Source organism: Diceros bicornis, chromosome 4 (assembly GCF_020826845.1).
Source record: "Diceros bicornis minor isolate mBicDic1 chromosome 4, mDicBic1.mat.cur, whole genome shotgun sequence".
NCBI lineage: Eukaryota > Metazoa > Chordata > Mammalia > Perissodactyla > Rhinocerotidae > Diceros > Diceros bicornis.
The window spans coordinates 37,948,617-38,092,795 of NC_080743.1; the positions used below are offsets into that span (position 1 = coordinate 37,948,617).

At 35.0% G+C, this 144,179-nt stretch overlaps 2 protein-coding genes across 5 annotated transcripts; both read left to right on the plus strand.

Annotated features, from left to right (window-relative positions):
* Nucleotides 1–10,839: 10,839 nt before the first annotated feature.
* On the plus strand, nt 10,840–36,671 carry RNPC3 (RNA binding region (RNP1, RRM) containing 3). 2 transcript variants are annotated; one of them, XM_058538652.1, is made up of 15 exons: nt 10,840–11,378; nt 12,834–12,881; nt 15,613–15,731; nt 16,622–16,705; nt 17,099–17,210; nt 18,514–18,582; nt 20,001–20,143; nt 23,753–23,878; nt 26,678–26,829; nt 29,619–29,780; nt 30,839–30,933; nt 31,022–31,080; nt 33,138–33,270; nt 33,983–34,054; nt 36,598–36,671. In XM_058538652.1, the coding sequence occupies exons 1-14, from the start codon at nt 11,184–11,186 to the stop codon at nt 34,040–34,042; spliced, it is 1,557 nt and encodes a 518-aa protein (XP_058394635.1). In that variant the 5' UTR covers nt 10,840–11,183; the 3' UTR covers nt 34,043–34,054; nt 36,598–36,671. The 2 variants fall into 2 exon arrangements, with proteins under 2 accessions (XP_058394635.1, XP_058394634.1); XM_058538651.1 differs by lacking the exon at nt 36,598–36,671 and adding an exon at nt 35,128–35,210.
* Nucleotides 36,598–81,838, plus strand: LOC131404220 (pancreatic alpha-amylase). 3 transcript variants are annotated; one of them, XM_058538655.1, is made up of 11 exons: nt 36,598–36,674; nt 74,014–74,227; nt 74,587–74,733; nt 75,572–75,769; nt 76,162–76,392; nt 77,055–77,188; nt 77,966–78,088; nt 78,181–78,280; nt 79,940–80,058; nt 80,170–80,295; nt 81,619–81,838. In XM_058538655.1, the coding sequence occupies exons 2-11, from the start codon at nt 74,060–74,062 to the stop codon at nt 81,806–81,808; spliced, it is 1,536 nt and encodes a 511-aa protein (XP_058394638.1). In that variant the 5' UTR covers nt 36,598–36,674; nt 74,014–74,059; the 3' UTR covers nt 81,809–81,838. The 3 variants fall into 3 exon arrangements, with proteins under 3 accessions (XP_058394638.1, XP_058394637.1, XP_058394636.1); XM_058538654.1 differs by lacking the exon at nt 36,598–36,674 and adding an exon at nt 65,000–65,076; XM_058538653.1 differs by lacking the exon at nt 36,598–36,674 and adding an exon at nt 71,056–71,140.
* Nucleotides 81,839–144,179: the final 62,341 nt, after the last annotated feature.

Sequence of the window (144,179 nt, forward strand, 5' to 3'; positions counted from 1 at the left end):
AACATGATCAAATTTAAGTCAAGTTTTTTTAAGGCTAACGTTGCTGTGAGGCGAGTAGACCAGAGGGTGTGTAGAATGGAGCAAGGAAACCGATTAGGAGGCTATTGCAACATTCTAGTAAGAGATAATCGAGATAATCATTAAGTCTAGTAATCAATAAAACCAAATACAAATAACTATAATGCAAAGGAAACTGTAAGTGTCATAACAGAAGGTACAAAGTATATAGGAAATCAAAAGAAAGGTCACATTTGGATGAGGATCAAGAAAATGATTATTATGGGGGTGGCATATGCAGCCTATCTAAGTATATAGAAATAAGAGTATGTGAGCGTCTTCAAGAAAGAGTAAATAGTTCAACTTCACTGTAGCATAAGGGGAATGTAAGGGTGAAACATAAATCAGAGTCTACTAATGGATCCTCTGAGACTCAAAGGATTAGAGAGATAAAAATTAATCTCTCTTTTATGTATGTTTTTCTTCTCTCTGCTTTCTTACACAGCTTCCAGGAGGGCCCTATAACAATTCAGTTACATGCTGGTTTCCAGCTGTCAATGTGGTTGGTGTACGTCTTTTTAAATGTCCTTAAGAGTGTTGGGGACAGAAAATGTTGTTTGGAAATGATTAATAAATCTGCTCAAAGACCACCAAACTGTGACACATTCATAGTCTGATGAAGTTAGGTTTATTTTAATTTGCCGCAATGAGAGATCAGCAGAACTGTGAGGCATTTCACCAAAATAAAGTGAAGAAGAGCCATTGTTCTTATTGGTTTGGGGGCAAGGTGGAGGGTGGAGTTTAAGTAAAATTTAAATGTATAGTTCTCTGACAGGCTGAAAGCAAAGCAGGGCTGTGCTGGCATCAGGGCTGGACTGAGAATTGGGTTTAAGGTCCTGTTTCCTTGGAAGTTAAAATGTTAAAAGTAAAAGTTAAAACTTCCTACAAAGTTAAAATGAATGTGGAATCTTGTGTATGAAAACACATCATCTGAAGCTCTGCACCTGGCTAGGAAATCAAGGCTGCTTCTCTGTGTCAAAGTAGCCACATAACTCAGCTCCCCAGGCAATATGGGGGAAACTCAGTAACATGATTCCAAAAAGCACAGTTTCTCATAGTCTATGATTTTAGGGAACAAAGTTCTTTCAGTGCTATGCCATTGGAGTTAATTAACAAAAGAAATTTTTTAGAGTTTTGTATCACCATAGCTTTTAATATTAATATTTGATTTATTTAAGCCCTATAAGATTTATTAAAATGCTAGTTTTGCCTGAAATGTTGAAGTTCAATTTAAGAAGGATGTGAAGTAGAAGCATGCCTGTCTTGGGAATGAATGAGGAGGAAAGCAGAAGAGCTTAGAGAGGTGAGTGAGGACAAACTGCTATTTGCTCAGGCCACTTTTGTGAACTAGTTATAAGAGCTCTGAGACTTCCTGGAAAGTGACTGACATCCAGGCCAGCAAATCACTGTAGGAGATAGCCGGACTCCATGTGGATAAGGTCCTACCCAAGAGGGTTATTTGGTTAGGTGAATGGCTCCAAGTGATTAGAAGCAGTAACTGAAGGGGAATCATAAGTAGTCAGCCAGAAAGCACTTCACCATTATCATAAAACTGTATGGCAGAGATCTTGCAGGGCCATTTAAAAGACCACCAAAGTGCCTCATATATTTGGATGTCTGCCATGAGAGAGGAAATCAACAGCCAAGAGAGTACTACCTCTTTTCCCAGAAGAGCCTGAAGCAGAAAGAGAAGGAGGTGAAGGAACACAGAAAGAAAAGGTTATGCCAGCTTTCCCACTACAGGTTCCCTTAGAGAAGGGTATACACTTAGAAGTGAGATTAGTATTTTAATTGGACTGAAAGTGAATCTTTTTTTTTTTTTTTTTTTTTTTTGTGAGGAGGACCAGCCCTGAGCTAACATCCAATGCCAATCCTCCTCTTTTTTGCTGAGGAAGACTGGCCCTGGGCTAACATCCGTGCCCATCTTCCTCTACTTTATACGGGACACCGCCACAGCATGGCCTGACAAGCGGTGTGTTGGTGCGCGCCCGGGATCCGAACCGGCGAACCCTGGGCCGCTGCAGCGGAGCACGCGCACCCAACCGCTTGCACCACCGGGCCGGCCCCTGAAAGCGAATCTTAATGATAAAAAATGGCTTGTTTTCAAAATTGAAATGAATAGGAAAGCTAAGAGATATGTGAAGAAAGGAAAGGCCAATAAAATGTGTTTGAAGCTGTGTAAAATAAAGATTTTTTTGGCAGCTCCGTGAGATCTGACTAATACAACCATTGAGCTAATTGGTTACATACAGATGCTTTTATTTCTGTAAGATTGATTCTGCTATGGAGTGAATTATATTTCCCCAAATTTCATATGTTGAAGACCTAACCCCCAATGTGATGGTATTTGGAGATGGGCCTTTAGAGGTAATTAGGTTTAGATGAGACCATGAAGGTGGAGCCCTCATGGTAGAATTAGTGCCCTTATAAGAAGTGATACCAGAACACTCTCTTCCTCTTTTTCTCTCTTTCTCTCTCTCTTTTTCCACCATGTGAGGACACAGCTAAAAGGCCAGCCAGGAAGAGAGCTCTCACAAGAACCTGACAACGCTGACACTCTGATCTTGGACTTTCACCTTTCAGAAATGTGAGGAAATAAATTTCTATTGTGTAAGCCACCCAGTTTACGGTATTTTGTTATGGCAGCCCAAACTGACTAATACAGATTCTGAAAAACAGAATTTCTGGGTTACAAGGCATGTTTATATTTTATTTGAATGAATGTTAAGGTTTATTTTTCTGACAGCTTGTGACAAAAATTTACCCTCATATGCACACCAACGTAAGATTTTATGGCTATGTAAAATGGTTTCTTTTCACATAGAAAATACATCTACAAATGACTATGCGTGGGATCCACACATAATCATCTCTAAGTAACACAGAATAACATAGACATTTTTTCTTTGACCAGTGTGATAAATTTGCAATGAAATCTTTAGCCTGGTTTCTTAAAGTCATCATGCAAATCAGTGAATATGTAATCCTTAGTTGCCAGCAGGACGTATTTTAGTTTCTTGTGAGTAACATTAATTTACATATTTTAACATTCAGTGACCAATAATCTATTTGTAAGGCACTATGTTAATGCTTGGAGGATACAGAGATGAATATAGCAATTCCTGTCTTCAAGGAGCTTACAAGTAATAAGGAAATTATATACATACTCAATTAATTATAATAAAATCTATATATGATGACTTCTACTACAAAAATAAATGAATGAAGACATAAATTTGGCCTTGGGAAAAGGAAAAGTCTTTGATAGTCAATGCATTAAACTACTAAGTTTTAGGGTGGTTTGTTACACAGGAATAGATAACCAAAACACTGAAAAATCTAGTTTCCAGAATTTCAGCCCCTGCAACACAGAGGAAGGAACAGAAGAGGCAGAGATGGTGTTGACTGACAATTAATAATTTAACGAAAAGGTAACATTTGAGGACCTGAAGAAAGTTAGGGGCTAAACATGGAGATATCTGTGGGCAAAGCATTTTTGAAAGTTTTCGCAAGTGCAAAGATCTGAGTCAGGGGTCTGAAGAATTCAAGAACAGTTATAAGGAAGGTCAATATGTCTGTAGTAGAGTGTGATCTTTCTGGAAAAGAATAGATGAAGTAGGAAAAGTAATAAGCTGTGAGAACCAGATCATGTAAGCTCTTATAGATCAAAGCAAGAACTTTAGCTTTTAGTCTAAGTGAGAGGAAAAGCCACTAGAGTTGTGAGGATTTAACAGAATCACTCTGGCTTCTGTGATAAAAATATATTGAATAACATATTTTACATATATATATTTTCTTCATTATATATAAAATAAATTAAAAACAAAAATAAAATTTAAAAAATCATATATATATCCATATATATATGGACATTTATTATGAGGAATTGGCTCATGTGATTACGGAAGCTGAAAAGTCCCACTATCTGCCCTCGGCAAGCTGGAGACCCAGGGAATCTAGTGGTATAACTCAGTCCAAGTCTGAAAGCCTGAGAACCAAGGGAGTTGATGGCGTAAATCCCAGTCTGAGGACCTGAGAAAATGAGATGAGATGTCCCAGCTCAATCAGTGAGGCAGGAAAAAAAGGGGTGGATTCCTCCTTCCTTCACTTTTTGTTTTATTCAGGCCCTTAATGGATTGTATGATGCCCACCCACATTGGGGAGGGCAATCTACTTTACTGAGTCCACCAATTCAAATGTTAATCTCATCCAGAACCACCCTCAGAGATACACCTAGAAATACTGTTTAATCTGAGCACTGTGGCCAGTCAAGTTGGCACATAAAATGAACAATCAGATAGTATATTTTTAATCTTTGCTTTGGTAAATCTTTGCTTTGGCTTTGCTATGGTAAAGAAAAAAAATTAATCCTAAATTATCAGCGCCTTATTCAAAAGTTTGGTGGGAGTTAAGCAATTTTGTAGGACAGCTGTCATGGATGTGGTGACTAGGTATTCTATGCTGTGTTTAATTTACAGCTCTATGATCTCAATATGTAGCTTCCATGATCATTGCTTTCTCACCCACTCTCCTATGCTATAGTCTGGAATTGACACATGTTGCTTTTACTAACAGCCTATCGATTAGAATGAATTGCATAGTCCCACCTAACAAGAGTTTGGGAAATGTAGAGGAACACATAGAATAATTGCTGAGTCTTACTGCGTCTGTCCAGGGGGCAAGGACCAAAGTAGGAGACTGGTCACGAGGATACTGCAATATTTCAGAAAGTTCATGGTGGCTTGGACTAGGGTGATAACAGTGGAGATTGAGAAAAATGGCCAATTTTTTAATATAGTTTGAAGGTAAAACAAAGAGGATTTGCTAATGAAAAGGCATGGGATATAAAAGATAAAGAGGAATCAAAAGTAACTGAGATGGAAAAAACTAAAGGAAAAGTTTTGAAGAATATCAAGAGCTCAGTTCTAGACATGTTACGTTTGAGATGCTTATTATACAACACTGAGATGTCAAAGTAAGCAGTTAGACATATGGGCCTGAAGAGTTCAGAGAAGAGGTATAGGCTGGAGATATAATTTGGGAGTCATCAATATATGGATAATTTTTAAAGCCATGAAACTGGATGAGATTATCTGCAGAGTGAGTGTAGTGAGAAAACGGAAAAGATTGAGCCTTGGGAAATTCCAACCTTTAGAAGTTCAGGAGATAAGGAGGAACCAGCAAAAGAAACAGAGAGTGACCAGAATGAAAGGAAAAATCATGGCAAGTGTGATACCTAGCAAGCCAAATGAAGGGAGCTTGCTGTGCGAGTTGTTTGTGTTTTGTTTTGGTTGTTTTACAGCAAAGAGTAAACAATTGTGTTTAGTGATCCTGACAGATCCAGTAGGATAAGATCTGAGAAACGACCATTGGATTCAGCAATGTGGAGGTCATTGGTGATCTTGAAAAGGGCAATATTAGTAGAGTAGTGGGGTTGCAAATGATTAGACTAGACTAAAGAGAATATGGGAGAAGAAAATTGGAGACAACAAATATAAACCACTATTTCTGGGAGTTTTGCTATAAACAGAAAGAGATGGAGTGGTAGATGGAAAGGGAAGTGGGAACAATTTTATTTATTTGCTTTGCTTTTTTTAAACAAAAGGATAAATAATAGCATAGTTACATACTGCTGAGACTGATTCATCTGAGTACATAAGAAAGCAGATCTACTTCTCAAGTGAGAAGTTGGCTTAACCAAGAAGCACAGATGCAGGTAGGATTGATGCGTATGGGATTCCTCAATTTTTTTCAATGAGTTTAAGAAACAAGGTTATTATCTAAGAGGAAAGGTGGCAAGAAGGTTCAAGGTTAGAGGAGAGAGGAGAAAATATGGAATCAAAGATTTATTGGAGTCAGGCTGGAGAGAAAGTGAGCTAGAACAATAGGAGAGATGGTATGTTTTGAAAACCAAGGGAAGATGGTATTTCAAAGAGAAAGTGGACAAAAGTGTAAAGCACTACTGAGAAGTTAAAATGAGAACTGAAAACGTTCACTGGAGTTAGAACTTGGAGGTAACCGTTGATCATAGCAAAAACTATTCTTGACTGATGGGATCAAAAGCCAGAGAGAAGTGCATTTTGGTGTAGCAGAAGGTGAAGTAATGTGGATAATTTATTTCTCTCTCTCTCTAGAAGTTTGGCTGTGAAGGGAGAGGAGAATGCTTTTGGTAAGAAGTCAGGAAAAGAATTCATACAACTCAATAGCAAAAGAACAAACAATTCAATTAAAAATTGGGCAGAAGATCTGAATAGACAATTTTCCAAAGAAGATATACAGATGGTTAACAGGTACATGAAAAGATGCTCAACATCACTAAGCATTAGGGAAATGTGAATCAAAACCACAATGGGATATCACCTCACACCTGTTAGAATGGCTATTAAAAAGACAAGCAATAACAAGTGTTGGCAAAGATGTGGAGAGAAGGGAACCCTTGTGCACTGTTGGTGGGAATGTAACTTGGTGCAGCCACTATGGAAAACAGTATGGAGGTTCCACAAAAAATTAAAAATAGAACTACCATATGATCCAGTAATTCCACTTCCGGGTATTTATCCGAAGAAAACGAAAACACTAACTCAAAAACATATATGTACTCTCATGTTCATTGCAGCATTATGAAATCTTGGCATTTGTGACAACATAGATAGACCTTAAGCGCATTAAGCTAAGTGAAATAAGTCAGACAGAGAAACACAAATACAGTATGATCTTACTTACATGTGGAATCAAAAACAAACAAAACAAGCAAAAAACCAAGCTCATAGATACAGAGAACAGATTGGTGGTTGCCAGAGGCAGGCGGTGGGGAGTGGGAAAAATGGGTGACGAGGCTCAAAAGATACAAACTTCTAGTTATAAAATAAATAAGTCCCGAGGATATAATGTCCAGCATGGTGACTATAGTTAGTAATACTGTGTGGCATATTTGAAAGTTGCTAAGAGAGTAAATCTTAAAAGTTCTCATCACAAGAAAGAAAATTTTTTGTAACTATGTAAGGTGATGGATGTTAACTAGACTTATGGTGGTGATCATTTCACAATGTACACAAATATCGAATCATTATTTTGTACACTTGAAATTAATATAATGTTATATATCAATTATACCTTAATTGAAAAAAAAGTTAGGAAAAAATGCAATAAACATTTTTCTCCATTTTAGTTATCTGAGGCCCTCGAGAAATAGGGCCCAGCTGTTCTCCTGGCTTCATGTGAAAAAATAGGGAGTTTGGAGACAAAAAAGGAAGGTGTAATAGGGAGGGCCAAACAGACGTGGCCAAGTGAGGAAAACTGGGGCCACAAACCAAAGGAAAGGCCAAATAAAAAAAATAGCTACTCTTTTCTGAGAAGGTGATAGAAGGGGTCTGATGAAGATGAACCCCAGAAAACCACCTAGCAGAGGCCTCCATCAACAGATATAATCAGAGAGAATCAGAGTGAGATAAAGAACACCAACAATTGGTCAATGAAGTAAGATACTCCCAACCTCCACTAACTTTCCCTCCTCCCATCCCCCAACAAAGAAAATCAGAGCCAAAAAGGAGCTAGATCCACAGTTCTCAAACTGTGTGCTGAGATGTCACAGGTGCTTTGGCCACCTCAGAGGGGTGCTATGGAATATTTTAAATATTTAAAGGAAATAGGGCAATACTAGCTATCTGCCAGACACTACATGAACTACCAGCTTTCAGATATTTCTCAATTTCAAAATTAGATCCTGTTAAATTCCTCTTAAGAATGTCAAAGCTGGGTTTTGGGCTGTTGCTCTGATAAAGAACAAGTGCCTCTTGAAAATCGGAGTGGAACAGGAAATGAGGTGGCATCTAGGGATGCTGTGAAAAAATTATTGAGATAATAAGGGCAGCATGAGCTGAGAAAGTTCGGCAACCTCTGGGCTATACCAAGAAAAGAAAATGAGAGAGGTGCAACTTAGAGCAGCCCACACCCACCTCCACTCAAACACAAAAGAGATGAAAGCAAATTTTATGTTCCTCCTATCCATCAGATAAAGCCTAATATGAGGGCAGGGTAAGAAGTGAGATCTTAATGGAGTTTGAGGTTGACAGTTCAAACCAACTTGGACTGTTAACAACTGAAAGTGACCAAGAAATTATGAAATCCACCTAAGCTATTGTCAAGGAAAGGATAAGGCAGGTTTAATTGAGTATAAGCAAAAGCAATTAAGTGGAGAGAAAATAAAATTCTGTCAGGTTACTATCCCACTGAGTTGTGATATCTCAATTGTTGTAGATGATGACCATTAAACTTATCCTGTTGGCCCATGTAGCAATTCTTGACCATAGGAAGCAGTGGTAAATACTAAAGTTAACCCATTCATGCATTCATTCATTGAACAGATATTGATATAATATCTATGATGTGCTAATCATTTTGCTGATCATAAGAGACAGAGGAAAAAACCTGCAAAGGATAGTGTTTAAAGTGGCTGCCCTCTCCAATCAGTTTATCTTTCTACCTTTCCTCTATATTTTTCCCGAAGCACTTATTACTCTTCAGAAGGAACTTATTTATTCGCTTATCTACACGCTTTAGTCTGTCTTTGCTACTACAATGTAAGTGCCAAGAGAGAAACAATTAATTACCGTATTCTTCCTCCACTCCTCAACTTCTCAACATTGCATGCCCCATGGATCAATACCGGGCTCCCTTCTCTCTACCTACCCTTCAATATAATTCTTATATGTGTTGACGCCATATATGTATCCAGTGTTGACGTTTCTCCAGAATGCCATATTTACACAACCAACTGCCTACTTGAAACATGGATACTGAATAGGTACCTTAAATTCAATGTGTTCCTCCCTCCCCCACCCTCCATCACAGTCCCTAACCTAGCTACACTTTTGTCACTCTCCTCATGCTCATTAAATGGCATCATCATCCACCTAGATGGTGGATAATTTGAGGCTCAAGCCAAAACCCCAGAATTTATCCTTAATTACTCTTCTTCATCTGCAAGCCTATCAATTCTACTTCCAAAATATATCTCAATTCCAGTTCCTTCTCTTCATATCTACTATTACCGAACTATTTTGAGCAGTGTCTTTTGCCTAGGCTACTGCAGTAACCCAGCTGGGCTTCCTGCTTCTATTCTATTTTTCACACTGCAACTAGAGAAATTTTCATATCTAAAATTTAATCATTATACATACATATACATACACACACACATCCCTACTAAAAATATCTGTCCAGTTTCCAAATGTTCTTCAGAAAATCAAGACTCCCCCCAAAAACCTGTAGGTCTCTCATGGGTCTTTACATACCTAATATTTTGGGGGATTTTTCCCTAAGTCTTTTCTAGTTTTTATTAATATCTGTGCCTCACTTGCGACCCAACCAATGCTCCATAGGAGCAGAACTTGGATGTATTGTTTAATGCTATATCTTTAACATCTAATCAAGTAGCAAATAAAAGGAGCAGTAAGAAGCACCTTTGGCCTCCAGACTGCACCTAGTATAATACTTCTCTCTAGAATCCTCAAGGCCCTCAATCTATAGAGTGAAGGAGACATTTCTGCCTCACACAGTTCAGAAACCAGGCAGAACAGTGGATCAGAGTGTAAAGCCCAGTCACACTAATAGGGTCAAATCCCAGTTCTGCCATTTACTAGCTGTGTAACTTAAACTTCTTTGTATATCAGTGTCCTCAACAGTAAAATGAGTAAAAAAACCCTACCCCTTAGGGTTGCTGTGACGATTAAATATGTGAAGATACAGTAGTCCTCTCTTATTCACCGGGGTTACATTCCAAGACCCCCAGTGGACGCCTGAGACGTCAGCTAGTACCAAACCCTATTTATATTATGTTTTTTCCTTTACATACGTACCTATGATAAGGTTTAATTTATGTTAGGCACAGTAAGAGATTAACAATAACATAATAAAATAGAATAATTATAACAACATACTGAAATAAAAGTTATCATAGATCTTAACCTCAGCACATGATTTTTTTTCTTTCCTTATTAAGAACGTTCACCTTTTCACTCAAATGAAGTACTTGAGGACTTCTCTTCGGCATATCCAAATTGCCAACATCACAACTCTTGCACTTTGGGGGCCATTGTTAAGTAAAATAAGAGTTACTTGAACACAAGCACTGTGATCACATAGTCTGTGACAACCAAGTCGGATGGGTAGCATACACAGCGTGGATGCTCTGGACAAAAGGATGATTCATCTCCCAGGCATGATGGCGGGAGACTTCATCATGCTATTCAGAATGGCACCCAATTCAAAACTTACGAATTGTATATTTCCAGAATTTTCCATTTACTATTTGGACTGTGGGTGACAGAAATCGCAGAAAGCAAAACAATCGTAAAATACCAGGGCACTACTGTGTGCGCGTGTATACATACATATCCTCTCCCTAGAGTCTGCCAATTCTGTGAAATGAACCCTGGCCGGAGCCTATCACGCTGCTACATGCACGATGATTCAAGAAAACAAAACACTTTTCTGTCTCTCAACTTTTTGTTCCTTAAACTGAGTTTTCCTCCCTAGGTGGACGCTAATTGAGCTGAAGAAAGAACTCGCTATTTTTACGCGTTACCATTCTAAAACTGTAAACACACACCTCTCACTCCCACACCGAGTCCCTCACCCCTCCCGTCAGTCAAACGTACTTCCCCAAACGTCAGGATCCGGGGCCCAGCTAGTACAGCCCCACACCGCGCGGCCGGCAACCCCTCCCCGCACATGCGCGCAGTAACTCCTCCTGTCCTTGGGTTTACAGCCTCTTTCCCTCACGGGGCTGAGGTGCCTCTTCCCTCTTTAACAACTTCTTAAATCCTTACGCCTCTCTCGGACGAATTTTTGCTTTTAATGCCTTCAGCAGCTACCTGGAATTTAAATCACCTTGCTTTCCGATCACTGTAAAACCTCGCGCTTCAGTCTGAGGGACGGGTCTCTGTATAGTTATCACGCCTGCGTGGCTCAGGTATCGCGAGAAGGCGACCACTTTTCGCGGTATTTCCTTGTTACCAGAATCCTTAGCGCGGAAAAAATACTGATTTAGCTCAGCTTCGGTTGAGTAGCACAGCTTTTACTGCGGCTGTTTTTTTGGCTTCAGTGTTGCTGTTTCTCTGAGGGAAATGGCGGCTCCTGAGCAGCCGCTGCCGCCCATGTCGAGAGGATGCCAGAGCTCTGCTTCGCTTTCTCCGCCGCGGGGCGACCGAACCCTTCTAGTGAGGCACCTGCCAGCCGAGCTGACCGCGGAGGAGAAGGAGGACTTGCTGAAGTATTTCGGGGCACAGTCGGTGCGCGTCCTGTCCGATAAGGGGCGACTGGTAAGGCGCGCCCAGTCCTGAGCCTCCCGGGACGGCCCTTGGCTGGTGACCCGGGCAGGGGGAGCTCTGACGGAAGAAAGAAGACAGAAAAGAGTAGGGAAGACGCGCTTGTGTAGTGGGGGCTTCTCATCTTTCCTCTTTTACATCATCATATTTTGCGTGCCAAGTCAAGTTCTAACTGGCTCGAGCCTAGATTAGTCACAGCGCTGCGGAAAAGGGCAAGTGAGAAAGGCAAGGCGGAAGAATGGAAAATAGCGTAGTTATATTCCCTTTTGCTACCCATCCTGAGAATCTCAAAACTCCTCTGCATTTGGGAGTATTTCTCTTAGACTCAGAATACTGTCAGAAATATGGAACAAAGGGGCTTTTTAAAAATCTTTGTTCATTTATAAGCCAGTGTGAAGACATTTATCAAAACAGAGGAGAAATTACAATAGTTAGTAACTTAAATAAACTACTTACAGGATTTCTACTAGATTTTTGACGAAGTTCTTCGTAAAAATTTCCCTACAGAATCTTTTAGGGAACAATATTACAGGAATGTAATTAAAACATCTTCAGGTATAAAAGAGAATATGTATACCTGAAAATGTTTTAAATGGATTTCTCTCCATTAAAATGGAGAGATGGTCTGTGATAGGGCAAAACATCAATGGTTTTAAAGTCTCCCCGGGTGCTTCTCATATGCAGCCAGGGTTGAGAATTACTGAGTTAGAAGAAAGACCAATTTTGATAAAAGTGTCATGTATACCAGCAAATACAAATATTCTCTGTGGTTCAGTTTAAGTACACTTAATTAGGTCATCTTGGGTCAGATAAGACAAAATTAGAGTGTGTGATATAGTTACTCAAGCAACTTGTAAATGCTTTGATAAGAATTGACAAGAACTCTTCCTTAGCATAATGATTCGTGTACTTTTGACTTATGTTCCTTTTCTGAGCGTTTAAAAAATATTTAGAGTTTATTTTTAAAAATGGCTTCTGTTGAACCCTTATTAAAAAGATAAAACACAAAGGAAACGTACACTTAAGGAATGATTTTATGTTGTTGAACTTTTTTAAACTTTGCATTTGGCTGTACAGAGGAAAGTTTAGATCATTAGATGTGTTATAAATGGGAGATATTTTATATTTTTGGATAGTTTAAGGGTGATCTTCTGTTTAGTAGGGGTTTTTTAACTTCTGGTCTCTTAAACTATTTGAAAGTATATGTAAAATATTCTGTGTGTGTGTGCACACCTTTATATGAAAAAGGCTACATAGCTTTCATCTCAAAGAAGTCTGATTCAAAAAAGATTCAAAACTGCTGTACTGAAATTAGTAATCAGTTAAATGATCTGCATTTTCCATGATTTTATTAATGTGTCAAATCATTGTCAACTGGTAAAATATCAGACTTTTTTATGAGAAACTGAAATTATATTAGAAATAATTTGTGCCTTAATTCTTTTTCAGAAACATACAGCTTTTGCTACTTTCCCTAATGAAAAAGCAGCTGTAAAGGTAATGACTTTTTCTTTACTATTAAAATTATCAGCAATTTTCTATTATCAATCTTGATTTGAAAATGAAATTTAATGTTAAACTATAGTTTTTAAAAGTGAAAGCATTTGTTTTTCAGGAATTTGCCCCACAGGCTACATTTGTTTTTTCAGTTGGCAGATCTTGCCCAGTGTTTAGGTATTTAAACATAAAAATAGTAGATTAACTAGAAAGCGAATTAAAATTGAATTGTAATCTCATATGTAATTAAAAATAAGTTCTAAAGGATGCAAAGATTGATAACTACCTCTGTAACTGTTGCAAGGCATGATGTTTTAAATATTAAAGGGAGAATATATATATTTAAAAAATCTTAGGGCATCATTAGCAAAGGAGGTGACCTTTGATGTGGACCTTTAGTGATTAGTTGGATTTTGAGAAGAAAACAAAGGGAGATGGACTGTCTAGGTTTGAAAAACACTGAGTAAAGCTATGGGGCATGGAAAGTTGTAAGTGGAGCAAGAGCGGAGGGTTGAAATGGAAATAGGACTTGGAAAATAGGTTGAGTCTAAATTTGGGTGGGAAGGAGGGGTGGAATTTTGTTTAGTAGGTATTCTAAAGGCACTTGATACGTTTGAGCTGGCCAATGAGATGGTCAGATCTGTGAAAGATAGCTGGTAGAGATCATGTAATGGATTGGATGTGGGAAAAGATTAGAGGTAGGAAGACCAAATGAAAAGCCAAGACAAGAGAAATGTTATAATGACCAAGGCAAGAGAAAGGATCTGAATAAGGCAGTAAGAAGACAAAGGAAGAAGTAGATATATACTTGGTAGAGACTGAGTTTGTAGGTCTTGTGATCCCTATAGATGTAGAAGTTGAGAGAGGGAATACTTGGAGATTTTTGGACTGAGTTTTTATGGTAGCTTGCAGAGACAGGATTCAGAGGATGTTTGCAAGGTAGATAGTGAATTCACATGTCGTCTCTTAACTTGAGGAGTCAGTGGGCTACTTCTGTGGAAATATTTTAAAAACAGTTTAAAAATATGGGTTTAGAGGTGAGGCAAGGTCAAAAATGGAGTTTCTTCAATCAAGTGAATGGATATGGTTGCCCAAAGGAAGATAAGCCAGCAAAGAGGACCGAGGAAGAAATTAAAAAGGAAGTAGAACTAGAAAAGAAATGATCATGGATGCAAAGAAAAGAGTTTCAGGATGCGATCCTGTGATGACACAAAATGAGGAATGATCACAGTCTATTAGTAAAGGACTTTTTATTGTAAACAATAGAAATGATCTGAATTCTCATCAGTAAGGAGAAGGACACCTTAAATTGTAGTATATCCGTATCTTGGACTACAACTGTTGGAGAATTAAGGTCAAATGAATATGTATTAATAAAGAATGTAGCCCAGATAGAGTACATGAATAAAGTTGCAAAACATTATGTATGATGTAACCTTGGATTTTTGGAAAACTAATGGTGTATATGTTAGTTTATGCAGAGAAAAAAATGTAGCAGAGCTATACACCAAATTGTTAATAAATGTCTTTATCTGAGAGTGGGATTACAGAAGTCTTTCACATTATATGTATTTTTTTTAATGGAAAGGAAATATTCTTTTCGGAAAAGGTTTTTTTTTAATATAGCATAAGAAGTTATAAATAAAATATGTTAATGAAAACCACATTGTTTTAGGGTCGAGAATAACTTGGAAGAGAGGACATGGAGCTGGTCATTGTCTTTAAGAATTGTTTGTATTGAAGAGAAGGAATGAGAAGATAGTAGCAGTGATAGGACTTTTAGGCTAGAGTGCACTTGACTGATAGATTTAAAAAAAAAGGGGGAGAGAAATGTTTCAGACTAAGTAGTTGAGTGAGATAGATTAGTTAACATTAAAAATGAAAAGTCATAAATCTTTTAAAAGAAGAGAATGTGTGTGATACAATTTTGAGAGGAACAAAGTTGAAGTAATTCATCTTAGATGACCTGTATTTCAGATAATCAAAGGTTCAGTGATAGTGAAGAGGCCTAGAGTTGATTTAGGGACTTGAAAATTATTGAAACATTTTAAAACTTGCTTTGTATAATGGAGTCAAGGATGCATAAAGACATAGAATAAAATTGTAGTCCCAGTTAAGACCTACATTTGTTCAAAAAATATTAAGTGCCTACTGTGTGCTCGGTGCTTCTTTAGGTCTTGGGATACATCAGTGAATAAAACAAAGATTTATGCTCTCATTGGAGCTCACATTCTCAAAAGGGGAGACAGACCATAAATAATAAACTTACTATTTGTTTAATATTTTAGAAAATGATAAATGCTATGGAGAAAAAGAAAAAGGGCAATAGAATCAAGAGTGTTGGGTGGGGAGGGTTAAGTTGCAGTTAAGGTGGTTAGGGTCATACTGAGCAACAATTTGAAAGAGGTGAAGGAAGTTTAAATGTCTCTTTTAACTTCATTTAAATGAGACCAGCCCAATTCATTATGTTCGTTTTTCTAACCATTTTCAGATGCCTGGGTATAGGCAGAGTTGAATTTAACCAGATTTTAGTTTTGCTAAGTGAAAGTAGTCCCTTAATAAGTAATAAGGGCTTGGCAGCCTGAGATTTTCTTAGAAATGCGTAATAAATAGCCCAAGAAATGTTAGCAGCATTAACAAAGAATGTATATAAATCGTTCTGTATATGATCTCTAACATAATTTTTGGTACAATTATCAAGTTTTTTACTCTTTTGTTCTTCCAACTGAAGGCATTGACAAGACTCCATCAACTGAAACTTTTAGGTCATACGTTAGTCGTTGAATTTGCAAAAGAACAAGATCGAGTTCATTCCCCATGTCCCTCTTCAGGCACTGAAAAAAAGAAAAGGTATGTAGATAGTTAGGTTTTCCTAACATTTTAAAGTGTTTTTTTAATCAGTTGTGTTGCTATTGGATTGTTGTCAGACTAGCAAGTAAATAATTTATACATCTGTGTATTGAATCTAGTACCTTAAAACAGTATGTTTATTTTTGTTCCTAACTGCATAGAAACCTGAGTGTTGATTTAATATTAGGAATTAATGTGAAGTGGAAAGAGATAGGGTGGAAAGCATTCACCTTTAAGTGGGGGGAAGGTAATTAGTATCAAGTCTTTGTTGTATTAGAGATGGCAGGGTGTCATGAATAGGCATGGCCTTTGAAATCAAACACTGATATTTGGTTCCCAGCTGTAGTTCTCTGTTGTTATATAAGCTTTACAAATTTGCATTGCATTAGTGGTTCTCAAAGTGTAATCCCTGGACCAGCTGCATCATCTAGGATCTTGACTGCAATACAAATTCTTGGGTCTTAACCCAGTTCTACTGAATCAGAAATTTGGGGTTGGGAGGAAGATAAGGCCCCAGCAGTCTGAGTTTTAACAAACCCTCTAGGTGATTTTGATGCACATTAAAGAAATTTGAGTAGCACGATTTCATACCATGTAAACTTCAATTTTTTTGGGTCAATGAGATTTATCATACCATCTTCACAAGGCTGCTGTGAAGAGTAAATGAAAATGTGGCATGCCTTGTACAGTATCTGGAATAGAGAAGGTATTTAGTGAAGCTTGATTCTATTTCCCTTCCTTTTCATTGGTGTTTGAGAAATACTTGAATGTTTACATATTATAGAACTGTTTTCATAATACTCTGTTTGAAAAGATAATATGTCTTTTCTGTATGCAATTTTTCACTCTATTTCTAAAGATAAGATCAGCTTTGATTCTGTATTTCTTAGGTCTGATGATCCTGTGGAAGATGATAAAGAAAAGAAAGAACTTGGTTGTTTAACCATAGAAAATGGGATTGCACCAAACCATGGGTTAGCATTTTTTGTTTGTGTTTTGTTGTTCTTTTGGTTTTCTTGTTCTGAGTGTATATATATGTTGCAAATAAGATAATTTTTTAAAAAGGATATGTTATGAATGTTTTTAATGTGTTAATTAAACATTTTGAGCTCTAAGTTTGTCACTGAATTTGGTTCCATTAAAATGTTCAGGGTTATAGATAAGCTCTAAGAAGTATCTTATTTTTCTTTAGTGCAATCAGAAGGCAAGTTTCTTTTTAAATGTGCTTATTTGGATCTACTAGAAACAAGGTAAATCTAAGAGTACTGAATCATTTGAGCAATTTTGTATGTTAGCAAGTTACCTAAAACAAGTTATTGATATGAAGCTTATTAAAACATGATAAGAATTTTAAATATTTTTTTTAGGCTGACTTTTCCTCTAAATTCATGCCTCAAGTATATGTACCCACCACCTTCAAGCACAATCCTAGCAAACATAGTAAATGCTTTGGCAAGTGTGCCTAAGTTCTATGTACAGGTAAGTAGAATAAAACTTACTTTCCTCAAAGTAAATGCTTGTATAACTTGATAAGTTATTTTCCATGCTAATTCTCTTGCTTTTTCATTATAGTATTAATCAGATTAATTCTGACAGGCAATGATACTATAATATTTTAAAGATGTCTCAGTCAGTTCCGGCTGCTCTAACTAGGTACCATACACTGGGTGGCTTATAAATAACCGAAAATTATTTCTCACAGTTCTGGAGGCTGAAAGTTGGAGATTAGGGTGCCAGCATGGTTGGGTTCTTGTGAGGGCCCTATTTTGGGTTGTAGATGGTTATTTTCTCTTTGTATCATCACAAAGCTGAAAGAGGGTGAGAGAGCTCTCTGGGTTCTACTCTTATGACCTGATTACTTCCCAAAGGCCTCACCTCCTAATACCATGACATTGTGGGGTTAGGATTCAACATAGGAATTTTGGAGGGACACAAACATTCAGTCCATATCAAAAGGCAATGAAATATTCCCACATTCAAGTAAAGTCTTTTATAAACTATAGCAGAAACATATGTTTAGTAGTAATACTAGTAATAAACATAAGCTAATTTGGGAAATATAATTTCTGGTGATTGTTACTTTAGCATACACCTTTAATGTCGAGATTCTTAAAAGAAATGACATAGTGGACCCTCAACAAATGCCTGAAAATATTGACAGTAATAAGGTACTTCTTTAAAGTGCAAAATATAGATGATGTTTATTTCCTTTATTGTACTTCTCTGTGTTTTATAATTTTAACAGTAATCAGGGAAAAAGACATAATATTTCAGTAGATTTTACATGGCAAGAACGTGACGTTTTTAATAATGAGAATAATAGCATTTGTAGAATTGACAAACATTTTAGGAAGGCTAATCTTCTGAGATATACCAGTGCCTTGTTTTAGCCTTGTCCTGGGATTATAAAGGCAAAAGGTGGGCCTTTCTTTGCACTGCATTACTAAATAGTGTTATTGCAAAGTTTTGTGTTTTTTTTTTTTTTTTGAGGAAGATTAGCCCTGAGCTAACATCGTTGCCAATCCTCTTTTTCCTGAGGAAGATTGGCCCTGGGCTAACATCTGTGCTCATCTTCCTCTACTTTATATGGGATGCCGCCACAGCATGGCTTTAGTAAGTGAGGCGTAGGTCCGTGCCTGGGATCCGAACGTGCAAACCCCGGGCCGCCAAAGCTGAGCACGAGAACTTAACCACTATGCTACCAGGCTGGCCCCGCACAGTTTTTAATTACATAAAATATGAGTTGACTCATCATTTCACTATGTGATTTTAAATGTTTAAGGTGCTTCATCTTATGAATAAAATGAATTTGCCCACACCTTTTGGACCAGTTACTGCACGACCTCCCATGGTAAGAAAGCTCTTAGATTTTTTTTAAGATCCAAAATTTCTCTTCCTAAGGTGGGAATATTGAAGCTAACTTTTACAAATGTTGTGCCAATGACCTCTAATGTGCATTGAAGAGAAGGAACAAATGTAAAGTTAATGTGATAATAATAGTCAAGTGGAGAGCTGAAAGTGGAAGAAAGCCAAAACATGAAAGAGATGCTTTGGGTAGTAGAAGCCGTCATTTCTGCCAGCATTATTGTTCAATCTTTTGACCCAGAGCATTGTGCCGTCCCATAACGTAATTGTATTTAACAAACTTAATTTTCTAAAATTTTCATTGTTCTGGTCTTATTGCATATAGAACTTCATTTGCAGAAGACAAGAAAATTTGCTAATTTTTTTTCTGTGTGTGTGTGTGAGGAAGATCAGCCCTGAGCTAACATCCACCAGTACTCCTCTTTTTTTGCTAAGACTGGCCCCGGGCCAACATCCATGCCCATCTTCCTCTGCTTTACATGGGACCCCTCCACAGCATGGCTTGCTAAGCGGCGCACCGGTGCACACCCGGGATCTGAACCGGCGAACCCCGGGCCGCTGTAGCGGAGCGCGCGCACCCAACCGCTCGCGCCACCGGGCTGGCTCTGCTAATTTTTTTAATTAGAATTTACTATGTAAATCTATCAATTTAGAGAGTAAGCTATGTCTGCTCTTGAATAATTTTAGTTATTATTTTGCTATAGTACTTACAGTAGTTTTTAGATAATAGCAATGAGAAATTATTTTAAGTGATAAGATTTAAATAGAAAATTTGCTTTTTTATTGTGTATTGGCTGCTTTTCTAATGTGTATACTGTTGGCTTCATAATTTTTCTTTGTAACCCCAACACCTCAATGCCTGGCACATTGCAGGGATATGAGTTAAGACTATGCTAGCTGCTGTTAACAAATAAAACTGAAATCTTAGTCACTTAGAACAATGTAAATCATTTCTTGCTCATGTCAAGTCCATTCCGAAAGTAGGGCAGAATGATGTTCTGCTCTACGGAGTCATAGAAAAGACCTGAGTTATCTTCAGTATGTGCATTCTCAGGTTGGTGAGGGCATTACCATGCAGCCTGTAGATCAAGAAGGAAGAGAAGATTATGTGTCTGCAAGTTTTTTATGCTAACATTCCGTTGGCTAAAATTCAGTTACGTGGTGAGATCTAACTACAAGAGAGGTTTGGAAATTTAGTCGAGCTAGGTGCAAAGGACCAAGAAACAAGTTTTGTGATCAGCTAGCAGTCTGCCACAGCAGATGTTCCCTCAATATGTGATAAATGTGTAAAAGAATGTCATGAGGTAGAGAGAGATGAGAATGATGTGTCTGAGTGGAAATGGTTTTTCTATTCTATAAACATCTTAGATTGCTATAGTATTTTTGTTTTGTTCTTTTAATTAGTATGAAGACTATATGCCATTACATGCACCTCTTCCACCTGCATCTCCTCAGCCACCGGAGGAACCTCCTTTGCCAGATGAGGATGAGGAATTATCTAGTAAAGAATCAGAATATGAAAGCAGTGATGATGAAGACCGGCAAAGGTTTGTAATGTCAAATAATACTTGTTTAGATTCCAAGAAACATAGAATATTGGGAAAGCGATTCTCTTTCTCTTCTAAAATTTTGCATGTAATCCTTCATAATTTAGGGTCATTAGAATTTGTCTGTCCCCAGCACCCCAATCCCTTAAGCATATATAGTAGCTATAGATTGAGATCTGAGACAAGCTATCAAGACCTAAGGAAAAATTTTTGTATTATGAGTAATTTTTTAGGTTGATGATTATGGTATTCTATAGTACAATTGATCCTCATTATTTGTGGATTCTATGTTTGTGAGTTTGCCTATTTGGTAAAATTTGTTTGTAACCCCAAAATCAATACTTGCCATGCTTTTATGGTCTTTTGTGGACGTGGGCATGCGCAGATGGTGAAAAATGAGAGTTGCTCAATATGCACATTCTTAGATGAGGTAGAACAAGGTGACGTTCTGCCTTCTTGTTTCAGCAGCTCTGTGTCCTTTTTATGGTCCTTTTGGTACCATGTTTTTCACATTTTTGTGCTGTTGATGATTTTGCTGTTTAAAATGGACCCCAAGCATAGTGTTGAAGGGTTTCCAAGATCAGGAAGGCTGTGATGTGCTTTATGGAGAAAATACGTGTGTTAGATAAAATGCGTTCAGGCGTGAGTTATAGTGCTAGTGACTGTGAGTTTGATGTTAGTGAATCAACAGTATACAGTCTTGCATCACTTAACGACAGGGATCCATTCTGAGAAATGCGTTGTTAGGTGATGTCATCATTGTGTGAACATCGTAGAGTGTACTTACACAAACCTAGATGACATGGCTATACCATACTACACACCTAGGCTACATAGTACTGATCTTATGGGACCACCATTGTGTGTGCAGTCTGTCATTGACCGAAACATCGTTTTGGACCACATGACTGTGTATTAAATAAAGTGTCCTTAAAGAGAAACACACATAAAACAAGGTATGTATTGACCAGTTGATGAAATGTGAGTTTCCAGGAACCTAATCCTGAATTTCCCCTACAGGCAATGATTCATCATTCTCTAATTTAGTGTTTGTAGAGGCTTTATAGATCATAACTATCTCAAATAACGAGAACAGAAGTAGATTGTATTCGTATTTTGTCAGCTTCTTCCCCTGGACTTTGCTCACCTCAGAAAAATTTCTAGAGCAATTCTGTAGGCTGTAATACAAAATGATTCGTAGTAACTACTGCAGATAAAGTATTCTTTTTATTAGTTATTCTTGACAATCTACATATATTTTATTTAAAGATTCTGGTGAAAAGCAGTAGTTGTTAATAATGTTCAGGTATATAATCCACAGCATAGCCTAGAACAGGAATTACTAAACATTTTCTCTATAGGGCCAACGAGTTCTGTTGGAGTGGGAAAGGATCCATATATAGTACCTAAATGAATGGATGTGGCTGTGTTCCAACAAAACTTTCTATTTACCAACACAGGCAGTTGGCTGGATTTGATCGTTTGGCTATAATTTGCCAACCCCTCACCTAAGAGACCCACATGGGCAAATGATGGGAATTCGTAGGTACTATGCGCAGAAGAAGTGAGATGCAGAAGGAGTGGTTGACATGAGTCAACCAAAACCCAGACTGGACAACATATACAAATAATCAGCAGCAGTTTGACCATTATTGAGTCGATGTCCACTTAAGTAATTTGTTGTTGTTAGTGCTTGTTGAGTCCTAGCAACCCTGTGTACAGCAGAGCAGAACCCTGTCCAGTCTGTTGGTGCCATCCTCTAACCTTCTCATGCTGTATAAGCCAATGCTTCACTGCTGTTCATAGGTTTTTCCTGGCCAGATTTTTTGGCAGTGAATAGCTACGTCCTTCTTCTTAGTCTGTCGTAGTCTGGAAGCTATGCTGAAACCTGTCCCCCATGGGTGACCTTGCTGGTATTTGCAATAGCAGGAGCATAGCTTTCAGCATCACAGCAACATGCAGTGCCCCCAGTATGACTGTCGACAGACGGATGGTGTGGTTCCCTGCCTGGGAAATGAACCCGGGCCCCCGGGCCATGGCAATGAGAATGCTGAGTCTTAACCACTAGACCACCACTAGCCAGCCACCAGGGCTGGCTACTTAAGTTGTGGCTCAGTAAATATTTTCTCTTTCTAGGGAAAGAGTTAAAATCAAAATGTAGGCAGGGCTGAAACTGCAAAATGGGAGTGATAGAGTGTCTGTCTTGAACAGAAACGTTTAGAAAGGCTGGCAGTTCTTGATAGACTGTAACTTACTGCTAAATAAAGAACAGTGTAGAGTGTTGCATTGGTTAATTACTTAACCCTTGTAAATCTTACTTTCCTAATAAAGATAATGATAGCAATAAGAAATGCTTTATTTAGACTAGCCCATACCTTTTTTGTTTGTTTTGTTTATTTAGATTTCCGTTTAGGGTTGTAGTGAGAAATTCTGCAAATAATTCATCTTGAGTCATGAGAACAAAGCCTTTGCATGAACCAGTTTCTGGTTTCATGCTTCTCTGTTATCTTCTAGAAATGTTAAAAAAACAAACAAACATAGTACTATTTATTTATTCAGCGTATTTATTTTTCACCTACCTAATATATGCCTGGCGCTGTTGTAGAGGCTTAGTATACTTTGGGTGAGCAATTTATGAATATAGACATATGTTTTGTATAACTGAATTTATTCATAGTTTTTGGCAAGCCATGGTTAAGAGGCTTTAAAAATTTACAATATATGCTTTCATTTTTCCTCGCTTAGGGAAAAAAATGTTTAAAACTTGTTTTAAACACACCCTCCTCCTTCTTCCTTGCATTTTATTGTGTTTATTTGGTTTGCTTTCAAGTTTCACGAACCTAACTCGAGAGAGGTAGAGCTGTGACTAGTGGTTTTTGAGCTTGCTCTGTGGAAACACTGTATCTGATCCTGTGGAAGATACAAAAATGCTTAGACAAGATCTATTCTAAATATTACTCATACTGGAGAGGAGAATCTCTGTAATGGAGATAAGCTATGTACAAGGTATCAATTGTTACACCTTGGTTGTTACTTATAAGCTACTTCAGAGTATAGTACTTGAAAACTTTGTTGTCAAGTAAGTTATCTTGTTTACATAATAATTGATTTGCGACAGTTATGCACAAAATGTTTTTTAAATAAAAATACTTCAGTCCAGGCTTTCTAATAATTAGAATGTGAAACAAAGTAATTTTACTGTGTTTGTAAGGTCTTTCGAATATCAATCAAGAAAAGAGCAGTAAAGTTACATAGATTGTGTTAGTGTATCCTGCTCAACTTTTTGGCATTAAATCCAGCCATTTTATTTGGGCAAATAATAATTTTTATAATAAAACATATCTTTAAAAATTGATAACTCACAATTAAATAAATTTCTAATTCCTTCAAAGTAAGATGAAAGTTGAGCAAGGAGATTTAGAACTTGAGCTTTCGTCAAATTAATTGTATCTTAATTGATGGCTTAGAAATTACACTTATGCCATACAAATCATTTTATAATTTATAAGCCCAAATGCATGTTTAAGCTTAATAGAAAACAGTCGTAAATAGCTATGCTTCTACATAAAGAAATTTTTTTTTTTTTTACTTTGCCTTCCCTCAATGTAGAATGACCAAACTATTGGAACTAGCAAATCTTCAGCCCAAAAGACCAAAGACAATAAAGCAACGCCAAGTGAGAAAAAAGCAAAAAATAAGGGATATGTTGAATATACCTTCATCTACTTCACACAGGTAACTTTGCTTTGAATTATGAAATAAAGGTTCTGTGTGTACTTTCTCTACTTACTTAACGCACATCATTCCTCAGCTTGGCTTTTATATCAGTCTACTTGGTTCACTTGTGACTTCCTGTTTGCCAGATTCACAAGTATTCATGATTCTGTCACAGTCAGCATTTGATACTTTTGACTACCTCAGGTCTCAAAATTGTCCACTCTTAATTTTACTTTACCATTCTCTTTTTTTCAATCTCCCATCTTATTGCCCTTCTTCCTCTTTTCCTTCATGCTGTTCTCTTTCTTGATCACTTTTTTTTTTCTTTTAAATATTGGGTTCCATATGCTTCTGTCCATGATTGTCTTTTGTTCATATATTTATATTCCTTATAATCTCATTAATTTTCATGGTTTCACCTTTTGAAGCTAATAGATATCAAATCTCTATCTCTAGATTTAACCTCCTGAGACCTAAAGTCCTCATTTCCAGCTTCATACTTGCATACTCAATGTGTCTTGTAAGCGCTTAAGATATTATTCAAAACAATACTCGTTTACTTTCCTTTCACTGTGTCTTTCTCCTCCTGCATTCTGTTTTGATAATGGCATTACCAGTGTGTTTATATTAAACTATATTAGTTTCTCCTAACTCCACTACTGATATCAAATATTTTTTGACTTCAAAGTACCCAACCAGATGAAAATTCACGCATCTTAGCTTAGCACACAGGACCCACCGAAGTGCCTTTAAGTATTTATTGAATATGTGGTAAAGTTCTCTGCTGAGTATCATGTGTGATTTGGAGCATCTTTCCAAAGCTTAATGCCATCTATTCGAAGAGTGAGTTAACAGTCTAATGGGCAGTAAGCCATATGCATTTGCAGTTGCATTAGCAGTTATAATAAATGACATAAGAAAAAGATGTAAACTAAGAACTGAAGGGTCGTGAGAAAGGAGAGGTCACAGCCAGTTAAGAAATTTGGAGAGAATTTAAGAGGGAGGAGACATTTGAGCTGGGCTTTGAAGGATGATAGGCAAAAATTAGTCAAGGAAAGGATATCCAGTTTTAATGAAAAAGTAAAAGGAAAGGTGCCAGAGGTAGGAAAATTTGTTGGATAGGAATAGAAATGATGAAAGCTGGAAAGATGTGGAGAGAGATCTGCCTTAAATGTTAGGCTATGGTGTTTGGATTTATTGAGGGAGCCATTGTAATGCCATTGACGTTTGAAAAAAAAGTTATTTCTGGGACCGGCCCTGTGGTGCAAGCGGTTAAGTGCATGCACTCTGCTGTGGCAGCCCGGGGTTCACAGGTTCAGATCCTGGGCGCGTACCGTCGCACTGCTTGTCGAGCCATGCTGTGGTGGCGTCCCATATAAATTAGAGGAAGATGGGCACGGATGTTAGCTCAGGGCCAGTCTTCCTCGGAAAAAAATAAAAGAGGAGGATTGGCATCAGATGTTAGCTCATGGCTGATCTTCGTCACACACACACAAAAAAGTTATTTCTTTCAGACTGTTATCTTATAATAAACTGGAAAGAGAATACCCTTTTTTTCTCTTTGACTGATTATCTGACATTTTGCATTAATGTGATTTTGCTTGAGATTATGGTAGAAATTTTACTTGGCTATTTGCCATAGAATTCTGTGTATTTTAATACCTTTATCAAATGAAAACTACCATTAATTGCAATTTTAATTCTACGAGGTAAATTTTCCTTCAATTTGTAAGTAGCTTCATAAATTGAGAAAGGAATTTACTAAAATTATTTTTTTTCCATTTTTAAAGGACTGGGTCTTTAATTTTTGTTTTTGTTTTTATTATTATTTCACATTAAGTATAAATAATATGATGTATTTTCCCACCCATGTGTCGTGACTCCATGGTCCCATGCTTCTAATCTCTGTAGCAGCACTGAACAATTAAAAATAAATAATGTGGGGGCTGGCCGGTGGCATAGTGGTTAAGTTTGTGTGCTCTGCTTTGGTGGCCTGGGGTTCACGGGTTTGGATCCCGGGTGCAGACCTACACACTGATCATCAAGCCATGCTGTGGCAGCATCCCACATACAAAATAGAGGAAGACTGGCACAGATGTTAGCTCAGGGCCAATCTTCCTCATCAAAATAAATAAATAAATAAATAATGTGAACCAAATTAAATTTTCCAATAGCCACAATAAAAAAGTAAAGAGAAACAGATGAAATTAATTTTAATAATATATTTTATTTAACCCATTATATCCAAAATACAATTCAGCATACAATTGATATAAAAAGTTATTGAGATGGTTTACATTTGTTTTTTTATGCAGAGTTGTCAGAGTCTGGTGTGCATTTTATACTTAGAGCATATTTTAATTTGGGCAACAACATTTCAAGTGCTCATTAGCCACATTTGTCTAGTGGCTACTGTGTTGGACAGCATAGCTTTATTATATAGTATACAGTATATAGTGCATAAAAATGTTTATATTAAATGTAGAATGACCTTTTTTGATATTGGTAAATATCCTGAAGTTTAGATTTAATAGTTCTTAAGTCCTGTCTCTGTCATTTACTGAGTAACTTTATGCAATACTTAACATCCCTTCACCCCAATCTCCTTATCTATCCAAACTAGGAATTTAATAGTATTAGAACATTTACTAGGGTTTATGGAAGTATTAAATGTAAGTTACTTAGTGCAATGCCTATAGTGTTGTCAGTACTTCTTCATCAGTGTTAGCTTTTGAAATTTAAAGTAAATATGAAATAATGTTTTAATCAGGATTTTATTTGCATTTACAAAGTAATGCTGTGATTATTTATAAACAGCAGTTTACATCCAGTGCTGTTACCTTCGGATGTATTTGACCAACCACAGCCTGTAGGTAGTAAAAAAATTGAATTCCATATATCTACCGACATGGCAGCTGCATTTAAGAAAGATTTAGAAAAGGAACAAAATTGCGAAGAACAAAATTGTGGTAAGTATGTTCTAGTTCTTTAATATGCTATGTAAAAATTCTTCTCAATCAGCTTTTTATGTTAGAATTTTATATATAATGTTTCTGTATTTTAGTATTTGTGAAGTATATTTAAAATATGCAATTAGGTCTTCCTCGATATGGAATACTATCCATTTTGGACTTTTTTTATATCAGTAAAATTGGTGCTTGATTGTGAGATTGTCACTGTTGCCTTTTGCTAGTAATGAACTCTAGGGTGAAATTCAGTCTGGTTTCTGCTGATGTTTACACTAAAAATAGGAGTTTCTTGTGTTGACTTATTTTTTCATTGCTTGTTAAATGGATAGTCTATGGTTTTATTAGTATAATTGTATTATTGGTTACAAAATAAGCAATGTGACTATCTTGTGAGTTGTAGATGTGTTGTGAATTTATTTTTTATCCAAAAGACATGGAAGATTGTTTACCAAGATGCTATTCTTAAATTTAAAGATAATGTATTGAAATGGCAGGTTTTTCTCTGCTTATTTTAGGCATTAATTTGGTATTATGATATAATGGCATTCCTTTGTTCTTTGAATTTTTTTTTAATTTTGGAAATAATACAAGCTTATAGAAAATGTAATCAAAACAGAAGCATATAAAGTAAAATTTTAGAAAGTTAGCACTTCAAACCCTTCTGTCCCCATCCCACTACTTAGAAATAACCATTGTTAATGTATAGTATCCTGTCAGACCTTATTATATACATGTGTAAACACATTTTTTTCTCTCTCTTCTTCTTCTTTTTTTTTTTTTTTTGGTAAGGAAGATCGGCCCTAAGCTAACATCTGCCAGTCCTCCTTTCTTTTTGCTGAGGAAGGCTGGCCCTGGGCTAACATCCATGCCCATCTTCCTCCACTTTATATGGGACGCCACCACAGCATGGCTTGACAAGTGGTGCGTCGGTGCGCGCCCGGGATCCGAAATGGCGAACCCTGGGCCGCCGCAGTGGAGTGCGCACACTTAAGCGCTTGCACCACTGGGCCAGCCCCTCTCTCTTCTTTTTTAAGTGGGTATCATGTTTTATATAGTATTTGTCATTGACTCAGTAAGGACTTATGGAAAGCATAGAGCATAGCAGGCTTTATGCTAGGCCCTAGAGGACAAGTTAAGACATATATCTGATGTTTTGGAGTTGAAAGTCTAGTAGGAGTAGCTTACTATGTCAACATAAAAATATATACCTTACTTTTGTATGGCTGCATAATACTCATAGTATAGTAATATCAATATTTATTTAATCATGCTCTGTTGATAAAAGTGAGGTGGTTACCATTTTTTAACTGTTACAGAAAATACTAGAAAATACATTTTTATACATATATCTTTGAGCACTTGTGTGAATATAGAATTCTAGTAAATATTGCAAATGTAATGAGCCAAAAACCAGCTGGTTTTAATTCCTGTCTCTCTGATGGTTAGGGAGAATGCGTTGCCTTTCCAGACAGCTCCTTTTTTGTGTGATTCAATATTTATATTTTTCTTTTTGTATGTGTTTCTTTCTTATCTCATGGCAAGTCACCCTTTGGCACAAATTTTATTTTTTTAAGCTTAGTTTACCCAAGGGCTTAGACCTGTATGGGAGGGGAAGAGTCATCTCATTCTATATCAGTGTCAAGTAGTAATACTGGAAAGAGGAGAAGCAGTTTTAAGTTTTTCTCTTATTGATGCCTTCAGGCCACAGGAGGTCTGTTTATACAACGGTTTTTCTACACAATGAAGAAACTTCTAATCCTAAATGTAGCATGTTCTTTGCATCATTTTCACAGCTTTTTGGAGGGTTTTTTTTTTAGGGAGTATAATGAAATTTTTTCTAGTGAATGTTTAACCTTATCCTTCTGAGCCCTCTCCCCTATGGCAGTTTAATTTTTGCTGAAGCTAAAATTCATGTTTTCTGAATGAAATCTGTTGTGTTTCTATCTAAAATAAAAAGTTCACAATGTTTTTTAGTTTTCCTAATTGAGTAATTTCTTAAGCGTGCAAATACTTGTTTTTCTTTACTTCCTGTAGGGCCAAGATTAGGATTAGCCTTTCTTTTTTTTTTTGATGGGGGGATGTTTAATGGATTTTTTAGTAACCTCAAATGGAAGTGTCTTATTTTATGAAGTTTATTCCAGCATAATGTATTGATCTTAATCTTTTAATCGTCTTTGAGAAGGTTGAAGGTTGTTTCACAATATTCTGATGTAGCACTATGAGTCTTTATACCCATTGTATAAATAATCTTCAATGACCACATCTTATTAGCAGAATGCCTTTAATAATTATGTAATGTATTTAATGAATTGCAAATTTCTTTTCACATAATTGTTAATAGTTCAGTGTGTTGATTAAACAAAATATTGCTTTTTGTCCCCCAAAACACACATCTACCTGTCTACCCACTAAACATTTTCACTGGGTGCCCCTCTGGCACCTCAAACTAAGCATGTTGAAAATAAATTCATTTTCTTTCCACTTTGCAGCCCCTCTAAATGGCACCACAAAGCAACCATTTGGCTGTTTAGCTATTGTTTATGGCTGTTTTCCTGTTACAGTGACAGAGTTGAATAGTCATGACAGAAACCATATGGCTTGCAAAGCCTAAAATATTTACTATTTGAATCTTTTTACAGGAAAAGTTTGCCTACCCCTTTTCTAAAGTGTTGAGAAAAACACCAAAGAGTTTTAGTGCCAAAAGATATCTTAGAAATTAAAAATGGAAAACAAAAACTGTTTTGAAAGGAGGGAGTTTTAATGGCTGATGTTTAAATGTTAACTCTTAGATTTATCCGCTACTGAAGTTGATGCATCCAATATAGGATTTGGAAAAATCTTCCCAAAACCTAATTTGGACATTGCAGAGGAGATTAAAGACGACTCGGATGAAATGCCATCAGAATGTATTTCTAGAAGGGAGTTGGAAAAGGGCAGAATTTCTAGAGAAGGTAATTTCATGAAATAAATCAACACTTATTCCATTTTATGTTTCTTTAACCCTTCAGAAACAAAGCACCAATTTCTTCATGTTATTTACCTTAATTAAGGCACATACTTCAAAACATCTCTCCAGTTAGTTTCTAGTCACCATTTTTGATTTTTAATAACCATACTGAATAGAGAGGGAAGTATTTCTCACAATACGTTTCCAGTCTGTATGTGTTTGGAAAATTTTTTATTTTCATTTCTAAAACTTGTATATGACCTCTTAAATCAGTGGGGCCCACAGTCTGGAGTTCTGTATTCTAAAAACCGGTTGATAGACCTTCACAGTACTATGTCTGAGATGCATGCAAGTGAATTGTTTTAAAAAAAGAAAAAAACTGTTTGGTGACTAGAAGTCTGGTTTAAGGATTTTATATTCTAACATTATAGTTTTTTACTTCTAATGGATTTTTCCTGTTTAGTACATTTTAGGAAAATATTTAAGGGTATTAGATTGATGGGTAACACATTATAATTTTTCCCATAATACTGGGAAATAAACTTCCAACTAGCATTTTTGCAGAGAACATCCAGTTGTCAGGAACAGATTATTGACACTAAAAAGGAGTACCGTATAGGTATTCAGAAGCAACAGTTTGAAATACTTGATTATTATGTTTGAGTACTTCATTCTTATATTTGAATGTATTGGTGCTGGGTTGTTTGGGAAATTGACCTTAAGCAAAACAGTTACACAAATGATTGATAACATCTTAATTTGCTTCAGTCTTTTTCATAAAGTAAATCCTCTTAAAGGAACTTTAATAGTAAATATTTTATTGGATAAATTTTAGTTTTTCTAGATGTCTGAAAATTTTTAACATTTTTATATTATCACTTCAGATTTTTTATGGGTGTTTTCATACCATTAGTAACATTGCTAATAATTTCTACGATTTTAACATTTTCATCAAGCTTATTTTGTGTAACATTTACATTTGAATGTTGTTATAGTTTTTCTTTGAAAAATTGATGAAAATATCTTAATTTTATATCCTTGTTCATTTTTTTTTTAAATAAGAAATGGAAACACTTCCAGTTTTTAGAAGTTATGAGCCTGGTGAACCAAACTGTAGAATTTATGTAAAGAATTTAGCTAAACATGTTCAAGAAAAGGTAAGTTGAAATTTGTACATCGATTTTATTATTTTACTTTTTTTATTCCTGGACTTCCTTATTTGTCTTTTTCTTGTTGAAATTCTAGGACCTTAAATTTATTTTTGGAAGATATGTCGACTTTTCATCAGAAACACAACGGATAATGTAAGTGGCAGTTGTACTCTCAAATTATGTTTTGTTTTTATCTGTTACAAATTCACCCCTTTTTCCCCACATTTTCCCTTTAGAGATAAAAATTATGTGAAGAAATTGCTCTTATCTGTTGCATAATTAATCTTTTAGTCATCTAAAGCAGGAGCCTGCAAACTTCTTTGTAAATGGGCCGATAATAAAAATTTAATATTTTTATTTTCTGCAGGCCGTATGATGTCTGTTGCAACTACTCAATTTTGTCTTTGTAGCTTGAAAGCAGCCATAAACAATAAATAAACGAATATTCATGGCTGAGCTCCATTAAAACTTTGTTTATAGAAACAAGCCTCATCATACATTCCAGCCTCAATGCCCGGCTCTTTATAAAGCAATGGTTCTCAAACTTTAACCTGCATGAGAATCACCTGGAGAGCTTGGTAAAACAGTTTCTTGTGGCCATCCCCAGACAGTCTGGTTTTCTAGGTTGAGTTATGGCCCATGAATTTGTGTTTCTGAAAAGTTCATGGGTGATGCCCAAGTTGCTGGCCTAAAGGTTACACTTTGAAAACTACTGTTTTAGTAACTCATTCAGGAATGTAGAGCAGTCAGGTAAACTTTTTAGATTCTTAACCTGGCCACAACTTCTCTTCTTTTAATTGGGCTGCATTAAGCAAGGCTCCCCATTTTGTGACAGCAAAAGAGAAGGATATGATTTCTAACTTATATAAAAGCTAATGTTTGGAGTTAGAATTTCATTCTTTAAAATTCCATAATTAGTTAATTCCAAGTATGTAAGACCCTTGGCCATATCACTTAGAAGCAGGGAGAAATAGAAAAGGTAAGGAGAGAGACTCTTGAGCAGAGATAAGATAGAGAAGTAACTCTAATTAATTGTGTTTTAATCTTCATATGGTTTCATATGGAAACCAATACTTTTAAAGGCTTATGTGTCTTAAGTATCTTTGGATTGGTATGCACAAGAAGCACCATGTCTTAAAATTCTCCATTTATACTCATTAGTGGCAGATATCTCTCTATGAGGATACTAAAAGCTTCTTTTTCATGCCATGCAAAATACTGGTCCTTTTTCCTCTTACTGCCTTTGAATTATAATTATAAGAAAAATATATTTACTTCATTTATGTGAATACCTACATATGTATGTATATATACATCCTTTCGCTCTGTTTCCAGTATTGCCTGCAATTAGAATTTGAGGGGGAAAAATAATTCTATATTGAGCAAGCTGTACACATCAAAATAATAAGTTATAATTGTTTCCCATGAGACTAGTCATGTGTATTTAAAAAAAGAAAATTTCACTGTTTTTTGATACTTTTTAAATATTTTATATACTTTGATAGTTCTATAGACTAAATGGTAGGCAATACTTTGTTGTAAGTTACAGTCTGATTTTTTTAATCAGTTTTGAATATAGTTTTCTCTTGAAAATGTTGAAAAATTAGTACACTAGGGAGTAATAGAACACTATTCATTAATAGTGTTCTATAGTAATAGAACACTAACTTCAGCTATCTGCGTGACCTTGAAGAAGTCACTCAGTCTCTGTAGGCATCACCTATAAAATGATGGTTTTGACTAGATGATCAGTAGGTGATCACCGTAAAAATGGTGGTTTTGACTAGGTGATCTGTGGTTACTGTCAGCCCTTCTATTTTTGGTTATATAGTTGTTTTTTTGTCACTTGAGTAGACAGTATTGAATTGACTGCATGAAAATTTTTTTAAATAGAGATATGAAATAAAAACTTGAGGTTTGCTTTTATAGTTGCTAGTAATATAATTTTTCGATCACATGCATTTATAATAACTGAAAAAAGATATAAGCACATCATCAAACTTACATTGCCTACTTATAGAATCAATTTTAGAACAGAATACAAAATAGAATTTTAGAAAGTCTGAGTAATTAATGTGTTAATCGGATAGTATAGTCATTTTTACTCTAAAATAGCATAATTTTAAATTGTTCAACACATTCCCATTCATTTCATCAGAATTGTTTGATGTTATTTGAATCAAAATCACTCTTTCTTCTTTGACTTCTAGGTTTGATATACGCCTGATGAAAGAAGGTCGCATGAAAGGACAAGCTTTCATTGGACTTCCAAATGAAAAAGCAGCAGCAAAAGCCTTAAAGGAAGCTAACGGATATGTTCTTTTTGGAAAACCTATGGTGGTTGTATCCTTTAAGTCAATCTGCTCCAAGACTGTGTAGTTTTGAGGAGAAGAGTATAATTGAAAACTAATTTTTATATTTTCCTTTAGAAATATCAACAACTGGCATTCTAGCATGAGACAGTCAGTTACAAACATACTTAGCTGAGTCAGATTACAGTGTTATTTAGATTTTTATTGGAAATAAGCTCAGCATCATGAGGTTATTAAAATTCAGTTTATAAAAAATCATTTCACTTATACAGCTCAAAAATACATATTCCTGCTAAGCCTAAGAGATTACAGTATCCAGAAATACATTTGGAGTCATTAAAGATACAATTCATTATAGTTTTATTATTTTATATTTTATTGTATTGTAATTCATGTTTCTGTTTGAGAATTTTAATAACCAGAATATGTCATTGATTAACCATCCCGCTTTTAGTAGTTAATGCAGTTTGCAAACTGGAAATCAGTGGGATAGATGAAGGAGTGAAGGTCGAGTATAAAAACTGACTGTAAGGAAAAAGTAAATTTTTGCTTCTCCCTCAAATCATGGACAGCAGGTAGGAGGCACTCAACAAAATATTTGACAAATGACTGAGAGTAGGAAGACAAGTATAAAAGATAAATTAAAAAACTGTACTCCTACCTTACATTAGGAAGTTCTTGATAGTTATTTAGAAAAGACTACTTTCATGTTTGTGAAGGAAACCTTAATTTTTAAATATTAGCAATTTGCTCGATCTGCTAGACCAAAACAAGATTCTAAAGAAGGAAAAAGAAAGTGTTAAAAATTAATAAAGGTAAGTGTAGATATAATAATAAATGGACAAGATTTTCTTGAGATAAAGTTACGGAAAGATAAAAGTCTGATAGAATAATAATTCAGATATCTCCTAAGGTTTTTAAAGGATCAATCTGTCCATCCATCCCTCCCTCCCTTTGTATCTATCTAACTATGCAGTTAATTCCTAACTTCAAAATTATAACTACAGAATAAAGCCCATTTCTTTGTAAAAGTTAAGTTTGGAGAATGACTTTTATAAAGAGAATGTGTCTTTTTTAGTCTTTATTTACTTTTTCTGCCTAGAGTAAAGCAGTGATTCTTAAACTTTAATGTGTATTATAATCACCTGGAGGGCTTGAAAAAACAGATTGCTAGGCTTCTCCCCACTCCCACCCAGAGTTTCTGATTCAGTAGCTCTGGAGGGGAGTCCTTGGATAACCAACCCTCCCAGTTTTCCTGTGACTGAGGGCTTTTCTGGGACACTGGACTTTTAATGCTAGAACCGAGACAATGCCTGTCAAGCCAAGACAAGTTGATTACCCTTGGTGGCACCTGAGAATTTGCATTGCTGATTACTAATTGTACACTTCACAGAAATATATACATATTTTTTGTGGAATGAAATATTTTGTCTTTCTAATAAGTAATTTTAATGCATACTTAAGTAATTTAATGATTAAAATGGTAGAATTAAGCATTTTAAACTTTAAAGTTTGTCAACATTGCTTGACTTAAGAAGGATGACTGGAAATATATATTTCTATTGTTTTTTATTTTAAATCTTTCGGCCTTTGTAAACTGGAAGAATATGAAGTAACTGGATCAAAACTTCTGGTGTTAAGCTGAAAAAGTCATATAACTAAATAATAAAAGTTTGGTTAGTATTTATTCCTTTTGGGAGATGCCTTGAATATTTGAATTTTGCTGTAAAGTATCTATACTGGTGTAGTCAGAAGTCTTACATGTACCTTAGAAGAATAGTTAAAAATAACCAATTTTCAGTGTGTGTTTAAAAAAAAATCATTTATTTGCAAATCTAATGTGAAAAATAAGAAAAAAATTAAACTACATTCTGCTGTTCTTCTTTAGAAGCATTCCTGCGTAAATACTGCTGTAATACTGTCATACAAAGTGTATCCTTTCTTGTCGTATCCTTTTTGGGGCAGTGTTTTTTGTTTTTCCTAGAAATGTTTTGTCCCTCCCCCACCCATTGATCCAGATTAAGCAATAATTTTTTACAATTTTTTCAAATGAAATATTTTTAAAATTGTCTGTGTTGATTGAACAAATATGTGTTTTTTAAGATTAGTTGCTGAATTTTCTATGCTGTCGTTGAGGTTATGTACATTTTCCAGGGAAAGTTAGTGAATCAGGTCAACTTACTTAATTGGAGAATGTATGCATTTGCTTTAACACAGAATTTAATCTTCTTTTTTCTATTTATGTATTTTCTAAACCTAATTCAGTAACATATGATTTCTCTTTTATGATTTATCTGATTAGGTTATGTTATATAACATGTTGTAAAATTTGATTGGGGAAAGATTCTTTCTTTTAAAAAGTACATATATTTAAAATTTAAATAACTGATTTTCTGTGTAAATTTCATGTTAAGAGTAAGCAGACCTTACATCTGAGGTCTTATTATTGAAATCCACTTTGAGGTAGATAGCAAGTAGAAATATCTTTTTTCATCTTTCTTTTTCTAAACAAAAGGATTAAAAAAAGAGTAACGTAGGAGAGAAGATATAATGTTGACTCAGGGTAGCACATTAAGTGAAAAGAAACAATCCTGGTAGGTATGGAAGAACCGTGGTTTCCAGACTGGTTTATGCCCAGAAACACCCAGAACAGTGGTTCCCAATCTTGGCTGCACATTGGAAAGACCTGTGGAACTTTTAAAATATATTGATTTAAAAAGAAAGGAAACTAAGAAATGTACTGATGCCTGGGTTCCTCCCCCAGAGTTTTGATTTATTTGGTCTGGAGTGTAATATAGATGTTAGGATTTTTGAAACCTCTTCAAGTTTTGATTTTCACGTGCAACCACGGTTGAGGACCATTGAGGAAGGATTTTTACACATACATTCCTGGATTCTATCCTAGAACTAATGTATCAGAATCTCTGGGAGTGGTAGCAAGAATCTAATTTGAACCCATTCCCTTAGTAGTTCTAAGGACTGACCAATTTGGCCACCCACCCTTTTATAAGTAGGAAAATAAGGTGTTGGAGTCTCTACATTTCTTTCCTGCAAATCCTGCTATTAATAGTTCTATGAAAACAATTCAAAATTCTGTTAATGTTATCACCTTAAGAGTACAAAAAGTTATAGATATTGAAGTTGCTGTTGTTTTTTTCTACAGGCACGGTTAAAATGTTTTATTTTTTAATATTATAAAATACAGTTTCTATATAAGCTGTTTACTTAGACAAAATTTTCTTGTACTGACATGATTCACTAATTTTCTAAATATAAATGTTTTAGCTTTCAGTTGCTTAAAATTAATGAACTGTTTTATAATAATGCTTATTTTTAATGAACTTTTATGGTATTTTAGGTCCCTTTTGAATTTCATGTCTTTCAAGTGCTTTCCAACTTTGAGGAGAAAAAAATGAGCACCTGGACTCTGGAACTGTGCGTAACAGCTTTTAAAGTGTATTTAAAAATTAAATCTATATGCATTTAAATCAGTTTACTGGAGATATATTACATGTATTTTAATCATCTCATATATAATAAATTATTTTCTTTCCAATAAAATAATGTTCTTAATTTTTCTTTATGTTGTTTTATACATCTAGGAAAGTATAATTTGATAATTGCATAAATTTTTTATTAAGATAATTTTATAATACTAAATATAAATTTTCTTTTATGATTACGAATACTGCCCTTTTTTCATTCTTATCTGGATACCAATGCACGCACTTACACACTTTTTTTTATAGTAATCTTATTGCTTGTAATTATTTTAGGAGTGGTTTTGTTTGGCTGTGAGTTTTGTTTTTGTTTGTTTGTTTATTTTGTTTTGTTATTTAATAGTGGAGGATTTTTCCCAATTTAGGGAGTTTATTTCATTGCCCTAATTTAATCTTCCATTTTTGTGCCCTTAATCCTATCAGAATATCACTCAAAGTTATAAATGTTTTCCATATAAAATTATTCTGTTCCCTTAGTGAAACTAGTTTCAGTGTCAGCTATATGTAAGCAGGAAATCTTAGATATATTTTATTTAACTTGTTCTTATTGGATATTCTCCTATGAGTGTGTAATAACAGCTTCACCTTAGAGTCACTGCCCAAAGACTCAGGTCTTTGTTGGAATGCTGTTGTGAATCACAGCTTCTTGTCTTTTACTCATAGTATTGTGAAATAAGGAAAATGAGAATTTTAAAGATAGGAATTAGAAATATGGAGAAGTGAACTCTAGAACATGCTGATATTTATACATGTCAAGTAGGTAAAGAATGATTAAAGAAGACTGAGGATGAATAGGTAGAAGCCAAATGAAGAAAGGATCTGAAGTAGGAAGGGATGGTCAAATATGTCTGATCTGTTGATGATACAAGAAAGATAAGTTCTGAGGACTGAACACTGGATTTAGTGTCATTCGTGACCTTGACAAACTGATCTGATAATGGAAGGAGTGAGAGGAGATACTGAAGAGAATGGTAGACAGGAGTTTAATGTAGTGAGAATTGAAGACAAGTCTGTTAAGGAGTCTTAGTCTCAAGGGGAATAGAGAAATGAGCTGTTAATGCAAGGGGATATAGTATCAAGAAGGTTTTTGTTTTTATTTTGTTTGGTTTTATAAAGATTGAGGATATAGCAGGTTTGTATGCTAATAGGACTAATCCAGTAGAGAAAAAAAAGCGCATGATGCAGGAAGGAGAGGTTTATTGCTGGAGCCATAGATACAAATAAAAGGATTAGTTTTAAAGACGTGCGTGCATATAGCTCGTTAATAGCAATAGGAGGAGGGACAGATTATGTAGGTCTAGATAGTTGTAGTTTGTTATATATAGTAGGGACATGTTAAAAGTTTTGTTGTACTTTCTTAGTGAAATAGGAAGCAAGGTCATGAAGAAGAGGGAAAAAGCATTGAGGAAAAAAGTATGGAATTGAGGGAAAAAAAGGTATAAAATAGACATTTAAGAAAGTCGGAGAGTGAATAGACTTTTAGGATTGCTAGACAGTAGTTAAAGGGCCCACTTGAGGTCTATGGTTGTTAATTTAAGTGAGATCAGTCAACATGGTTTTGTGTTTTTCTCCAGTAATGTTTAGCCTTGGTTCTATCACTGAGTAGACACAGAGTCAGATTTAACCAAAGTTGGAATTTTCCTAGGTGAATACAACAAAGAGGGAGAAGGGAAAAAGTGTTGTTGATATATTCAAGGGAATGCTTATAAAGGAGTGACATGGAAAGCAATCTGGGTAAAAAGCAAAGTGAGAAAATGAAGGAGGTTGAGACAGTGGAGAAATGGTATGATCAATTGTAGATTGCAGAATGGTTGAAGGTGTGTCGCAGTTATTTACTAGAGGTAGGAACTAGAAATTTGTGAGGTTGAAATAAACAGGTAAGATGACTGAAATTGACAATATTAGAGAGAGTACAGTAGTAAGTGACTAAGTTCTAGGATATAAACATGATAGTTGAGTGAAAGAGAGTGGTCACAGCAAAAGATGAATTCAAGAAATTGAGAAACTCAGGTATTGAAAGGATCATCTAAGTGGGTTTTGAAATTATCAAGAATTATGACAGGAGTAGTGAGCCAAGAGCTAATTAAAATTATTCCTTAGAGCATATAAATCTATTAGGTATGCAGAAAAACAATATTTTAAAAAATCAACTTAAATAAAACTCTGAGTCACCGTGCCAACACAGTGACAGGAAATTCAGCCTAAATAGTTTACTGAGAAACGATATATTATAGTGGTTTTACAGGTATAGGTTCTAAATTCAGATCTTGTGTCCATGGCTTAATTGCTTATGGCCTTGGGCAAGTTTTTACCTCCTCTATCAGTTTCCATCGGGATAATAATAATACCTACCTTAGGGTTGCTGTAAAGATGATTTGATGAATATAAAATACTTAAAACAAATCTGGTGTGTATATGTGGGTATGTGTGTGTGTATATATATATGTAAAATCAAGTTCTCAATTAGCATTAGGTCTTATGGTGGTAGTTGTGGTAGTTTTCAACTCACCTCAGTCCCCAAGGTGATGTAAAAATTCTGACGTCTTAGACAAAACGTCAGTCATCTTGTCACCTTGAACAGCACTGAGATGCCTAGCACTTCTGTTGCTTCCTTGCCATACTTGGAGTATGAGACTATTTGACAAGTTTCGGTATCTCGGTGTCTAGGAATTAACCTCTTTATGGATGACTTAGAACCATCCAACCTCATGCCTACTTCATAAATTGAGCGTATGACTCAAGTGAGTTCAACTAGGAGGATTTCTAGGACTTGTACAGAAACTTTTTTTTTTTCCGGGTACAGCTATATGTGGAGCTGCTGATTGTTATCCTCACAGTTATCCTGATGATAGCTCATTATGATCCATGAGTTAAAGAGTCATGGAGATGGAGAAGTACTGATAATTTGAGCCTATAGCAAAAGCACTAACAGCTAGTCTATCATTGAATTTTTCAGTTACTTTGAACAATAAGGTACTTATTTCCTTTTACTTTTGCTAGAGGGATTAGGTACTAACTGGCCAAGTTTGGGTCAAATATGTCACGCCTGAGGTAAGGAGTGAAGTTTCGTATAAACCACGTGAATTGAGAGTTGAGAAAGGGCTTATTCTCCAAAGGAAAAGCATAGCACCGTGAAATCAAGAGAGGAACTAGGTACTAGGCAGTCAAAAACAAATGTTTTACTACAATATACAGTATATAAAACTCTTCTTACCATATGGTTCTTTTCCATTTCTGCCTTCCACAAGGGCTGGACTAATTTAAGGTGAGGGAGGCACCTAGGGAGTAAAATTTAAGGACACGCTCAGAGTAACACAAGCCTCCTCACTTCACTCTAGGCATGGCTCTGGCTCCTACTGTTAGTAATGGGAACAGAATCAGCATAATCCTGATTAAGTAAATCATCAAACAAAAGGCAGTAGCTTTCAAGTTGCTGTTTTAGATGACTTCGAAAGTGTTTGCTGTGCAAATGAAACTCCTCCAAAATCAATATTGAGAGATATTAAGTCTTTCAAAGGAAGTAAGGGAAAGGAATTAATACTTATTAAGCAGCTAAAATACAAAGGCACTGTACCAAGTGCTAAGATATAGTAATTATTTGATCTTTACCACTCTCTAAGAAGAGAACACTTCCCTTTATGAGTAAGGGAGAAATTTTTTAATAAACTTCAACTATAAATTAATAAGACATTTTGTTAAATTTAATTTCCTTTACTAATGCATATAAAACAAAAAATAGTGACCTCAGTAGGATTGTTCAGTAGAGATGAGAGCTATCCATGTATGTTAGGCACATAAGAGACTGAATTAATGATTCTCAGGAGGAATAGAGTCTCACTCAAGAACTTAAGCTACTATATATTCTGCTCTGACATTTTATGAAAGCAAACTGTAGTAGAGATATATCATTCACATAAAGGCAAATAGGGAATCTAAAATAAACAACCACGACTCACCAAACATTGAAAAAGTGCCAGGAAGAGGGACCCTGTACCCACTATGCATAAACTTTAATTCCATGGGAGACAGCTAGGAGGCCAGACAAGACTTTAGAACATCTGTGATTATATATAAAGATCTAAAGGGGATTGCATCCTTTTATATAGAAATGAGAAAATAGTATTTGAAATAAGAAATTAGAAATAAGCAAAATGGTATTTAACTACACAGGAAGAAATTTTAATTTTTTAAATTATGACATAGCACCTATATACTACTTATATGGTACTTATAATACCAGGATCTTTGAAAATCTAAGAATTCAAGAAGAAAATCTGCTAATTTATTGTATGAAACTTTTCAGAGCTTGGAAAAAGATATACACAAGATGCCATTATATAATATTTATGGAGACATTGAATATCTTGCTGTGGAAGAAAAGGATGGAAGGGAAAGAGATTGAGATGTGATTGGGTAGCTCTGTATATCTTGTATTTTTCTTTAAAAAAGATATTTGAAGAATACTTTGAGAAGATGTTAACATCTGTTAAATCTGGGCCTTGGGACATGGGATCTGTTATATTTTTTTACTTTTTTCTGAATGACAAATATATCACAACTTAAATGAAAATAAAATAGTGGAACACCTCTAATCTAGTGTTTCCAAGCCATTTTTTCATTATTCCTCCCTCTACCAAAGGAGCATTTTTAGACTTTTTTTCTTAATCACCCTACATGAGATTTTAATACCACAATATACTGTGTCTTGTTTTTGAACTATACGTGTATCTGTCTTTATGTATAAAAAGATTTTTCTTCCTCCCCCATCCCAAGAACTAAGCAATAGTGAATCATTTGGAAGACATGATTCTGTACCATAAGACATTAACAAGTTCAAAACTTTAACAAATCATACCAAGTATATTTTCTGACCTTAGCCAAATTAAACTAGAAACTACCGCTGGTAGACAAAATTGAAAAATCTTTAAATTCCTGGATATTAAATAATACTTTTCTAAATAATATATTGATCAAAACAGAATTCTTAAGAGAAATTAGAAAACGTTTGAATTGAATAAAAGTGTAAATAACAACATCAAAATTTATAGGATGCAGCTAAAGGAGCGTTTAACGGGAATTTGCTTATATTAGAAAAAGAAAAATCACAGATTGATGATTTAAGCTTCTGTGTTAAGGAACTAGGAAAAGAAGAGCAAATTAAATCCAGAGCAAGCAGAAAAAGGAAATAATAAAAATAAGCACAAGTCAATGAACATGTAAACAGAAAACAGTAGAAAACATTATAAACAAAACTAGTTCCTGAAAAGATCAATAAAATTGAAAAAGTTTTAGCCAGACTGCAGAGAAAAGAGAAGACTCCCCAAATTGTAAGAAGATAATATTGAAATATTTTGAACGTTTGTTTCCATAAATTTGACAACTTAGATGAAATGGGCCAATTTTTGAAAGTGACAAACTACCAAAGCTTATATGAGAAGTAGGTAACCTGAACAATCCTTTATCTATTTAATAAATGTACTTCGTGGTTAAAAATCTTCTTGCTAAGAAAACTTAAGGCCTAGATAGCTTCACTAGTGAATTCTGCCAAACATTAAATGAAGAAACCAACAATTCTATACAAGGGGACATTTCTGAATTCATTTTATGAGGTTTGCCTTACCCTGATACTAAAACAAGGGACAGGAAGACTACATATCTCTATTTCTCATGAGTATAGATGCAAAAATCCTCAACAAAATATTAGCAAGTCGAATCAAATAATATGTAAAAAGGATTATAAATCATGGCCAAGTGAAGTTTATCTTGGGAAAGGCAGACTAGTTCAACCTTTGAAAATCAATAAATGTGATCTGTCATATCAACAGACTAAAGAAGAAGAAGCATATGATCATCTTAATAAATGAAAGAAAGGCATTTGACAAACATTTATTCCTAATAAAAATTCAGTAAACTAGGAATAGAAAAGAGCTTCCTTAATCTGGTAAAGAGGGTCTACAAAACCTACAGGTATCGTAATATTTAGTAGTTAAAGGCTAAATATTTTTCCCCTGAGATTGAGAACAAGGCAAGGAAGTGCGCACTCACCACTCCTGTTCAACGTCTCACTGACAGCCAGTGCATAAAACAAGAAAGAGAAAAGCTATACAAAGTAGAAATGAAGAAAAAATTATCCCCATTGAGAGATGACAATACTGCTTATGTACAAACCCCAAAGAATTAAGGCTTCTACAGCTGAGTTCAGCAAAGCTGTAAGAGTAAAAGTAAATATGCAGAAATAAATTATACGTCTACATACTAGCAATGAGCAGCTAGACATTGACATGTTTTCTAAAAATACCATTTGCAATAGTACCACAACTGAAATAATTATATATAAATATCCCAAAATATATGCTGAAAACCCTCCACCAATTTTTGATAATAAAAATGAAGGCCTGAATAAATGGAGAGATCATAAGTCAAAAGACTTACGATCATTAAGATGTCAGCCGTTCCCAAATTGGTTCATTCTCATTCAGAAATGCTAGCAGGCTATTTTCTTGCTATTGCCAAACTGACTCTCAAATTTCTTTGGGAAAACAACAGAGCTAGAATAGCCAGCACAATTTTGAAAGAAAAGAAAACAAAGCAAAATCGAATGACTTAGACTACCTAATTCCCAGAATTATTATAAAGCTAGCATAATCAAGTTGTGTGGTGTGGGCAAAAGAATAGACACAGATCATTGGAACAGAAAAGTCCACAAATATACCCGCACATGTATAGTAAATTAATTTTTTACAAAAGTTAGAAGGCAATTCAGTGGAGAAAGGATAGTCATTTCATAGTCATATGATGCTACAAGTGGACACCCATATGCAAAAAAAGAGAACCTCAATACATTTCTCTGACCTCACACAAAAAAATTTACTCAAAATGAATCATAGACCTAAATGTAAAATGTAAGACTATAAAACTTATAGGGGAAAAAACGGTGAAATCTGTGTGACCTTGCTTAGACAAGTTCTCATACAACACCAAAGGTTTGATCTGTAAAAAAAAAAAAAAAAAGATAAATTGGACTTCATCAAGTATAAGTTTTTGCTTTTCAGAAGACACTAGTAAGAAAATGAAAAGGCAAGCCATAGACTGGGAAAAATCTTTGCAAAGCATATATTCAACAAAAGATTGTATCCAGACTATATGAAGAATTTTCAACACTCAGTAATAAGAAAACAAAAAACACTGCCTAAAAAATGGACAGTAAATTTGAAGACACTTCATAAAGATTTACACACGACAAATAAGCACATGAAAAGATGCTCTCAACATCATTAGCCATTAGACACATGCAAAATATAGCCACAATACGCAGCACTACACACCTATTAGAATGATATAAAATAAATTCTGATAGTATTGAGAGTTGTCAAGAATGCGGAGCAACTACAGCTTTCATACATTGCTGGTGGAAGTACGAAATGATACAGCTCCTTTGCAAAATGGTTTGGGGAAGTTTGTTATAAAGTTAAACATACACTTACATGTGACCTAACCATCACACTTCTAAGTATTTATCCAAGAAGAACAAACTATGTTCACACAAAAACCTGTATGTCAGAGGATTCTGGGCAGATGGTGAAGTAGGAAGCACTGGGAATCCAACTCCCCACCTAGACAACAATTGCATTGGCAGAAGCCGTCTAATGTAACTATTTCGGAATGCTGGCCTCTATTGAAGGCTTACAACTTCCAGGGGAAGGCTTGGACAGTAAATTGCAGTTAATTTTACTAAATTTCAGCTCCTAGCATAGTAGCAGCTACCCATCCCCAACCCCTCTCATGTCTTGGAGCAGCTTGCACTCATCTGGCGGGAGCCAGGGTAGGCAAAGAGGATCCTGACCTCCAAATACTGGGGATCCGCGCTCTGGTAGCTGATTGCTGCTTTTGATCACAGAGATGCAGACAAAGAGGTGGGCAGCCATGGTTGGTGTACCTCCTCCCGTTGTTGTAAGTCCCCTCTTCTGCCAGTGAAACGACTTCCAGGGGAATAAACGGGCTGTACCCCTTTTCCCTCGTCTTTATATTTTCCTTTTTCCCCTTTTGGGAGCCTGACATTAAAAACTAAGACATTCAAAAACAGCTGCATATATGGGGAAATTAGAAATTGACCACAAATGCCTAGAGAAAGGCTCAAAAAAGATCTGAGAAGACCTTGGATTTTACATCTCTGGTTAATCCTCAGCACAGAGGCAGCACACAACAATCAAAAAAAAAAAAAAAAAAAAAAATCCAGCAAATCCTGGAGAAGAAACCAGAATCTGATTTCCAGAGTTAACCAGATTGTTAAATTGAGATGTCCAATTTTCAACAAACAAATCACAAAGCATACAAAGAAACAGGAAAGCATGGCCCAAAGGAAAAAATAAATCAATAGAAACTCTTCCTAAAGAAGATATGATGGCGGATAAACTAGACAACATTAAAACAACAGTTTTAAAGATGCTCAAAGTACTGTTGGAAGATGTGCAGAAAGTAAAAAAAAAATATATGTGAACAAAACGGAAATATCAATAAAGAGAAGGATTGGAAGAAGGTGATCAAGAGGCACAAATTTCCAGTTATAAGCAAGTGCTAGGGAGGTAATGTACTACATGATGACTATAGCTAACACTCTGTATGACATATAGACAAGTTCTTGAGAGAGTGAATCCTAAGAGTTCTCATCCCAAGGAGAAATTTTTTTTTCCTTTCTATTTTTTTTTAGTGAGGAAGATTAGCCCTGAGCTAACCTCTTGCCAATCCTCCTCTTTTTCCTGAGGAAGATTGGCCCTGAGCTAACATCTGTGCCCATCTTCCTCTATTTTATATGTGGGACACCTGCCACAGCATGGCTTGATAAGCGGAGCGTAGGTCTGTGCCTGGGATCCAAACCTGTGAACCCTGAGCCACTGAAGCAGAGCGTGCAAACTTAACCACTACGCCACCTGGGCTGGCCCCTCTACTGTCTTTTTTTCTGTCTATATGAGAAGATAGATGTTAGCTAAACCTGTTGTGGTAATCATTTCACAATATATGTAAATTAAACCATCGTGTTGTATGCCGTCAACTTATATAGTGAGGTATGTCAATTATTTCTCAATAAAACTGGAGGGGAAAAGATAGAAACATCTAAAAAGAAACCAAAAAGAAATTCTGGAGCTGAAAAGTACAAACTGAAATGAAAAATTCATCATAGGGATTCCAAGGAAGATATGAGTAAGCAGAAGAAAGAATCAGCAAAATTGAAGATAGGACAATGAGAAATGTCAATTCTAGCAAATGAAAGAAAAAGATTGAAGATAAGTGAACAGAGCCTAAGGAACCTGTGGGACACCATCAAGTGGACCAACATACACACTATAGGAGTCCTAGAAGGAGCGAGAGAAAAGAGAATATTTGAAGAAATAATGGTTGAAAACTTCCCAAACTGGTGAAAGTCATGAATATAAACATTCAAGAAGGTCAGTGAATTCCAAGTAAGATGAACTCAAAGAGACCCACACTGAGACACATTATAATAAAACTTTCATGACAACGACAGAGAATCTTGATAGCAGCAAGAGAGAAGTGAATTGTCATGTACAAGGGATCCTCAATAAGATTATCAATAGATTTCTTATCAGAAACTTTGGAGGCCATAAGGCAGTGGACTGGTATATACAAAGTGCTAAAAGAAAAAAACTGTCAACCAAGAATCCTATATCTGGCAAAAACCGTTCTTCAAAAGTGAGGGAGAAATTAAGACTGCCACATAAACAAAGCTGAGGGAGTTTGTTTCCACTAGACCTGCCCTTCAAGAAATGCTCAAGGAAGTCTTGCAGGGTGAAATAAAACGACACCAGACGGTAAATCAAAGCCATATGGAGAAATACAGATCTCAGTAAAGGGCATGGGTAATTATAAAAGCTAGTATTGTAATAGTGGTTTATAACTACACTTGTCTTCTACGTGATTTAAGAGACTAATACATTTAAAAAAACAATTATTTATAAGGTAATATTTTAACTGTGGTTTGTAACTCTCTGTTTTCTACAGGATTTAAGAGACTGATGCATTTAAAATAATAATTTTATGTTCTGGGGCACACAATGTATAAAGATGTAATTTGGGGGACTTCAACAGATAAAAGGAGTGGGGACAGAGCTGTAAAGGCAGAGTTTTTGTATGTTACTGAAGTTAAGCTAGTATAAATACAAATTAGTAGTATAACTTTAGACTGTTAAATATAAACCCCGTGGTACCACAAAGAAAAGAGCTACAGAATACACGAAAAGGAAATAAGAAAGTAATTTAAACATTTCACTACAAAAAACCAACTAAATATAAAAGAAGACAGTAATGCAGGAAATGAGGGACAAAAAAGCTATCAAGTGTATAGAAAACAAATAAGCAAAATGACAGAACTAAGTCCCGGTTTTTCACCACAGACCTCACAGGATCGTCTGCTCAGCTCTTCAGCAAGGAGCAGTGGGGCTTCTGCACTCCTCAACATAGAGTAAAGCAAAAACCATCCTTAGAACTGGTACAGTGCTTTTGAAATACAAGCATTAAGGGTTTTCTTATTTCTTGCCTTTACCCTGGCTGTGACCAAGTTCCCGGGTGTCTCTTATTGAAGGAATCACCAGCCAGCTGCCCTGCCCTGGAGGCAGTCCAGTCTCACCCAGCTGTGCCATCAGGGGAAATATGCGCATTTGTGCTCCCTAGGGCTGATTAGGCATACTCCTTTAAGGCAAAAACTGGCTCCTGTGACCTGGAGTTCTCCAGACCTTTGTCCTGTTCATATCCCTGGAAACCATGTATAGTGCTGACGTGCACACACAGTAGGCTCCTCTTCAGCAGACCGTGGGCAGCTGGCGCCCTACAGGCCTAGGGTGCTAGGGCCTGGCCCCAAACATCTGCATCACCTCCACAGTGAAGGGAACTCACCCCCTGAAAATCACACTTGAGGCAGCAGCTGCACAGTGGGAACAGTCAGTGCACATTTGGACTTGCTGCTTGATTGTGTCCCTCGCTGCTTCAGTGTCTCTTATTGGAGGAATCACTAGCCAGCTGGCCTGCCCTGCCTTGGCAAAGCAGTCCATACCTTGGCTATTGTGAATCACGCTGCAATGAACACAGGATTACAGACATCTCTTCTAGAAAATGTTTTTTTTTCTCCTTTGTATATATACCTGTAAGTGGGATTGGTGGGTCATATCATAGTTTTATTTTTAATATTTTGAGAAACCTCCATACTGCTAGCGGCTGTAGCAGATTACATTTCCACCTATAGTGTACAAGGGTTCCCTTTTTTCACATCCTTGTAATAGCCGTTCTAACAGTTGTGAGGGCATAGCTTACTGTGGTCTTGATTTGCATTTTGTTTATGATTAGTGATGATGCCCTTTTTATGGACCTGTTGCCCATTGGTGTGTCTTCTTTGGAAAAATGTCTATTCAGGCACTTTTGCCCATTTTCTAATTGATTTCTTTGGGCTTTTGTCTACTGAGTTGTAGATATGATCTCTTATGTAGAAAACCCTAAAGATTCCACAAAAAACTGTTAGAATTGATAAATGAATTCAGCAAAGTAGCAAGATACAAAGTCAACACAAAAAAATCAGTTGCATTTCTGTATACTAACAATGAACAATCTGAAAAGTACATTATGAAAACAGTTCTATTTTCTATGCAATGAAAAAGAATAAAATACTTAGGAATTAAAATAACCAAGGAGGTGCAAGACTTGTACAATGAAAACTATAAAACATTGCTGAAAGAAATTGAAGAAGGCATAAGTAAGTGGAAACGCATTCCATATTCATGGATTGGAAGTCTTAACAGTGTTAAAATGTCAGTACTATGTAAAATGATCTACAAGTTTGATGCAACCCCTATCAAAGTCTCAATGACATTCTTGAGAAATAGAAAAACCCATCCTGAATTCATATGGAATCTCAAAGTTCCTTAAATAGCCAAAACAGTCTTAAGAAGCACAAAACTAGAGGACTCACACTGCCTGATTTCAAAATCTATTACAAAGCTATAATAGTCAAAACAGTGTGGTACTGGCATAAAGACAGACATAAACCAATGGACTAGAATAGGAAGCCCAGAAATAACCCTCACATATATGTTCAAATGGCTTTTGACAAGCATGCCAAGATCATTCAGTGGGGAAAAAACAGTCTGTTCAATAAATGGTACTGGGGAGACTGGGTGTCCCCATGTAAAAGAATGAATTTGGACCCTTACATAACACTATATATAAAAATTAACTCAAAATGGATCAAAGACCTAAATTTTAGAACTAAAACAATAAAACTCTTAGAAGAAAACAGGACAAAAGCTTTAAGACATTGAATTTGCCAATGATTTCTTGCATATGACACCAAAGGCACAGGTTAAAAAAAAAAATAGACAAGTTGGACTTCATGAAAATTTTAATTTGTACCAAAAGATACCCTCAATAAAGGAAAAAGGCAACCCCAAAGAATGGGACAAAATATTTGCAAAACATCTGTCTGAGAAGGGATTAATATCCAGAGTATATAGAGAACTCCTAAAGCTCAATAACAAAAAAACAACCCTATTCAAAAATGGGCAAAGGACTTAGAATTTTTCCAAAAGAAGATATACAAATGGCCAATAAACACATGAAAAGATGCTCAATATCACTAATCATTATGAAAATGCAAATCAAAACTACAATGAGATACCACCTCATACTCATTAGGATGACTACTGTCAAAAAGAGAAAAGTGAGGTGAGGATGTGGACAAATGGAACCCTGTGTGCTGTTGGTGGGAATGTAAAATGATACAGCAGCTGTGAAAAACAGTCAAGTGGTGCCTAGGAAAATTTAAAATAGAATTACCATATGATCCAGCAATTCCACTTCTGGGCATATACTCAAAAGTATTGAGAGCAAGATCTCAAAGTGATATTTGTATACCCATGTTCATAGCAGATTATTTACCATAGCCAAAAGTGGAAGTAACACAAGTGTCCATTGACAGATGAATGAATAAGCAACATGTGGTATATACATGGAATATTATTCAACCTTAAAAAGGAAGGATATTCTGCAATATGCTACAACAGGGATGACCTTGAGTAGTGAACACCGTGCTAAATGAAATAAGCCAGTCACAAAAAGACAAATACGTATGATTGCATTTTGTGAGGTACTTGGAGTAGCCGAAATCATAGAGACATAAAGTAGAACAGTGGTTGCCGGGGCCTGGGAGGAGGGAGGAGTGGGGAGTTATTATGTAATGGATATAGCATTTCAGTTTTACAAGATGAAAACAGTTATGGAGATAGATGATGGTGATGGTTGCACAACATTATGAATATATTTAATACCACTGAACTGTACACTTAAAAAAATTAAGATTGTAAATTTGGTTATATGTATATATTTTGCTATGTATAAAAATTTGATTAAAAACCTGTATGTGAGCTTTCACAGTGGCTTTATTCATCATCCTCCAAAAGGGAAACAACTCAATTTTTTTTCAACTATTGTACATTTATACAAAATACTAATGACTGATACATGTAACAGTATGGATTTATCTCAGATGTATCATGTTCTGTAAAAGAAGCTGAACTCAGAAAGTCACATACTGTGTGACTCCATTTTCATGAATCTATGGAAAGACAAAACTATAGGACAGAGACCTGAGGACTGGTTGCCAGGGGCCAGGTGTGGGTGGACAGGTTGACTACAAAGGGACATGGGAATTTTGGGGTGTGATGGCAATGTTGTATATTGTGTATGTTTTTGTTTTCAGTTTGATAAATCTTTAGCTTCCATGGGGTGCATGAATTTAGCATCTATAATTTACATAAGTAGAAAAGTGTTGCTTTAATAAGCCCCTTAAAAATAAAAAAACAAATTACAACTTTTCCATGTTTCAAGTGAATTATTTAATGTGAGGCTCAGTTTGATATTATCATAAGTATTAATAGAAGAAAATGGGACAGTATAAATATTTAACCTTCTACTGAAAAAAGATTTGGCGCCAAGATAAACTAGCCTGTTAGTCTAACAATAGCTGATCAAAAAGACTAGAGAAATCAGTGTAAAAAATGTACTTGGAAGTACGTTGTGCGTTTATCACAATACAGATCTATACATCAAAAAAAAAAAGTTGCATAATATTAATTTTTTTTCCTGGTTTATACCATTCATAATTTCTGTGTCTGCTTGATGATATGACTAGGATAGAACTTCTGGTGATAAATCTAAGCTCTGTTCTAACTCAGATATCTTTGCTTTGAAATATCACTATTATTTTGCATTAAGCATGCTATTTTCTCCCTTAATGTTAAGAAGCGTTTTTTTTAATGCATGGAGTTCTAGGGTTTTTCCACTTTGCCTATAATCTATTCCAAGATGTGTACATAGTTTCTGGTTATTTTAGCTAGCTTTGCTGAAGGAGCTGTTTATTGAATAATTTTTATTTCTGTAATGCCAGCTACCATTGTTTAAGGATATTAAATAGTACTGTGGCTACATCTGTGAGTAGAAAGGAAAATTTTACCTGTATCTGGAGGCAGTATTGTAATAAAAAGAGCTTTGGTTCTGAAGTTAAATGTGTTGATTTTAATCCTTGACTTTAGGAAATCCCTCACCTCTCAGAGCCTTGGTTTTCACGTTTATAATTTGGTATAATAATATCAATCCAGCAATATTGTTTAGTAGTCATAAACACACACACATACCTGCACATACAAAAGATATCTATTACTACTGGTACTTATTAGATGCCCTCTATATTATATTTTATAGCTCTGTGTGTGTGGTAAATTACAAAGTATTTTATATATATATATATATATATATGTAATATAAAATCTTCATGCCATTTTTATGAGAGATGGGCAACTGTGTCCCACTTTAGACTTAGGGAAACTAAACTTAGTATAGTACAAAGGAAAGGCTATAATAAGGAATCAAGTTTTTGTTACTGCTCCACTGTTCTCATGACAGATGAAGTCTTTGAGAGGACTGTGTGGCAAGCTAAGTTTCTTTATAAGGGATTGATCACTTTTGGCATTGGCGTTCTTCCAAAATAATCCTATCGTGTGGCAGAAGCTGCAGACCTTGCCTCAGGGAGAGGTGTTTTACTGTTTTAAGATATACTAGGGGGGTAAATGATAGGATATAGAGGTAATCTATAAACTAAATTTTATAATCACTACCTCAAATTATCTTTGGAAAACACATGTGTATCAATTCTTCTATTTTTATAAATATACTTACTGAATAAATGGGGCAAGAAACAACAGAATCAGTGACATTAATCTTCCTTAGATTAGTATGAATTTTCTAGTATGTATTAATTATTAATTAGAAATTGGGAAATGACTAGTATAATCAGAAGTTAGAGGTTTTACTTTTTGATTGTAAGGAAATTCCTTTTGACATTTTAAAATAAATTTTAATTTCTTTTATATAAATTTATGAAAGAATTAGGGCATAGATGAGATTTTAATCAAATACAATGAACATAAAGTTTACAGAAATATATTAACATCATAGTATCATAAATGATACCAAGATTGAAGTTTATCTAGACAACTTGGATTTGATAAGCTTTTTAAATTTTTAAATGGATATATGGGGTGATACTTCTGGCAATGTGGTGTGAAGTGATCAGCAAATTTTATCTCCAAAAAACAAGCATAGAACTAGACAGTGTCAAAACCACCATTTGGGACTCTGGAAATTGAAGAAAACAACAAAAAATTGATAAGTGTGTATTAATGAAAAGCTGTGTTAACTCCATGTAAGAACAGGTGGAGTTTGGCCTCTTACCTGAGGTTGCTACTAATCCCATTCTCTGGCTTGATTAGCTTGGGCCTGGCCATGGTAACCAGCACTGTTTCTGCCAAAGAGAGTGGAATTGACTTTACATGGAGGCTGAAAAACCTATGGCACCCATGTCGGTAAAAGTAGCGAACTCTAGGAACTGTTGGGAAAACATAGCTTTGCTAGTCCAGTGTTATGAACCCAGTTGTGGCAAGTGGTGGACCAGCCAGAAATTTAATGGGAAGATGCTGGAAATGAAAGAGCCATAGAAAGCCTGAAATGAGGTCGATACAACTTCCTGCCTGACTAGGAATCTATATCCATCTTCCAGAGGGCCCTGTGAAAAGGAAATGCTAAGGCAGATTTGAGAACTCCCTGAGCTTTGTGCTCCCCATCCTAAACCAGATGTTTAGATATCAACAAAAAATGGTAAGACATGCTAAGAAACAAGAAAATGAGACCTGTACTCTGGAAACTCGCTCTGACTGGGCCCAGATGTTAGATTCAACAAAAATTCAAAGCAACTGTAGTAAGTATGTTCAAGAATGAAAAGAAACAATGTTTAAAGGATCAAAAGAAAATATGGTGATGATGACTCAATGCATAAAATATTCCAGCTAATAAGCTAAAACTATAGAAAAGAACCAAATGAAAATTCTAGAGTTGTAAAGTACAATACACAAAATGAAAAATTCATTAGATGGCTAAACAGCAGATTTGAGATGGAAAAGGAGAAATTTTGATGAATTTTGAGATGAAAAATTTTTCAATGTATACAACAGAAAAAAATTGAAGAAAAATGAACAGAGGCTTAGAGATATGTGAAACACCAGCAAGTATATCAACATATATGTAATGGGAGTCCCAGGAGGAGAGGAGAGACTGAAAGGGACATAAAAAAATATTTGAAGAAATAATGGCCAAAAACATCCTAAATTTGATGAAAGTTCATCAGATCGACAGAAAGGAATGAAGAGCATTGAGAAGTGGTAAACAAGGGGGTAAAGAATATATTTTATTCTCATAATTTACTTAACAGGTAACTGTTGAATACCAAGCTAATAACATTGAGTGATGGATTGATATCATTCATAGAAGTAAAAGATATGACAGGAATCACAGAAATGGAATTATACTGCTGTAAGGTTATTACATCTGCAAAGAAGGAAATGGGAAGACTGGAATTGAATTGTTAGAAAGAAGTGCAAAACTAACACTAAGTAGATTCCGATAATTAAAAATGCATAATATTAGCCCTAGAGGAACTATTAAGAAATAACAGAGACACATAAGGCTAAGAATCCAATAGAGGAAAGAAAGAATACCATAAAAAATTTTGGTAAATCCGAAAGAAGATAGGAAAAAGGCAGCAAAGAACAAAAAACAAGAGATAAATGAAAAAGTAGAAAATGGCAGACTTAAACTCAGCCATATCAATAATTACATGAAATAATGGACTGATAAAGAAAAACCCATACTCAACTACTTGCTGTATAGAAGAGACATATTGTTAATGTAAAGACACGTGTTGCAAAGAAAAGAATGGGAAAAGGCACAATATAAAAATAAAGCATGAGAAAGCAGGCATGAGTATATTAATATCAGACAGAAAAACATCAAAACAAGAGCATGAGATAGAGCCATTAATGACAAAATGAATAATTTTCCTGAAAATATTATATATATATGTATTTGTATATATATACTCATATAAATTATATATATATATATTTATATATGCAATCAACAAAATAGAATCAAAATTCATAATGAAAAATTGTATGAGAAGTAGAAGAAAAAAGTACTTATTCATAAACAAACAAAAAAGACCCTGAAAGAATTAAAGGGAGAAATAGACAAATCTACATACATACCTAGACATTTGAACACATCTCTTTCAGTAACTGATAGTATATTAGAAACTAATGTATTAACATTTACAGAACACTACACCAAACAATTGTAGAACACACATTTTTTCAAGTGCACGTGGAATATTAGCCAAGTGTACTGGCTTCTTATTGCTGCCATAATAAATTACCACAAATTTAGCCTCTTTGAACAATACCCATTTATTTATCTCACAGTTCTGTAGATCAGAAGTCCAGAAACAATGCAGCTCAGCTTGGTCTTTTGCTTAGAGTCTCACCTGGCCGAAATCCGGGTGTCAGTACAGCTGCATTTCAGCCTGCAGACTCAGAATGAACCTGCTTCTAAGCTCATTCAGTTTCTTGGCTGAATCAGTTGCTGTTGTAGCACTGAGGTCCTCATTTCCTTGCTCATTGTCAGTCAGGAGCCAGTCGCTGCTCCTAGAGGCTGTTCACATTCCTTCTTGTTTTCCCTGTGCCCCTTAACCCCCAAACAATAATAGGTCTAATTGTTCCAATGTCTCTTTCTGTGGCATCACTCTACCCCCAGCCAGAGACACTCCTTTGATTTATGGGCTCATATGATTAGATTGAGACCACCTGGGTAATCTAGAATAGTCTCCATATTCTTATGGGGATAACCTTAATTACATCTACAAAGTCTCCTGTGCAATTTAACATAACATTTTCACAAATTCCAGGGACCAGAGCATGGACATCATTGGGGAGCCCTTATTCTGCCTACCACACCAAGATAAACAGATTTGGGGCAATAAAATAAGTGTTGATAAATATCAGAAGATCCAAACACTAAATTTATGTTTTCTAGCCAAAATGGAATTAAACTAGGAATATAAAACAATAAGATAGCTAAAACATGCCCCAAATATTTGCAAATTTAATAATCTACTTCTCAGTAACCTATGGTCTGAAAAAGAAACAGAGAAATTAGAAAAAATGAAATAAATAGTGACATTAGAATATATCAAAATTAGAAGAGGAGAGAACACTTCTCAGCTATTCTTTTGAAGGCGGCATAACTGTGACCTCAAAACTTGACAAAGAATTTATAAGAAAAGGAAACTACAAACCAAAATACCTCATGAACACAGATGCAGATATTCTTAAGAAAATGTAGGCAAATCAAATTCAGCAGTATATAAAATAGGATACTAGATCATTGTGAAATAGAGTTTATTCCAAGAATGCAATGTGTTTTAAACACTCAAAAATCAACTGATGTCATTCTCCACAATAACTTTGATTGTCTCAAAGAATGCAGAGGAAGCATTCAACAAAATTGATCTCACATCCATGATCAAAAGCAAACTATGAGGAGAAGAAAATATCCTCAACCTGATAAAGGCATTTGCAAAAATCTTACAGCTAATGTTATTGTTAATGGTAAAAAATTGAAAGTTTCTGTGTTACTTTGTTAGGGCTGCCATAAAAAAGTACCACAAACTGAGTGACTTAAACAACAGAAATTTATTGTCTCACGGTTCTGGAGGCTAGAAGTCTAAATTCAAGGTATTGGTAGAATTGGTTCCTTCTGAGAGCTGTGAGGAAAGGATCTGTTCCAGGCTTCTCTCCTTGGCTTATAGATGGCCGTCTTCTCCCTATGTTCCTTCACATTTTCTTCCCTTTTAGTGTGTCTCTTTGTCCAAATTTCCCCGTTTTATAATGACAATAGTCAGATTAGGGCCTACTCTAGTGACCTCACTTTAACTTGATTTCCTCTGTAAACATCCTATCTCCACATAAGGTCACATTCTGAGGTACTGGGCATTAGAACTTCAAAATATGAATTTGGCGCAGATGGGCGTGAACACAATGTAACCCATAATTTCCTTCCTGAGATCAAGAAAAATGCAAGGATGTAAAGCATTTAATATTTTATTGGAAGTCCTAGCCAATGCGGTAAGGCAAGAAAAAGAAAGAAGAGGCATAGATTGGAAAGAAATAAGTAAAAATATCTTTATTCTCAGATGTCATGGTTATGCAAAAAATTATAAACTTTAAAAAGTAACTGCTAGAACTAATGAATGAATTTAACAAGATAAATTTTATATTTATATAGTAGCCACAAATGAAAAATGCAATTTTTAAAAATAATGTTTATAAAATAGCACCAAAAAACATAAAATAATTAGTGATAAATTTAAAAAACTATGTGTAAGACCCATACACTGAACACCTTTTTTTTTTTTTTTTGGTGAGGAAGATTGGCCCTGAGCTAACATCTGTTACCAATCTCTCTCTTTTTTGCTGAGGAAGATTGGCTCTGAGCTAATATCTGTGCCCATCTTCCTATATTTTGTATGTGGGATGCTGCCACAGCATGGCTTGATGAGTGGTGCATTGATCTGCCCCCATTCAAACCTGCAAACCCCAGGCTGCAGAAGCAGAGGATGTGAACCTAACCACTACACCACTGGGCTGGCCCCCTACACTGAACAGTTTAAAACGTGGCTGGGAGAAAGATGCTGAACCTCCTTAGTTATCAGAAAGATGAAAATTAAAGCCACAGTGAAATATTACTTCACTCACAGTACAGTGGCATGACTAAAATTAAAAAACTGGCAATGACAAGTGTATGAAACATGGATCAATTGGAATGACTCTCAGGTTGCTAGAGGGAGTATAAAGTGGTACAATCACTTTGGAAAGCATTTGGCAATCTTTATAAACTTTACGTACACTTATATAATAAGAACCAACAATTTTACTTCTAGGTGTTTACGCATGAGATATGAAAACATAAGTCTATAAAAAGTCTTGTTCATCCTTGTTCACAGCAGCTTTATTTATAATAACCCAAAAATGAAAACAACCCAAATGTCCATCAACATGTGGTTGGATAAACAGGTGATGGTACACTCATCCAATAGAATACCAACCAGCAATATAAAGGAGCAGACTACTGTAATACATATTTTACAAGTGCTGTCTGACCCAATTTTGACGCCCTAACTAGAGGCCAGTTGTTTCTCCTTTATGAACAGATGATTAATTTCACACCCTAAACCACTTCTCTTAGCTGACTCTCACAATCTGGGCCACTGTATACCTGCCCTAATTGCCCAAGGACTAGGTACTGGACAACCAGGAATGTGCCCTATACCCCAGAGCCCACTGAAGTTATTAAAACTAGCCATCCTAACTTGCCTAGCTGCCTCACCCATTCCTTGCCGCAGAAAACGGGAAAAATGGCACTGGTCCGTAGTTTCCTACTCTCCCTTTGCCTTGTGACCCACCCTGATGCTTTGAGTGGCTCTGTGTGGTGCCCTGTTTCTCCTCAGGGAACTGAGAGTATAATAAACTGCAGAGTCCTTTCTGATTTTTCTCTCTCGATCTGAGTCTGGCCTTACCGTACTGAACCCAAGGCAATGATTAAAGCAACTAGTGATATGAAAGACTGCATACTTGTATTAGTTTCCTATTGCTACTGTAACAAATTTCCACAGTCTTAGTGGCTTAAAAGAACAGAAACTTATTCTCTCACAGTTCTGGAAACCAGAAATCCAAAATCATTTTCACTGAGTGAAAATCAAGGTATCAACAGAGCCGTGCAATTTCCAGAAGCTCTAAAGAAAAATGCAAACATTATTTCTTCCAGCTTTGGTGGCTGCCAGCATTCCTTGACTTGTGGCCACATCACTGTAATCTCTGCCTTCCTGGCCACATTGCCTCTTCTATATCTGTGTATATTAAATCTCCCTCTTCCTCTCTCTTATACAGCTGATGGCATTTAGGGCCCATTATCTACTTCCAGGATAATCTGTCTGTTTCAGGATTCTTAATCACATCTGCAAAGACTCTTTTTCCAAATAAGGTAGCATTTACAGGTTCTAGGTAATAGAGCCTGATATCTTTTGCAAAAGTATTTATTTATTTTTAAATTTTTAATAGACTATTTATTTATTTATTTATTTGGTGCGGAAAATTGGCCCTGAGCTAATGTCTGTTGCCAGTCTTCCTCTTTTGCTTGAGGAAGGTTGTCACTGAGCTAACATCTGTGCCAATCTCCCTCTATTTTTTATGTGGGATGCCGTCACAACACGACTTGATGAGCAGTGTGTAGGTCCACGCCCGGGATCTGAAGCCAGGAACCCTGGATTGCCAAAGTGGAGCTCGTGAACTTAACCACTACACCCCTGGGCTGGCCACTAGACTTTATTTTTTTAAAGCAATTTTAGATTCACAGCAACATTGAGGGAAACTACAGAGAGTTCCCATATATTCCTTGCTATCACACATGTACAACTTCCCCCACAATCAACATCCTGCCCCAGAGTGGTACATTAATTAAAATCAATGAAACTACATTGACACATCTGTATCACCCAAAGTTTACCTTAAAGTTCACTCTTGATGTTGTACATTTTATGGGTGTTTACAAATGCATAATATGTATTCACCACTATATTATTATACAGAATAGATCCACTGCTCTAAAAATCTTCTGAGCTTCACCTATTTATCTCTCCCTCCCCCTAACCCCTGACAACCACTGATCTTTTTACTGTTTTCATACTTTTGCCTTCTCCAGAATGTCGTGTTATATGACAGTATGTATCTTTTTAAAATTGGCTTCTTTCATTTAGTGATATACACTTAAGTTTCCTCCGTGTCTTTTCATGGCTTGATAGCTCATTTCTTTTTAGCACTGAATAATTTTTCATTGGATGTACCACGGTTTATTTATCTTGTTGCTTTCAAGTTTTGGCAATTATGAATAAAGGTGCTGTAAATATGTGTATGCAGGTTTTTGTGTAGACATAAGTTTTCCACTCGGGTAAATACCAAGGAACATGATTGCTGTATTGTATGGTAAGAGTATGTTTAGTTTTGGAAGAAACTGGCAAATTGTTTTCCAAAGTGGCTGTACCATTTTGCATTCACTCCAACAATGAAGGAGAGTTCCTGTTGATTCACATCTTCCCCAGTATTTGGTGTTGTCAGTGTTCTGGACTTTTGTCGTTTTAATAGGTGTGTAGTCGTATCTCTATTGTTTTAATTTGCAGTTCCCTAATGACATATGATGTGGAGCATCTTTTCATATGCTTACTTGCCATCTGTATATTTCTTGATGGGATATCTGTTCAGATCTTTAGCCCATTTTTAAATTGTATTGTTCATTTTCTTATTGTTGAGCTTTAAGATTCCCTTGTATATTTTGGATAACAGTCCTTTTTCAAATATGTCTTTTTCAAGTATTTTCTTCCAGTCTGTGGCTTTTCTTATGATTCTCTAGGCAATGTCTTTCACAGCAGAATTTTTTAAATTTACTGAATCCCAGCGTATCAATTATTTCTTTCATGGATTGTACCTTTGGTGTTGTATCTAAAAATGATCACCAATCCCAAGACTATCTAGATTTTCTCTTATGTTATCTTCTAGGAATTTTATACTTTTGCATTTTACATTTACAATGTATATTCCATTTGAGTTAATTTTTGTAAAATGTATAAAGTCTGAGTCTGGAATTCCTTTTTATTTATGTTTTTGGCATGTGCATGACTAGTTGCTCTAGCACCACTTGTTGAAAAATGGCTTTTTTTTCCATTGTATTGCTGAATCCTTTGTCAAAGATCAGCTGACTATATTTGTGTGGGTCTATTTATGGGCTTTCTATTCTGCTCCATTGATTTATTTGTCTATTCTTTTGCCAATACCACACTCTCTTGAATACTGTAGCTCTTTAGTAAGTCTTGAAGTCAGGTAGTGAGTGTCAGTCCTCCAACTGTTCTTCTCCTTTGATATTGTCTTGGCTCTTATGGGTCTTTTGCCTCTCTATGTAAACTTTAGAATCTGTAGATATCCACAAAATAACTTGTTAGGATTTCTGTTGAGATTATATTGAATCTGTAGATCAAGTTGAGGAGAACTACTATCTTGACAATATTGAGTCTTCCTACCTATAGATATGGAATATCTCACCATTTATTTAGTTCTTCCTTGATTTCATTCATCAGACTTTTGTGGTTTTCCTCATATAGATCTGCATATTTTGTTAGATATTTAGCTAAGTATTTCATTTATGGGGGGTGCAAATGTAAATGGTAATGATTTTTTAAATTTCAAATTGCAACTTGTCATTGCTGGTATATAGGAAAGAGATTGACTTTTGTATATTAACCTTGTATCCTGTGACCTTGCTGTAATTGCTTATTAGTTCCACAATTTTTCTTTTTTTGTCAATTCTATTGGATTTTTCTACATAGACAGTCATGTCGTCGGTGAACAAAGACATTTTTATTTCTTCCTTCCCAATCTGTATATCTTTTGTTTCCTTTTCTTGTCTTATTGCATTTAGCAAGGACTTGCAGTATAATGGTAAAAAGGAGTGATGAGAGGGGACATCCTTTCCTTATTCCTGATATTAACAGAGAATCTTCTAGTTTCTCATCATTAAGTATGATAATAGCTGTGGGATTTTTGTAGATATTTTTTATCTAGTTGAGGAAGTTCCCCTCTGTTCTTGGTTTGCTGAGAGTTTTTATCATGAATGGGAGGAACTGATATCTTAAAACCACATTTTGGCCCACTACAACACTATCTTATCCCATTTTCAAGAAATTATAAGGTAGATACAACTAATCATTAGTATGATAAAAATCTAATTGGTGGTTGTCTGTTGGGGAGTGGATATTACTGACATCATACAACTAATCATTAGTATGATAAAAATCTAATTGGTGGTTGTCTGTTGGGGAGTGGATATTACTGACATCAAGAAAGAATGAAGGGACTGTCTTGGGAGTTGGAGATATTTTATATCTTGATTGGGTGGTACTTACGCAAGTGTACACATTTGTTAAAATCAGATGGACGATATGGGAAAGAGATTAAGAGACATAGTGAATACAGTGATAACTATTATATATTCAGTTATAGTTCCAGAAGAAGCAGAATAAGCAAATGAGTCAGAGACCTTAGGTGAAAAAAGTATGCCTTAGAATTTTCTAGATCTGATAAAAAAAAAAATCAGATTCCCAAGAGCACAGAATAAATTTTTAAAAATTGATATTTAAACATAAGACAGTGAAACTATGTAACAACAAAGAATATATTTTTAATGTAGTGGGAAAAAAGAGACAAAACAGGAGAAAAAAATTTCCTTCAGAAGAATGTCAATTATACTGACGTCTGACTTCTCTATAATATAACGGAAGCCAGATGTCTCCAGAATATCGTCAAAGTGCTGAAAGAAAATAACTTGCATAATTTTAATCAGAGAACATAGTTTCTAAAAATAAAGGTAGAAACAAAGACATTTTCAGACAAACAACTAAGAGAGTTTGTCCTTGCAGATATTCACTAAGGAAATTGTAAAGTGTATATTTTAGACATTGGGAATAATCCCAGATTGAAGATCTGAGAGGCAAGAGGGGTGGAAAGCAAAATAAGTGGTAAATATCTAGGTCAATATAAATAAAATTGTCTGTATTTTTAAAAATAATGTCTTGCAAGATTAAAAATCTGTGACAGATATAAAAAATAAAAACAACGAGTATAAACTAGAATAGAATAGACAGAGTTGAAGTGTTCTAAGGTTACTTTATTCTCTTTGGCAATTATCATAAGTATTAAGTTTGGACTTTGAAAATAGTTTTGGTATAATTTCCATGTTAACCATTAAAAGAAGAGAAATAGAGTGGTTAGTTTTTACTGTATTAATTTCTATGAATAAAATAGATTAATAAAAATAATTTTTAAAAAGGAAGAGATGTGAAAAAAAAGAATGGGTCACTGAGGTGGTAGATTGAAACATAAATATATCAATATTTGCATTCAATGTAAATGGCCTAAATGTTTCTATTGAAAGACAAACATTTTCACACATGACTAAAATAAATAGGGATAGAAAAAGGTAAGGGTAAGGGAAAGTACGAGATATTGCAGGCAAATTCTAACCACAGGAAAGCTCATGTAGCTTTGCTCAAATGGGATGAAATACATCTGGGACCAAATTAATGCCAAAGATAAAATGGTTATACTTAATAATAAAATATTTATTTTATAATAGGAAAAAGTAGACTGGAAAGTCAAAACTTGTAAGGTTTTCACACTTTATAGTTTAGGTTTAAAGTAGGATAAAGCAAAAAAATTGACAGAATTGTAAGAATAGGCAATTCCACAATTAGAGTGGGAGATTTTTAACATACCAACCTCAGTAATTATTAGAACAAGCAGATTTGAACAAAAGTTTTAAGTATCTTGACCAAATACATATAGGGAACACATTCTTTTTACAGTTGTCTACCTACTAGGTCATAAGGCAAGTCATTTAAAGGATTGAAATAATACAGAACATATTAATTGTACTAAGATCACATAAGAGGCTTTTATCTAATGGGTTACAAAATTGCCACGTTTTGGGGGAAATATTTTTTCCCAATTAAAAATATTATATATGTAATATGGGTATATTTTTCTTGTTCAAAGTGTTAAAATATTACAGATTAAGCTTCAATTGAGTACAACCCTAATCTTGGTTCCATCCCTACTTCCTCATAGATAACCTCTGTTACTAGTTTGCTGTGTGAATTTACATGCAATTTATTTCCATACATACATGTACTCGTATAAAATGTTATACATATTTTTGGAATGATTTTTTTATTTATTTAAATGGAGTCATACTATAAAGGGTTTTTTCATTCAAAATGGCTTTTTGTGTTATTACAACTAAATCTGCCTCTTTAAAAAATACAAATAAGAAACTTGCAGTATCTTTCAGAGTATGGTTGTGCTATATTTTATTTAGCCATTTCCCCATGTAATGGACATGTAAGTTATTTCCAAAGATTTTGTTGTTAGGAGAAATGTTGCGATGAACTTCTGTGTACATGTCCCTCTGTACCCATGGATGAGCATTTCTGTAGGCTAGATAAGTAGAAGTGGAATTTTAAGCACATTTTTATATTTTAATATTATGTAAAATTCCCCATACATAGCTACCAATTTGTACTCTCTCTAGTAGTAGTATAGCATATCAGAGTACTTTTTAACAACTCTCATCAAAAATTAATATTATCAAGCCTCTAATTTTTGCTATTTTAATAGATGAAAAATAATTTCTTATTTTAATTTGCATTTCTCAAATTACCATCAAAGCTGAGCATTCTTTAACATGTTTTTTTTGGCCATTTGGGTTTCCTCTTTTAAGATTTGCTTGTTCCTTTATCCATCTATTTTCCCTTTTTAATTTTTTCTCCTTATTTATTACCTGAAGTTTATGTTCTTGTTATTGTGTCTTTGTTGTATATTGCAAGTACATTCTCCCAGTCTATCACTTGGGGTTTTTTTTGGTGAGGAAGATTGGCCCTGAGCTAACCTCTGTTGCCAATCTTCTTCTTTTTGCTGAGGAAGATTGTCCCTGAGCTAACTTCTGTGCCTGTCTTCCTCTATTTTTTGTATCTGGGACACCACCACAGAATGGCTTGATGAGTGGTATGCAGGTCCGCTCCTGGGATCTGAACCCGTGAACCCCAGGCCGCCAAAGCAGAGCATGCAAATTTAACCACTACGCCACCAGGCCAACCCCTATCACTTGTTTTTTGAATAGTCTTTCTAGACTTAAGAAATCATAGACATGGATAAAAACTAGGATAATGCCAAAGATATGCTTGCTTTAATTTTTTCCACTATTTACCGTGCAAAAAAAGGTTTTATTGTTTTTTAAAGTGGTTATTTGTTTAATGTAATGCTACTTGTCTCATGCTTAGATCTTGTTTTCTATATCAATAAAATTAAATGATTAGATTTAGATAAGTAGTTCCAAATGACCAAAAAAAAAAAAAATCCAGAACAATGTATTAAGGGTAGATTTCTTTACAAAGCTAAATTTCATGTTTTTTATATTAAAATATGTTTTCATAAAACTTTTTAAAATCATACTGATTACTTAGAACTCAAAATCTGGAAACCCTGGAAACCACTGACCTATTCTATTCTAGTACTCTATTTCAATGTTAACATTTTCTGATCCTATGATTTTTTCTTCCCTTGACTACCTACATCGCAAGAGAAAGGAAATGTCGTATGGAATGTCTTATGAATCAAAGAGTTTAAGGGAATTTAGTGGTTGTATCAATCAGGATAGAATAGGTTATGCTGAGGTAATGAAAGCTAAAAATTTTCAGTGGCTTACAAAAACCAAGTTTATCTCTCATGTTCATCTCAGATCAACAAGGGGACTCTTTATATCAGATCACTTTACAGTCTGTCACAGAAACATCGTTTTGACACATGCTTTAAACATCACAGGGGCTGGCCCCATGGCGTAGCCGTTAAGTGCACACACTCCATTGCTGGCGGCCTGGGTTCGGATCCTGGGCGCGCACCGATGCACCTCTTGTCAGGCCATGCTCTGGCGGCATCCCACATAAAGTGGAGGAAGATCAGTACGGATGTTAGCTCAGGGCCAGTATTCCTCAGCAAAAAAAGAGGAGGATTGGCATGGATGTTAGCTCAGGGCTGATCTTCCTTACAAAAAAATAAAAATAAATAAATAAATAAATAAAAATCAGAGAGGCCACAAGTAGAACATATTACTTCTGTTTGCATTTCAGGGCAAAGCAAATCACGTGAACCTTCCTGAATTCAACAGGACAGGAGTGTGTATTTCACCTGCAGGGAGGAGCACCAAATGTTTGTGAATAACAATACCTTCTGTAGGTGAGCATAAGATCAGGAATAAAAACTGTACCAGAGAAAATTAATTTTGTTTAGAATGAAAATTTGAAAAACAGGAAATATGAGAATAAACCTTACTACTTCTGTGATCTTCTAAACATATTAATATTAGCTAGACAGAAGTTTCCAGGTTCCATAATATTTTCACATACAGTATTTTATTTGACTTTTGTAACAACCCAGTGTGAGGGAGACTGGTAGGACTGAGTGATTCCTAAGAGCTCACTACGAGGTTAGACTGCTTAGTTTTGAATTTCAGTCTCAACATTTACTGAAATTTGACCAGGGACATATTGCTTTACTTAATTTCTCAGTGCCTCAGTCTCTTCCTTTTAAAACTGGGTATAATCATAATTCTGTCTTGCATTTATGTACATGTGAAGAATAAAAGTGGTAATACATGGAAATGGCACATAGTAACCCTCAATGCATATTGCTAGTTATTTTTGTATTTTTATCATATTTATCAACAGTACTATTATCCCCATTTTCTAAAGGAGGACCTAAATGCAATCTACAGACTAATGTTTTCTCTAAAGCTCACATAGTAGATGTCAAAGCTTGGATTCAAACTTAGATGTTTGTTTTAGAAACTTTGTTTGCATTCTAGTCATACTTAACTAATTTGACACAATCATGTTCTGATCTATGTCTTTAAAGTTATTTTAGAAGAATTTTTTGCTATAGATTGATATAAATGAGTTAGAAAAAAAGACTAGTTGAGATTGGGAGAGGATTTTGTAGAAGGAAAAAGACAAAGAGAAAGCAAACAACTGAAGAGGTACAGTATAATCAGAAGAGGCAGCAGGGCAGCAATTGAGCAGAGAGAGAACACAGTGGTTTGCTCAGGAAACAGTGACAGTGGCCATCTGGTGTCATCGTGGAGCTCAGATGAGCATTTTTGTGCAAGTTAGGTTTAGATAATTGAAACAGGATTGTAAGAGCACATATTGAAAGGAAGAGGATTATAGAAAATCTATCGAGTCCTAAATTCAGCATTTTTTTTTTCCTAGTTGAAGAGAGAGCAAAACCAGAACTGGGTGATTTTTGTGATTTTATAATTGAAAGAGACTGACCTGTGGATTTGAGAGATTGCTGATTTAACGAAGTTGATGTTGTAAGTTATTTTCATATTTCTGAGTCTCATATGATCCTTGCCCTTCTTTTTGTCTTGAAATAAGTGGTTTCGATCATATGATTTGATATCGTTCAATGTTTCCCACTCTATTTTAGGTTTGTTGACAACTCAAGTTTCAGGTTCCAGCAGCACAGATGTACTATTTATGTTTGAAGTGTGTGTGAACTTGGGCTCAAAATGTTTGTCTCCTTTCGAAATCTAGTGGGCAAACTTGCTTATCTTTTCCTTCTTTTCTCTAACCTCACAAGTGACTTAGTGTCATGGGCTCAGGCTCTTTTTCTTGTTTTTTGGGAAGGGGGGCTTTTGGGTGTCAGGATACTGTTTTGAGAAAATTGTACATAACTCAATGTAAAATTTAGAATAATTATGACTTGTTTCAGTAAGAGAAACCACTGATGACCAAATACTATAGTAATAATACTACCTGAAGCTCTAGAATACTGAAAACTTGGAAAATGGAAAAAAAAATAAAAACACTTAGAAATAAGTATGTGATAAAGTAGTGATAAAATAACAAGCATAGATGTGACATTGCAGGTATTTCCATTAAAATTTTTAATGATACTTTTATTAAATTACTTGCTATAAAGATATTTAACTACGAGGCATTTAGGCAAATACCTACAAATGGTGAAAGGGGATGACTTGCCTCTTGTTCATTAATGTTAATTTATTTACATGTTAAAAAGTATTTTAGCATCTGCCTGAGATGTGAGGCTGCTTTGGATAGAGGAAAATAACTTTGTAAATAACTGATACTTACACAGTATAGGTAACTGATATAGGTAGAAAGGAATCTATTGAAATAGATAAAAGTTTCTTGACTATTGCTTTTTGCTGAACATTTTTATAGAGCTCCTTCATTTCATTTACATCATGGCTTTCATGTGATGTAAGTAGACTTTAAGCTAAGTGGCTGAATTTATGGTATTTGATGTGTTAAGAGAATTCTTAAATTTATACTAGAGCCTTTCCCCTATAATGTCCTTCATATTGTGGACATTAAATAAAGTAACAAATGCCTTTTATATACCACTGATTGTGAGAAAACACATGAAAACGTCAGAAACTAGCAACCTTGTGGCTGAGTCTGAGTTAACAGAATTTTTTCCTTCTTAACATTGGATATGTTTTATTGACAAACATAAATACTCCTTAAGGAATATTGCTTTGTTCTTAGGATATTATCAAATGTCTTATTTCATATTTTTACAGAATTCCCAAGTCATCTCATTTGGCATGTTATAGTAACCATTAGAGCTTTAGAATAAAGGGAAATTTCCTCTTTGTAGGGCAATCCAGTAAATATGAGATGTGGGCAACAAAGCAATGATATTAATATTAATAACTGTGAATAGCTTCTCTGAGGAGAACCATTTTAGGATAACTATAATGGGAAGTAGACATAACATCTATTTCAAGTTCTTACTTTTTTATTATGTTATTGAAGCCAAAGACATCAAGGATTTGTTTGCAGATTTTACTTCACAATATATAAATATAGTTTAATTTTTTAATGCCTCTCTTATGGAGTTTTATAGGTCATTAGATTGATTGAGATGAAAAGTAATATTAAATGAGTTAACATATAGCAATGTCTGACCATTGTTAGATCTTATTGTGCGTTTGTATATCTCAACCTATGCTCGGATGGTAATAAAATTCCCCAAATTATATCTGCAAGTTAACTTTATTTTAATAACATCCTAAAATGCATTATGAAGAAAACTTATTTGTTATTAAAAGAACAATTCAGAGTTAACGGATGAGGCAACAATTAGAAGCACATTTTAAAACCAACACGTGGTCTGCCAGGAGCTCTAAAGATATTAAAAATAAAAAAGATAAAGAAAAAGAAAAAAACTGTGGAAAAATTTGCAGGTGGAGAACACTGCCAGTTCCTTCTTATCACCATCTGTTCCTCTGGGGAATAGGAAGATATTTTGGGGAAGTAGGAAGTATTGGAATTTGGGAAGGGTGGAATGGAAAGACAGAATGTCCAAGTGATAAGTTAACGTGGGAAGAGAACATGAGTTTATAACAGTTTGAATAGTACTAGCAGTAAAAATCACAATACAATAATAAGAACAAGATTACAGCAGCCGAATATATTGAGCTTTTACTATAGCCAAGCACTGAGATAACAGCTTTATTTCTAATTTATTTAATCTTCATAACAACTCTGTGAGGTACATATTACCTTTTCTAGTTCATAGATAAATTAGTAAGAGATTACTTTCCAGAGTCACACAGCTGATAAAAGGCAAGGTCAGGATAGTTTTTCTAACTCCTAAGGTCATGTTCTTAACCATTACATTTTATCATTTGGAACCTTGGGTCAAGTATGAAGTTCAAATGATGCTCTTCTCCAGTCTCAACTCTTTATTACCATCAGCCCTACACCATCCACCACCTAGTCAGTCTTCTCTCTTATTCTCTTTCTAATACTCGTCTACATCCAGTTAGTCTCTTCTCCTCCTTGCAAATTTTCCTTTGATTTGTTTTCGAAAACCTTTCTCTGGTAACGAAACTCCTCCGCCTACTTTGTAGACACTTATGCTCCCTCCTACCTGCCCCATCATGTAGATTGGTGGGCTTGCCCAAAGTTATAACGTTGGATTCAACATCTCTCTTTGTACCTTGTCAGTTCTCAAGGGTCCAGCTCTCCAAGCCTGATAATGCAGACAGTGTGCATTGGCCTGTACATACTAGTTGCTCATGAATGACATTTGTTCTGACAGGTTGCTATCTGTGCTAAATCAGTTGTTAAATATTTTGTGTGCCATTTCTGAAACTATCACTGCCTTGTTGAAAGCTCCCAAATCTCTCTGCTTCTTTCTTCATATCTAAAGCTTTTTTATACCTCAAATTCAGTGTATCCCCAAATCAGCTCTTCAGTTTTCTAAACCAAGTCTACTTTTAGATTGTGCTCTGCACGATAATGGCGTTATCCTCTTTCCACTCACTAAACTAAATCAGAGTCCCCTGTGACTCCTCCCTTCCTCTATTCCATACATCTGATTAGCAGCCATCTCCTGTAGAAACGGTCTCCACTGAATCTATTACATCTCTCCTCTCGATATTAGTTAATTATTACTTAATAACAATAACAGCTTCTTATGTCTCACAATTCTGTGGATTGACTAGGTGATTCTTCAGATGGTTTAGCCTTGGCAGAGTCATTCAAGTAGTTAGCTGGTAGATCAACTCAGATAGTTTGAATGGCTAGGGACATTTAGTCTCTCCGTGGTCTATAAAGTTATAAACCAATTCCATAGTCTATGTAGGAAGAGACTCCAGAATGGTATGAGTACTGGCAAGTGTCATCATTGTCACTTATTGTACAATTTACCATACTCTCCCAGTTTTCGTTCTTACTGCTATAATTTTAGTTCAGATTTCATCATTACTCTGTTTACTGCTGCACAAGTTTTCAATTGTTTCTACCTCAGTTCTCTTTGCCTTCCAATCCTTCTCATATACTCCAAAAGCTCTACTCATGTTACTTTCCTGTTTAAAAACAAACAAACAAATAAACAAAATGAAAGAAAACTTTTTATAGCTTCTTATGGCTTTGGGAAGAACGTCTACTTTCTTCTCCCTGACTTTCCTACTTTGACTCCTGTGGCTCCTCCACAGAGAACTTAATGTTCCACAAAACCATATTGATTTCTTGCCATTCTCCTTACCCATTTCCTACATTGGATAATTCTTTTTTTTTCCTCTTACTTAAAAGCCATTTCACATTATCTCTTTTAGTCAAGTCAAACCCATTATTTGAATCAATTTTATCTTCCGCTATTCCCATTCATCACAAATGAATTTTCCTATCAATGAAATCCTGAAGCACTTTACTGATATCTCTCTGAAGATAGTGATCATATTCCTCATTTTATTATTGTTATTTCTATTTACGTGTGGATTTGTCCCTTCTCTGACTTAACGTGATCTCTAAAATGGTCCTGTCCAAAAAAAATATAATGAAAACCATGAATGTAATTTAAAGTAGCCAAATTAAAAGAAGTAGAAAGAAACTGGAGAAATTAATGTCAATAATAAATTTTATTTAGCCTAATGTGTCACAAAATATTAGGTCAACATGTAAACAACATAAAAATTCTTAATTTTTTACATTCTTTTATCACACTAAGTCTTCCAAATCTGGAGTGCATTTTATACTTATAGCACATCTCTCTTCAGCCTCATTATATTTCAAGTGCTCAATAGCCAAATGTTGCTTGTGGCTAGCATACTGGACATCATAAGTCTAGAATTCTATGGGAAACATGGGTATAATACAGAGAATGTCCACTTGTAGTAGGACCTATTATCAATTTCTGATTACTTACCGTCTGATCTGGACAATTTATTCGATCTCTCTGGGCTGTAGTTCCTTCATGTGTACAAAGTTTTGTAAGGGTTAATGTAGGTTATATTACACAATTTTTGACATATTGTTCATTTATTTTAAAAACTCAATGAGGATATAATCCCAGTTATGCTAGTGTCTTGCAAGATACCTGGAACTGAGAGTCTGTATGCTGCAACCATTTATTGATCACATAAGCCATTATGCTAATTATTTTGCTAGATTTTAGGAATATTATATATGAAGTCTACCTTTTTTTTTTTTGTGAGGAAGATCAGCCCTGAGGTAACATCTGATGCCAATCCTCCTCTTTTTTCTGAGGAAGACTGGCCCTGAGCTAGCATCCATGCCCATCTTCCTCTACTTTACATGGGATGCCACCACAGCATGGCTCGACAAGCAGTGCGTTGGTGCGCGCCTGGGATCTGAACCGGCGAACCCCTGGCTGCCACAGCGGAGCGCATGCACTAAACTGCTTTCACCACCGGGGCGGCCCCTGAAGTCTACCTTTAAGAAGCTTGGTCCAGAATGATGCACATGTAAATACTTGGCTACTTACAATATATTTACAATATAAATTAAATATAGTTAAATACGGTCATATAAGTTTAAAAGCTATAATCCAGAGGAATAATTAATAACTATGCCTGGGAATATCAGGATAAGCTTCATCAAGACATTGCTTCATCTGCATCTGGAAGGAAGAGTAGTTACCTGGTACACAAGGATATTGGAAGGGGATCATAGAAAAAAGGAAAGGACTTGGAAAGTCATGGGGGACATGAAATTGCTTATAATATACGAGAACGTTTAGTTTTGCAATGAATAGGTGTTATGGACTGCATGTTTGTGGTCTCCCTCACATATATTCATATGTGAAAGCCTAACCCCATATAGGATGGTGTTAGACTGTGGGGCTTTTGGGAGGTAATTAGTTTTAGATGAGGTCATGAGAATGGAACCTCCTAATGGGATTAGTGTCCTTACAAGAAGAGAGGGGTACCAAAGCTCTCTCTGCTCTCCACCATGTGATGATACGAGGAGAAGATGGCCATCTGCGAAACTAGATGGGGGCTTTCACCAGACGCTGGGTGTGCCGGCATTTTGACCTTGGCCTTCCCAGCCTCCAGAACAGTGAGAAGTAAATATTTGTTGTTTCAGCCACCAGTCTATGGTATTCTTGTTATAGCAGCTCAAACTGAATAGGAAAATGGGACCTAGTGTTCACACGGTGGGTTGGAGGAACGATCAAAAGAGAACAATGGGGTTGATAGAGTAAATATCACAGACCATAACACTCTTGGTCACCTTCCCCAAAGCAAGTACTTCCTCATTTTTCCTCATCTTAATAAGTGGTATCAGGTGGGCCCTGTGGCCGAGTGGTTCAAGTTCCGCGTTCTCTGCTTCAGCAGCCCAGGTTCACATGTTGGGATCCAGCTTGGACCTACTCCACTCATCAGCCATGCTGTGGAGGTGTTCCAAATACAAAAAAACAGAGGAGGATTGGCACCGATGTTAGCTCAGGGCTAATCTTCCTCAGTAGATAGATAGATAGATAGATAGATAGATAGATAGATAGATAGATAGATAGATAGGTAGGTAGCTAGGTAGATAGGTAGATAAGTAGATAAATGCTATCACTACCAAATACCTATTTTAGAAATTTTTCTCTTGCCTTCATTCTTCAACTCTAATCTATCCGTAAACCTATTGCCTCTCTACCTCTGAAATATATCCTGTCAGTGCCCTAGTCAGTCACCGCTTTCCTGGACCATTAAAAAAGTCTAACTGAAGGGGCCGGCCCGGTGGCGCAAGCGCTTAGGTGTGCGCTGCGGCAACCCAGGGTCCACGGGTCCCGGGCGCACACTGAGGCACCGCTTGTCGGGCCATGCAGTGGCGGCGTCCCACATAAAGTAGAGGAAGATGGGCATGGATGTTAGCCCAGGGCCAGTCTTCCTCGGCAAAAAAAGAGGAGGATTGACAGATGTTAGCTGAGGGCCGATCTTCCTCACCAAAAAAAAAAAAAAAAGTCTAATTGAAGTCCTTGCCTCCACTTCTGTCCTCCTAAAATACAATTTCTTCACAACAGCAAAAGTGATTTTTTTTTTAAGTGTATCCGAGCCTCTCAGCATCCCCTCCTACAGCCTCAATGGCTCTCTCTTTCTTTATGTTCTACAAAGTCCTGCATGATTTGGCCTACCTCTCTGACCTCATCTCATTTTGCCCTCGACTATATCACACTTTGATTAGCTGCACTGAAATATTTTTTTTTAATATTGCTTGAGTATTCTAAGCTTTTTCCTTCCTTGGTCTTTTACTGTTGTGCTTTCCTCTATGTAGATTGTCTTTCTCTGATCTTCAAATGAATGGCTCCTTCTAATCCTTTAAATCACAGCTGAAAATCACTTCCTCAGAGATGCCTTCCCTTACTATCCCTTACTTCCCTTACTAAAATACCCTGGTGGTGAAGTGACTTTCTATTTTGTTACCCTGTTATTTCATACTTGTTCTCCTTGCTATTTTAATTTGTTTTATCATTATGATTATTTTTATTTACTTATATATTTTCTTTCCTCTCCACTAGAATGTAAGCTCCCTGAGACCAAGAAACTTGTCTGTCTTGTCTTGTTCACCATTGTATCCTGAACATCATCCACATGCTTAGCAAAAAGCAGACACTCAGTTAATACTAGTTGGATTAGTGGATTAAGTTTTTCCAACCTGTACTATTTTTCTCTTTTATAAGATTTCAGTCACATTAAGAAGGAAAGGGTTGTGACTTCATTAATTTATTGTTTTATCAGGTACAAGAGATATTTGCTATAAAGAGGAGGAAAAAAACCCCATCCTACTGCTATAGCCATTGCATTAAGCACATGATTTGATGGAGGGAAAATCCGTCTGTTTGCTCAATTCATGTGCATTCAACTTCCAGATAGTTTCTTAAATCTTAATGAGGAAATTTAAATAACTAAAAATTTGGATTAGGAGTGAAAAACAGAACTGAATTAAATATCTTTTTTCTTTTTGAATTTGAAACATTACAAATGTTTGCAAATAGATAGTCAAGGCATATTTTGACTATAAATTCAATTGGCTCTGATTGTTATTTTCCTTCAATTAGTGAAGGACTCAGGAATAAGATCTAATCCTAATTAAATAATACATGATTAAGCTATTTTTTATATATATACATAATGCCAGATGTTTAAAATGGTTAATATTCCCTCAATAAGGAAAACATTAAGTTTTAAAAGGTCATTTAGATTATTTTCCTGGGAGATTTTATGGATGTTTTTCACCTGCTAACATTATTGTTGATAATCTTTTTCAGATTATGAATAAACAAACAGCTTGTGCTCTAGGTACCTATTCATGTAAATATTTACTTAGTAAAATATGCTTCTTACAGGTATATAAATAGTTGCTGGAAAGACCACTGACAACCTCAAAGCACAATGAAGTTCCTTCTGTTACTTTCAGCCATTGGGTTCTGCTGGGCTCAGTATGACCCAAATATCGAAACTGGACGGACGTCTATTGTCCATCTGTTTGAGTGGCGCTGGGTTGATATCGCTCTTGAATGTGAGCGATACTTAGCTCCCAAAGGATTTGGAGGGGTTCAGGTGGGTATTATTAATAGGATAAACTGCCGTGTTTGCTGTACTTATAGTAAATGGTATAATGATCTATATCTGCAAAGCTGGGGCAACATTTTACTTCAAGAGTAAGAACTCTGAATAAAACAATTTTCTGAGGAAGAAAAAATTTAGTATTGTTGACAACTTTATGTTTTGTTTCTGATAGAATCTTTCTTCAGCAGGACATTTTCAATGTGCTGTTAATATTTTCAAGTGGTGGTAAAGTAATGTAGCTGCTATGCAAAGATTCAGAAATAATTTTAGATTATTGATTAGTTTCTACAGTATGCAATGATATAAAGTAAGCCAGAACTTGATACTTACTAAGATTGTTCTATTTATAGGTCTCTCCACCCAATGAAAATATTGTGGTTTCTAGCCCTTCAAGGCCTTGGTGGGAAAGATACCAACCAATTAGCTACAAGTTATGTACAAGATCAGGAAATGAAAATGAATTCATAGACATGGTGACTAGATGTAACAACGTTGGTGTAAGTGAATTAAAGTTGCCTTTAAAACTATTATATGGGAAAATCCTTTCTCTCTCCTGTCTCTTGCTCTTTTTGAGCAGAATGTTTTCCATATTTCTTAATTTTTATTTTACTTCATACTTTAGCTATAACTGAAATTTAATTGTTGCCTTATGTTCAACTTTGGTAAATCTTTGTATATGTGCCATTTATCTGCTAAAGATGTTATGTCCAAGTTTAATCCAAACTTACTTCTAAAGCAAAATATCAACTTTTAACCCTTGTAACTATATACATTTCCAGGGAGCTCTTTTCTAGTTAGGAATTGGAAATTCCAGTTACAGTATTTGCTATCACTTTTATGTGACTTGTGTCCCCACCCATAATTCCTGGGTCTTGTTCCCCAGAGGGTTTTTGGTGGTAAATAGTTATATTCTCTTTGATGAGGAGCATAATGAGAGACAAAAATCTACCTCCCTCTCTACAGATGCTAATTAGATAGTAGATGCTGATTGCTTCTTTCTTAGGATGGCCCATGGAAATTTCAAAAACCAACAACCTCTCCTGTCTCAACTCATTTTTATATACCCACAAAAAATGCTCTTTGCATTTTTTCATAGTTATGGTAGTTTTTGGTTCTCTCAATGCAAATGTTTGACCAAGTGGCTAGAATGCATGTAGGTTTTCAGTTCACATTGATTTCCTTTCACACTTGACTTTTGGTCTTCTAGTAAGATAAATTACAAAATGGCAAAGAAATACTTTCGAGTGTTATTTATATTCTGTAAACTTTCATCAATAATATTATAGATTTCTACCTCTCCATAAGTCAAACTGAAATAGAAACTTTGCCTTTCAGGTTCGTATTTATGTGGATGCTGTAATTAACCATATGTGTGGAAGTGGTGCGGGTGAAGGAACGAGCAGTACTTGTGGAAGTTACTTCAACGCTGGAAGTAGGGATTTTCCGGCAGTCCCATACTCTGCTTGGGATTTTAATGATGGTAAATGTCAAAGTGCAAGTGGAGAGATTGAGAGCTACTATGATATTTACCAGGTAATTAAAAAAAAATGATCTGAATAAAGAGCTATCTATACCTTTGATTATCTACATGTAGTTTATTGATCTCCATTTTAAATATTAGTTTAGATTCCTTAGGAAAACAGGTTACAAGTCTGTTTAAAAATAAGAAACTCAAATCAATATTTAAAACATTTTTGCCAATCAATTAAAAAGCTCATCCACTTAATTTCCTACATTCTCCATTTTTCTAGTACTAGAAAATGTTTCAAAGGTGTGTCCATACCAGAATGTCAGCATCCCCAGTGCCCAATGCAAAGAAGGCACTATAGAAATATCTGTTACTGAATAAATGAATGAATAGTCACCTGAAGTCTCAGGTAAAGATGATGTTTTATATATCAATCACAAAATTTTTACCTTAATAGGTCAGAGATTGTCGTCTGACTGGTCTTCTTGATCTTGCACTGGAGAAAGATTATGTGCGTTCCACGATTGCTGATTATCTGAATTTCCTCATTGACATTGGTGTAGCAGGGTTCAGACTGGATGCTTCTAAGCACATGTGGCCTGGAGACATAAAGGCAATTTTGGATAAACTGAATAATCTAAACACAAACTGGTTCCCTGAAGGAAGTAAACCTTTCATTTACCAGGAGGTACATCAATATATATATGTGCATATAAAATAATATCATATAATTCATTAGAAAATAAATGGAAGATTTCATTAAAAATGCAATTTCTTTAGGTTAATGGCTGAATCATTTCTGTCGAGCAGTGTTCTTTAACTTCGTTTTATTCAGAGACAGCACTTTAGACTCTTTGTCCCAAGAGGTTTTATGGAAGAGCAAAGACTTTATTTAGGCTGCAAACATCTCTCTGTCATTTACCATCTCCCCAGAGACCATTATAAAAGATAAATAAGAATATAGTTGTTGTTGTCTCAAGCCAGTCTATCTGAGTTTAAATCTTGGTTATAGCACTATTAGCTGTGTTCATTTAGGCAAATTGGTTAACCTCTCTGTGCAACAAGTTTTTCATGTGAAGAAAAGAGATAATGATAATGGTTATGTCTTTGTTTTCTATGGAGAATTAAATAAGTTAATATTTATCAAGCACTTAGAAATGTTGTCTGCCAGATATTAAGTGCCGCATAGACGTTAGCAAAAAAATTTAAAAAAAAATCTTGTATAAGGAAAACCATTTGAAGCATTTCAAATAATATAGTTTAAAGCTATTTTCTATATAATATTATTGTGATGGTTAAAATTCTTTAAAGTTCCTATTTAAATGATATATTCTTCTATATTTCTCCTAGGTAATTGATCTGGGTAATGAGCCAATTACAGGGAGCGAGTACTTTGGAAATGGCCGTGTCACAGAATTCAAGTATGGTGCTAAACTAGGCACAGTTCTGCGCAAGTGGGATGGAGAGAAGATGGCATACTTAGTGTAAATGAAATATGATTTGTCTTTGAATTATTTCACAGAATTATGAGTCATATTACCCCAGTAGGAGTTATCTTCTTAGAACCTTTTTATTTAGACAACTTTCAAAGATTCATTTACCAATAATAACTGTTTTAGTGGTCCAGACTCCAATAGGTCATCTTTATTATTTGGAATGTCAATCATGAGGAAGTATGTCTAGAAACCCAAAACATAACCTAGAGATTTTAATCTACCTATTATATGACTATACTAGATTTGACTAATAATATGTGCGTATAATCTGTGAAAGCCAGCTTGTTATTAAAATGAGTCAATCACTTATACAGTGCCTACAATGTGGCCATACTGTGGAATTTACATATATCGTATCAATTAATTAGTTTCAAATATTAAAATGTTTACATTATAACAATAAAATATTGAGGCCTTATTTTAGCCCCGTTTGCCATTCTGTATTATAAGATGATATGGATGTGGCCCCTTCTGAAGTCCATCTAAATTATAATACACTGAAACGTCTAAAAGGACTTTTTACAACAAAAATCTTATACCTGTAACGTGAAAGTAATACAAGTAATTCATACATATAAACACACATGGGATGTATTTGTAGATAATATGTCTGTATAGTTTCTATAAAAATCCCTATAGAATAACCATTTAATTAGAGAATTTCATTTGAGGATGTTATACTAAAAGAAATACACATTTAGGTTACTCTAAAGCTATTTTAAAACATATATATATATATTTTTTTTTTTTTTTCTTTTTTCATAGGAACTGGGGAGAAGGCTGGGGTTTCGTGCCTTCTGACAGAGCACTTGTCTTTGTGGATAACCATGACAATCAGCGAGGACACGGAGCTGGAGGAGCATCTATTCTTACATTCTGGGACGCTAGGTAAGAAACAAAGTATCCCATTTTTTTACCTACCTATTAATGATACTAAAAATGTCTTTTCTTCTATGGTGCTATCATTTTGTAATTTTCAGACTGTACAAAATGGCAGTTGGATTTATGCTCGCTCATCCTTATGGATTTACAAGAGTAATGTCAAGCTACCGTTGGGACAGATATTTTGAGAATGGAGAGGTAAGTTTTGGTGTTGTTCAAAATATCTTTTTCTCAAGAAAAGGAAGGAAATTCGGTTTTGATTTCACATGATGCTATTACATTCACTATTTGTCAAATATTTATTAAGAGAAAACCTGATGCAGGACTCTTTTAGCAATGAAATAGATATTAAAGAATTAAAACTCATGGTCTCTGTTGGCAAAGAGTATGCGAACTGTTTAAGAATTATGACAACTATATTGCCTCATCTGAAAAGAAAACAATTAAAAATAAGGATACAGTGAGGAAAATATGTAATTTTCCTAATTACCCGCTTCATAGGGTTGATATGAGTATTATAAGTTAACACTTGTAAAGAACTTCTAACAGTACCTGCCCATAGTATGAGCAATATAAATATTTGTTAAATGCTTTTTTAAAAAAGTTCTATGAAATGCACAGAAATTATTCACTTGAGCTAAGGTTAAATAGGGGAAGTATCTTATAAAAGGAAATTGTATGTATTGAAGAAGAGAAGTTTGTAGATTATTCTGGAAAAGATAAGGATGAGAAAAATATTTGTGATATGGTAAAGATATTAATCTGAGTAGCAATTTTTTTAAAAAGGAAATGAGAAATAAGATTATGAAGATATTTGGAAAGTTTTTCTTTAAACTGAAGATTTCAGATGCAGCATCATACAGCAACTTCACAGCTAAAGTAGAAAATCCTCTTTACTACAAACCAGATAGATATTTATCTAGTGCCTTCTAGATTCCTTTCAATTTGAGAATTCCACTACTTTATACAGCAACTCCTTCTATTGTTAGGCAGCTTTAATATTTAGAAAATGTACCTTAATATGAAGCCGACATCTTCTAATTTCCACCAGTTGGTCTTATGTCTGATGTCATGAGTCATGGACTATGTCCATTTCCCTTTTCCCCATAACCTTTCCAATTTCCCAAGAATTCTGCATGCTAAAAACTCTTAGTTTTGTCCACTGTTCATCACAGAACATGATTTTAAGACAGACACTTGTAACTTTCCTAGACATAATCTGTTTTTTTCCTGTGATTATCTTTAAAAGTACCAATCAGAAAGACACAATATTAAAAATTTGGTCAATTTAGTAAAGAATATTGTGATGTGTTTATTAGTACATTTCTCCAAAAGAAAGAATGAAGGGAACTAATATTTATTTAGAAATTATCATATTCATTCATTTTCACAAATATTATTTAATTTTTATAGCAATTGAGCAATATCTCCATTTTACAGAAGAGGAAAATGAGGCACAGATTAGTTATATATATTGTCTAAGTTTTTTTAGCGAGTAATAGTAGAGCCCATGTTTTAATTTTGCTGTTTCTGACACTAAAGCCCTTGCCATTTCAATGACATTCTCCTGCCTACAGTGATATTAAGAAGCCATTGTAATTCCTTGGAAAGGAATTGAGAGGGTAAACATATCCTACCCTTGTTTGAAATATAGCACTAGAGAATGAGAATTTGGGGAGAAGATGCTGAGGACTTGGTAAAGGGCTGTGAACATACTGAAGGAGTTGGATTCTAAATAAAGACACTGCAGAAATGTAAATAGCAGGACAGATTGGGTTTGGTGTACAGGAGAAGGAAGAAGCAAACGCATCTAATGTTACAAAACTGAGCTTTTTTTATTCTTTTATGCTAATTAAGGATGTTAATAATTGGATGGGGCCACCAAATGATAATGGAGTGATTAAAGAAGTTACTATTAATCCAGACACTACTTGTGGCAATGGCTGGGTCTGTGAACACCGGTGGCGTCAAATAAGGTGGGCATACTTATTTAGAGATATTCTCTTGTAATAAACTTCCTTAACATTTCATTGTAAACTGTGGGAGTATTCATCAGCATTTTGTATGATATGGTATTTTGTTTTTAGGAACATGGTTGAGTTCCGTAATGTAGTTGATGGCCAATCTTTTACAAACTGGTGGGATAATGGTAGCAACCAAGTAGCTTTTGGAAGAGGAAACAAAGGATTCATTGTCTTTAACAATGATGACTTGTAAGTAGATATAATAGTAGGAATAATATTTTATACTAACATGTTCTTGGTTTATTCTTTTCCTGCTCATCTACTTTTTTCATATCTGAAAAATTCTTTACTCAGTACATTAAGAAAACATAGAGATCAGAAAAATGATGATGGCTCTTATTCTTTTGATCTCCTCTTTACAAGGACTTTCTGTTCCAAGTGGAGTTATTTTTTTGTGCACCCTTGCATATCACGTGCATACGGATATGACGCCCATGTAAACACTCGCGTGCACACCTCACACAAAGTGCACAGCGTAGTTAATATAAAGGTTGTGAAATCACTAGAAGAACATGTCTTACACACCTATTGTTTTTTTTAATAATGGAAAAATACTGCCTCAGTTCTGAAATATCTTTTTTCTAGCTCTTTTTCTCAACTACTCATGTATCTGGTTCTTTGGTCTTCTTTCTGCACTTCCCTGTCTCTCTGTGACAAACAGAAGTTTTTAAAGCATATGGATAAAGAATATGTGTTTTATGGTCAATGATTCACCTCAGGAGATTTTTGAGTGTTGGTTCTGAGACTTCTCAACTGGCTTTTCATTTGTAATACTTATATCCTCTGCCTCTAAGATACAGATTCCCTGAGATGTAGAACTATAGCTTAGAAGACCTCTTTGTAAGCAGTTGAAATGTCTCAGTCCAAGGCCAGCTGCACTCATGCCTAGTTCATTCTAGCCTAAATTATATTTTACTGACAAAAAATGAATCAAATATATCTTTCTTGCCAAAAGCATCCATGGCTAGTCCTTTAATTTCTTTCTTTTGTGGCTGGGAGAACCAAAATAAATTTATGAGACAGCTTTATATTTAAAACCATATACTTCTCCACAGAAATGGTGGACTATTTTTATCTCCAGCCCGAATGCATTTTAGCCTCTTGGAAGAAAGAGATTTTCCAAGAAATAATCAAATTTCCATTCATGATAGTAATCAGTATTTTCTTACATTTTGATGAGGACACATTTAAAACACTTGTGTTTACCACAGGAAATGCTTTTGGCTAAGGGTGGCAGTTCACTCAGATCTTCACTGATATTCCTCAACCTTGATTTTTGGTAAAATTCACAAAAGACTAGGGAATTGCTAAGTCTTCTGTGGGATTACTTCTGGTCCTGAGAAAACTATTCACACCCACTGGGGAGGTCTTTGTGTTTGAATTTTCTTTTCCCTGAGATCTTGACTGCTTAGAGTTCTACAGCACAAAGTTAAGCTGTTTGTTTTAGAGATAGTCTGTATTCTTGCTTTTAGTTGTGTTGAATTCAAGTTAATCTTAAATGTTATTTTGCAGGACATTATCTTCAACTTTGCAAACTGGTCTTCCTGCTGGCACATATTGTGATGTTATTTCTGGAGATAAAATTGATGGCGATTGTACAGGAATTAAAATCTATGTTTCCGATGACAGCAAGGCTTACTTTTCTATTAGTAACACTGCCGAAGATCCATTTATTGCAATTCATGCTGAATCAAAATTGTAAAACTTGAAATAAATACATATACCCAGCAGAATAACCAAGTGTACTTCGTTTCTTGTATGTTCAATAATTCTTATAATTCATTAATTTTTGTAAAATCTATAATAAGTAATCAACTTGAAAAACTCAGAGAAGCATAAATCACATATAATTATGCAATTATAAGATAATTACAATCAACATTTTGTTATATTTTCGTGACTCACTTTAACCTATTTGTCGGAGGAATTTCTAAGACCTCAGAGAGGCATCTTGACAAAAATGTTTGTTGCCATTAGCAGCATTTTCCCAGGTATGTATCTCTAATGTATTTCTTCCATTGAGTTTTTCTAACAATTAGTTAGAGTTAGCTGATTTAATGATGATTCTAATACAAACTGATAACATTTGGGTGGTTTTCACAATGTGAATACCCTTTTACTGTTAATAAATTGAAAATTAAAAAGAAACCCTTAAATTATGCAATCTGTATTTCTTAATTATATGGAGCTCACAGGAATCTTCTACTTTCTCTATATCCTTTTCTCTTTTGCTTTATTTTCCTAATGGCCTTAACTTGATGATGTTGTATGGCTTTTTGTTCCATCTCGTAATCCCCAATATGATGAAGTGTTATTTAGGGCTTTTATGACACCATATGCTCTTATTTTTCTTCCTCATCCTTTACCTATTCATTTTTATTCACTTTGACTTTAAGTGTAGAATATTAGGCTCTCATCTACATCTTCTTATAACTCTCAGGTGTTTTTCTTATGCTTGAATAAGAAAATAGAAGCCATAACTTGGAACCTCTCTCTTCTTTTCACCTACAAATGTATCTACACTTGCCTCTATCATTTTCTTCTTTCCTCCTGTCATATTGAAGAAAGTGCACCTCATTCTACCAAAGGCCGTTCCCTCCATTTGTGTTATAAATGCCTTTCCATCTTCATCTTTTTGGGGAGTTTATTTCTAGCATTATCCTTTCCCTTCTGATTTAACAATCTTTCCCTATCTGCTAGATTAGTCTCCTTAGATTACATGTATTAAAGTCTTCCAATCAAAAAATCCATGACCCCCATATTTTCTTCTAGGTACAGCTCATTCTGTGCTCCCCATTTTAGTCAAACTTTTGTGTTTTCATCATACAGTCTCCACATCCACAACACTAGTCACTTTTCATCTCTTTACTGTTCAGTTTCCCCTATCATCACTTTGTTGAATCTGCTCTTGCCAACATCAGCAAAGACATTTTTGCTACTAACCTGATGTACTTCTCTATTCTCATTTTACTCTACTTCACAACAGTATCAGTATGGTGAGCCACTCTCTCCTCCTCTCTTCCTTTGGCTTCTGTGATTCTACTCTCTCCTGGTTTTCTTTCTCTCTCACTGATTGCTCTTTTTCAGATTCTTTTACCTACTCATCTTCTGTTTGACCTAAGGTCTCATTTGTATTTAATCCTCTTCTGTGTCTATCCTCCCTCCTCTAAGTGATTGTAATCGTTTCCATGGATTTAAAACGCATACTTTTGCATGGAGACCTATATCCCTGATGCACTTCTTTTCTTGGACTTCAACCCCACATTTCCGATAGATGCTTGACATCTGCACTTCAGTGTTTCACAGACATCTTACACTAACATATCCAGAATGGGACCTTCAATTTCATTCTTCAATAAACCTTTTGGTATTCACTGCTGTCCTGTCTCACTGCTTCACTTAGAAACTTAGGATAATTCCTTGATTTTTCTTCCTCTCAATGACTTTCTCTATCCCCTCACATAAACCCCCTCACATGACTTATTAATTGTATCTTCAAAATATCTCTTGATTCTTTGCACTTCTTTTGTATCCTCTGCCACTTCTTCATCCAGGTCACCATTATCTCTTGCCTGCATTTCAAAACAATGATCTCCTGTTTGTACTCTTTTATTCCCTCAATATATTTTAATAAAAACCACAATATAATATTCATAAAATTTAATTCAAATTACAAACCTTCTTGCCTAAAACCCTTAAACTTTTATTGCATTTAGAATAAAATCCTATGATGGCCTATGAAACCATGCATTATCTGGTACGAACCTAGTTCTCCAACCTCTGCTCTGCTGTTTCGCTTGGCAATTCCATACCCTCAGCCATGCGGGCTTTTCAACATTTTCTTGAAGACGCCATGTTATTTTTCATTTTGGGGACTCTTTTGATAGTTTGCCCCCACTGTTTTTGGAATGCTTTTAACCCAGTTTTTAGTATGGCTGGCTTCTGTTTTTTATAAGTTGTTCTCTCACTCAGTGACTGGCATCACCATTTATTGAGTCCTGGAAGCCAGAAAGCTGGACCTCAGCTTTGAAGCTCCCTTCTCTTATATCTTTCAGATCCAATCAAACACCACATTCTTATTTTGCCTTCTAAATACTTCTTGACTATGTTCTTTTCTCTCTTCACTGCTACTATCTAGTCATCTTTTTCTTAAATGACAAATATCTCTTGTATTTTACCTCCATTATTATGAAAAAAAGGCCACAGACTCACTATTTAAAGCCAGATTTTATTATTTATAACAAATGCATTCCAGATTGGAAGCAGGGAGGTTAATCACAAGCCAGGGGCTGGAAATACCTCATACCAGTTTTGTAACATCAGAATTACATGGTTTCTTTTGTATAGGATTGTACTCAGAGAACCACTTTAAGAATTTCCTGGTGGTTAGCAGGAGAGTAAGATGTCCATGATATTTAGGTCATGATGAAGGTACATCCATACCCCCAGCAGGGGAGGGGAAGATGAATCTTATGGCCATGAGCTAGCAAACCTGAAAAAGTGTATTAGAGAGGGGTTCGATAATGGGGTAACAGGGAATATGTTTGTATAAAGGTTAAAGAACTTGTCCAAGAGAATAAAACATCAAGGTTGTCTTAGTTGAAATTTTAACCTTAGGATATCTGACTAACAAAACTTTGTGCTTTGTTGATTATGAAGGGGCTACTGCAGCATCAGCGTCCACTGCCTCCAATCATTCCATTCACTACCATGCAGCCAGAGTGATCTCTTTAAATCAGAAAACCACCACCATCACCACCACCACTTTTCCAAAATCCTTTCAGTGGATTACCATTTAGCTTAGGATAAGAGGCCAAAATTCTTAACAGGACTATGAAGCTTGTCTACAGCTGAAGACTTACCTCAGAGAACTCTCCTCTTTAACTTCTTTTCTCTAGCCATACTAACTTTTTAGTTTCTCAAACTCACCAAGCTCCTTTTATCTTCTCAAGTTCAGCCCAAGGAACGTTCTGCTTCTTCTACTTAGAATGTTTTTTTTTCACGTGTTCTTCTAATTAACTCTTATTCATCATTCAAATTTAGTTCAAAGGCCACTTCTACATGGACATTTACCCAGGATTAGGTCAAGTCCTCCTGTTATTGTCATGATTTTCTGTACTTTCCTTCTTATCACACATCATAGTACTATGGGACAATATCTGTTTTGCTCCTTATTGAATCCTTAGTCTCAGGACAGTGTCTGGCACATATCATGTAAGAGCTGAATAATTATTTGTGAAATAAATTAAGATAATGAAAGAGAATAAAAGTATTGACATTTTTGACAAAGAGAAATATATTAGTCAATATGTGCCCTTGGAGTAGAGATATTTCTCTCATTCTCTCTCTAATTATTCTCAAATTTAATTAATTCATTGTTAACCCTGATTTTTCAGGTCATTAATGTCATAAGATCTCAAATGAAGCAGAAAATGTATTTGACAAAATTCAACATCTTTTCATGATAAAAATATTCAACAAATTAGGTGTAGAAGGAATGTGCCTCAGCATAATAAAGGCCATATATGATAAGCCCACAACTAACATCATACTCAATTGTGAAAAGCTGAAAGCTTTACCTCTTAGATCAGGAACAAGTCAAGGATGCCCACTCTCATTACTTGTATTTAACATACTACTGGAAGTCCTAGCTAGAGTAATTAGACAAGAAAAAGAAATAGAAGACATCCAAATCAGAAAGGAAGAAGTACAATTGTCTCTGTTTGCAGATGACATGATCCATTTATGGAAACTCCTAAAGTCTTCACCATAAAGCTGTTAGAAGTAATAAATTCAGTAAAGTTTCAAGATACAAAATCAACATGAATAAATCTGTTGTGTCTTTATGTACTAATATCAAACCATTGAAAAGGGAAGTTAAGAAAACAATCCCATTTACAATAGCATAAAAAGCAATAAAATGCTTAAGAATAGATTTAACCAAGGAAGTGAATATCTGTACACTGAAAAATATCAGACATTGAGAAAAGAAATTGAAGAAGATACAAATAAATGGACAGATATCCTATGTTCCTGGATTGGGAGAATTAATGTTGTTAAAATGTCCATGCTACCCAAAATGATCATTATGATTAAAAATGGTTTTGTTCAACAAATGTTGGAGAGGATGTGGAGAAACAGGAACCCTCATACACAGCTGATGGGAATGCAAACTGGTGCAGCCTCTATGGAAAATGGTATGGAGATTCCTCAAAGAATTAAAAATAGAGATCCCCTATGATCCAGCTATCCCACTACTGGGAATCTATCCAACAAACCTGAAATCAACAATCCAAAGAGGCTTATGCACCCCTATGTTCATTGCAGCATTATTTACTAAAGCCAAGAAGTGGAAGCAACCTAAGTGTCCCTAGACTGATCATTGGATCGAGAAGATGTGGTGTATATATACAATGGACTACTACTCAGCCATAAAAAAAGACAAAATCGTCCCATTTGCAACAACATGGATGGACCTGGAGGGTATTATGTTAAGTGAAATAAGCCAGAAAGAGAAAGACAAACACTGTATGATCTCACTCATATGTGGAATATAAACCAACACATAAACAGAGAAAACTGTATTGTGGTTACCAGGGGCAATGGGGTAGGGGGTGGGCACAAGGGGTGAAGGTAGACATATATATTTGGTGATGAACAAACAAAAATGTACAACCCAAAATTTCCCAATGGTGTAAACTATTAAAACATCAATAAAAAAAATGGTTTTGTTGTATAGAGAACTGTGGCTCAGAGCCACTCAACATAATCTGTTTTTACATAGAAAGAGGTGTGTTGAAAGAGTTTAGGTACAAAAAGCATCATTTTCACTGTAATAAAAGGTGATAATTATTATTTCTCTATAATTGTAAATCTGCCAAATTCAACTCACTATTTTTTCTTTGATACTTTTAAAGATGTTTTTTGAGTCATGAAAGGATTATATTTTCATAATTAATTCAATCAGTGGACATTTTTGAAATACCTCTCTGAAGCTCAATTTTCTGATCGGTAAAATAAAAATAATATCTACTTATTTTGATGTACTAAATGAAAAATTGTATATAATATACTAACCACTATTTCTGGCTAAATGTATACTTCTTCATCTCCTCAGTAAATATGAGCCTCTTATTCTTAATGCTGAGGGTGGGCAACCTAATATTCTCCTAAAATTTACCTCAAAGAAGAAAAAAAAATCACAAAGGATTGGAATTGGAGCAGAAAGTAATATTTTACTCTAATTTGAAATCTTGCCAGGTTCAGCCTGTGTGCCATTATCTGAAAGTTAGTTAACAGAAAATCCCTGTCTTGAGTTGAGTGTTTCTAATTCAGTTGTAGGTCACAGGATCTGTAGAAATGCCTCTATCAGAAACTCCAGCCTCTGCTTTGTATATTATGATGTATGTTATGTGCTAAAGGTCCACAGTAAAGATTAAGTAAGTCTGTATGTTACAATGAAAATGCACATCAATCAATCCAGCATAAGTTCACAGCACTCTTTTAGGTGATTTGAAACATGATACTCATGTTTAAGTACAGAGTATAGTTGGGAAAGCAAAATATAATATATGGTTCATTAATAAAAATAAAATAGTTAAAGTTATGTATAATAAAGTGTAGATCGTAGGTTGTTTGATTTCGAAGGAGGAAGATAATGCATGTGTGGAAATGTTCTGAGAAAGCTTTGTGGAAAAGGAAAGTCTTGATATGAATAAGGAGGATTTGTAAGGAAGAAAAGAAGGAAAGGTATTCCAAGAAGAAGAAAAGGTGTGACAAAGGCACATAGAAATAAAAGACACTGTGTGGCAGTGAATAGATCATCAGCTGATTATTGAGGCTGGAGAGGAGGATTTATAGGTTAATAGTGAAAATTGGTTGGAACAGTAGAATGAGACTAACCACAGAAGGATACATTTTCTATCAAGAATTTCCTATTAAGTTTGATATATTGATACCAGCAGTGGCATTTCTGAATATAAAGGATATCCCTATCTATGCAAGGTAATCATATGTTACTACTGGGAAATTCTAGGAACTACTATTCCTTATATTGATATTAATACAGAATTAGTTTATTAAGTTTTAGTGTACATAACCTTTATGGTCTGCTTCCCTCCTTTACCAGCCTTCAGCTGTGCAGTTTAAATGAAACCAAATTCCAATGCAGTCCACTAGCCCATAGGTCTGCCAATCTTTGAATCATTTCAGATTTGCATGAATCTGTGTTTGTCAGTCCTCACTCCAGGCTTCTATTGTTGTGTGTTGAAATAATTCATTTTGAATGACAACCTGCTTCCTGCTTACTATTTTTATATCATTGGGGATAGAAATAATAGAATTATCCCTTGACTCAACGATCAGTCAAGTGACATCTCAAGCATACTATAAAACTAAACAAAACCCCTCCATCTGCCAGGAACCGATGGTTTTAGTAATACTGCTGGCTTTGTAGAAGAAGGTTCAGATAGAAAATGTTTTCCTATACCAAATGAGTATTAATATATTTTTGAAATTAAAATATGGAATTATATCCAGCAAAATTCCCCTTCAATGAGGATAAACTTTCTAAATTTTCACTTGAGAGGAAAAACGTTATTTGTTATAAAGTATTTCAGCCTTTTATTCTAAAGTACCAAAACCAAGGAAAACATTTGTATTCATTTAACAAAAACAGCAAAAAAGAAGAAAAAAAATAAAAAGGACTAATATTTCAGTAGAAATTTTTCTGAGAGAGACTGTTTTCAGCAAAGTACAGTTTCATTTTAAGGAGGTTTAATTTTAGAGGTACTATATGGAAACACCTTTAGTGTGCAGGTTTAGAGGTTTCCCAATATACGTAGTACATTTTTTCAGGTCATGGAGTCAAACTAACTGAAAAAGCAACCAAAAGAATAAGGAAGATAGACACCAAAACATCACCTTTATTAAAAAGCTGATATAGGAGTATACAGTTTGTATCAATGGGCAAGTGGTATTTTCATTAGTGAACTTAAGAATTAGATAGACATTCCCACTCAACAGCCTGAACTGAGGCAGGGTTCCCCTGGACATGGCAGAGCCTCTCTGAAAGAAAAAAGCAGAATATCCTTATCAACATATAAATCTCTGCCAAAAGAAACAGAACAAGGAGCTGGGATATGTGTGTGCAATATGTCCTTCCAAACTCGTGAAAAAGATATTACTCACTTCCTTTAGTGAGTGAAGTGGCAGAGAGAAGCCAGAGTGTTCTGTACATGTAGCTTATTCCTTAGGAAAAGAGATAATGAGTAGGGAAAAATCATCTCCTTCATGCTTTTTGGTGTTTTAAAGGGGTAATAAGTATTTTGTGTTAAAATCATCAATTTTAAAAGAGAAAAGAAGGGGCCAGCCCCTTGGTGTAGTCGTTAAGTTCAGCGCACTCTGCTTTGGCAGCCCGAGTTCGCGGGTTCAGAGATCTGGTGCGGCCCTATACCACTCAGCAGCCATGCTATGGCAGCAACTCACACACAAAGTGGAGAAAGATTGGCACAGATGTTAGCTCAGGGCTAATCTTCCTCAGCAACAAAAAAAAAAAAAGAGAGAGAGAGAAAAGAATATGAAAAAATAAAGTACCTCTGAATTATGGTTTCTTTCTATATTTTTTTGCTATTCTTTGTTAACGACATTTTAATAGAAATTCAGAGCTCTCTGTAATAGTTAATTTGCTTTGGAATCCAATCATGCCCCACAGCTGTCTTTGGTCTTCTCCCCCTTTTTGCAACCCTCCCACCCTTATGCAATATTTGGTCATTGAGAACCCACAAAAAGAGCATCCTGCAATTTTACAATTTTACTCTTCCAAATTCTTCCATTAAAACATTTTTCTTGGGGGGCCGGCCCAGTGGCGCAAGCGGTTAAGTGCGTGCGCTCCGCTGCGGCGGCCCGGGGTTCGCTGGTTTGGATCCCGGGCGCGCACCGAAGCACTGCTTGGCAAGCCATGCTGTGGCAGCGTCCCATATAAAGTGGAGGAAGATGGGCACAGATGTTAGCCCAGGGCCGTCTTCCTCAGCAAAAAAAGAGGAGGATTGGCGGATGTTAGCACAGGACTGATCTCCTCACAAAAAAAAAAAACAAAACATTTTTCTTGGGCCAGCCCCGTGGCTTAGCAGTTAAGTGCAAGTGCTCCGCTGCTGGCGGCCCGGGTTCGGATCCCGGGCGCGCACGACGCACGGCTTCTCTGGCCATGCTGGGGCAGCGTCCCACATACAGCAACTAGAAGAATATGCAGCTATGACATACAACTATCTACTGGGGCTTTGGGGGAAAAAATTAAATAAATAAAATTAAAAAAAAAATTTTTCTTTTGGTTGACTAATCTCAAAGAGGAACATGTTTGTCATTCAAAGGAGATTCTAACTTCATTATAGTAAATGTAAAAGAGGGCTTACTGGGGAATGTTACAAACACGTGTAATGCTACAGAACTCTCATTATTTCTCAGAGAGTTATGCTTTGGCTAGCACATAGCGACTGAATGACCACAAAAAGTGCTCCCATGATGTGAATCCCATGATGTGATATAAATATGGGGAGGGAACAGTAAATAAGTGGCTTTGTTAGAAAAGATAGCTTCTAGAGTCCAGCCTCTGGTTATTACCTGTTCTCCCAGTGAGCTCACTCAGACCTGCAGAGTCAACTTCTTGCTAAGCTACCAAAAGAAAAGAGGAAAGGGGTCTTCAGAAAAAATCGAATTTATTCCTCCTCGCTGCCTCAAAGATTTAGTAGATGTTAATGGCTTAATACAGTTTCTATTCACTGACTTAAATTTTAATAATTATTTTTAAAAAATCTCCTGGAGTTAATGTCTGAACCCAGAGGTGTGACTGCAGTGGTAGTAATTATTGACATCATAATGGGGAAGATATGTAAGTAGGCTCTGGGTAGTTTTCCAATCATTAAATGTCACTCACTGCCTACTCTGTCATTTTATACTTAAGGTTAAAGAATGCTCTGAATATCAAATCTGTCATAATCATTTCTACCTACACCTCAGCTGAAAAGTTGCATGAAAGTATTTTTATTTTCTACTTAGTAGTAGCGTATACATTCCACAGGTGTAAACCCTTATGAGTGCAAATACTAGAATGTTCCATTTCTTCTCTCAAGAGTACCCTTCTCAAGGAACTAAAATCTTTTAAACTGACATCTGTTAAAGTGAGACATATTCTGGTAAAGGCATGGTTAAAAGGGTGATAGGAGGGGCCGGCCCGGTGGTGTAGTGGTTAGGTTTGCGCGTTCTGCTTTGGCGGCCAGGGGTTCGCTGGTTCAGATCCTGGGCGTGGGCCTACCTACTGCACGTCAAGCCATGCTGAGGCAGTGTCCCATATAGAAGAGCTACAACTCTACAACTATGATACACAACTATGTACTGGGGCTCTGGGGAGAAAAAAGAGGAAGATTGGCAACAGATGTTAGCTCAGGGCCCAATCTTCCTCAAAAAAAAAAGGGTGATAGGAAAAACGTATTTTTTATAATGTAGTTATTTAGGCTGTGGGGAAAAGGGGGTATTTCCTCTATGATGTATCATTTAGCATAATTAGTTATTTCTTTTAGCTCTTTATGTTTAGATTTGATTAGGATATACATAAACAAATTATTTTTAGGAGTAAGGAGAAAATCTGTAATTTTCTAGGTAAGATGACTTTGTAGTCAAATAGGTTACAAACTTGTTTTTTAACTTAGCAGAAGAATCCCCTCCTCCCATCCCTTTAAAAATCGAAGACTTGTGTGGAATCTCAGTGTATGAAAATCTAGCCATGAGGCTGCTCTGTTTGAAGCTGCGGCAGGATGGGGTGGGCATGGCGGAGTGCCTGTCCTCGCCCGCTGTCTCCCTGTCCAGGACAGCTTGAAAGCGTCGATCGGGAATGATACTTTGCTTTTAGACTTACGTACAGAAACAAATCTTTAAAATGCTATATTTTTGATATTTTTTATTTCAATATCTTATATAGGAAATGTTTTTGAGTTGTTTAAGAGTTAAATTGTTCTGGGGCCGGCCCGGTGGCATAGCGGTTTAGTTCACACTATCCACTTCGGTGGCCTGGCGTTCGCCAGTTCAGATCCTGGGCATGGACCTACTCACGGCTCATCAAGCTTCCCTACTCACCGCTTATCAGGCCATGCTGAGGCAGTGTCCCATATAGAAGAGCTACAACTCTACAACTATGATACACAGCTATGTACTGGGGCTTTGGGGAGAAAAAAATAGTTAAATTATTTTAAAGAATATTATTAAATAATCCGTGATTTGTCAAAATTTTCTTACTATTTTGAACAGCACCATTTTTACATGATATATCAGCTTGAAAATAAGTGGAATGTAATGCACAAGTCGTGTAAAAAGTTTAATACTTAGTTTTCTGCTGCAATAATGCTGCATAATCAACAACCTCAAAATCTCAGTAACTTAAAACAACACGTTTATTTTTCTTGTTCCGGAGTCTGCAGGTTATTTGGGGCAGCTCTGCTTCATGCTGCAGTTTGCCTGGGCTTGACTCCAGGCTGTGGGTTGAAGTCATGTCTGATCTATTTTCTTCAATTACTGGCTCCTCAAGCCATGTTCTTTTCATGGTGCAAAGCAGAAATACAAGGGACCAAGGCTAATTTTTAAAGAACGTTTAAAGCCTTTGCTTGCCTCGCTGTGCAAACATTTCACTGGACAAAGCAAGACACATAGGCAAGCCCAATATTAATTGAGTGGAATAATGTAGTCTGTACTCCAATAAGAGGAATTGCAAAGTGATATGGCAAAAGACATGGATGTATATTTCTTTAACGTTGACCAACTAAAGAATTTTGAATAATAATCCAAACCAAAAACATCAAAGGCAAATAAAAGAATCATTCAGCTTTTATCATGGATACTTCAAAACAAATATAGTACACTGAATCAGCAATGTATTAGACAAAACACTTACATGCATGTACATAATTTCCACTACCATAATTCTAAGATTGCATACTTTCCTTTTGTATTTTATTACAGTTAGCAATAACTTTAAGTGATACTATCTTGCAGGTCCTCATGAACCAGAAGTTTTCAACATGAGTCATGTGATGAATATTTATTGTTTACATTTGTCAAGCATTCTTTCCTCCTTTATTGGTAACAGTACATCACTTTCCCATTAAGAAACTACTCAGAGATCACGTTTCACCCATGCTGTGAAAGTACAGTTGACCTTATTTCTCACCTCCAGGGGTAGGCATGTGATCTATGCTGGAACAATAAGGACATTCCATTTTCTTGTGCCATGCTTGGTTCAGAGATAGGCTTGTAAACCAAGCCACACCAATTAAGAGTCAGCCTTGGGTCTTTGGCTTGAACTGCTGGGAAAGAGGTGTTGGAACTATTGGGAAAGAGATGTTTACTTCTTTCTCTGAGTTTGCCAGTCTGATAGGAAGTAATCTTGATTCTGTGTTTGAACAGCTTTGCCACAGCGTGGGAAATGTTTACCTGAGAATGAAGCCAAGATATTGGAAAGCAGGGCCAAGAGATGGAGAGAGAAAATGTCTTAGGGTTTCTTTTGAGCTCCTAATTCCAGTCTGAAGCCATCTGCATCCTTTACTTCCTAATTATAATATTAACAAATTTTCGTTGTGCTGGAACCAGTTTGATTGTGTTTGTCACTTGAAACCCAAAGCATTCCTACTAATACTTATTGCGTCTTTTTGTTCTGCAGTCTTTCTCCAAGATTCTCTTTCTCTGAACTCATTTGTTATATCAGCTTGCTGGCGCATACATATCCCCTCATATTTTAAAGGTCATCTATTTCCCTGTGATCTTAATTTTTCACCATATCCTGGACTCATAGTTAATTCATTTGTTATTTTTCCTGAAAGGGCAGACTTGCTAAATAAAATGGGTTCTTTAACCAATATCTTTATTTCCTAAGTTGGCATTCATATTAACTCCCAAATCTCAGTAAAAATGTGTCCCAAGTTTTACATGTTTCATTATATGTCTCAAACTCTAAACACCTATTACTTTGGCACTGATAGTTTGCCTTCAAAGTCTTCCAAATTCTCTATCCAGAAGCATGATGCCATATCTCATGCATGAACGTATTCTTCTGAACCATGTGGCACCTGCCATTTTCCTCTTTTATATTACAGCTTTCTCGATGCCTGTTAAGCTACCATGTGAAACTACCTTTTAACTAATATAGACCACCAGCCCCTTCCTTGCTGATACTAATTCTCCTTGTAAAAAGGCCATGCTGTATTGAAGCCACACTTCCATGCCAAGCCACTAATAGAGCTCATGTACTTACTGACAAGCAGGAGCTCTTGATGTGCCAAAGTCTTGTTTAGTTTGGGAAGAATCTTTTTCCTCCAACAATGATGTGTTGCATAAGTCTCAAATCAGTGTCGCCTTTTATTTCAAATGTATCACAAAGAGTTTCAGTTTATATGCATAGTGTTCTCTCAAGGCCTCAACAATCAATCTTGGGACCTTGTCAAAAAACCATCTGAAGATTGCTTTGGCTATTTGGGGTCTTTGCTGATTCCAAGCAAATTTTAGGATTATTTGTTCTAGTTCTAGTTCTATGAAAACTACTGCCATTAGTATTTTGACAGGGATTGCGTTGAATCTGTAGACTGCTTTGGGTAGTATGGATATTTTAACAATATTAATTCTTCCAATCCATGAATATGCTATATCTTTCCATTCATTTGTATCATCTTCAATTTCTCTCACCAATGTCTTATAGCTTTCAGAGTACAGGTCTTTCACTTTCCTGGTTAAATTTATTCCTAGGTATTTTATTCTTTTTGATGCAATTGTAAATGGGATTGTTTTCTTAATTTCTATTTCTGATTGTTGATTTTAATGTGTAGAAACCCAACAGATTTCTATATATTGATTTTGTATCCTACAACTTTACTGAATTCATTTATCAGTTCTAATATTATTTTGGTGGAGTCTTCAGGGTTTTCTATATATAGTATCATGTCATCTGAAAATACTGATAGTTTTACTTCTTCCTTTCCAATTTGGATGCATTTTATTTCTTTTTCTTGTCTGATTGCTGTGGCTAGAACTTCCAATACTGTGTTGAATAAAAGTAGTGAGAGTGGGCATCCTTGTCTTGTTCCTGATCTTAGAGGAAATGGTTTCAGCAAAATGATATATCCAATAAGGAGTTAATATCTAAAATATATGAAAATCTCATACAACTCAATATTAAAAAAACAAACAATCTGATTAAAAAATGGACAGAGGACCTGAATAGGCAATTTTCCAAAGAAGACACACAGATGGCCAACAAACATGAAAAAATGCTCAACATCGCTAATCCTCAGGGAAATACAAATCAAAACCACAATGAGATATCACTTCATACCTGTCAGAATGGCTGTTATCAAAAAGACAACAAATAAGAAGCGCTGGAGAAGTTGTGGAGAAAAGGGAACTCTCATACTCTGTTGGTGGAAATGCAAATTGGTGCAGCCACTATGGAAAATTGTAGGAAGGTTCCTCAAAAAGGTAAAAATAGAACTCTTATAGGATCCATCCACTTCTGGGTATCTATTCTAAGAAAGCAAAAACACTAACTTGAAAAGATATCTACACCCCTATGTTGATTGCAGCATTATTTACAATAGCCAAGATATGGAAGCAACCTAAGTGTCCATTGCTAAATGAATGGATAAAGAAGATGTGGTATATGTATGTGTATATATATACATACTTGTATATATACAATGGAATATTACTCAGTCATTAAAAATAATGAAATCTTGCCATTTGTGACAACACAAATGGACCTAGAGGATACTATGCTAAGTGACATAAGTCCGACAAAGACAAATACCGTATGATTTCCCTTGTATGTGGAATCAAACAAAACAAATAAAACAAAACAGAAACAAACTCATAGGCACAAAGAACAATCTGGTGGTTACCAGAGGGAAGGGAGATAGGGGGATGGATGATATAGGTGAGGGGATTAAGAGGTACAAACTTCCAGCTATAAAATAAATAAGTGATGAGGTTATAATGCACAGCATAGGAAATATAGTGAATAATATTGTAATAACTTTGTGTGGTGACAGATGGTTACTAGACTTGTTTTGGTGATCATATTGTAATGCATATAAATGTCAAATGACTAAGTTGTTCACCTGAAGCTAATATAATATTGCATGCCAACTACACTTAAATAAAAAAAATGCTAACAAATTGTATAAAACCGATGTGAATAAAACTATAAATCTCACTAAACAACATAAGAGAATAAATGGGGAAGAAAAACAAAACGTCAAAACCAAATAAATTAAAAAAAAAAACATTTGAGAGATGGAGGCGATATTACAGTACTCAGAATCACTCCTTTTTCTTAACCCTTTGATCAAGTTTTGCCTTTCTTTCTTCATGAGTTTTTTCCTCAAGGTTCTCTAATTTTTGAGAGAGAGGTCTTGCCCTTTGCAGTCCTTCATTGGTTGAATTCTGTCATTATTACAACTTCTGATCCTGTTGAGAATCTCTCCACAAAAAAAATAAAACAATTCTGATTGGTTATATTGGGCTTGTGGATTCTTACAGGCATTACACTTACAGGCTGTATTCTAAGATATAACTTCTTCATCTCTTCTTATCCTCAGATCAACAAACAAATATATCACTGCAGATTAGGATCATAGAAGCTTAACACTCATATAGAATGGAGTAGACCCTGTTAGGCAAATAGAAGCACTTCAGAATTCTCAATGGATCCATCGTTTTCTGTTAAGAATTGAAGAGCTATTAGAATTATTTCAATCATCAGATCGATTATTTGCTTCCTTTTTGACTATCTGGGATTGTCACTTTGAACTCCCTTTAGCACCTAACTCTGCTCGATGCCGCCTAGACTCCAGCTCACACATATAAATAATTCTGCTGGAAGTTGACTTCTTGTTTCACTTAGTCACCCTGATGTATTTATTAGGTTAGCAATCCAATTGTTACAATATTTAAATACATCAATGCTTATATTTTGAAATATACTTTAACTCAGTACTGTGATCATTATTAGCATTTAATAACTTATCTTATCTATACCCCAAATTTTTCACAATGACATTGCTTTCAATGGTTAAACCTATAGTTTCCAAATTTTGCTGCTGTGAGAGCCTGTGAGAGAGAAAACTAAGTCAGGAAAGATGTTATGGTAAAATACTGTCACTGAGGGTCTTGCTCAGATGCTCTATGGCAGAATAGTGGACTGAATGAGTTAAACTATAAAGATCTTACATCTGGTCAGATTTGGGCCCCCTGATGGTGTCCCAATGGAACAGAAGCCACAGAATTACCTTGTCTATATTTAGGGTCTTGTTGTACCTGATATTCTGTGGTTGTATGTATTATTAATATCTATTAAATTTAGAATAAAATGTCATATTGAAATTGAAGAGGGATACTGGAACTCTGCTAAAAAAATTGCTTTTTCAGACGCAACGAGATGTAAAATGGAACCTCTGTGTCCTAGTGGTCCATTTTATAAGAATTGGGTGTTACTTTAGGAATTCTGCACAATTCTGTCTTGGACACTTGTATTCTATCAGTGTCAATCCTCTCCGTAATTTAATTTGACTGGGGTATTCCTTTTTCTCTCTTTTTTTTGACAAGTGTTATTTTGCTGAAGATTTGCTATCCCCCTTCCAATAGAGAATAGTTTGTTTTCTTTTAATTCATTGAAAAGAATATTTAGAGATAAATGAGATGGTGCATATGAAAAAAGCACCAATATTTTAATTGGCATATCTTAATTAATCAGGAGAATGATAATAAAAGGATATTGTTTAAACATTTCTATCACATTATTCACAGCGCTATAATGCACTCATATTTGAGAGTGACTACCACCAGCAAGGCAAAATGTTACATATGAGAGGTAAAAACGTAGTGCGTGGCCTTTTCTTTGGAAGACCTATCATTTAGTGAAAACTGGCCAGTAGTTCCCTATATGTTCAGAGAATTTTGCATCTGATTCTCTTGTTAATCCAAAACATATAAAGGTTTCGTAATAGATATCTCCTAGAAAAAAGTAGAAGAATACTTATTTTTTACCTCATATTTATTTCTAAATATCAAAGGTCACCTGAGTTAGAGTGCCAAAGCAAATGCTAGGTTCAAGCTTTTAGAGTCAATAACTATTAAAACCATTGTGAAACTCACATACCTTTGTAATACTAATTTAAAGAAAGAAACAAAATAATAAATTGCATATAAATGCAAAGAATTTCAACAGTTCTGTTTCGTATTATGATATTTCAATGTTTTTCTTTTTAAAAATATAAATATTATTTTTTTCCATAATATATTTTTCCCCATTTCAGCTTTCTGAAGCCACAAGCGTAGATTAATTTTCCTATGGCATAATCCATCTCAGGTCAAAACCCAGGCAATCCTACTGTAGTCTCCCCACCAGGTTAAAATTAGACTTTGGAAAATTCTGGGGATCTGTATCCCACTGCACATCGGGGATTTGGAAAAACATGTATTCTACAGCACAACGAACATGATGAGCAGACTTGAATTTTCCTAATGAGAGGTATAGATCTGCAGTATGGCACTTTGAAGAAATATGCACTCACAGGGAAACGTAGACTTGATGATGGGCTTCATCTTTAGGAATGAGGTATGTCCAGGAGGAAACTCTGTCTTGTGTTTATTTATTCTGTGCTTTCTCTTTGGACTGTGGGGGAAATCAAGTTCATTGTCTTGAATTTCTCCTCTCTGATTTTTGACTCATTTCTCCCAACCATCAATAATGATTGAAATATACATTGTGAGGATAAATGTTCAGGGCAGTAAAAGGCAAATGGGCTAGTCCCCATTCTTGCCACTTGGGTGGAAGCAGCAGCATTCTTCGAAAGAATTCTGGAAGGTAACAAGCAAGGATATGAGTAGTGGACTGCAGCAGAGTTAGAGGCAGTGAGGATGATTATCTATATGGTGGACCATCCAGGGATAGATGTGAGATAACTGTTCTTTTTCCATATAACTCTTTTTCTTTAATATAACTGTTTTCTTCTTCCATATATTTTCCATATAACTGTTCTTTTTCCATATAAAATGGTGACACTGATGTTTGGAGATATATTAGAGTTATCCCCATAAGGATTTTGTATTCTCCCTTTCTCTCAAATGTCTCAGGTAGTACCTTATATCACTTTGTCTTTGATGTAGGAGGAAGTGCGTAGGCCAACATGGAGGCCCTAGTGAGAGTTCTAGTTCATTCCCCAAATCAAAGGTTTCTCAGAAAATTCCTAAAATTTTAGGCACAAATCAAAGTAGGTCCAAGAAAGTGTCTGGTGCTCTTGACCTTCTCTCTCCCATCAAATTAGTTGAAGGCACAATAGATTTGGGAACATGTTAAGGTCGTTTAGCTCATTGTTGGTAGATTATTAAAGTCAAATCTGTATTTTAATACATGCGTTTTGAATTTAAAAAAATGGCAGCTTTATTTTGAAAAAATAAAGATTTATCCTGGGAATATTGGCTTTTCATAGAGTGGAATCATCTGTGTTACACGGATGCCTTACATGCTGCTATGTCAGGTATGCTCACACTCTTATTGCTGCCGAGTCATCATTATATGTCACCCAGAAAAATGCTGACATATTGCCAATTAGGGTGAGTCTTCCTGTCTCCCTTGTCCTAGATTTTATTGCTCAAGATGAATAATGCGCAAGTATGAAGCAATATGTTAGAGACAGTCAAAAAAGCTAAGAAAATATGTTAATATAACTGAGAAAGTGAGTCCATGTACAAGTCAGGCAAAGCTGCATTCTCATTATTCCAGAGATTTTGGAGGAAAAATTTTAAATGAGGAATTTACAAGGTTTCCAAGGGGGAAAATATCTTATACAGCTTAGAAAAATATTTTCAAAATTTATTATTGCATCAATAGTATTTTAAGTTATATATTTTAATAAATATCTAACTTGAGAAAAGCTCGTAAAAGAATAAAATGTTATTAGGAAAACAAATCTTCATATTATTCAAATGACTATTTACATATAAAGATACATTAAATCTTTTGCACCTGACATGCTTTCTGATACAAAATAGGCTTTAAATAAATATTTGTTGAATGAATTGATGAGTGAGTAATTGAAAGAAAATGTAGTTCTTCACTAGATATTAACATGCAACCTCTGAAAAACAACCTACATGCAAATAGATATAAATAGATAGTATAAGAGTATTGATAATTGCAAAGAAAGAATTAATTTTTTGCATTAGTAAAATTGTGGGTTTGGGAGGGAGGCAGACCTGGATTTGAATTCAATACCTGCTACTTTGTTGCATGGCTGTGGGTAATTTACTTAACCTTTATTCACCTTAGTGTTCTTAGCTTATAATAGTAAATAATAGCTAACTCACAGAGAAGATATAGAAATGTAGTAATATATAGGGCACAGTGCCTGGAACAATAAATGTGCAACAAATTATAGTTGTTATTCTAATAAAACCTTCTTATCTGACTAGAAAGAATAAGTAAATAATGTAATTGTATAAGTTGAGGTAGAGAGAAACTAATTTAATTACTTCAATGGATTCTCTCCACTGAAACATCTCTCTAAGTTTTTGATTTTATAAATTGAATTTATGTATGTTGAGTTAAAAATGTAAATAAATTAGAATTGACTCCACAGTACTGATAAATTTAATTTAGCAATTGTATTACTATGTGGCACTTTGATCTATAATTTGAAAGAGTAGTAAATTGTAGGCATACATAAATACTTTTCTAATGTATACTCACGAGGAATATCTGGTCCATGAGTAGTTACTATCATGGTTTAACTATTCAAAGGAAATATATACATTTAAAATATTCCTGTATTAAATATTTTGCATCTTTATCATTTGATTAAATGAAGAAAATTCTTTCAGTAAGTTGCCTAAATAATTATTGCATTTATTTGGATTATCAGTGCAGCATGGAATGATAGAAAGGGCACTGGAATGAGAATTCAGAGGCTCAAGTTACAGTATGGCACTGATTCTATCTAATAGTATGATACTGGGAAAGTCATTTTCCTCTACAGGTCTCAGGATAACATGACAAGATGATATATAAGGTACCTGATAGAGCCTGCCTTCCACAGAGCCTACTTTACAGCTAAGAAATAAGAAGTAAATCATAGAAGTTGAGTAATAAGACAGTTAGGAGAAGGTAGAAATATATTATTTTAGCATCTGGTGTCTGAATTCTATCATAGATAAAATGCTCCTCTTTCAGAAGATTTCTGGAAAAGCCACTGGTGGATAGTGAGACTCTGAGACAAGACCTCAAAAGTAAATTTGGTTTTCTAGGTCTGTACTAGAAAGGAGGGAATTTCTTTTCTAGGAAAGGAAATAAAATTAGGGACTGAAGAGGGAAAAGAATTAGAAAATCCAGTGAAACATTGTGAGATGATCATGGGACATGAACATATTCCTCCCCCACCCGTTAACAGAAATCTTTATGGTTTTGGATTTCCAAAGTAAGTGTGGTTGTGAATTTTATCAGGTCTTATCTAGGTTTCAAGGGGCAGGCAAGACCTAGACGACATTTGGACCACATTTTTCGGGCTTATACAAGATCATGTGAACTAAGGCGTTGGACGCCACTGCATCTTGAACTAAATCAACACTCTTAAGCTGAGCGAGAAATAACAAAGTGTTGGACACATGGCAGGATTTCTTTCTTTTTTACAGCTGAATGATAGTCCCCTGTGTGTGTGTGTATATATATATATATATCATATCATATTTTATTTATCCATTGACAGACACCTATATCTTGGCTATTGTGAGAAATGCTGTAGTGAACGGGGGGTGAAGATATCAATTCAAGATACTGATTTCATTTCTTTTGGATATATACCCAGGAGTGAGATTACTAGATCATATCATAGTTCTAGTTTTAATTTTTTGAGGAACTTCCATACTGTTTTCCATAATGGCTGTACCAATTTATATGCCCATCAATAGTATATAAGGATTCCCTTTTCTCCACATCCTATCAAACATCTGTTATCCCTTGTCTTTTGACAATAGACATGTTAACAGGTGTGAAGTGATATCTCATTGTGGTTTTGATTTGCATTTCCCTGATGATTAGTGATGTTGAGCACCTTTTCATGTATCTGTTGGCCATTTGTATATATTCTTTGGAAAAATGTCTATTCAACCCCTTTGCTCATTTTTTAAATCAGGTTATTTGTGTTTTTTTTTTTTTTTTCCTTTTTTCGCTGCTGAGTTATAATAGTTCCTTATATATTTTGGATATTAACACCTTATTAGATATATGGTTTTCCCATATTTTCTCCCATTCTGTAGGTTGCCTTTTTATTTTCTTGATTGTTTCTTTCACTCTGCAGAAGCTTTTTCTTTTGTTGTAATCCTAATTTTCTATTTTTGCTTTTGTTGTCTGTGCTTTTGGTATTATACCCAAAAGATCATTGCCAAGATTGATATAAAGGAGCTTTCTCCCTATGTTTTCTTCTAGGGGTTTTATGGTTTCAGGCCTTACATTTAAGTCTTTAATCCATTTTGAATTGATTTTTGTGAGTGATGTAAGATAGGGGTCCAGTTTCATTCTTTTGTATTTGGATATCTGACTTTGTCATCGACATTTATTGAAGAGGCTATCCTTTCCCCATTTGGTGTTCTTGGTGCCCTTGTTAAAGATCAATTGACCATGTACATGTGGGTTTATTTCTGGGTTTTCTATTCTGTTCCATTGGTCTGTGGGCTTGTTTTTATGCCAGTACTATACTGTTTTAATTACTATAGTTTTGTAATATAGTTTGAAATCAGGTAATGTGATGCCTCCAACTTGGTTCTTCTTTCTCAAAAATTGGTTTGGCTATTTGGGTGTCTTTGTGATTCCATACCATACCAATGGGTCAAAAAGGAAATCAAAAAGGGTATTAAAAATATCTCAAAACAAACAAAAAAGGAAACACAATATATCAAAACTTATAGCATGCAGCAAAAGCAATTCTGAGGAGGAAATATAGTGATAAATGTGTATGTTAAGAAAAAAGAGAGATCTCAAAAAAAATCTAACTTTACACTTCAAGGAACTAGAAAAAGAAGAATGAACTAAGCCCAAAGTTAGAAGAAGGAAGAAAATAACACAGATTAGAGCAAAAATAAATGAAATAAAGACTAGAAAAACAGTAGAAAAAAATCAATGAAACTAAGAACTGTTTTTTGAAAAGATAAACAAAACTGACAAACTCTCAGCTAGACTAAGAAAAAAGAGAAGACTCAAACAAAAAAAAGCAGAAATGAAAGAGATGTTACAACTGATACCACAAAATACAAAGGATCATGAAAAACTACTATGAACAATTATATACAAATAAATTAGATAACTTAGAAGAAATTAATACATTCCTAGAAGCATACAACCTGCCAAGACTGAATCATGAAGAAATAGAAAATCTGAATATACCAACAAGTAAGGAGATTAAATCAGTAATCAAAAATGTCCCAATACAGATAAGCTGAGGACAAGAAGACTTCACTGGTGAATTCTACTAAACATTAAAAAAAGAATTAATACCAATCCTTCTCAAATTCTTCCAAAAAAATAAAGAAAAGAAAAGGAGGAAACACTTCCAAACTCATTTTATGAGGCCAGTATTACTCTGATATCGAGGTTGAGGCCAGTATTACTCTGATATCAAAGCCAGATAATATGACAAGACAAGAAAATTACAAGTCAATACCCCTGATAAACATAAATGCAAAAGTCCTCAACAAAATACTAGTAAACCAAATTTAACAGCACGTTAAAAGGGTCATAAACTATGATCAAGTGGGATTTATACCTGGGATGCAAGGATGTTTCAACATACCAAATCAATAAATGTGATACACCACATTAACAGAATGAAGGATAAAAATCATATGATCATCTTGATAGACGCAGACAAAACATTTGACAAAATTTAATATTCTTTTATAATAAGAAATCTCAACAAATTATATAGAGAAGAAATGTATCTCAACATAATAAAGACCATATGTGACAAACCCACTGCTAACATCATACTCCATGGTGAAAAGCTGGAAGCTTTTCCTCTAAGATCAGGAACAAGACAAGGATTCCTGCTGATGCCACTTGTTCTCAACACAGTACTGAAAGTCCTAGTCAGAGTAATTAAGCAAGACAAAGAAATAAAAGTGGGGGCCAGCCCTGTGGCCTAGTGGTTAGTTGCACGTGCTCCACTGCTGGTGGCCCGGGTTCAGATCCTGGGCGCGCAACGACACACCACTTGTCAGGCCATGCTGTGGCAGTGTCCCATATAAAGCGGAGGAAGATGGGCACAGATGTTAGCTCCGGGCCAGTCTTCCTCAGCAAAAAGAGGAGGATTGGCATGGATGTTAGCTCAGGGTTGATCTTCCTCACAAAAAAAAGAAAGAAAGAAAGAAAGAAAGAAAAGGCATCCAAATTAGAAAGGAAGAAGTAAAATTGTCTCTTTTTGCAGTTGACATGATCTTATATATAGAAAATTCTAAAGACTCCACCAAAAACTGTTCCATCTTATAAACAAATTCAGTAAAGTGGCAAGATACAAAGTTAACATACAAAAATCAGTTTCATTTATATACACTAACAGGAAACTATCTGAAAGATAAATTAAGAACATAATCCCATTTACAATAACATGAAAGACAATAAAATACTTAGGAATCAATTTAACCAAGGAGGTAAAAGACCTGTGCACTGAAAATTGTAAGACATTGATGAAAGAAATGAAGACACAAATAAATGGAAAGGTACTCCATGTTCATGAATTGGAAGAATTAATATTGTTAAAATGCCCATACTACCTGAGGCAGTATACAGATTCAAAGTAATCTCTATCAAAATTGCAATGGCATTTTTCACAGAAATAGAAAAACAATTCTAAAATTCATTTGTAACATATGCTTTCTTAACAGGTTGAAGACTTTCTCAAAGGTGGTCCATAGCAGATTTGTTTGGTGGGTTAAGTCCCCATCATGCTCCATCCATATTGTGTTGCTTTAATATAGCCGAGCATTGAAATCCCATGAGAGACTACATGCAACAAGGGATGTTTACAAAAATGCCACCAAAATGATATAGGAGTGGAATGCTTAGGGGTAAAACTGTAGGATAAATATAGAAGATTTATAGGGCCCAGCATTAGAAATCAGATGTGCTCCCAGAGAAATCAGTGTTTGAGTTTCTGTCACCAGTGCATGACATCTGATTAGGTAGTACGAAGACTCACTGTCAAATGTTTGGCAATACATGAGCAGGAAGAAGAAAAGACCAGTTTATTTGTGTTAATTCTGGAGAGACTTCTAAGTTTTCTATATATTTACTGGAGCTATGACTTGTTAAGGGAGATTATAAGGAACCATCGTAAAAAAAAGAGAAAGAACGTATTGTGTTTTTATTGTATTTTTAGTGAACAAGCTGATTTTAATGAGGTTGAGAAACTAGTCAGGACGTTGCTAGTGAAAGATGGGGAGAACCCGAATATTAACAGTGTTGTGAGGATAGAAATTAAGGAAATGATCTTAAAAGTATTCAGGAAGTGGAATTGAGAGTGTTTTCTGATGAATGAAATATAGATGGAGAAGAAGAAGGATTTAAGAATGATCTCTAAACTTCTGATTTAGCTTAGGAGATACATGGTGCCGTCACTAAAATGGGGAACACGGTGAATATGAGTAAAGAGGAATTGGAGGTGAACAAAGAGTTGAATAAAGAATAAAGAATTGGCGGTGAATGAAATGGGATAAAAATAACAATTAATTCAGATTTCAACACACGAGTTTCCAGGTAGTTATGTTCAGTGAGCAGTTGGAAATATAGATTCAGGCTTGATAAGAAAAATCTTAACTGTATATGTGTATTTGAGAGTTTTCAATATGTAAGTGGTAGTTGAGGACGTATATGGAGTTTTACTTATAGAGTGAAAAGAGAGGAGAGGAAAGGAAGGAAGAGAAGAAATGGGAATGGAAAAGATGGGAATGGAAACAGTGAAAGATTGAAAAAGAGAACTAATAAAGAGGATAAGAAACGGCTTTGGGGCTGGCCCCGTGGCTTAGCGGTTAAGTGCGCGCGCTCCGCTGCTGGCAGCCTGGGTTCGGATCCTGGGCGCGCACCGACGCACCGCTTCTCCGGGTATGCTGAGGCCGCGTCCCACATACAGCAACTAGAAGGACGTGCAACTAGGACATACAACTATCTACTGGGGCTTTGGGGGAAAAATAAAAAAAAAAAAAAAGAAACGGCTTTGGAGATAGAACTAGGGTTTAGTGTAACTAAAACAAAGGAGCTAAAATAAAGAAAAAGAGTCATAGGAGACATGCGGGACAGAAAGTTTGAATAGACAGCTGGTTATCTTATCACTGGTGACCTTGGTGATATCAGTTGAGTAGTGCAACTGGAAACCTTCTGCTTGAGAATCACATGGGAAAGATAAAGGATTCAAATAACCATGTTTAAAAATCTAAAGCTTTAAATTCAATCAGAACGTCAGAGTAATTTGAAGACAATATGCATAATATGGGCATTATAGAGCTTAAATGATTTTGTAAAAGAAATGTATGTTTACAAGGAGATTAGTAGATGTTTGAAAACAATATAATTTTTATAGATTTTAATTTAATCGTATAAATTTTTGACAGTTTGTGTTTTCACAGTACTGTGGCATTTACATTTCTAAGCTTTGCAGAATTGCTAGCTGAATTGAAATAGATAGCTTAGGTTCTCTGATTTCCATTTAAATGCTCAACAAACTGTCACAAGGAAGTAGTTTTGCATGGTTTATAACAACTTTAAGAGATTTGCAGCTGTGCTATGAATACATCCAATTATGTATGACTTTTGAAATTACTTTTTGCTATTACCTGGATAAGTTAGTGTAGAAGGAAGTGGTTTGCCTAGATATAGGATGCTAATATAGATTTAAATATTTGATATATTCAAATATCCCTTTGCCCAAAAAAGGAAAGATTGCAGCAACTATTTCTTACAGATAAAACTTAATCAAAAAGGAGTTAAGTTTTCAGGCTTGATTTTTTTTTTTTAATTTCAGAGCCAGATATTTTTATTAAGTGGCAGAGTGTCAATTAGAGTTCTCTGTATTATGATCTCTTGAATTTTAGATGATTTCATGTTTAATTTTGATAAGAAATTGATTGCAGCAGGAGGGCAGAATCTAGAATCATAGAATATTAGAACAGGAAGATATATTGGCTATTACCGTATTAGCCCCAAACTCCTGTTTTTCAAGTGAAGAGATTATAGCTTGAAAAAGTTAAAGAGAAGCCAAAGGCCTGGGAAAGCAGGTCTAAATGGAGCACTGCAGTAGAAGACTTGACCGAAATAGATGTTGGCTTCCCATCACTGGATAACTACATGATAGGTGTGATGAGCCATAAAGGGAGATGGGATATAAAATGAAAGCAAAGACAAAGCTCAAATACCATGAAAAAATTGCAAACCTGTAACAGAAGCAACTCCGTTAACCATAGGGTAACATGTTAGGAACTAGTGTGATGAATGCCAGTTCTTATTCTAGAACCATTAGATTTTATAATATTTTAAATATTTCAGGCTGTAAAATTAACAAAAAATGGATTTAGTCTTATCTCTTACCGAAAATAGACGTCAGAGCTCATGGAGTTCTTTCTCCCACATAAAATTACATAGTAGTCACTAAAATACTTGTTGTCAAATTAAAAGCGAGAGAGAGAGAAATAATTATCCAAGAATAAATTAATATAGTTATAAAGACATTTATGTTATATCTCTTACAGTATCAATTTAAAGTTTAAGAGAATTGAAAGCAGACTAAATTTAAAGAACAAGAGAAAATGGGTTAAATATATTGAAATTTACCTTTATAGTGACTCACTACACAGTCATTAAAAAGCATGGATTCAAAAAATATGTAATGACTTTGGGCAAAGATAATTTTATAACAAGCAGAAAACATGATTAAATTATAATATAATATAATGTAATATAATATAATATAATACAATATAATAAACATAAATGTGAGTGTATAATGATACAGGAAAAGAAAAATTAAAAGAAAAGGTAAAAATAACTTGCTATGATTCCATTTGTTAATATTGATGCTTTTTTCCCTTATATTTTCCAATTTTCATACTTCCTTCAAACAATGACTGTTTATTGTTTTTTTATATTTTGCGTTTGTATTAGTCAGGCTCTAGTCAGGAGACAGTAACCACACAAGTAATTCCCACAGGGTGACTTTAATATAAAGAATCAAAGGTCAAAGAAGGTTAACTACTGAAAGGGTAAAAGTGAACTCTAAGTGTAATGGGTTAGTGTCTGGTTGCAGGCCCAGTTGGGTGAGCAGTGTGGGATAGGTTGCAGAGAGACCGAAGAAAAGACCTGGAGACAGCGAATGAGACACACAGGTTTATTGGGAGTTACTTACAGGGAACGTCCAGTGGCGGCGGGCTGGACGGAAGTGTGCACCTGCAACCGTAAGTGCGGAGGGGGTTGCTTATATAGGCGAGGGACACAAAGACTATATGCTTGCCAAGAGGGGCTGTCCCTGGTATGACCAGCATTCCCAGGAACAGTAGCTCACGTGGAGGGGCTCTGTGTCCCTTCAAGAGGCGATGTTCTTTGAGTGAGATAATGTAAGAGCTGGGTTGGCCAGGTCCTGGATTGTTACAAATCCCAGCAGCTGGGCATCCTGCCCAAAAGGGAGCCAGAAGTACACGTGTTTGCAATGGGCTTGTGGGCTCTTGCTAAGAAAGCAAGGCCCAGGCCCTACAGTTAGCAGCTACAGAAGGCTGCTGCCACTCCTAGGACTGAGGGAAATTTGAACTGTGAATAAACTTGGAATTTAGGGAGCCCCTCTCCTGTTTTTCCTCCTCTCCCAAAGCTGAGATTCATTCCTCTGAGGACATAGTTCAGTTTCTGCAGATACAGGTTTCCCCATCCCTATCCCACCCTACAGTGAAGAAGAGACTCGCTGGAGGCTGCTCACCAGAAACATGAGAGCTGCCTACAAATGTGGCCAATAAGAAAATTTTGGAGGCTGCCAGGAACCACAAGAGCATCCCATTGCCACAGGAATGCTGCCACAGAGAATGTACAGGGAACCGTACTTCCAGTCATTCCTTGCTGGGGCAGGGGAGAGGGGTCCGGAAAAATGAAAGTCATTTCTTCCTCCTCTAGTCTTGTTCTAAGTGATTTAGTATGCACGTAATAAATGTGGAAAATATGAAATGGGACACATAGACATTTCCTTTTAATTCTATTATTTTCTTATAATGTCTTTTCAATAATTTTTTAATTAACATATATAACCTAGAGTTATACAATTCTAATGTTATCTGAGTTAATTTCTGGCAGAGACATCAAATCAGTACACATTCATACATTGACATGACTGTTCTCGGTCCAATGATTAAGAAGTGGATGCCTCCTAACTTTATTAAGACTTGATTAATGTGTTTCAAAAATGCAAACCTGCCGTATCATTCACTGCTTGAACGTCTTCAATGGTTTCCCCTAGCTGTTAGGATAAAGACACAAATCCATAACGCAACTGCAAACTATTAGAATCTCAACCAGATTACCTCATATTGTTTCAGTCTCATTGGCTTTCATTTATTTATTTAAAAAGACCCTATTTTCTTCCAATTCAGGACCTTCATACTTGCTTCTCCCTCTGCAGAGGATGTTCTTCACATGTCCTCCTACCCATCCCGTTCCCCTTCCTTCCTCTCTTTACAGTAGTAGATAATTAATTGTGTAATTGCTTGTTTAGTCATGGCTTCCCTGTAAAGTGGACGCCCATTCAAACCTAGACACTTTGTCTTGTAAATCATAAGTGCTTTTAGTTATTTGTCAAGTTGATGGAATAAGTGAATCACCGAGAAGATGAGAAGAGTGATCTGAAGTGTAATATGTAGCGGGCAAATACAGGGAAGTAAAATTTTAACAAAACTTTTGTGAAGCTCTTCTCAACTAGAAGCACTAAACTTAACATATTTTAAATAGGTAAAGTGAAACAAAGTAAGATTTGGGCCATTTATATGAGGAAATATTGCCATAAAATTGTTGATGCAGGGTTTTGTCATTACAATATCAACGTGATTAATATAACACTATTCAATGTTTACGTTAAATTTATTGATTAATTTTTGAAATTTTAAGAGAAAATTTGTTAATTAATTCCTAAAATTGACAAATCTAGTGAAAAGGTACGTGTACTTTTTGTCCATATTGAAAAATACTGATTTGTGCATAGAGGCTTGATTTATTCTCTTCCTTTGGTTTGTCACACCTTTGTCTACATGTCATCTCTACCTTCCAAAAAAAAGTATTTTCTCCAAATAATTTACCCTCATAATTTCTCCCTATAAATTATAAATATATAGTTGATATACATATATTTCTATAAATGTAAATATGTACACACACATTTACACACTTACACTGAATTCTCACATTTAAAGTTTACTAATTATTATTTACCAACATCTTCACTGTGTTACTTAGAAAGTAGCTTTCATTTTCTGGCAGAAGATGTAGGAAGTTTATGAATGATTATTTTTAATTATAAAAGGTATTTAATATGCTGTTATGAATCTAAAATATAATTTCATTAACATATCTTAAAGATTAAGCTGGTAGTGAATATTTACCCTTTCTAGCTTGTTAAAGTTATGTCAACATTCAGAAAGAACAGGGCGCAGAAGATATCTTTTGATTCCATTTTTGTAACAAGATTGCTTTAGGTGGCCGAGTAAGTGGTCAGCAATGTGTAAACAGAGCACTGAATTAACCGGAAAGATTCCAGCACGCGTAGAACTCAGACACATATAAGACTCCGTCTCATCATTTAACTCTGCTAATTTCAATCCATCCCATTCCATGTTGCATAATAACACTTTTCATAGAAAAATAAACTTGATAATTAAAAGTTCATTTATGCCATAATCATTATTCTGTACTACTGCTTTCTGATATTAATGTTATTTTGGCATTGTAAATATATCCAGAATTATACATTTTAATTTCATTTACTTTAATCTTACACTTATTTATATAACCCAATCACATGTACTATATATGACACAATATTCTTTTATGTTTGTTAAGTACATAGTCACACACAAAAAAAGTTTCAAAACTAAAGAATATCGTATTGTTTTTGTCCAATTTTTCTCTTACTTTCTGTTTTTACGTTTGGTATTATTTTCACCTTGAAAATATATTTAAGGATTACTTGTAACGCGTCTGATTGCTCATGGCTAAATTTTGAAATAGAAATCTAAAATCTTTGTTAATTTTAAACTGCTAAAAAAATATTTCTCCACTTCCTTTCTTAAAACACATTAAAAATAAGCTGTAGTTTTATTTTAGCCTTAAAGTTCTGAATTTTATACATTATCCTTTTACATTTGAATTTTTATATTGACAGACAAAAAGCTAGACATTAAATAAATATATCATATTTTCTGATAGAACTAAAAACCAATAAAAACAAATAAACAAAAAACAAATTATAGGGAAATCCAAATTGAAATAATCATAACCAGCCCTAATTCTTCACCTTTCGGGTTCATTCTTACTGTATTCTTAGTTTGTATATTGGTTTTTTTTCTGCTTTTGGCTTATGAATGTCTTTTATTGTCAAGAGGGAAATTGGCTCTTCATCGTACAATTTCCGGGGAAAAAATGTTCTATTTTCTTACAACCTATGTAGTGAGGAATTTCTTCTTTAATCTCTTTCATTTCCACTTATTCTAGCCTAGGGGAAAAACACTCTTCTCTTTAATTTTCTGTGTTGAAATATCAGTAGATTTAGGAAAGGATTTTATATTTAGCAGTTTTTACGGGGGAAATGTCATCTTAGATTATTTTAAAATTATGATTAAACATGAATTATAAGACAATTCAATGTCTGAAAAATAAAATATCTATTTTCCATAAAAGAATTAGAGGATGAGACACAATTATCTTTAGGGCTAATGATACCTAAATTTCCTGTTGCCAGTGTAATAAAAGGGCTCCAAGAATTTTGAAATATACTGGAATTAAGAGCATTGATAAAGGAATTAAAAATTTAATTTAATGAATATTTATTATTGTTAAGCCTACACAAGGTCAGAGAGAACAAGCTGCTCGGTCTCAAAGGAGCTTAAAATTTAAAGAAAGAAATAGTTTTTTGCTCAATTTTCCTACTCTTTTACTCTTGCTAATTGCTTTATAACGGTGATTTGTTTGCCAAATTAGATATTGTAGAGAAAGATTAAATTACAATACTGTTAACTGGGGTGACAGTTTTCCTCTCTCTGTAGTGTTTCAAAATTAGGGGCCTGTAGTCCAAATAACAGTCTAGCCTGGCCACAGAGAGGTGAGTTATAGAGTTGAATTTTAGGATGGGGAATGGGCAATTTCTCTTGCTATTAGCTCAAGTTTTGTCAAAGTAACTTGCATATCAGGAAGGCAAATGTACTTGTTATTCCTTTTATTGTCTAGTAGGCATTCAATACTAATTGTTGATTTGGATTGAACCGTATGCACTAAACCTTACTGTAGTTTCCACATCATTATGGATCATATTTAGGGGGCCAGCCCGGTGGCGCAAGCAGTTAAGTGCGCGCGCTCTGCTGTGGTGGCCCGGGTTCGCTGGTTCGGATCCCGGGCATGCACCAATGCACTGCTTGGCAAGCCATGCTGTGGCGGCATCCCATATAAAGTGGAGGAAGATGGGCATGGATGTTAGCCCAGGGCCAGTCTTCCTCAGCAAAAAAAAAAGAGGAAGATTGGCAGATGTTAGCACAGGGCTGATCTCCTCACCAAAAAAAAAAAAAAAAAAAAATTTATTCAGTAGAGTAAGAAATCTCCCTCTAAATATGGCAACTGTATGCTGAGAGAAAAAAATACATTAGAAAACATTAAAAAGTTTCTATAGTGGCCATTAGTGTAGACTTCCAGCACAAAAACAATACCACTGTGTTGATTCTTTTATTTTTTTTTAATAAAAATTTAAATTTTCAAAAAAATTTTCATCTTTTGTCTCTGGAAAAACGAAGTAGGAATACAGAGCAAAACAAAGCATTAGATGAGATAAAGGGAATGGTTTTCCCAACTAGCCTATGTTAAAATATCTGTTCCATTCTGAGCAAAGAATTGTGAGAGAATAGAAATCTTTTCTCTTCTCCAGCATGCCTTCCTGGTTTGCAGTACTCTGACAAATGCCATTCTCTGCTATTTAATTTTTTACCAAACGTTTCTTGAGCTTAGTTCTGTCAGTCTTTCTATTCAGTTATTCGTTTCTCAAGAGCAGTAGTCGGAACTGATGACGCTTTTGCAAATTTCTGTAACGTCTAAGCAAATGTTTTACATATTGTGGCTGCTTAAAAATATTGATAATGTTAGTTGCTGGTTAATAAATAAAGCAAAACTGAAATTATTTTCTTTAGTAAGTGATTTAAAAATGTCCTAAAGAAATCAAAGTACATTATTTTCCTCCTTATAAATATATATATATATATATGTTTTTTGATGAGCAAGATTAGCCCTGAGCTAACATCTGTTCCCAATCCTCCTCTTTTCGCTGAGGAAGACTGGCCCTGGGCTAAGATCCATGTCCATCTTCCTCTACTTTATATGGGACATGGCCACAGCATGGCTTGATAAGCGGTGCGTATGTCCGCGCCAAGGATCTGAACCCGTGAACCCTGGGCTGCCGAAGAGGAGCGTGAGAACCCAACTGCTACACCACCAGGCAGGCCCCCTTCCTCATATTTTTATATGTTATAGGTCAACAGAGTTGGTTAAGAATAAAGAAATATGGAGCAGAATTATACTGAAATATCTTGTCACAAGATGGCACTGCTGTTTCAAATATGAGACTATACCTAACATTTCTCTTTTTTTGGGTGATCATTTAAAATGTTTCAAAAATACTTCATACTACCTTAAGGAATCTGAGATCTCAGATGAACTTTTAAAGGGAAGCATCCACAATTAGTGTTACCTATTGGCTACAATTTTACAGGGTTTTGTTTTTTCATCAAAGTCTGTGAAGTTCCCTGTCTCAACCATCCAGCTTTGATAAATTTAAATATCTTAATCTAATCCAATGCCCTTAGGGAAAATAGTAAGTAGACAGACATATTTTAGGCCATTATACTTTTATTTTTGATTTTCATTTCTTTATTGACTTGTTAAAAATATAATTGATTCCATTTTACTAAACGTCATTATTAGGATGTGACAATCAACTTGTGTCCATCAGCTTAGTAATTACTATTATTTTTAGGAAAAAGAAAAAATAAAAGATTCCAAATTGGCATTTTGGAAAGAGGGCAGTGCTATAGAACTTACTACCACGGTACATCTTGTATGCACAAAGTCAAAATCAAAACTAAGTAAAATAGTATCACACGCTCTTATATTTTCTGTGAGAAATATTTATTTGCATTTCACTGTACATATACTCATCGTTTCTATAGCTATAGTTATAATAATAGTGTATCATGTTTTACATGAAAACAGTATTCTCAGAATAAAGTATCTAAGCTGCAGAAGCCAAAAGGTGAAAGGTGATGCTCATTAAGTAGGCTAGAAAGACTAATAAAGATAAAAGTTTGCTAAAGGCAAACATTCACCTTCACAAGTGTAAAGAGAAAAGAAAAAATATGAAAAACAACTTTCCTGCCTGAAGTTACCAAGAGAGTAGAATTAGTTTAAAAACACAGTTTTAGAAAGAATAGCACAACAGCTTTTAAGCTTAGCAAATTATATATTCTTAAGAAATAATTAAGTCAGATCTCAAACCCTGAACAAAGCTGCTTGCCGTGTATAAACAGCTTGCGTGTCTGTCTTTGGCTGTAACACACGATTTGGTCATGCTAGCACACATCGACAGGGTGCCAGTCCCACAGGCATACTTGCTGCAGTTAATCTGCACTGAGCCAGTCCTCTGAATATTCTCTTTGTTAGTTACTTGGAAGTAAGAAGGAGGAAGAGGAAGAAAAGAAGAGAAGAGAAGACTGTATAGCTCTAAATGAAAAAACAAAACCCTCAAGTTATAAATTCCTGCACCCAAATCATCTCCTCAGAGAGCCGCTTCGTTGACTACGCCTCACCCTCTCTCCGGGGCCCTGGCATGGCGGATACAGACTGGGCGCGTCTTTCTCCCTCACAAGACTGTAAAGTCCATGGGAGCAACATTATTGTTTTGTTCACTGCTGCATCTTCAGTGTCTCAACCATTCAGCACATAATAGGTATCTCGAGAAATATTTGTTCAATAAATGAATTTTTATACATCATGAATATACAGAGGTGATTGCTTTTTTGTTTCTTCATAATAATGAGCAACCAGTAGTAGATAATTACTAAACATGGATTTGGGGTGCTATTATTAGACAATGCCTGCAATCTGGCTTTACCTAACTGATTAAAACAGCCCAGTGCTGTTTTTTTCTAATAAAGTTATAACACAGAACATATAAGAAATATCTAGAAGTTTGAGGAATCAGGATAATTGGACTGTGGCCACCAAGGATTGGATTTATTCCCCAAGGGGAATTACCTTGGTAAATTCAGCATATTTTAGGCTAACTTCAGCCTTAAACATACAAACATTCAATCTTCTTCTTATTGGAGATTATATTATTTTCAGAATAATAATTTTACCAACTCAAACTTCTCAAAATGGGGCATCCTTGCCCCCTGGGGATAGCTGGCTGGGTGCCACAGCTAAAGTATTCTGTGAGCACAGAATACAGACAGGGTGAGGCAGAGAGCGTCAGGCTAGGCCTAAGCTTAAGTAGGCCTCCCAAGCTTTTACTCTACGTGCTTCTATGGACAGAGCTTGGGGATATAGTTTGAAATAACTTACCTTGAATTCTAAGAATATAACTTAAATATGTTTACACATTTTATAGTTTACTTCGTAATATATCCATGCTCTGGGTTGCTGTTCTCTCATGTGGCTTCATATACCACTGACATATGGCCTGTAACACAGCACTCGGCTTGAGAAGTGTGGCTTAAGCCATCATTCATCCATTCATGTATTCAGCCACCTATTGTGACGATCTTATCTAAACATCAGATACAGAGTTTATTTACCAGAGCATATCTCTCATCTGATCATACAGTGTTGAACTTTGAGGGAGTAGAATTATTTCCTCTATTTTCAAGTCCTGTATGGGCACTTTACTGATGCTTCTATATACTAGGCTTATATTTGTCATTGTTAATATTAATATATGTTACTCTTTCAAAAATTTCTTCTGTATATCTACATCTTTCTGTGTGGAAGAAGTGAGGAAGAGAAGGGAAAACACACAGGGAAGTAAAATTATGCTGAAACTTGGAAATTTACTGTTTCTTGAGGTTATTGTTGGTACTTGGGTACTATATTATGTAGTTATAAACATTGAGGATAATGTAACCCAAGAGCTAAGGCGTACAATTAAGCTTAGAAGGAAGTAACTACCTTTTCTCCTACCCACCTCTCCCGGTATACTGATGTAGTCAGTGACCTAGTGTACTTTCATGAGACTATGATTATCTTACAAGCCCCAAACCAAACCCTAGTAAATCATTTATCATCCCCATCAGAAGAACTAGTAGAATAGAAAAATCTCAATATCTAAACCTCAAATAAGTAAAACAGTCTAAGACAATGCAATATCATTGCATTAGACCAAATTCCAAGATGGTCCCCCAAGATTCTCTCTTCTCGCATAAGGACTTGTAGATATGATGGGATAGTCACTCCCATAATTAGGTTATATTATATGGTACAGATGACTAAGACAGAAAAATTGTCCTGGGTAGACCTGATTTATCAGATGAGCCCTTACAAGGGACTGAGCTCTTCCTGAAGAAAGATTTCTATCTTAGAGAGGAATTTGATATGAAGGAAATTCTCTGTTGCTGGCTTTCAAGATGGAAGGAGCCATGTGCAAGGAACGTGGGTGGCCTCTAGGAGCTTAGAGCAGTCCCTTGCTGATCCAGCAAGGAAATAGGGGCTTCAGTCCTATTACTGCAAGAAACTGAATCCTGTCACAGCCACATAAGCTTGGAAGAGAACCCTAAGCTCCAGATGAGTGTGCAGCTCAAATGAAACCTTAATTTTAGCTTTGATTTGAGACAGTGAGCAGAGAGCCCAACCTCACTGTGTTGGCCTTCTCCCTTACAAAACTGTGAGATAATAAATGAGCATTGTTTTAAGCCACTAAGTTTGTGGTAATTTGTTGTGCTGCAACAGAAAACTAATACAATCATGAAGACCAGTCTGAATAACTAGCTAACCTCTACCTCCTCCCAGGCAAGTACCAGCATCTCACCACATGCAGCCATTTCTATTGGGCTTTTCTCACTTAACCAAAATGCTTTCTCATCTTAAAATAATAATAGAAATTACTATTTATTGATTGTTTTCAATACCCAGTACTGAGATATACATGGGTTACGTCATTCAGTTGTCTCACTGACCCCACGTCAATGATACTATTTACTATTCTCATTTTACTAAAGAGAAAACTGGCAGAATTAGATCCAGCACTCATCCTGATACAGTGATTTGTCCAATAACACACAGGGAGCTGGGATAAGAATCCAGATATTCTGATTCCAGACTCCATGTACTTTATTTTTTGAAAATGAAAATAACATAAATTTTTCTAATTATATATGTACTGAGTGCCAATTGTAAAAAAAAAGAAACAATAAAGTTTAAAAGACAAAAATTAGTGAAATCCCATCATCAAACCACCACCACTGTTAACAATTTAGTCAACATTCTTTGGCAAGACTTTCTCAACAGATACACAAAAGTATACCTTTGTTTAAGTGGGGTCATATATAAATATTGTTTTGTAAAAAAAAAGTATTTTCTCTCGAATTTTTTCTTTTCTCTATTTCTCCCTTTTTCTCTTCCATTAATTCTTTCCTTTTACCTTATCTCCTTGTCCCCACCTCAAGTAACAAATAGCCTTGCATACCTTTCTGCATGATTATATATATATATACTATACACATGTATACGTATACACATACACATACACAGAATTTCCTGAACATATAAAATTTCCTGTAATTTTTGAGAGAGTTTTGTAAAAATGAGGTCATTTTATTCAAAGTTGTCTGTTTCTTTTCTTTATCACTTCAACATATGGCCACACAGAGCCTTGTGGAATATATTTAGGACTTTGGTCTTTATTATGAGAACAATGAAGAGTATTAAGCGGAGAAAGTGGCAAGATTAGATTAGTATTTGAAAAATTACCTTGGCTGCAGAATAGAAGAGGGCTGGATTTGATGCAGAGAGACGAGTTAGTCATCTATTTTAGTGGTTCATGCAAGAGATGACAGTGATTCGGATTAGAATAGCAGTAGCTGGTGATGGTGCAAGGTCAATAGCTTCAAGGATGGGTATGTAGGTAATAAAATCTGCAGGCTTTGGTGAAAGACTTGATAAAGAAAAGCGAGTTGTCAAAGATTATTTCCTAAGTTGTCAAAGATGTTTGCTAAGTTTCTAGCTTGTGCAACCAGATGGACGTTGGTGCCATTTGGTGAGTTCGTGCCATTTTATTCTGGTTTGGCCTCATCTTGAGACAAGGACGAGTTTGGAGGGGAAGGTCATAAGTTCAGTTTGATTGTTAGGTGACAGCAGTAGTAGCACATGATGAGAGTAGGGCAAATTCACAGGCAGCATGGCCAGGCCCTTTATCTATTGTCACTCAAGGGCATTTGAAGAATTTTTCAGTTGTCTTTAAGGGCTCATTATTATGGGCTTCCATTGAATTTTACCTTCTCTCTGCTTGAGGAAGGAAATGGATTTCTGTCATCTCTGTACTGGTTTCTACCTCCCCTCAGATCTACTTGGATGATTTTCAATCTCAACTAAAATGCCCTTGCTACCCAGATTGGAATAATGTTTTTAAAAAACACATTGCAGAAAGCTTCACTTAAAATTTTATTTATTTTTTTCTGATTACAAAAGCGATACCTGTTTAATTAAGAACATGTGTACAGTGTAGAAAAAGGTACACAAATAAATAGAAATCAGTATAGTTCTACTATCCAGTCACAGAGTCTGAATGGTGCTCCCCGAATTGTATGATTTGGTATCCTAGATTGATATCTACCGTTAGCATTTGAGGTTTTTCTTCCAGTTTTTTTAAAAAGCAAAACAAAACTCTGAAGAAAAATAAAAACATACTACATATGCATTTATACATCTCTTTTTCCTAGTGAATACAGTTTTATTTCCCCAGTTTCATTTAAATTTAGCTACAACAAAGAAGTTTGAGAAGAAAAATACATAAACTCAAAATGTACCAAAGTACAAGGGACAAGAATCCCATTTTTACAAATAAACTGTTTTCACTTCCTATACCTATAAAAGTGTGAGTCAAAAAGTGAAATTGCAATAAAATGCAATAAAAATGTATCATAGAAATTGTCAAATGGTGAAATGGTCAAATGGTGAAAGAGAAGAGAAAAGTGGATAGAATTTGGAACTAGCTATTAAGAGATTTTCACTTTAAAATTCCTTCTATCACTCACAATTCAGAAAGTAAATGTATTCAGGGTTAGCAAGTATGGCCCCCACCTCTATTGACTACTCTTATTTCTTCCTATTTTTCCCCAAAATTGGGCTATGGGGACTAGATATAGCTAATATTTAATGAAAACTTATGCCAGATATTGTGATGTACTTTTTCTTATAATTTTTTATAATGAAAAATTTCCAACATGCACAAAAGAAGAACAAATAGTACAATGAACCCCTTTTGCCCATATCCCAGCTTTAACAATTATTATTATTTTGCCACTCTTCGTTTATATATTGCTACCTCTTCACTTTTTTGTGCTGCAGTACTTTAAAGCAAATCCCAGACATAATGTCATTTCCACTGTAAGAACTGCCTGATTTTGTTAAAAGTTACAAATACGGTATATTATTTCTTTACTTGAGACAAACTTCTAGTGAAGACAGTGCGACATAATAGTCATAAATATATATGAAATGTATCAAAATATTTCTAGAAAATATAATATATTATAGTCTATTTGATCGCATAGAAATTTATTAGTGCCTATTACTGGGCTGGGAGAATATCTGGCTTCCAAAACAACTTTTGAACAGGTTTTGAAGCCTTGGGTAAGCCACTTAACCTTCATAGCATTATGCTAATTAGGATTCTCTGTGTTGGGATGACATATAGTAAATTTAGATTTGTCAAAGAAAAAGAAGAAATAATTTGAAGGATGTAGGGGTATCCAATGGAATAAACAAGTATTGGACAGAGATTCAGGGACTTAGGGGTCAGAAACTTGAGTCCTGACGCGGCTCTCATCTCTCTTTATCAGCTGTAGTCTTCCCTCTTGTTGCTAAGAAGTTTTTTACTAAATGATAGAAAACACAGCTGCTAAGAATTTTATAACTTAGAGTTTACCAAAATCTAACAATATTTGTAAAGATACCAACTTCTAGAACCATCAACTGTGGCCAAGGGTAAAATGAAATAATTTAAGAATACAGAAGTAGAAATTATATGGATGAAATGAGTGAAATGTAGTTTCCAGGAAAGCTGGGAAAGAGGAAGTTGTGCAAACAATCACATACACATCCTCTGTGGAGATTAAATGATATATCTGTAAAATGAAGGCTTTGAATTACATAATTGCTAAGGCATTTTCTAATTCCTAATATATTCCTATTCCAAAGTCCCTAAATATGCCTAGGAAGTTTGTTACTTTGAAAGGGCAGGTGAAACTATAAATAAGTAATAAAGCGTCTTGTAATATGAGTTTATCCAAAGTTCAAGCCTACAATGTGTCATTTTTAAGCATATATTTTAAGGTGACAGGCCATTAATATGAAACTTTAATAAGAGAAGAACCAAAGCCAGACAATTTCATTTTACATTAAATACATCTTCACTGGGTTGTCATACTGACATTCCCCAACTATAGAAATTATGGCAAAGTAAATTAAACCAAAGAACAAGAGAATTTTTATATAAAAACCAAGAGTTTTCTTCTCATTGGTAGTGTTTCATATTTTGACGGTCCAGGTTTATCGCTTTTAAACTTATCTACTAAACTTTCTCTACGAAGTTAATGTTCTCAACATAGCCTAAAAATTTATGGAGTCTTCACTTTGAAATTCCAATATAAATATTTTTGAGGTGTAGACATTTTATTTTATTTAGTTATTATTCAATGAGTGTTCAGTGAATATGCTAGGTTCTGATAAACAAAATATACTTCAATGTAGACATTATTCCTCTTTATTTCTTTAATATTATTCTTTATTTTTTATTTCTTTAATTACTTTCTTTTTTTAATTTTTTATTTATTTCTTTAGTTTTTAGTATGGAAACTTCAAAAATACACAAAAATAGAGAAAATAATATAGTGAACCCTTATATACTATCACCCAGCTTCAGTGATGATCAACACAAACTTGTTCAATCCATCAGTATGGCAGATACTCCAGCGGCATTTTCAATGTAGAACTCCCACTTCACCTGTTAAAGCGGTCTCAGGAAAACCTAGTTACAAAAGAAAATTTAAATGAAGCCCAGAGTCTCATAACATAATATAAAATCATCTAAGTTTTAATAAAAAATCAGTCAGGGGCTGGCCCAGTGGTGTAGCCGTTAAGTTTACATGCCCCACTTCGGCGGCCCCAGGTTTGCAGGTTTAGATCCTGGGCGCGGACTGATGCACTGCTTGTCAAGCCATGCTGTGGCAGTGTCCCATATAAAGTAGAGGAAGATGGGCATGGATGTTAGCCCAAGGCTGATCTTCCTCAGGAAAAAGAGGAGGATTGGCAACAGATATTAGCTCAGGGATAATCTTCCTCAAAAACAGGCAAAATTAAAAAAAAAAAATCAACATACCAAGAATGAGAAAGATCTAAACTTAATTAAGAAAGAGGTGTCATTAGGTATCAACTATGAGATGGTAGAAATGTTAGAATTATCTGACAAAATTTTAAAGCAGCCATGATAAAAAGCCTTAAACAAGCAGATAAAACACACTTAAAAAAAGAGAACGCTCCTGTTAAGAGAGGCAAAAATTGATAGAATTGCAAGGAGAAATAAATACATCCACTATCATAGTTGAAATTATCAACACCCCTCTATCAGAAATGAACAGATCCAGCAGGCAGAAAATCAGTAAGCACACAGTTAAACTCAACAACACCATCAACCCACTGGATACAATTGACATCTATAAAATATTTCATCAAACGACAGCAGAATACACATTTTTCTCAAGCTCACATGGAACATTCAACAAGATAGACCACATTCTGGGTTATAAGACACCTTAAAAAGTTTAAAGAATAGAAAACTACAAATAAATATCTGTCATGAATATAGATTTGAAAATCCTAAACAAAATATTAGCAAATTAAATCCAACAATGTATGTAAAGAATTATACACCATGACAACATGAGATTTATCTTTGGTATACAAAGCTGATTCAACAATAAAAAAATAATTAATTTAATCCATCACATCAACAGACTAAAAAAAATTCATATTATCATATCAGTAGATGCAGAAAAAAGTATTTGACAAAATTGGACATTAATTTATGACGAAAACTCACAGTAGATTAGGAATAGAAGAGAATGTCTTCAGGTTGATAAAGAATATCTAGAAAAAACCTACAGCCAATATCATACTCAATGGTGAGAAATTAGAAGCTTTTCCACTAACATCAGAAACAAGGCAAGACGGTCCCTTCTCATCAGTCCTTTTCAACATTGTTCTGAAAGTCCTACTTAATGCAATGAGACAGTAAAAGGAAATAAAAAGTATACAGATTGGAAAGGAAGAAATAAAAACCATCTTTGTTAGTAGATAATATGACTGTATATGTAGAGATATTGATAGAATTAACAAAAAACTCCAGGAACTAAAATAAGTGATTATAACGAGGTTGCAGGATATAAGGTTAATATACAAAAACAAATCACTTTTCTGTATACCAACAATGAACAATTGAAATCTGAAATTGAAAACACAGTATGATTACACTAGCACCCCCCCAAAATGTAATACTTAGGTATAAATCCCACAAAATATGTACCAGATCTGTAAGAGGAAAACTATAAAACTGATGAATAAAATCAAAGAGCTAAATAAATGGAGAAGTTCCATATTCCTGGATAGGAAGACTCAATATTGCCAAGATGTTAGTTCTTCCTAACTTGTTCTATAGATTCAATGCAATCTCAAACAAAATTCCAGCAAGTTATTTTGTGAGTGTTGACAAACTGATTCTAAAATTTATATGAATCTTATATGAAGAAGCAAAAGACCCAAAATAGCCAATACAATGTTGAAGGAGAAGAATATCATTGGAGGCCTGACATTACCTGAGTTAAAGACTTACTATAAAGCTGCAGTATTCAAGAGAGTGTGGTAATGGGAAAAGAATACCCAAATAGATCAATGGAGCAGAATAGAGAGCCAAGGAATAGACCTTTATAAATGTGCTCAACTGATCTTTGACAAAAGAGCAAAGGCAATTTGATGGAGCAAAAATAGTCTGTTCAACAAATGGTGCTGGAACAACTGGACATTCACGTGCAAAAAAATGAATATAGACACAGATCTTACACCTTTCTTAAAAATTAATTCAAAAAATGTCATAGAACTAAGTGTAAAACACAAAACTATAAAACTCCTAGAAGATAACATAGGAGAAAACCTGAATGACATTGGATATGGCAATGTCTTTTAAGATACACCACCAAAGAAATGGTCCAAGAAAGAAATAATTGATAATCTGGACCTCATTAAAATTAAAAACTTTTGCTCTGCAAAAGATAATGTCAAGAGAAAGAGAAGACAAGCCACAGACTGAGAGAAAATATTTGCAAAATATATCTGATAAAGAACTATTATTCAAAATATACAAAGAATATTTAAAACTCATCAATAAGAAAATGAAAAACCCGATTAAAAAAATGGGCCAAAGGCTTTAACAAATACCTCACCAAAGAAGATATACAGATGGTAAGTAAGCATATGAAAAGATGCTCCATATCATAAGTCATCAGCAAAATGCAAATTAAAACAACAATGTGATACCACTATATACTTATTAGAATGGCCAAAATTCAGAACGCTAATGACACCAGATGCTCACGAAGATGTGGAGCAACAGGAACTCTCATTCATCATTGGTGGGAATGCAAGATGGTACAGCCACTCTGGAAGACAGTTTGACAATTTCTTTCAAAACTAAACATACTCTTACCATGTGAGTATTTACCCAAAGGAGTTGAAAAGTTATGTCCCTACTAAAAAACTGTACATGGATGTTTATAGCAGCTTTATACATAATTGCCAAAACTTGGATGCAACCAAGACGCCCTTCAGTAGGCAATGAATAAATAAACAGTGGTACATGCAGACAATGGAATATTATGCAGCACTAAAAATAAATGAGCTATCAAGCCATGAGAAGACATGGAGGAATCTTAAATGTATATTAATAAGTGAAAGAAGAAAATCTGGGAAGACTACATACTGTATGATTCCAATTATATGACATTCTTGAAAAGGCAAAACTATGGAGACAGTAAAAAGTTAGTGGTTGCCAGGGGTGGGAGTGGGGAGAGATGAATAGGCAGAGCACAGAAGAGTTTTAGGGCAGTAAAAATACTCTGTATGTATTATAATGATGAATATATGTCATTATATATTTATCTAAACCCACTGAATGTACAGACCCTTAGGTAAACTATGGACTTTTGGTGATTATGATGTGTCAATGTAGGTTCATCCTTTGTAAAAAATGTACCATTTTTGTGAGTGATTTTGATAATGGAGGAGGCTATGCATGTGTAGGAACAGGGGTATACGCGAAATCTCTGTACTTTTCCCTCAGTTTTACTGTGTACCTAAAACTGCTGTAAGAAAATAAAATAATAAAAAAGAATCAATTATTGCCAGAGTCTGGCAGGGGCAGGTACAAATAGCTGAAACACAGAGAAATTTTAGGGCAGTGAAAATAGTCTGTATGATACTATAATGATGGATACGTGTCATTATATGTTTGTCCACACTCATAGAATGCACAACACCAAGAGTGAACTCTAATGCAAACTCTAGACTTTGAGTGATTATGTTTTGTCCATATAGGTTTATTGCTTGTAACAAATGTACACTCTGGTGGGGAGTTCTGATGATAGGGATGTTATACATGTGTGGGATCAGTGGGTATATGGGAAATGTCTATATCTTCCTCCTTACTTTGCTGCAAAACCAAAACTTTTCTAAAAAATGGTCATAAAACAACAATAGCAGAAAAAAGAACACCTCAGTAAGAAGTAGAAGTTACGTAAGAAAGCTAACAGGAAATTTTTGAAATGAAAAATACAATACTGACATAAATAGTTAAGTGGATGAGCTCAAAAAACAGAATTGAAAGGATAGAAAAATAAAAGGAACAGGAAATTAGAACAATAGAAATTACCCAATGTTAATAATAAAGAGAAAATGGACTGATTTATAAAAAAATGAAGAGACTCAGGGGCCTATAGGGCAAAAGATCTAAAATTGGTGTCATTGTAGTTTTGGAAGGAGAGGAGAAAGAAAGAGAGGCTGAAAATGTACTCAAATAAATATTTGCTGAAAACTTTCCAAATCTCATGAGACATGAACCTACAGATTCAAGAAGGTGAGTGAATCCCAAACAGGATAAACCCAAAGAAACTCATGCCAAGTCACATCATAATTAAACTTCTGAAAACTGAAGAAAAAAAGAAAGAACATCTTGAATGTAACCAGAGAAAAATGACACTTTACCAATAGAAGAAAAAATAATTATAATGACAGTGTATTTCTTTTCAGAAACCATGGAGCTCAAAGGAAGTGATACAACATTTTTCAAGTGGTGAAGGAAAAGAATTAACTATCCAGAGTCCTATGCCATCGAAAGTATCCTTCACAATTGAAGGAGAAGAAATTCTCAGATGAAAGAAAACTAAGAGCATTTGTCACCAGAAGAGGTACCTTAAAAGAATAGCTAAAGGAAGTTCTCTAAACAGAAAGAAAATGATAAACTAACATGACTTAGACCATCAGGAAGGAAGAACATAGTAAGTCAAAAATAAGGATAAATACACTAAACTTTTCTTTTCCTTTTGAATTTTTAAAATTATTTTGGATGGTTGTAGCAAAAATTACATCTGATGTATGTAGAATAAATATTTAAAATAATTATAAGTGGAGGAGAGTAAAGGAACAATAAAAGAGATAACATTGAATACCGCATTGATAAAATGTAATATCTAGCGTAACCATTGCAAAAAACCATATAAAGAGATAGGCTAAAAAAACGTTGCAGATACATCAAAATACAATTCTTTAAAAGGTTCATATGACTCACAGTAAGGCAGAAAAAATTGAGACAATTTCTTGAGTGTCTGCATTGAGACAATTGAGAGAAATGATAAAAAGAGAGAACAATCAGAAAACAAAAATTAAATGACCAATTTAATCTTTAACATATTAACATTTAAACTAAATATAAGTTGTCTAAATATATCAACTAAAAGCCAGAGATCGGCAAAAGGGATTAAAAAACATGATGCAACTCTGTTTTGTCTATAAGAAACTCATTTCAAATACAAAGTACAGGGTGTCTTAAAGTAAAAAAGATAAATAAAAGAAATATCATGCAAACTTTCATTACAGGAAAGCGGGAGTGGCTAGATTAATATTAGGTAAAGTAAACCAGAGCAAAGAGAATTACTATAGGTGGAGAGGAACGTTATACAATAAGAGTGTCAATCCACCAAGAGGAAATAGCAGATATAAATATGTATGCACCAAACAACAGATCTGAAAAATATGTAAAGCAAAACCTGATGTAACTGAAGGAGAAAAAGATAAATGTGCAATTATAGGTGTTGACGTTACCCCCTTCTTCAACAGTTGATTGAAAAAATAGACAGAAAATCAGAACGGACATAGAAAAATTCAATACCACCTTCACACATGTTCTAATCAACATTTATAGAACACCCAACCAACAACAGAATACACATTCTTTGAAAATATCCATGGAAGGTAGACCATACCCTGATCCATAAAATAAACCTCAATAAATTTAAAATAATTGAAATCATACAAAGTGTGTTCTCTGAACACAATGGAATCAAATTAGAAATTAATAACAGAAATATAACAGGAAAATCTACAATCATTTGGAGACAAAACACATCTAAATAATACATGAGGTAAAATGAATTAAGTCTCAAGGGAAATTTAAAAAAGCACATTGAATTGAATGAAAATGAAAATACAGTGCATCAAAATTCATGGGACAAAGCTAAGTCAGTGCTGAGAGGTAAAACTCTCAATTCAATAATCTAACCTCCTGTTTCAGGAACCTAGAAAAAGAAGAGGTAAATAAATTGAAAGTAGGCAAAAGGAAGGAAATAATAATTATAAAACAGAAGTCAATGTCATTAGAGAAAATCAAAGATTGCAGGAGCTAGTTCTGTGAAAAGATCAATAAAATTGAGAAACTATAGCAGGACTGACAATTAAAAAAGGAAAGATACAAATTACTAATATCGGAAATGAAACAGATCTGCAGGCATCCAAAAGACAAGGGAATACTACGAACAACTCTGCACATATAAGTTTGACAACTTAGACAATATATGTTCATTTTTTAAAAATAATTCACAACTCACCAAACATGACATAGATAATTTGAATAGCCCTATAACTACAAAGGTAATCGAATTCACAATTATAGAACTTCAAAAATTCTCTGAAGAATTCTAACAAATACTTAAAGAAATAACGTTGATTCTACACAATCTCTTCCAGACAATAAAAGAGGAGGAAATACTTCCCAATTCATTTTTTTGAAGGTAATATTACCCTGATACCAAAGCCAGACAAAAAGAGTACAAAAAACGGAAAAAATCTACAGATTTATATCCATCATAAATAGAGATGCAAAAGTCTTCAATAGTATATTAGCAAATAGAACTCTACAATACATAAAAATAATTATACATCATGCCCAAGTGGGATTTATTCCCAGGATGTGTCTAGTTCTATACTTGAAAATCAATCACAGTAACACACGATATTAAACAGGCTAAAGAAGAAAAATCACACGGACATATAAATTAATACAGAAAAGGCATTTGACAAAATTCAATACCCATTTATGATAAAAAATCTCAGAAAATATGAATAAAGAGGCACTTCTTCAACTTGATAAAAACATCTAGAAAAATTTACAGCTAACATATTTAATGGTGAAAGATGAAATGCTTTCTCCTTAAAATCAGAAACTAGGTTAAGGATGGTCACTTTCACTACTCTTATCCAACATGGTGTTAAAAGTTGTAGCCAGTGTAATAAGACAAGACAAGAAAAGAAAAGGCATGCAGATCAGAAACAAAGAAATATAATTGCCCTTATTAGCAGATGACATGATTGTCTACATAGAACTCGGAAGGAATCTACCAAAAAAGCTTCTAGAACTAATAAGTGAGTTCAGCAAGGACACGGAAGACAAGATTAACATACAAAAATCAGTTGTATTTGTATATACTGACCATGAACAAGTGGGCAAGAAAATTTAAAATGGAATATCATTTATAATTGTTAAATAAAAATGTTGGTGATTTGAATCCATTTCAACATATAATTAAGATTAAACTTCTAGGAGAATTATAGTTTCAGAACAAGATGTAAATGTTGCAAATCTTGGCAAGTAAAACTGAGATAAGCAACAAAAACTGGAGTGGATCAGGCCAGAAGGAGAAAATGTAAGTAGGCTATGTACTTCATCCTTCACATACACATACTGTCAAAAACAAAAACATGCTGTTAAGGAAAAACCTAAGGAGGCCAAATACTTAACTATTTTCATAATCTTCTTCCTTTGACACTAGAGCAATCTTTTAGGAACTGATATCCTTTTTGGCAAAGATATACTTATCTGAAATTTGGTAACTCCTTTGAGTCACTTCAATTTTCTTTTTTTTTTTCTGTTAAATTCAAGTAAAGTTCAATGCTTTTTATCGTAAAATAGCATGCGTGTTATAATTTCCTTCTTATGAGTTAATTCTTCTTAACTATCTATCTATTCATTCCCAGCCTCACTTTCCTTAACTATTTAGCTACTTGCAATTTAACATTACGATTTCACTGTTTAATGGGGGACTAAGAGTCCCAATCTCACTCAGCATTTATGAAGATTAAATAAGATAATACATGTAAAATGCTTAGAAAGTTATGGATATAGAGTTGTTTATGTAACTTTGAATGATATTTTTTATCTATAGATCTATTCTCACATTTATGTTTGTTCAGAGAGAGATGGCTTGACTATTGTTAAATAAAAGTTAACGCTGGGTTATTTCTGCCTGGTAGAATTTTGAGCAATGTGTTGATTTCTATACTTCTGTGTTTTCCTGTACTGCTTAGATTTTAATAATTAGCATATATCATATTTATTAAATAATAAAGTTATTATTCTTAGAAAATAAAAAAAGAAATACTTGTGTAAATTTAACATGTCCAGGACATGTATGCTAAAAACTACACAGTGCTAATAAAATAAATAGAAAAAAATTCAAAATAAATGGAGAGCCATACTGTTTTCAGGAGTTGCAAGACTCAAAATAGCAAACACATCCATCTCTCCAAACTGATAAACAGGTTTAACACAATTACTATCAAAATTCCAGCAGTACATTTCAAAGATATAATGATATTATTCTAAAATTTATATAGAAATTCAAAGGAACTAGAATAGTTGAAAATTATCTTGATAAAGAAGAATAAAGTGGGACAAATCGTGTATCTGACTTTTTTACATAGTTTTACATTCAAACCTCTATCGTGTTGGCAGAAGGATAAACACATTTAATATCTATTCAATGCAACATAATAGAGAATCCAGGGATATACCACACAAATATGCCTAACCGACTTTTGAGAAAGGTGCAAAGACAATTAAATGGAGGAAAGCTAGTCTTCTCAGCAAATGGTGCTAGAGCAATTGGACATCCACAGGCAACGAAAAAACAAAAAGAAAATTATCTCCAGATAGATCAAGAACCTAAATGTAAAACATAAAACTATAAAACTTTAAAAAAAAATTAAGAGCAAATCTTTAGGCTCTAGGGCTGAGCATAGAGTCTTTAAACATAACATCAAATGCACAATCCATGAAAACAAAATTTGAGCAACTGGGTTTCATTTATATTAAAAAACTTTTGCTCTGAAAATATCCTGTTAAGAGAATGAAAAGACAAGCTACAGAGTGGTAGAAAATATTTACAAACCACATATTCAATAAAGTATTATTACATAGAATAAATAAAAAACACTTAAAAACTCAAGAGAACAATAACAACAAAAAACCCCCCAAAAAAATTCCAATTAGAAAATGCACAAAAGATATGTAGAGAAATTTCACCAAAGAATGTGTACAGAGGACAAATAAGCACAAGAAAAGAGTTCAACATCATTAGCAGTTAGGGAAATGCACATTAAAACCACAATTAGATATCACCACATACCTATAAAAATGGCTAAAATAAAAAATAACAACAACATCAAATGCTGGCAATGATGAAGAAAAACTGGATCACATATATATTGCTGATGAAAATGTAAAATAGTACAACCATTCCTGAAAAAGTTTGTTAGTTTCTTATAAAGCTAAACATGCAACTACCGTATGATCTAGCAATTTTACTCCTAGGCATTTATCCTAGAGAAATAAAGACTTATATTCACACAAAATCTGTACATAAATGTTTATATCACTTTTATTTGTAATAGCCCAAATCTGGAAACAACCCAGATTGTCCTTCAATGGGCGAATAGTCAAATGAATTTTGATGCATTCATGACCTGGAATATTATTCAGCAATAAAAAGGAATAAACTATTGATACAGGTAACACTCTGGATAAGCTTCCAGAGACTTATGCTGAGTGAGAAAAGCTCTCTATAAGACATTCTTGAAATGATAAAATCATAGAATAAAGAACAGATCAGTGGTTGCCAAAGGTTAAAGAGTGAGGAAAGTGAATGTGGCCATAAAACGGCAATATGAGAGATCATGGAGGTGATAGAAATATTCTGCATCCTGACATATTAATATTGATATTCTGGTTATGATACTGTATTATGGCTTTGCAAGATATTACATTTGGTGAAAATTGGATAAAGAGTACACAGGATGTCTTTGTATTATTTCTATAACTACATATGAATCTATAATTACCTCAAAATAAAAAATTTAATTAAAAAAATCTGACCACAGGAAACCCCACCTTTTGAAAATGAAACCTGATTTCTTTGTTGTCTTACTTTCAGGGAGAAGCTATAGAGCACAGGCAATTTCTTTTCATTCTGTAACTTTCATTTGTTCTTATTCTTGATGGGGTAAAAGTGTCAAAACTATTTTTGCATCTACTGAGGAATCACATTAGTACTAAAGAGGTTTGGATTTTTGTTTTCCGCTGCTGAATAAAGGTGAGAAAAAGGTGAGTCAAATGAATTAGAAATGAAGGACTCTGTCTGCATGTTTACAGTCTTCTGTGCAGTACAGAAAACATCACAGCAGCAGAGTTCTATTTAGTGAATGGGTCACTGGGAATACTGTCCCTCCAGAAGCGAACTGTACGTCATCAGCATTTTTTCCATTACATTTTATGTGTAGAGCATATTATAAAATTCTGTTTGTGTCACTAAAATAAAATAGCTTGATAATTAGTCATTTCTTGAATAGCAAAGCTCAGGAAAAGGCTTTGTAGAATCTACTGGGAATTTACAGTAGTTGGAGCCTTAAAAATATACATTAGAATTAGACAATTGCATTTTTCAAGAAGTTTTTTTTTTTTTTTTTTTTTTTGGTGAGGAAGACCAGCCCTGAGCTAACACCCCCATGCCAATCCTCCTCTTTTTTGCTGAGGAAGACTGGCCCTGGGCTAACACCCGTGCCCATCTTCCTCCGCTTTATCTGGAACACAGCCGCAGCACGGCTCGACAAGTGGTGCGTTGGTGCGCGCCAGGGATCTGAACCTGCAAACCCGGGGCCACTGCAGCGGAGCTCACGCACTTAACCACTGCGTCACCTGACTGGCCCTTCAAGAAGTTTTAAGACTCTTGAAATTACGTATAGAGCAATGAATCAAAGCATGAGATCTGTTTTCACTTCTTCATTTTATGTTTGAGATTCAGAGACCAAGTGATTTGTCTAGTGTCAACAAGGCTAGGTAATGTCCTCAGACATAGTACTTTTATTATCTACTTTAGAATTATTTCTGGATGCAGATTTTTGTATTATCTAATTTAGAATCATTTCTGGATGCTTTTTGTTGTTTTATTAGAATTTAATGTACGTCTAAGAATTTTTCCTGTTTCTTCCCTCTTAATACTGAAAACTGAGCAACATTTTGAATAAACGTTTAATAACAAAAGAATGAATTAGCCTTTAGAAGATTGCCATTGGTTTCAAATAACAGAAATTATAAAAGGCTGAATGGGGTTATGTTGATAACTTTATCATGCTTATTAGTTTATTTTCTGTTTCCAGATGCAATTTTATTTTGTGGTAACGGAACTATAACGAAGAAAGATTACTCTGAAGGTAAAGTTAAAATAAGTGGGTATTTGGTTCAGAGTTTATAAATTCTGCATGAAAGTATGTTTAAAAAAGGTAAAATAATTCCAGAGATGCAAAATCTAAAAAGTAAGCAAAAGATAGTCTCCCAAGAGGACTCAGGCATTTGTTCTTTCCCCACAAACCTTTTCTTTTTTTTTAAATTTTTTTGTTTATTGCAGTAACATTGGTTTATAACGTTGTATAAATTTCAGGTGTACATCATCATACTTCTATTTCTGCATAGATTACATCATGTTCACCACCCAAATACTAATTACAACCCATCACCACACACGTGCCGAATTATCCCTTTCGCCCTCCTCCCTCCTCCCTTCCCCTCTGGTAACCACCAATCCAATCTCTGTCTCCATGTGTTTGTTTATTGTTGTTATTATCTACTACTTAATGAAGGAAATCATACGGTATTTGACCTTCTCCCTCTGACTTATTTCACTTTGCATAATACCCTCAATGTCCATCCACGTTGTCACAAGTGGCTGGATTTCGTCATTTCTTATGGCTGAGTAGTATTCCACTGCTGGGTATTTATCCAAAGAACTTGAAAACACCAATGCTTAAAGATACATGCACCCCTGTGTTCATTGCAGTGTTATTCACAATAGCCAAGACTTGGAAGCAACCTAAGTGCCCATCAAGAGACGAATGGATCAAGAAGATGTGGTATATATACACACAAACCTTTTCAAAAGATGAGAGAGAGGAGCGTGGAGAAGACCTTGCACAATACGGTGGCAACAGTAAGGAAGTGCGCGCAGCTGTGGATCTCACTATTTGCTTTGGGAACAGCTCGTGTTTGAACTGAGGCTGATCAGAAAGGAAAACAGTAGGATTTTTCTCTCTTTCTTTAGCTCAAGGAAAAAGCATTTTAAGAGCAGATTTTTCCACCTTTGCATATGATCAGTCAAGAAGGGAGCTAAGGGCATTGCCAGAGCTTAAGCAAAGGAAATGAAACCAGCTCTAATATTTTCAGAATATTTGCAAATAGGTACTTCCTGTCCATCCTAAGAACTTCTCTCCTCTCTCAGAGAAGGGATTACCCTCACTTTCCCAAGATTTACCTTGGATGTCACTTAAGTGTTTTAAAAACTTTTTGTCGTGAAATAATTTTAGACTTATAGATAATGAGAAAAATAGAACAGAGTTCACCCAGGTAAAACGTCAAATATTATTTTAGCACATTTGTCTTATTCTGTCTCTCTCTGTATGTGTGTGTCTATATATATGTGTGTGTCTATATGCATGTGTGTGTATGTGTGTGTGTAATGTTTTTGTCTGAACCAATTGAGAGTAAGTTGCGATTTTACCCATTACTCTTGCATGCTTCAATATTTCCTAAAAGACGAGGACTCTGTTGTATGTAACCGCTGTATGAACATTGAAATCTGAAAATTAATGTTGTTACAAAACTACCAACAAATTCACAGACTCCATTCACATTTCACCAATTACCTCAATAACATACTTCACAGCAAAAAAAAAAAAAAAAAAAAGTTTTTCTTCCTATCTAGAATCTGGTCCAGGATCACATGTTGCAGGTAGTTGTACTGTCTCTTGGGTTCTTTCAACAGTTCCTCAGCTTTCCCTTGTCTTTCCTGATTTCTAAGATTAAGAGTATAGGCCAGTTCTTTTGCAGAGTGTTCCTAATTTAGGGTTATCTGACGTTTCCTTACGAATAAATTCAATTTTTGCATCTTGGGCAGGGATATCACAGAAATGATTCTGTGTTTTTCTTTGCATCATATTAACATAATGTTGATTTGTTCCATTACTGGTGATGTTAGCTTTCATCACTTGGCTAAGGTGGGGTTTTGCTAGGATTCTCCATTGTAAAATTACCATTTTTCCCTTATAATGCATAAGTATTTTGCCACTTGTATACCTACTTGAATATCTTTGACTTCAGCAAACTTTTACCCACTCATTTTAGTATTCATTTATGATTCATTCTTGCCTAAATAATCATTATAATAATTTACAAATGGTGATTTTTCTAGTTCTTCTACACGTATTAATGGTCATTCTAATGTAAGGAAGAGCTTTCTTTTTCCCTTCGTTTATATATATATATGCATGTATGTTTGTATTGATATCAGCATAGATTAGAAATTAGGAGAAAAAATTAGGGGTAGAAATCTGGAAAGTGTCTACTAGACTAGACATTATAATTATAAAAATATCTAGGTTGGACTGCTTGCCCATTTAGACTTAGTACCGATTAAGAACACATATAATTATTTGACTCTGTGCCAAACACTGGCTTTAGAAAGAAATACAATAATATTTCAGGTTGTGTTTATACTCACAAGGTAAAATGGATAATTAGAGGATTCTCTTTCTCAATCAACAACAACAAAATTTTTCAGTTAAACGAGCCAGATCAGTGATGTGCAACAGAGAAATAATGTGAACCACATATGTAATTTCCAATGTTTTAGCAGTCACACCAAAAAAAGTAAAAAGAAAAAATTAATTTTAATAATGTATTTTATTTAACTTAATATACTGAAATATCCTTTCAATATTTAATCAATACAAAAATTATTAATGAGACATTTTACCTTTTTTTACTATTAAGTCTTCAAAATTTGGTAGTGATTTTACACTTATAGCACATTCAACTCATACCAGCCACATTTCAAGTGCTCAATAGCCACGTGTGGCTTGTGTCTACTGCATTGGAGAGCCTAGATCTAGATAACTGAAACTAAAGGATTTTTTAAATCTAGAATATATGGACACTTACCTCGGTTATCCACCTTACTTTGCATGTGCAGACACAGTGTTATTTAAAAATAGAGAATTAGAAAGCATAGTCAAGTCATAATCATAATACTATAAAAATTCCACTGGAGATATTCACTCTCATAACACCATAAGAGTGAGATTAATAGAAATATTTATAATGGATTAAATTGAGTAGGATGATTTAATTAAACCCTCTTCTTAGAAATATATTTTATTAATATTTCCATATTACATTGGTTTGTCCAAAACACAACTATGTTTTACAACAGTTTATCAGAGGACACCTAGGACTATGACTATAGTTATACAACTCTAAAATGTTAGTTTTCACATATATATCCTATTTCCTACACCCATGATTGAAAAGCCTGTACATATATATACCCACAGATACACAGACACCTACACATACACACAAGAAAAGCTGTATCTGCTGGATCCTCTTGCCGAAATATATCCCTTGTCATTACTTTAGGATTAAATGATTTATAAATAAAGCTAAGTCATTAACCATAGAATGGTCCCACTCATATTTAATTTAGACTAAGATCAGTGATGTTGAAAGAGCATGTGCCAGTAAATATAGCCAACTTATTTTGCACCAGGCAGTGTCCCAAGTGTACTAGCTCACTTATGCATGTAACTCACTATTTTCACAGACTCCTATGATTAGCTATTATAACAATTACAATCATTTTATATAGGAGGAAAGTAATGCACAAACAAGTTAAGTAACTTCCCCAAATTTGCACAGCTACTAAATGTTAGATCTGAAATTCAAACACAGGCAGGCTAGAATGAATCTACAGAAGCCCTGACTACTTCAGGCGGGATGAGGCAAAGGACAAGATTGGATAAATTTACCTTGCACAGAGACTGTATCTGGTTGTAAATGAGAGGAGAGGAATTGGACTTTATATAGAGATGCAAACAACACTGATAAAATAATTGAACGTCTGTACATTTAACAAATATGTATTTCCCTGTGCTGGGCACCGTGCTGGGCATTGGAGTACCGTGACACATGAGACATAAAAGTTGGGAAGAAGCAGGGAAAGAAAATAAATAATTACAATGCAATGTTGAAAGTGCTTTCCTAGGAATACACACAAAATGCTATGAGAATGTAAAGAAGGGACGCTTAACTCAAGCTTGGACATTAGGGAAGACTAAGAGGAAAGCTGTTGAGTCCTGAAAAACTACTAAGAGTTGAATTGATGATTTGCAAACATATTTAAAGAAACCTGAGGGCCTACGTTTCTCGTTTCTCGAGGGTAGCATCTTGACCAGGATGAGTTAGCTGCATCTCAACCTCAAAACACAAAGATAACCAGGAAATCCAACCTCAAAATTTCATGTGGAAGGGCAAGTAGGAAAACACGTTAACAGTTGTTGAGTCCTTACTCTGGAGAAGGTGCTGGCTATGTGCCTTATACGCATTATCTCTACATTCTTTTCCTATGTAAGGGCAAAGAAGCTTCGAAAGAGCTGAAACCTTGTCCAAGATTCATGTGTCAGAGCTCTCTGACTTCAAAGGGTCTGATCCTTCTTTTTCAATTGAACACTGCCTCCCTCTTTTCTATAAAAAAAGGTAAACTGGCACACAAGAGAAAATGATTTGTTTACCAGTTTAGGGTACTCAAAGAAAGATAAGAGGCTTAAAAAATATTCAAACAAGTAACATTTTTGAAATAGTTACCAAGTAGTTTTATCACATATAATGATGATAGCATTTTACATTTGAAGAACAATGATATTGGTGGTATACAAAGCTCTTCTGTTTCTCTTATCTCATTAGCTAGCATTAGGTAATTACAGACCGAGGGAATGTTATTCTCAATTTAGAAACAAGAATGCAAACATCTAAATATACCACATATTTAAAGCATTCAGATATACACCAAGCATAACCATTGATGCTTTTTGTTCAGATCATTGTTCAGATTCAGATTTTTCAAGATATCATTCTGTTCTTGTTTAACTATCTCATGATTTTTATTTACACATTATTTAAAAAATAAATTATTTGTAACTAGAAGGTAAATTAAACTTAACTGAGCCTTTTTGAAAGTAACAGCAGAAGATTGATTTATTTCAATAGCTGGCATAATTGTTTCTTTATTAATAATTTCAAATAATTGTGTTTTTATAAAGACTAACTTGAAATATTAAATCTGGAATGTGTTTTTATTTAAGCAACACTTTACTAAAACCCATAAAGACTTACATTTGGGAATGTGTACCAAATAGTCTCTGAATCTCCTTTTGTCGATGGTCATATTATTTTATAAATTTACGAAAAACTTTCCATGGATTTTTACTGAACTGATGTATTGTTCTTGGGTTTGCTTTTTTCTGGGATGCATTATTCAATTAAGTCAACATATAAACTAGAACAAATAACTCTTCTGTTAATACTGAATTTATGTGAAATTGAATGTCAACTTGATAATATAAGATCATAGTAAAATATCTTTCAGTATTTTCTGATATCCTTAGAATAAAATTAATGCAATTTTTAAAACATGCAATTTCTTTGGCTTTTTTTTTATTGTAGTAACATTGGTTTATAACATTGTATAAAATTTCAGGTGTACATCATTATACTTCTATTTCTGCATAGATTACATCATGGCTTTTTGATATTATTTGCAACATTGACTTGTTACACTTACAATTTTCAAATAAGAAATGTCTTAAAAATAAGAAATTTATAATACATTCTAATAAGATTTCATAAAGTGATGATACAATTTAAATTGAAAATGATCAAAATTTTTAGTCAGACACTGGTATTTTGGCAGGATGCCAAACATGTTTGGTGAGTTAACTAACATTGCCTCCCAACTGTCAGTTTTGTGATAGTCACCTCTAACAGGTAAATAGGTCACAAGTCATTTGCAGATATAGCCAAAAAAAAAAAACCAAAGAAACACCTGCATGCCAGATACTCCATTTATCAATGAATTTATTTATGTAGAAAGCTCAGGAAAATCCTGCTTAGACCATTAGCAGTTACACTTGCGCTTTCTTATACCTTAGCAGGAAAAACAAAAAGAATTTGCCTAATTTGACTTCTTTAAAGTAGTTTAGGGTAATATATAGGAGACTAAGAAGACTTCGGTGTAAGGAGCCTTTCAAAATAAATTGTTTCAGTTATCTATTGCTATGTAACAAGCCACTCTGAAATTTAGAGACTTAACACTAATTAATTACTTCTGCTTATTTTGTGTGTTGACTGGGCTCATCTGGGTGGTTTTACTGCTCTATGCAATACAGCTGAGATTACTCATGTGGCTGCATTCAGCTGGAATTTTTCTGTGCTGGAAGGTCCAAGATGGTTTCTCTTCCTTTAGGGTTTATCTCCATGTAACCTCTAATGATTCAGAAGTCTAGTCTGTACTACCTTACAGCTAGGTGACCAAGCTCCAGTGGAAGCACTCCAAAATGACAAACTCCAATATGCAAATGCTTATCAGTCCTCTGCTTGCATCACATTTGCAAATATCCCATTGGCCAAAGCAAGTCACAGGACTGAGCCAAGATTCAGTGTGGGAGGAGACTACACAAGAGAAGGAATACTGGCTCATTTAACATTCTACCATGATCTCTTCTGGTCCCTGACGATCCATTCCTCCCACATACAAAATAAATTAATGCTGTTTCCAAGACTCCAAAAGTCTCATCCCATTATGTCATCAGGTCTAAGCCTGAAGTTCAAGAGCTCACATTTAAGTAATGTTCAGTGTCATCACTTAGATAGAGTTGCTTGGATACATTTGTTGGGTGCAGAGGCCTATAAACTGGAAAGGTAAGTTACCTGCCCTCTATACACTTTTCATACAATAGTGAGACAGAAAGAAGATAATCACGCTAGACACTCCTACTCAGAAAAGAGGAAAAGAAGAAGAGATATAGAAATTCTGAAATCCAGTCAGGCACATGCCACCAGTTCCCCTGCTTCAGAGTCAGAGAATGTTTCTCGATCAGGGCCAGTTCTTCTATATGGGAGTGATTCCCCATGGCCCTTGGCTCAACTCTCTGGACTCTTCACTCTCCCCTCTTTTTCAGTAAAAACTTGACGTTGCTTGTAGCTGAGTAGCTGTCTCTGTTTGTTTCCTGATCTAGAAAGTTGAGAGCCCAAAGAGTTTTGAACTGTCTCTGTCTCTTCTAGTCTAAGCTGATAGTGTTTCCAATACTACAATTCCCTTTAAAATTTTATGGGCCTTCTACATATCAGATTGCAGTTCACTCCATCAGACAAAAGTCACAGGGACGTATATTTTCAAGAGAGATCCCTGTCTACTTTGGAATATGCGCTAGTGTGCTTTGAGACAACATACTTAAAATTCTTAGGAGTCTTTGGTCTAGCTGAGACTATCTGAGAAGAAACACCTTGAATCTTTCTCAGGTCCTAACAAAGAGTCTTGTAATCATAACCTTGACTCAGTCTTTACTCTGAAACCACATTTTACTGTTAGTACCCTGAATTTTATTTTAACCTAAGGCCTTTTCTTACTTTAATAACCTTTTACCCATTGGAGAAGCTGGGGATAAAAAAAAATTTATATTCTAATTCAGCCAGTCTTGGGCTGGAAATAATTTCATTAAGCTTTACTCGAAAACCAAATAGTTTCTTCTTTCATTGATCTCTCTCCTGCAAAATCTTGTCATAGGCAGCTACAAGAAGCCAACTGGCACTTCTAACAACCTGTCTGGAAATCCTAGCCAGAATCACAAAGTTATTAGGTATATGTTTTATCTTACAAGTTACAAAGGTCATTATTCTCATAAATTTTCTATCAATACATAAACTAGGGTCAACGTTGTTAAGCATCCAAAGACAATTCTCTCACTGGTCCTCTAGCCATTGCTAACAATCTCCTTACTACCCTTTAGGCCTTTGTCTGATACTTAGTCCCAAAGCCAATGCCACATGTGTAAAGAAAAACCAAACAATTTTTCCCTCCTATATTTTTGTTTCCTGTGAGTCTCCTTTACTTCTCACACAAAACACTTCACTTCTGGTCAACGAATGTGTGAAGGTTTTTTTCCACACCAAACATTTCTCTGTGACACCAACTATAGGGCATCCTATAATTTAACTCAATTCTGACACTATTTACCTGGACATAGAGTCAGATACCACAGGTTAAGGGCTCAGTGCACAAGACTGCTCCCCACTTCAGATGGCCATTGACAGTAGGAAGTCCAGAGGTTACCATTAACTTCTGTCTGACTTGGCTACAAATCAGAAGTTCCACGACTTCCTCTCTCTTGGATTCAATTATTTGCTAGAGTGGTTCATAGAACTCAGGGAAATACCTATTTACATTTACCAGTTTATTAAAGGATATGATAAAGGATACAGATGAACAGATGAACAGATACACAGGGTGAGGTCTGGGAGGGTCCCCAGGGCAGAAGCTTCTGTTCTTGTGGAGCAAGTGTGCATCACCCTCCCTGTATGTATGTGTTTACCCAACTGGAAGCTCCCCAAAAACCGTGTCCTTGGGATTTTTATGGAGGCTTCCTCACACAGGCATGATCAATTATTAACTCCATTTTTAGCGCTTCTCCCCTCTCTGAGTTAGTGGGGAGGGGGAAGGGGCTGAAAATGCCAAGCTTCTAATCACGCCTTGGTCTTTCTGGTGACCAGCCCCCATCTAGGAGCCCATTCAGAGTTGCCTCATTAGAACAAAAGATGCTCCCAGTTCTCTTCTCATGTAGGAAATTACTAGGGTTTTAGGAGCTCTGTGCCAGGCACTGGAGATAGAAACCAATATTATATATTTTTTCTTTTATCTCACACCACATATTTTGTGTTTTTTTTTTTTTTTTTTTAGTGAGGAGATCAGCCCTGAGCTAACATCCGCCAATCCTCCTCTTTTTTTGCTGAGGAAGACTGGCCCTGGGCTAACATCTGTGCCTATCTTCCTCCACTTTATATGGGACGCCGCCACAGCATGGCTTACCAAGCAGTGCGTCGGTGTGCGCCCGGGATCCGAACCAGCGAACCCCGGGCCGCCATAGCGGAGCGCGCGCACTTAACCGCTTGCGCCACCGGGCCGGCCCCCCCATTTTGTGTTTTTATGATAATAGCATCTCACTTTTATGTATTACCAATTTCTGTTTCAATTATGTATTGCTATGAAATAAACACCCCCAAATTTGCTGGCTTATGAGAGCAAGTGCTTATTATTTCTTATGATTCAGTGGATAGACTGAAATCAGTTGATTGCTTGTTCTGCCCCATGTGGCATAACTGATATCACTCAAGTGGCTTCATTCAAGAGAGCTCAGCTGGGGCTAAAACAACAATACGGTCTCATCCTCCAAGTTATTCTAGTCTTGACTACTTTACAGTTTGAAGCCAGGCTCCAAAAGAGTACAAGCTCTACTGTGAACAAGCTATGAAGGCTTTTCGTTAAGTTCAAGGTGGAAGAGACTACTCGAGGGAATGAATACTGGGACTTGTTTTTCTTTGGGAGGATCAACAGTGTAATAGTTCATCACATGAATGAATATATAAATTTAACTTCTTATGAAATTCCTTGGAAAATGGTATTTGTATTGGTTTATTTTATTATATATCTATTAATATCAAGATATATAGGCTTTATACTGATATAAGAATAAGACAATATTAGCTTTAATAATATCTGTACAATTTTATAAACCTATATAAAGAAAGTTATAACATGACTTCAAATTTTATAACTCTGAAAGATATCAAGGATTAAAATAATTTATAAAATATGTAAATGGTTGTCATATTATGGACTACGTTTCTATGTATACCAAAAGGCCACCAGAAAGAAATTTGAAGAGAAAGGTCCTAGTACAAGCACACTTACCTAGGATTATGTCCTCATTTTCAGATTTCATTGTTTTCAGAGAAAGCTTTTCTTACTCTATCATGGGTTCTTAATACTAGGTGAAATTAATAATTGGAGGTAAAATTTACTTCCTGGAGTTTTGGACTGAGATTATAAATATATATCTGAAGTTCTTTGAAAAACCGTTAAACTATTTACAAATATAAGTTTTTTATGTACCTTAAGACTCTATATAAATAAAATTTCATAGCTCAGTGTTTCTCAAACTTTCCCTTTTTGGTATCCATATGGTAGGGGAGGGTGCTCAAGTCCCCAGAAGACCAGTGTCCAAGAAGGCCTTGATGATCCTTGCTTCTCACCCTTATGTAGTTCCCATCTACTTTGTTCTAGGATTGGTCTGTGTAAGCAATAGAATACATCAGAAGTGATAGAATATTACTTCTGAGATTATGTTATGAAAGACACTGTGACTTCCTTCTTGGGCATATCCTCACCCTTCCCTCATCACACTCTGTGGTGGGCAATTGAAGCCTCCTGACAATAGCCATGGGAGTGAACTTGTAAGCGGACCCTTCAGCTCTAAATGACTGCAGCCTTGGCCAACAGCTTGACTACAGCCTGTAAGAGACCTCAGACAGAACTATCCAGCTAAGCTACATCCAGAATCTTGACCCTCAGTAACTGTGAGAGATAATAAATGCTTGTCACTTTAAGCTCCAAGTTATGGGTAATTTGTTTTGTAACAATAGCTAACTAATAAATAGACACAAAATACCTTTGTCTCATATCTTATGAAACCATTTCATGTGAATTCTGAGTTTTCTTTTATAAATATCCAGTTTTCATATAAAATAATGTCTTCAATTATACGATAAACTGATGCTTTACAAGGATTTGGCTTCCTTATCTTTTTTTTTTGAGGGCTTTGGTAAAAATATCTAATTTCAAATATCTTTATATTCAAAACATCTAATATAAAGTGCAAAATCCCAAGGATTATGCTTAATGAGAAACGCCTCACCTACATGGAAAAAAAAACTGTAATTTTTCTTCTGAAAAACCAAAAAGAAGACAAGAAGAAGCGGAGAGATTTAATTTTCCCAAATTTAGTCATAAATCCAATGCAGTTCGAAACAAAATCCTGAAGAGGAGGTGGCATAAGAGAGCTAGCTCTTAAGTCAGATGATCTGAGCAAAATACTGACTCAAACACTCACCAGCGCTGCGATAGAGAGGAAATGACTGACCTCTCCGCCTCAGGATAGTCACCACTATTGAGCAGGATAAACAGGACAATCATGGTGAAGAATGTCATCATTTCTATTGTGATGAATCTGTCCTAAGAAATACTTTCACATTTACTCAAAGATATGTGTATAAAAATACTCATTACACTGTTCATAATAGCAAAAAAATTCAAAGCAATTTAAATTTGTATTATTAGGGTAATTGTTGAAGAAATTAAAAGATCCCTCACACTATGCCATACTATGCAGCCATTACGAAAAAATGGGTTTTCTGTTACATATAGTGACATGAAAATTGTCCATCTTACGCTGCTAAGTGAAAAAAAGCCAGATGTATATCATTGTGAACACCGTGATTCCATTTGTTAAAGTAATAATAATAATAGCATTAAAAAAGCTCTCTCTATATATGTACATTTATATATATACATACAAGATTTCGTATGCAATATTTAACAATGGCTACCTTAGGGTAGCGCATTAGGGAGGTATAAGGAGAGAG

Excerpts from the sequence above, each read along its gene's own strand:
- LOC131404220 (XM_058538655.1), top strand. The coding sequence starts at position 74,060 with ATGAAGTTCCTTCTGTTACTTTCAGCCATTGGGTTCTGCTGGGCTCAG. Across the intron at positions 74,228-74,586 it reads AAGGATTTGGAGGGGTTCAG|GTCTCTCCACCCAATGAAAA; the intron begins GTGGGTATTATT and ends TTCTATTTATAG. Across the intron at positions 75,770-76,161 it reads GCTACTATGATATTTACCAG|GTCAGAGATTGTCGTCTGAC; the intron begins GTAATTAAAAAA and ends TTACCTTAATAG.
- RNPC3 (XM_058538652.1), top strand. The coding sequence starts at position 11,184 with ATGGCGGCTCCTGAGCAGCCGCTGCCGCCCATGTCGAGAGGATGCCAG. Across the intron at positions 15,732-16,621 it reads GGCACTGAAAAAAAGAAAAG|GTCTGATGATCCTGTGGAAG; the intron begins GTATGTAGATAG and ends TGTATTTCTTAG. Across the intron at positions 17,211-18,513 it reads TGCCTAAGTTCTATGTACAG|GTGCTTCATCTTATGAATAA; the intron begins GTAAGTAGAATA and ends TAAATGTTTAAG.